This window comes from Notolepis coatsorum, assembly GCF_963971535.1.
Source record: "Notolepis coatsorum genome assembly, chromosome: 15".
In the NCBI taxonomy this organism is placed as follows: Eukaryota; Metazoa; Chordata; class Actinopteri; order Aulopiformes; family Paralepididae; genus Notolepis; species Notolepis coatsorum.
In genome coordinates, this window is record NC_140179.1 from 21,316,233 (window position 1) to 21,460,411 (window position 144,179).

Below are 144,179 nucleotides of genomic sequence, written 5' to 3' on the forward strand. Positions count from 1 at the left end.
GCATCAAGACCCCACCAGGTGGGCACGTAGTGCCCCGCCCCCCACATCGCCAGCGTATTCGGACAAAGGCCCCCCAGTTACTGCACCTGGTAATCCCAGGCGGTATCCCAACCAAGTACTAACCAGGCCAGAACCTGCTTAGCTTCTGAGATCGGACGAGATCGGGCGTGTTCAGGTCGGTATGGCCGTAAGCCGAGCGGGCCCCGTCCCCCCAACAGTACACCGCCTGGCACACTAACCCTGCAGAACAGACAGTCAGCATGGCCGTAAGCACACAAAAAAGGTTAACCAACGGAAGCAGGCAGCGCACCGGGGAAAAACCAGGCAACAGGCTGTTAACCCTAGCCTGGAGACTGCGGACGAGACAGGCGCCAGAGGGGACAGCTGAACACAGCCGCCCCGGCGGAAGGAGCGTAAGCTGGCGGTGTTGCATGACCAAGCCTCCATTTAAAAACCCCCACCCAGAGGGGTCGAGGCAGAGAAGGCTGACACGATTGGCAGACGTCATGAACGTGCAGGGGCACCCTCAAACGGTGAACCCGGGAGTTGACACTGCTCCAACACACCAGGGAATCAACCACCTCGGTGTTACCCAATGCGGTGTTTGTTCCTATAACCCCTCAAGAAAAAACTCCAAAACACACCTGCGGGTATACACCGGCTATACCGCAGTACAAGTGTTTCAGTTTCCAAAAAGGGTTAACCCAGGCCTACGGGTCGCAAACATCACTTCGGACCGGGCCTGGCGGTACGGGAAGCACAGGGTCACCAGAGGAGGTCAAAAAACCACCCCCACAGGCCCCTCTTCGCCATGCGTGAGAGAGGAGCGAAAAATAATGGAGAACCAGCCCCTAAGCACACCGTACCTGGTATTCCCCGGCGGTCTCCCAACCAAGTACTAACCAGGACCAACCTGTGTAGCGGCCGAGATCCGACGAGATCGAGCGCGTACAGAATGGCATGGCTGTAAGCCATGACGACAGTGCTGAGTAAAAACATACCCAACCAGGGTCTCCATAGCGCTTAACCCTGTGACACCCAGACCGACCTGGCATTTTTCCCCCTGAAAAAAGCCCAAGTCCCTCAGGGTACCAGAACAGCAGATCTGCATCCCCGGCGGACAACGGGTTCAACTGATCTGGACCAGCGTGACCAGAACCAGTCCCGTGCCCTAACCACGCCGACATGCCTACTCCAGGAGAAGGGCAGATATGCGTGTTGATCTTAACATGAAAAGAAGGCGCCACCCAGACGTTCGGACGAACCGCGCCTGGTGGCCCACCCCAAGGGCGTGAGACCCCACCACATATGTTCAGATCCATCCCGTCATCATCCCCCAGACATGGACGAGAATCCGTCGACAACCCACCCAGGTCATGGGATGTGGTCGTCGGAAGAGGAAAAACCCCCCTCTCAGTTGCTTTATAAAAACGCTGTTTCAACCACAAGCAACCAAGGCGTGCCAGTCAATCGCCTGTTTACAGCGAGCTAGCACTATACGTGCGTCGGGACACACCCCCATCAATGAACAGGCTATTTAGACCTGTCATTGAATCCCCAAGGCGCCCAGGGGAACGACAAGAGGGGTGTGACACTCCCTAACTCCAACACTTCTGGAATAGAAAGAAGGAAGCATCAACAGTATGTATCCCAGTCTACACAGCCGGGGTAAAAAATGTTCACATTTTTACATCCCACCACCCTCCCATAGGAAAGAGACGGGGATCCCCAGAGAGACTTCCCACGCGAGCTGTACAGATTGAAAAGAATATATTGCACCTTGAGCCATGTAAAAAACTGGTTTTAGGGCCTCCGGGGAAGAGGCACTGAACCCATACACACTCAATAAACGAATTGAATCGAATATACATACAATAGAAAAGGACCCTTCTAGAGGGTCCACTCACTTTGACAATCTGAGGAGGAAGGCTCTGTACTCTGATGGAGGCTTCCTCACATGGAAGAAGGAGTCCGAACTCACAGAAGGCCTGAATAGGCGCTTGGTGAGGAGGAGCCCTGACCACCCCCCCTGAAAACAGATCCATCACATGGACCTGAACAGCACACGGAAGTCCTACCAACAGAGACGCGCACGGTGACGTACTCTATGGCGGGGGAATTCCTGCGGTGCACACGCCCAATATACCAGGCCGTGGGACCAGGAACTCCCTCCCCCCCCCCCCCCCCCCCCCCCCCGTAACGTGCCGAACCGCCACGTGACGGGAACCTTGAAGGACAGGGGGTGTACCCCTGACCGACAGAACAATGGGGAGAGGAAAGGTTACCAGTTCACCCCTTTACGACCCCACACCCATGATACGACGTAACGACAAAAAGAGAATATGACACAGTCATAGTCAGCTCCATGAAGCGTTTCACAGCTCGCATGAGCTAACCTGCTATCTGATTTTTACTAAGGAAAAACACAGAATAGAGAGGGCTCTAAGAACCCCGGTCCAACATACACATGTACTTCTGTGGCCAGTACAACCCAGTTGTAGGTCACATGACACACACAACCCATCATCACCTACAAAAAATGGCAAAAACACTCAACAGAGGAACGCCGTTTTTTTCACAATGAGAGAATACATCATTCTTGATTAGTATCGACCACAGGCCTTGCTAAGCACACATGACAGCAACCAAACCAATTTCCCTTTAGGAAATAAGTTTCTCCAGCAGATTTAGCACAACCTCAGCAATCAAGCTAAGAGTTACATCGTATCCCTACCACACAAAAGACACAATTAATGCACAACATGTCTGATAGGAGGTGATAAAGTCCCCAGGGAACCGGGGGGGAAAACACAATCCTCCTATTTTACCCTCAATACGGCCAGTTAAAACAGGAAAACCTGTTAATGTGTGAACACACTGTTCATTGTCATTACAGTCTGAGAAAGAACATTCTCTTACTCACTTGTCACCAAGCATAGCTTCATAGGTTAGTTACCTTAGTTGTGAGTACACGGCCGTGTTTCTCACACAACAACCAGATCATTACATCCCGTTTGCACGGAGAAGCTAACTGCCAGTGACAAAAACAGCTCACACATAACCCGCAACGTATCCTAAATGCATTGTAGCAACACACGTTTTGGGAAAAACACCGTTATTCACAATACATTTAGCAAAGTAAAACCAGAAGACGTGTTATGAGGTCTGGTCAACCCCGTTCCTACCCGGAACGCAGATCAGCGAAGTGCAGTCTCAAGACACCGTAGAAACACAGCCGTCCTGTGTTGTTCGATCCGGGCAGCGTCGCCGCTCTACCCGTCGCAACGGTCCCTTTGTTGATGCAATCCTTGCCGTCCTGGCTCAGGGCAGGGTCGACGAAAACATCCCCTGTCAAGGATGACGTCGTGGTCAAGAGTGTAAAACATGTTAAAATCAAAGCACGTTCAACAGAATAGCATCAAGCTAACGATCAGAAGCGAGCTCACGACGGCGCGCGAGAAGCTAAGCTACCCCGCGCCAGGCCATGGCCATAGCAGCAAGCTAACGTTACCTAGCGACCACGACATGCTAGCCCCGCAGCTAACAGCTGACTGGCTAATGGTAGGCCCTAAGCAGGCCATGCAGCGATCCAGCAGGCTAACGCAGCAGTTAACAGCTGACTGGCTAACCGTAAGCTATGAACATGTAAACAATGACATAACACTCACCCAGACAGGCCGCCGTTCTGAACCTCTCCTCACTTTTTAAGAGAAAAGAGAAAACAAGATGTCAACACCGCTTCACAACGGTGACTTTACCACATCCGACGGAAATCAGCACAGTACCAACTGGCCTGTGTAGCTGACTTTGAACATGAATCTGCCGCTATCGCACATTACATGCACATATCCCCTCGTGAAGGAATACTCTCATTTGGATATGAAAGATGGGGCCTTAACACGGTGACAGAGAGAATCCACTCGTCCAGAACACACAGGGATCACCAGTGTCAATGGTCGCGGCCCACTAGTTAAAACTATAATGGTCTCCAGACCAAGGCCTTCTGTCGCCTAGGTGGCTGAACAAAGGACCCTAGCCTGGGGCCGGTTTCCATAAACTTTGTCAAGTAGCCCCCATAGCACTAACAGACAAGTGGAGCCCGCCAGCAAACACTACTCACCCAACCTGGAACGCACCGCTCCTCACAACAGCGGCATGTCCGACAGTTCAGCTGTGGCCTGACAGGTTTCACCCCAACAAACACAGCAAGGAACTGCAGTTGAGAAGCATGCAGCGGCGTGCTCCCAATACGAAAACCGGTGGAGGGTTTTTAGAATGATCATCATCTTCTAGACACTCCAGTACGAAGACAATATCGCCGTATTTTCTCGAAAAATAGTGAGAGAGAAAATAAAGATATGATGTCAACGTATCCTTGTTTCCCAAAGCTGTTCCTAATCCAATTTCTTCCATCATGGTGTCAAGTGTGGGGATCTACCGAGGCACTTCTTCCTTGTGGTGAAAGCGAGAAGGAGGAGAGCAGGTGACCACACACCTGCTTATGAAGGTAAGCTGATGAGGGGTGTGGTCAGACTAATACTGGTATTAGAGGTACATTTGTGGTTTATTCAGTACGCGTGCACGTACGCGAGATAGTGCAGTGTGATGCCAAGCTAAGCCACTAACGATACAGAACTACTATGTATGTATGTAAATAAAAAAAAAATAAAAAAACGTCTTCAGGGGTAGGGCCCGACAAGCCTATAGTGCTTCTCCCTAGCCCTTTTCGGACAATTGGACAATGCTGCAATAGTTCACCTGCACCGTGTTCACCTGCAACATGTTTTGTTCACCTGTACCGATCACCTGTACCTGTCAGGATTGGGGAGGGGGGTGTAGGACACACACGCAGACACACACAAAAAGGGGAATCTCACTGGAATCACTGAGCGATGAGAGGGTGGGGGAAAACACAAGAATAAAATAAATATCGGCCGGGTAGCGCAGCGGACTAAGCGTCTGTCTACCACCGCAGAGCCACTGGTATCGAATCCAGCTGTCAGTGGTGCCTCCGGCTTGGCCGGTCGTCATACTGACACAATTGGCAGTGTCAGCGGGAGGGAGGCCGGTGGGGTGTGTATCCTGGTCGTTGTAAACAGCGACTCCTACTGGTCGGTCAGGGCGCCTGCACAGCGCGGAAGGGATCTGGGTGAGGTAGTGTGCCTTCCCATGCGTTACACTCACCCAATGAGAGTCCTCGCTGCCAGGTGAAAAGAGGCTGCTGGCTGTCTCCTATGTATCGCAGGAAGCATGTGATAGACTTCAGGGCTCCCTAGACCGGCAAGTAGGGGGCAAATGCACGCAACGACCAGGAAGGGGAGGGGGGAATTGGCATAACGACTAAACACAAAACACCCGTATAAAATAACTGGGTAAAAATCCCAAAATAACCACCACTGCCTAGCCATGTGTGTCTGTTCCTCTAGCTTTGTGTACATGTCCTAAATACAAAAATGCTGTCCTCAGATGTATCGTGTTACAAATGATATGATGATTTTGCGATGGCTGCAAAATACAAATAGCTAAATATATTAAAGTCATTAAATACATATTTGTAATACACAGTGGTGGAAGAAGTACACAGTTCCTTTACTTTTAGTAAAAGTAGAAATACCCAGATCAGTACTCTGGTAAAGGTAAAAGTCCACCATTAAAATTCTATTCTACTTAAGTAAAAGTAGAGAAGTATTTGTAATTTAATGTACTTAAGTATCTAAAGTAAAAGCATGCATTCTACATGACGTTTGTGTATTCCAGTGCTTGGGAGCGTTTAAAACCTCCATCCACTGACGTCTAAAGGTTATGTTAAAGTGGTGTGTGGTCCAGTTTATGCTGCTCTGATTAAAGGTTATGTTAAAGTGGTTGTTCTTAATTGTGAAAAAAGTATGCACTGTAATGTCAAACCACGTTCCATTTTGTACCTGTATAAAATGGCGAATAAAGTAATCTGAATCTGAATGTGGTCCAGTTATGCTGCTGATTACGTCCTCTTGAAGTTGACAGGCTTCAGATGTGAAAGTACACCATCTTCATATGTTTTTGCCATGTTTTCTATGCAAAATATTTTTCTTCAAAGTAACTAGTAACTGATGGGTTCAGATGCATGTAGTGGAGTAAAAAGTACAATATTAGTGGTGTAGTGGCTTCCTATTCAAGCCCGATCTGACTTTAAAGTGCTACTCCTCACCTACAAAATTTTAAATGGGCTTGCACCGCTTTATCTATCCGATCTCATCTCTCAATACTCGCCCGCTCGTGCTCTGCGCTCACAAAATGCAGGGCTTCTATTGATTCCTAGGGTTAAAAAGAAATCCGCCGGCCACAGAGCCTTTGTCTTACGCGCTCCCTACCTGTGGAACAAATTACCTGCCGTCGTCAGGGGCGCCTGCTCTGTCGAAGCTTTTAAATCCCTGCTTAAGACCCATCTTTTCTCTCTCTCCTTCAACCTACACTGATCTCACCTGGTCGGGGCCTGACCCTTAGATTAATCTGTCTAGTTTAGTTAGGATGTCTATTTGCTCCCTTGTCTGCTTTTCTGCAGACATAGGAGAACCTTTTAACCTCTGTCTCTGTCTTCACAATTTTCTTATATACTATGATTCTACTGTCACCAATGCCATGTATGCATATGCTCACTACTTGTATTTATTGCTCCATCTCCACCCACTACAAACATGGGAACTTTCTAACCCCCTCCTATTGCTAGGTATTAGTGAGTTTTTCCTTACCTTTGTGTGGGGTATGTCTGGGAGTGTTGCATTTATTTTATGCATTTATTTAATATTTTTTGGACCTTATGGTGTTCTTGTTTTGTTCTTGACTTATTGTGATGTTTCTTCTTGACTTGTTTAAAGAAGAAGTGTACGGCCCATGGGGACATTAACGTGTGTTGTCGGGCCTTACAAATAAATTTGATTTGATTTGATTTAGTGGAGTGAAAGTATAAAGTTCCCTAAAATTTGAATACTCAAGTAAAGTCCAAGTAGCTCGAAATTGTACTTAAAGGTCCACAATTGTTCACTTTTTGGGCAATTTTGAGCGCAAGAGATGGGCAGTATTTCCATTACATGTATTACAAGTGGTGGAAAGTAACTAAGTATTTTTACTCAAGTACTGTACTTAACAAGCAGGATAGAAATGTGGTCACAACCTACACAGGACAACATAAAAGGGATGTGCAACATGAAATAACCTTGGACCTATGAGACTGTGCCACATCAAATGAATAACGTTGGTTGGGAGGGAAGGAAGGGGTTAATTACATTGTCTCTCTGATGTCTTGTCTGTCTGTCTGTCTGTCTCTGCTGTAACATGGTTGTCTCTCTGATGTCTGTATGTTTGTCTCTGCTGTAACATGGTTGTCTCTCTGATGTCCTGTATGTCTGTCTCTGCTGTAACATGGTTGTCTCTCTGATGTCTTGTCTGTATGTCTGTCTCTGCTGTAACATGGTTGTCTCTCTGATGTCTTGTCTGTCTGTCTGTCTGTCTGTCTGTCTGTCTCTGCTGTAACATGGTTGTCTCTCTGATGTCTGTCTGTCTGTCTCTGCTGTAACATGGTTGTCTCTCTGATGTCTTGTCTGTATGTCTGTCTCTGCTGTAACATGTCTCTCTGATCTTTTTTGTAGTGCAGTATTCTGTATCAACATACAATAAATAATTATCTTATCTTAATATAAATGACAATAATACAATAAAATATAGATAATACAAATATCAGAGTAGAGGTAAAGAACAAGATACAATATGAATACAAAAGAAATAAAACAAGTCAGCAGGAAGGGTACAACTCTTTCAACTGAGTAACAATGTTCATCAAACAGTGTTGAAACTTGGGTGCTGCAGTGTTGCGTGCATAGTAGTAGAGACATATTAGTATACTAGGAAGAGTGCATGATAGTATAAGACAGAAGGTATTTTTTTTTCATTTCAGATATTGATTGAAGAAGTGTGCCCATTTATACCACTAGATGGCAGAAGTGTTTAAATTACGCAGACAAGAAGTAGGTAGAGTGCATCATAGATATATATAGAACACTAGATAGCTTGCCCGCGCTGCCGGCCAATGGAGAGCGACGTCACTGAACCGCCGCCATCTTGCTCCAGTTAGCCTTGAGTGAGAGTGAGTGAGCTGCACAGACAAAAATACTCATAACTCGCTGAAATATTGACGGATTTACAAACGGTTTGGTTTATTACAAGCATTATTAACGTGGCTATGATTCAAGCGGTTTGTAAAAAAAAAAAACATCTTTAAAAAAAAAATGTTTTATAAGTATGCAGTATCATAACTACATCGTTGATGTTTATAGCAAACCAACCCGTTTGTAAATCCGTCAATATTTCAGCGAGTTATGAGTATTTTTGTCTGTGCAGCTCACTCACTCTCACTCAAGGCTAACTGGAGCAAGATGGCGGCGGTTCAGTGACGCTGGTGACTCCGCCTTAAGCTATCTAGTGTTCTATAGATATCTATGGAGTGCATGCCTTGTGCGTGTGTCTGTGTGTGTGTGTGTGTGTGTGTCTGTGTCTGTGTGTGTGTGTCTGTGTGTCTGTGTGTGAGTGAGTGTGAGTGTGAGAGAGAGAAAGAGAGAGAGAGAGAGAGAGAGAGAGAGAGAGAGAGAGAGAGAGAGAGAGAGCCTGACTATGATAAATAAAGGCTTATGAAGCCACTTAGAAGCCTTATTTTCTTTCTGACCACCTAAAGGGAAATATTAACTTGAAGACGTCCATCAAAAATATGCATCTTTTGATTAATGTCATTATTAATGTCCATGAATTCCATGTTTAAGGATGACCTAGGACGTTTCCCGCCCTCCCGCGTACAGATTATGTGACCCCGCCCATCCGCGTAATTTCTTTCCGTAGCCGCATTTCTGGCAAGACGCTCTCTGATTGGCCGACGCCTGTTTCTACACTGGTTAAGTTTAGGCACTCTTTCGAAGTTGGTTACGGTTAGAGTTTGTCTTAGAGCATGGCGATAGAACGGCAGGTAGTTTGCAGGCTGTTTGACGCGGAAATGGGGAAAGACACAACTCGTCACGCGATTGGGCAAACACGTCAGTGGCCAATCAGAGAGCGTCAGTCTATATTTCTATATGAATTGAAAATGGGGGACCCTGATGGAAACAAGACAAACGTCTTTCTCAGGTCTGCATCCCCTTAACAATTGTATGTATTGAGCCGTACTGTATTGTACCCATTCTGCAATCCACTGACACATGCCTCCTCTATTTGAACGACCACATCAAACAAGAGGTGGACGCTGGCAAATACTGCGGCATGGTCATGCTGGACCTACAAAAGGCCTTCGACACTGTCAATCACTCCATTCTAATGGACAAGCTAAAAGCAATTGGTTTTGATAGCCTATCAGTGAGCTGGATGCAATCCTACCTGGAGGGGAGAGAACAGATGGTAGAGGTAAACGGTACTCTATCCCCCCCCCTCACAGTGAGCTGTGGTGTTCCACAAGGAAGCATACTAGGACCGCTACTCTTCCTAATTTATGCAAATGACATGTCGTCAGCCTGTGACTGCAACTTGTTCCTGTTTGCGGACGACTCAGCCCTGCTGGTCTCTGACAAGAACAAATTGCAGGTTGAAAAAACCCTCAGCACGGAACTAGGCAAAATCTGCATATGGCTCGCTGATAACAAACTATCATTACACATGGGCAAAACAGAGTCCATTCTCTTCGGTTCAAATAACAAACTCAGCAAGACCGACGGCTTCTCAGTTACAGTGGGTGACAATATTGTCACAAGGAAAGACGAAATTACCTATCTGGGTTCCATCCTAGAGGCAAATCTTTCCTGTGACAAAATGGCATCCAATGTAATAAAAAAAGTCAACCAACGAACTAGATTCTTGTACCGGATCTCCTCTCTGGTAAACAAGAATACCCTGAGGACTCTGGCAGGAGCACTCATTCAAGGGTACTATGACTATGCGTGCACCTCATGGTACCAAAGCACCTCAAAGGCGCTTAAAACAAAATTACAAACATCACAAAACAAACTGGTCAGACTACTACTTGACCTGAACCCCAGAACCCACCTCACCCCTGCCCACTTTGCCAACCTAGGATGGCTTAGAGTAGACGACAGAGTACAGCAACTTGCAATGGGCCTGGTCTACAAGATACACTATACGACCGGGGTGCCCATGTACATGTCAAAATACTTCCCAAAGGTCAGTGAATACCACAACCACTACACCAGAGGAAGCTCAACAAATCATGTTAAACCCAGATTCGGCTCAAACAAGGGACTAAACACGTTTCGCAATTATGCCACAACAATGTGGAACGCCCTACCCAAAGCTGTAAAGGAATGTGAATCCCTGCCCACATTCAAAACCGCCCTTAAAGAGCACCTACGGGAGGCTGCAATTCGAAACTGGCCACCGTAAATGCCCAAAACCCCCACCACCTCCTAATAGACAGTCTCCTCCCCACCGCATGTATATATTCCCTCCCCGCCGTATGTATATTCCCCTCCCACCCACCCACCCCCTCCTAATGTACAGTCCCCTCCCCATCATATGTATATACTCTGTCAGGATCTAGGGGTAACAGTACTGTATATTTGAATACCGCCTATGTCACAAATGTATCAGTACTAAATACCTATATGTCCCTATGCCATAAATGTCATGTATGTTATGTATGTCATAAATGTCTATATGAATTGAAAATGGGGGACCCTGATGGAAACAAGACAAACGTCTTTCTCAGGTCTGCATCCCCTTAACAATTGTATGTATTGAGCCGTACTGTATTGTACCCATTCTGCAATCTGTTAAATAAAGTTTTCATTCATTCATTCATTCATTCATTCATTCATTCAAATAAAGTTTTCATTCATTCATTCATTCAGTCAGTGGCCAATCAGAGAGCGTCTGCCAGAAATGCAGCTACGGGAAAAAATAACGCCGCCCAACGGAATTTCCAGATAAAGCACGCAATAGTATGGCACAGATATATATATATATATATATATATATATATATATATATATATAATATATATATATATATATATATATATATATAGTATATATATATATATATATATATATATATATATATATATATATATAGTTATATTTGGAATAAAAAATAGTTAAATTGAGGAGTTAATATTGCTGTTAGTCAACAAACAAAGCGACCTCCTTTTACCGGTGCACAGTGAATCACTTGAAAAATGTATCCACTGTGCCCCCCATGCACTATGTGCAATCATGTGACATTTTTTCATTCATGGCCATTAGCAGCAGAGAGGACACATGCTCATAAAACGTCATTAAATATCCCTCAAATTACCAACATGTGCTTGGTTTCTTATTCCTGGATGATCTATACTAAATCACAAAAACAAAAGAAACCCGAAATGTTACATTTGATGGTACAAAACGGGGATTACCTTTCAAGTCTTCACAAAAGTGTGTTGCCTGGAAATTAAGCACATTTTCAGATATGGATTAACCAGAGGCACACACTGATGACATCATCAAGGCATTCCTGTGTACAAGTTTCTATAAATAGCCACTGATTCACCCTTGATCCACTGTGCCCCGGTCTCCCACAACGAAATTTTAAATGCTGCCCTAGGTGCTAACAGTCACACAGTCCTAGATAATAACAACACAGTCCTAAAATACAGTATTAAAATAATAAAGACAAGAGTGAGACATAATAGACATAAACAGGGGGGGTATAAAAAGAAAATTGCACTATTCCCTTGGTGTTGTGTGTGTGTGCATGTGTGCGTGTGTGTGTGTGTGTGTGTGTGGGGGGGGGGGGGGGGGGGGGGGGTGCAGGGGAGATTGTTTGCTTTAAATTTTAGTTGAGTTTAGTGCACTTATGGCCCTGGGATAAAAACTGAACTTGAGTCTGTTAGTCCGGGTGGGCATGACGCTGAAACGCCTGCCAGAGCGCAGCCGTATGGGGTGTTTGTTGCCAGGGTGCGGTGTGGGTCCTTTAGTATTTTGACTGCCTTCTTAAGACAGCGGGAGTTGTATAGTTCTTCCAGTGAGGGGAGAGGGCATCCGATGATTTTCTGGGCCGAGTTGACGACCCTCTGGAGCGCCTTCCTCTCTGCGGCTGTGCAGCTGAGGAACCACACGTTGATGCAGTAGGTGAGGATACTTTCCACGGAGCAGCGGTAAAAGGACACAAGCAGGTCTTGTCTGAGGTGGTATTTCCTGAGTATTCTCAGGAAGTAGAGTCTCTGTTGTGCCTTCTACCGAGTTGTTCCCTTCCTGCTGACCTGTCGTACAGAACCTTCCTGCTGACCTGTCGTACAGAACCTTCCTGCTGACCTGTCGTACAGAACCTTCCTGCTGACCTGTTGTACAGAACCTTCCTGCTGACCTGTCGTACAGAACTTGTAAGTCGCTTTGGATAGAGGCGTCAGCTAAATGACTAAATGTAAATGTAGAAAATACTTATTTAAATCTATATGAAGAGCCTTCATATTATCTTCCTCACGTGTCAACAGATTGATCCATAACAGAGGGGGAGAGGAGGGGGCTGGAGAAACAGACCAAACCTTTTCCTAATATTAGACCATATTTTCAAAGACAAGTGTTACAATGGGATCATTCTTACCACAATGTGATACCAGAGGCGTAGTGTTATGATGTGGCATGGTGACGCAACAGGACCCCGGAGCGGACGAGACAAGGCGGACAGCGAGTCAAGGGTTTTTTATTTAACATAAAACGAAAAATAGGGCTAGGGCTTAACAGGTTAAACATTACGTTGGGGATGGACTTATAAGGATTTGTTACATGCAAAAGTAGATTGTCTGCATACAAAGACGCTGTTTTTCACACCTCGTCTATGAATTCCCTCATAACTCTCTAGGGAACGCAGAACAATGGCCAAAGGCTCAATAGCAAGAACAAGAAAAAGTGGGGAAAGGGGGCAACCCTGCCTAGTCCCTTGGTGTAGCGGGAAACAGGGAGATGTAAGGGAGTTGGTCATCACTGAGGTGAGAGGGGACCCATACAACAACTTGACCCAAGCTATACAATTCTCATCTAGACCAAACTTCTGAAGAAAAGCTAAAAGAATGTCCCATTCGACTCGATCATAGGTCTCTTCAGCACACAGAGAAACAAGAACCTCTGTCTGCTGAGCTGGAGTACAAAATATCATGAAGTCAACGAAGGTTAGAGAACTAAAAGCTGCTCAACAACAACCAATCATGTGGCAAGCATCTTAACCCTTTCACTACCACACTACAGAATGTTAACCCTTTCACTACCACGGTGGTTAACGATAGGTTATGTATATAACCTAGTTATATGAGTACTGGCTGAGCGTCCCGCTCTTAAAGCCTATCGAGATACCCCTTATCTCCTGTACCTATTGTACTCCATCACGGAAAAAACGTGTACACCCACACCTGACCGGGTCCCGCCTCTATGGAGGCACAGCCTATAAGACCGTAACCATGGTCACCAACACACCCTTCCTCGCCAAAATCCCGTTCCAGTAAAAGATCCCTCAAAAGGGAACTCAGGGCCGCTTAAGAGCGGGACGCTCAGCCAGTACTCATATAACTAGGTTATATACATAACCTATCGTTATATATTCGTACTTGGCTTATCGCGTCCCGCTCTTAAAGCCTATAGAGATATGGGTTAGAGCGGACGCGAGGCCCGACAGATGTACCCCCTGAGGACCCGTTAAGCCCACATCAAGGGGTTCGGGGAGCCCTGTCACCCCATCCTTCCTAATGAAGGGGGGGCGCAGTCAACTCCACCTGAGTGCGAGCAAGAGGGAACTAGAACCCCTTGAACACACAGCACAGGCGGAACCAAGTGTGACCTAACACACTGTGGCCCATACCCACACACTCCTGCTACCCTACCAAAGGACGGGAAGCAGGAAAGGCCACAGACCCCAGAACCGCCTGGGAGACAGAACCCCCGGTCATGTCCATGAGGTAAAACCTTACAAAGGGGCCCGGGGAGGACCATGAAGCTGCAGCACAGATGTCCTCCACCGAGGCCCCACCAGGAGAGCGGCAGAGGCAGCCACCCCACGAGTGGAGTGCGCCCTGATGCCCCCAGGGGGATCCTGCCCAGCCAATGTGTAGCAGAGGGCAATGCCCTCGCAAAACCAATGGGACAGGCGCTGTTTCGACAGTGCCTTACCGGCACGAGAACCACCGTAACAGACAAAAAGCTGATCGGTAACCCTGAGGTCCTGAGTACGGTTGAGGTAAATTCCCAAAGCGCGGACCGGACATGACAGGTGAAGGCCCGCATCTAACTCACTAGCGTGAGGAGGAGGACGAAACGCCTGAACCACAATATCCCGGGAGCGGAAGGAACTCCGGATATTCTTAGGCATGAAAGCAGGATTAGGTCGCAGAGTGGCACCGCAATCGGCCCGAAAAGACAGGCACTCTGGACGTACCGAGAGTGCACAGAGCTCACCCACGCGTTTAGCGGAAGTGACAGCCAGCAGGAACGCGGTCTTGAAAGACAGCCGTTCCAACGGCGCCTGCTTGAGCGGCTCAAACGGGGCCAAGGACAACCGACCGAGGACCAATTGAAGATCCCAAGTCGGAGCCAAGGAGCGTTGCACCGGCTTAACGCGTCGAGCGCCAAGCAGGAAACGCTTCACAAGAGGGTGGCTGAACAAGACAGTCCCCACAATTCCCTCATGATAGGAGGATATAGCCGCCGCATATACACTCACCGTCGAAGCCGACAGTCTACCAAGAAGAGACTGGAGATAACTCAGGACAGCATCCAGGGGGCAGGAGACTGGGTCCCAGCCCCCCGCCTTACACCACTCTTGGAACGCATGCCATCTGCCCGCGTAAAGCGCGACAGTGGAGGGAGCATGTGCACTCCGGATGGTATCAACCACCGAAGGGTCCATCCTCTCCAGACTCACCCTCCCACCAGCCACACCAACAGCCGTTGGCCCAACATCGGATACTGGAACAGTGACCCGTCGTGCTGTGAGAGGGCCGTCGCCGACCAAGGAATGACCCAAGGAGGAGCGACCAGAAGCTGGATCAAGACCGGGAACCACACTGACGTGCCCCGGTCCGGCGCGACCAGGATCACCGTCCTGCGCTCCCTCCGTATCCGCTCCAACAGCTGACTCAACAGCTGTACAGGAGGAAAGGCGTACAGAAGACCGGGCGGCCATGGAAAGGTCGAGAAGGCATCCACCCCCAAGTGGGGATGATCTGCTCGACTGAGCGAGAACCACAAGGGGCACTTGTGAGAGCGTCGGCACGCAAACAGATCTACCTAGGCCTCCCCGAACCGATCCCAGATCTGTCTGACTATGTTGGGGCGGAGTTCCCACTTGTCGTAATGAGGACCGCCCCGAGACATCATATCCGCGCCCATATTCTCTGTACCAGGAATGTGGAGCGCCCTCAGACTGCGCAGCCTGCGGGATGCCCATAGCCAAAGTTCGACCGCCGCCCGGAGCAGGCGGATGGAACGAGTCCCACCCTGCCTGTTGATATACGCCGCTGCCGCCATACTGTCTGTCCTGACCAAAACGTGTTCGCCTACCACCAGGTGGTCGAACCGTTTGAGGACCAGGAGGACCACCTTCAATTCCAACACATTGATATGCGGGGTAGCTGGGCCAGCATGAACCCCCGTCCAGCTGCCCCCCACTGCGTGGGTCCGACACGTCCCTCCCCAACCCGTGAGAGAGGCGTCGGTGAAGACCGTGATGTGTGAGCGCCTGCTGCCCATGGGGACCTTAATGGTGAGGATACCCAGCCTCCTCCAGTGGGCGAGATCTCCCCATATCGACAAAGGAACCGTCAGCCGTTTCCCTTTGTCCCTCACCGGATCTATTCTCATAGAGAGAAACCACCTCTGTATCCTCCTCATGAAGAGGAGGCCAAGAGGAACCACCGTGTGAGCAGATGCCATCATGCCGAGCAGACGCATCACTTGCAGCGCCGTGACCGTCCCTCCCAGACGGAAACCCCCGAGCGCGTGACGGATAGACACCTGGCGCTGCTCCGAGAGGGTTGCAATCATGGGCCTTGACCTCAACGTCAAGCCCAAGTACTCCACCTGTTGACTGGGAAGAGGGGTACTCTTCTTCCAATTCACAGCAAAACCCAGGCTGGTGAGGAATTCCACCACCAGCCTGGTATGAGACCTGGCAACCTCCTCCGAACGACTGAGGAGTAGAATGTCGTCGAGATAGAATAGAACTCGTATCCCCCGACGACGTAAAGGCTCCAGCGCAGTCGCCACGCACTTGGTGAATGTGCGGGGAGCCAGAGAATAACCGAACGGCATCCTCTGGTACTCGTACGCTACGCCCTGAAACAGGAACCGTAGGAACTTCCTGTGAGGAGGGTAAATGGGGATGTGAAAATATGCATCCTTCAGGTCTATGGAGGTGAACCAGTCTCCCCTTCTGACAGCAAGCAGAAGGAGTTTGACGGTCAACATTCTGAACGGTCTCGCTACAATCAACCGATTGAACGGGGACAGATCCAGTATAGGTCTGACCCCCCCTGTTTTCTTGGGTGCATTCAACAGAAGAGGCCTCGAGTCCCCCTGCTGACCACTGTAGCTAGTGGCAGCTGTAACACCAGGCTCATCCAACACACAACGTGTGGTGCAGGAACCACGCGACAGAACATTCTCACGGACAGACCCAGGCTCAGCCATCAACTGGGTGTCAGCCCCTGTCCCCATGAGAAGTGAAGAATGGGGCCGCATGCGCTTCAAGGAAGGTTCGCGGCCCGCAGCCAAAGGAGAACGATCAGAGCCCCACTTCCATGGGTAACAGAGAGAGGATTGAATGGGGAGCGGGCTGCTCGCGGCAAAGTGACGACGGCTTGTTTTACCAAACTCGAATTCACCCAAAATGGCCGATCCCTCGGCCGCCAAGGCTGTCGGCCTTGTGGGACCCTGTTGACTCTCCACCCAGGGCACCACTGGCGGGGGAAACATGGCCGCCTGTCGAGGATCTCGCCACAGTCGTTGACGAGACCGTGCTCCCACCTCTGGCTGCACAGCGTGAGGCGGTGTAGGACCCAGATCAACAACCGCCTGCGCCTCCACAGAATGCCCAAAAAGACTATCTGTGGAAAAAGGAGTCGTGAGGAGAGAAAACCTATCCTCTTCCCCAAGAGGAGATTGCTCCAACCAAACATGCCTAACAACCAACGTTGATAGCATCCTAATCTTCCCCACAGTTATTATATTATTAACATTATTATGTCATTAAACAAATAGATAGACACATAGAAAATCCTTGGTATCTCTGATTATGATTGAAAAAGACTCACAAACAGCAGTACAATATCCATGTTCCACAGTGTCAGCTGGCAGCTGGCCCAGCAGCTGGAAGGCTGCCCGTTTCCTCAAGTACAACAACAAAAAGGAATGGCTGGAGGCGGCCATGGTTTCACCCTACAATGGGGAGGGTGTGGCTGAAACTAAGCAAGAAAATTGCCTGCCCTCTTGTACTACTATTAAATGAGTAAATTAAAAAAACGACTAACCTTTGTACTGTCTTTTACTATTATGCACTTTCAAGTTTCAAGTTCAAGTTTTGTTTTATTTGTCACATATAAGGTACATTACAGTGAAATGCTTGGTTCTGTATGAGCCTCCTGAGATTGTGCTTCATACAGTAAAAGAGTAAAAAGAATAAAGACCAAAAACTATACAAAATATAGAATATACCAAACGAAAGTACACGCAAAAATGCAAAACTGCAAAAGAAGTATGCACTTTTCTACTTTAATTAAGTATTCTACCTTGCCTATAATACTACCTATTATGTCTATACTACTATGGTAAATGGTGCATTTTTATATAGCGCTTTTATCCAAAGCACATTTACAATTTGTTCCTCACATTTTACCCATTCACTCACACATTCACGGCAGAGGAAACCAAGGTGCCAACCTGCTCATAGGGAGCAGTTAGGGGTTAAGTGTCTTGCTCAAGGACACTTCGACATTCTGCCCGGGAGGAGCGGGAATCAAACCGGGAACCTCCAGATTACCAGACGACTGCTCCACCTCCTGAGCCACTGTCACCCCCTATGCACTCAAGACTGTAGCATTGATTGATTGATTGATTGATTGAAAACTTTATTAACAGATTGCAGAATGGGTACAGTACAGTACAGCTCAATACATACAATTGTTAAGGGGATGCAGACCAGAGAAAGACTTTCGTCTTGTTTACATCAGGGTCCCCCATTTTCAATTCATCATAACATATATGACACACAGATAGACAGTACTGCTACATCTATAAATTTATGACATACCAGATTTGCAAATACAGTACTGTTTGTGATACAAAAAGAGTCCAGAAAAGAGAGTATATACTCTCAAGTCCAACACGGTTTGAACAATGTTACTGAACTTTAGAGTTGCGCCCTTCCTGCTGACCTGTTCAGAACTGTACAGAACCTTCCTGCTGACCTGTTCAGAACTGTACAGAACCTTCCTGCTGACCTGTTCAGAACTGTACAGAACTTGTAAGTCGCTTTTGATAAAAGTGTTCAACTAAATGACTAAATGTAAATGTAAACAGTGAGGATAGGCTACTTTGGCTGCAAAGAGGCTTATCCTCATAATCTTTGTAGACCTATCATAGCCCACTAGGTTATTTGACCTATTGGCCTTGTGACTCAAGCTGTAGCCTAACAACTATTTACTAAACTATTTTGACCTCATTATATGATGCTGGAAAAAATATATAGGCTACTAATAATGACATGAGACAAATTCCAAGTTATGAAAGTGGATCAGGGCTGATGTTATCCATATAGCCTATTTGATTATTATAAGATAAGATATTCCTTTATTGATCCCCTTGGGGAAGTTCGAGTGTCATAGCAGCATGGGGGAGGGGGGAGGGGGGTACAGGTAGTATGGGCAGGTAATAGTGGGAAGACATAAATATAGGCAATCAAATTAAATCTGAATATAAAAATATGAGGAAAAATAAACCTTTAATTAAATGATTGGATTAATCTAACCATTCAGTGACAAAACCATATGAAAGCCATTACATTTGAATGAATGGAATTGGACTAAAGGTAATAAGAGATGACACTTCTCAGGTGCATCTAGCCCCGCCCACATGCTGTTCCCGCGGGGCCTGACCACGCCCTTCGCCACGCCCCCTGATGGGGTCTCATTAAGAGGAGCGCTGTGATTGGCTGTTTCGAACAGCGCCTCCACCACATCACGTCACGGAGCGCAGTGCTGTTTGAAAACTCTTGGAGAAGGAACTGAAGGAACTCCCAAACATAGATATCTATGCTCCCAAACGCCAAAGTCTCGCATTTCCCCGACAAGAGAGACATCCAAGCAGCGTGGTGGTGGTGGTGAGTTTTAACACTTTTATTCTGCGTTTACGTTTGGACTTTGTTGCGTAACGAGTTTCTTCAGAACAATTCCGCACAGTTTCCCCACTTTCCCCATCTACTCAAACCACGAGGAAGCGCAGGAGAAGCGATCGCATTTTTTTTTTTTTTGCAGATGAATTACTGAGCGATAACTCTCCTCGTTTGATAATTTAACGTTTTACTTGATAACAATGTTATCAGTTCCTCCAGACTGACGTGGAGGAACAGCTACGTTAGAACGGTGTGTTCCACCTCCTGTCATCGTTTGGATATGAGAAATAAACTGTCAAACTTTTATAACATGGTCACAACACGGGTCAATCATCATCGATGGCGAGTATGTGATTGAACTGAATTGATAATATGCATTCCTACACTGGAGCATTACATAATGGTATGAGTTCTCCCGTCTAGAGAATCCTGGTTTGATTTGTCAAGTCATTGATTGAAAACTTTAATGAACAGATTGCAGAATGGGTACAAATTAATACAGTACGGCTCAATACACACACTTGTTAAGGGGATGCAGACCAGAGAAAGACTTTAGTCTTGTTTACATCACGGTCCCCCATTTTCAACTCCTAATGGATCACGGATGCATATGAAAAGTAAGCGGCTATGTTGATGATGACCAATGTTGTTGAAATGATGGGGAAATTATTCCAAACTGGTTGATGACTAAACGAGGTCGTCAATATGTTGTGCAGCGCTGTTTAAAAATAAGTAAAGGTAATGAATCAATTTGCTCTTGGTTTCCTGCTGGGAAGGAGGAGTGCAGGCCGAGCAGGTGTTTCCTGCAGTGTGTGTCGGTGCTACAACACAGGAAGCCTTGGATTCAAACTCGTTATAGGCAAAACTTCTGTCCTTTTTAGAACTTATTTTTACATTTAGTCGTTTTGGCTGAACACTTTTATCCAAAGCGACTTACAAGTTCTGTACCGACAGGTCAGCAGGAAGGGTACATCTCTTTCAGCTGAGTAACAATGATCATCAAACTGTGTTGAAACTTGATCTGTGAGAACCAACATCTAATTGAATGCTATGGAGTCGCTCTTGGAGTCTCTTGTTGCTGCAAAACTATTTCTCCACTTTGTCCTATACAATTTTGTATTTCCCTTGATTTAATTTTGTTTTCAAGATAAGTATTAAATGGCTCTACATTACAACAGCCATCACTGATACAGAGTGTCTGGTCAGTAACACGGGTCTCCCAGTCCCTCCACTCTGCAGTAAACAGCCATCACTGATATAGAGTGTCTGGTCAGTAACATGGGTCTCCCAGTCCCTCCACTCTGCAGTAAACAGACATCACTGATATAGAGTGTCTGGTCAGTAACATGGGTCTCCCAGTCCCTCCACTCTGCAGTAAACAGCCATCACTGATATAGAGTGTCTGGTCAGTAACATGGGTCTCCTAGTCCCTCCACTCTGCAGTAAACAGCCATCACTGATATAGAGTGTCTGGTCAGTAACACGGGTCTCCCAGTCCCTCCACTCTGCAGTAAACAGAAAATGCATGTTCTGGTATCCTGTTCCCACTTTATCCAATCAGGAGAGAGAGAGAGCCCTAGATCATTTAACTTATTTCAAGACATATTGCCAAGCCAGATTTTCTTACTGCACTGTTTCAAGGACAGATTTGCTTAAAAAAAATCTTATTTTTGTCAGACCATTTTTTAGTGTGGAGTTCTCCCTCCTGATAAGTGGGAACGGGATACCAGAACATGTATTTTCTGTTTATTGCGGAGGGACTGGGAGACTCAAGTTACTCGACCAGACACTGGAGTGTTTGTGTTTTTAAAGCCATCAGTGGTGAATAATCCCAGCATGTAGATGCTTCATACAGGCTACAGTAAAGTTAAACGCTGCCTGGTTCTATTTACACAACAACACCTATAATCTATTTACACAACTCCTTCCAAAATGGCTAGCTCAAAGGTGGCTTGACTCTTCCGGTGATCAGTTACCATGACAACATGTCCCTAGCGACCACCAAACAAAGCGACCACCGCTGCCCAGGTCTGGATTGTAGTCGACCGTGGAGAACGGATGCACGAGTGTAGAGGTACAGAACGTGACCGCCATCTGCTTGATCTCTGGCACCAGGCCTCGGGTGGGGGGGGGGGGGGCGCAGCTGATTGAGAACATGTCATGACACCCCCCCCCCCCTTCCCTACACGATCGGCGAGAGACATCAGCAGCTTAATGGGTTAAACCTCCGTGTGTGTGCCCATATGGGCTGCCCTGCCTCATGTGGACACAATGGAGATCATTAATGAAATCTTGGATTACCCCTCATTTATTTAGGATGGAGTTTACAGAAATAGGACCAGTGGGGGGGGGGGGGGGATAAGCCCCAGGAGGGGGGGGGGTGGCACAGACGGGATTTAGCCCGAGCTGTAGGTGGGAGAGTGTAGTGAGCTGTAGGTGGAGAGCTTAGTAAGCCCTAGTAGTGAGCTGTAGGTGGGAGAGCGTAGTAGGGCTGTCTTAAATACTTCGAAGCTTTGTTCGATGGCACAAGCTTCGAACATAAAAAAAAATCGAAGTTTAAAGAGTATCAATAGTTAAGATGGATGTTTTACCTAGAATCAACTTCATTAGCTCAATGTTACCGTTACCCCCCCCTGATGGTTACTGGTAAACAAACTTCCATGAATAAAAAGATTCACAGCACAGAGAAACAAAGCCGATGGAGGTATGGCATTTCCAGACTTTTACTAGAGCCATATGAAATCCGTTTTATTTTTTTCCAAATTCCATTTTATTTTTTTCCAAATTCCGTTTTTTCCGTTTTAATATTTCAGAATTCTGTATTTTGCTTTGTACGCTCATTTTACCATCAGAAATAGTGTCTAATAAGTGGGAATGAATAAATGTCCACAATTTAATAAGATATAACAGTCCATTTAATAGGGCTGTCTTAAATACTTCGAAGCTTCATTCATTTATTTCATTCGAATATGAAAATAAAATTCGATTATTAAATAAAAATAAAAAGGTATATATATTTTTGCAAAATCAACTCTGCCTCTCTTTGTTAACTACAACAAGCAATGCCGTTTGTTATTTAAGATGAGGTCGGACTCGGCACTGACAGATTTGTGTTCATTGTGCTGCTTTTATGAAGCCTCAAATGACGGCTTACAATATTTCATGAAAGCAAAGTGTTTTGTTTGTCTAAGATTTAAAAAGGTTTAAACTTTACAGCACTGACAAAGTTGAACAAAGTGCTGTACAAGTCCCACAACATAAAAAAAAAAAACTTTTTTTAATTAATTTTTTTTTTAGTTGATTCCATTTTTATTGCTCAATTCCGCGATTCCGTCCGCGATTCCGTGATCGCGGATTCCATATGGCTCTACTTTTACCACTATTTTAAAGCGTACTCTTTAAGACCACTGACAACCTGGTTTGATTCCCAAGCATCTGTATCCTGGAGAAACTTAGAAGAAAATATAGTAGCACCACATAGACTGCAGGACATAGTATACATAGTATACATTAAGCAATGCAAATTGAAATTTGGCCCCCCTATTACACATGTGATCCGGATATGGCGTGAAACACAAAAAAAATATTCTAACTAACATAAATGGCATAGTCATACTCTCCTATTCAATAACAATGCACTCCTTATTGGAAAACGACTAAAGATACCCCAAATGGGAAAAGCAGGGCATACACACATTGGGAGATGTTTTCAACAAACGGGGTTTTTGTAGCTATCAAGACATGCATAAAAAATTTAACCTCACCGTAGCTATCAAGACATGCATAAAAAATTTAACCTCACCAGTTCCACATATTATTTTTACGCACAGTTATTGGATTGTTTGAAGGCTCATGGAGTCCCATTAAGGATACCAATTGAGCACTACAGATATCACATTCTTCTATGAAAGAGAGACATCGAGAGGCTTCGTATCTGATTTTTATCATCACTTACTAACGTCCTCGTATGGAATCCTCCCCCTAGACTCAGTCTGGAGGAGGGATATACCAGACTTGGAAATAGATTTTGATTGGCAAGAAGTCTGGGCAAACGTTCGAATTGTGTCACGTAACCCGGACCATCAACAAATTAATCTTAATTATATTCATAGGACATACCTGACTCCTATAAGATTGAACAGAATGGGACTTAAACAAGACTCCAGATGTTCCTTATGTACAAATGGGGATGAGGGTACATTTATGCACATGTATTGGGATTGCCCACCGGTTAAGATATTCTGGAAAGAAGTGTCCCAGCAATTATCAGAATTCTTATTTCTGAACATACTTGTACACCCCTCTGTATTGCTGTTGAATGATGTTTTTCAGTTTGCAGCCCCTATACAGCTAAAGAGACTAGTTTTATCTGGTCTCACAGCGGCTAAAAAGCTGATAGCATCACGATGGTTTCAACCGGAAAAAATGTGCCGGAAGGTATGGGTTCTTACCTATCTCTATGTGATTTATCTAGAAATGTCTACAGCAAGAATTTTAGGTGTCAGTGAAACCAACATTGCAATCTGGTTAGAAGTGGTGGAGAGAATAAAAGCTAGCATACGAATTGTAGTGCCTGGTTAGAAACGAATGAAAATGGATGAATTATCCAAGTGGGGGTCCGGGGGGGGGGTGAGCGAGCGAGAGCATATGTATGTAGGGTATTAGATAGCAAGTATTATGTATATATCTCGTATACTACATTTATAATGATTCAAATGGTGATTTCATTGGATGTTTACTGTTAATGCTTGTGTCTAATTTGATATGTTTAAAAAACAATACAAAAAAAAAAAAAAAAATCGAAGTTTAAAAGAATTATTATTTTTTTTGGCTCTCAAATCTTGCGCCTCCATTCCAATGAAACGAAAGTAAGCGGCGCCTCGACTCCACCTCTCTACAACAAGCATGTGGAGATTAGGGATGCACCGAATGGGAAATTCTTGGCCGAAACCGATACCGAAAATAGAAAACAGTTGGCCGAAAACCGAAAGCCGAAAGGCCGAAAATGATTCATAGAATAGAAAAATTCTAATGTTGTGGAACATTATGATTATGGAAAAATATATGATTATGACTTAACTTAAATAATAAATAATCACTATTATGGGTCCATAAAACATTTATTCAGCACTTCTGAATGCATACAGTACATTAATTCCATCTTTTCTCTGGCTGCCGCAGCGGACATCTGTGCTCTACTGAGCGCACCTTTCTAGTCCCCCGATGAATGTGTTCTCTTGACTTTGGCACAGTAGACGCGCGACAGACAGACGGCGTCAATATGAGAAACACAATCCCCCCCCTCTCTCGCTCTGAATAATATGCATATTAGATCACTCAGTGATTAACCGCGACGGGCATATAGTAAATAAGGATATAAAAGCATGTTAAAGACTCATTTATTGGACGCGTTGCGCGCAGAGTTTACATAGAAACAGCGCGACTCCCGACAGCGCGACATCATCACAACAACACGAGTTAGGTTACAGGTTGTTTCTGTTTCGTGATATATTTTCGGTGAAAAAACTCTTTCGGCCGAAAGGCAATTTTTTGCCATTTTCGGCCGAAAACTTTCGGTGGCCGAAATTTCGGTGCATCCCTAGTGGAGATTATGTGTTGAAAACAAGGACATGTGCAGCAGACATGTCGACGAAGAAGTCATCAGAGACGCGTGGTTACACTTTAAAATATGCAAAGACAATGCCCAAAAAGCCGAGTGCCAGATATGCCAGAAGAAATTGGCATATCACAACTCTACAACAACTTTGTCAAATCACCGAAAACTTGTATCGTTGTACACGACGGCAACGCCACACAAAACATTAATAAGGCTATGCCTATGCTGCTATGACTAATGTGTTACCAAGTTGGCTAATTTAATTGTAATCATCTGCTTTTGTAGGTGCATTGGCTGATATAATTATAAATGATAAATTAAATATAATATAATTGTTTGCTTGATAGACGAAGGTTGCAACATAATTATATGTAATGTCATGTCGTTGGCTGTGAGAGCAGCCCCACTGCACCCAGGCAGCGCAGCCGAGTGAAACCTTGTTGGCTGTGTCACAGTCACGAAAGGGGCTACTTAATTAATTAATCCTATCCACTTTATTTATAGAGCACATTTAAAAACAACAAAGTTTACCAAGTGCTGTACAAGTCCCACAACATAAGATAAAAATAAAACGTTATTTTTTTTCTCTTTTTTCGAAGCTTCGAATTAAAATCTAAGCTCGCCCCCGAAGCTTCGATTGCCAAAAAAAGCTTTGAAGGTCAGCCCTAGAGCGTAGTAAGCCCTAGTAGTGAGCTGTAGGTCGGAGAGCGTAGTTTAAGTTACGTTTATTTGGATCCCCATTAGCCACAGCAGCTTCGATTTTTAACTAATTTATGTTGTGGGACTTGTACAGCACCTTGTTCAACTTTGTCAGTGCTGTAAAGTTTAAACCTTTTAAAATCTTAGACAAACGAAACACTTTGCTTTCATGAAGTATTGTAAGCCGTCATTTGAGGCTTTATAAAAGCAGCACAATGAACACAAATCTGTCGGTGCCGAGTCCGACCTCATCTTAAATAACAAACAGCATTGCTTGTTGTAATTGACAAACAGAGGCAGGGTTGATTTAGCAAACATTTTATTTTCATACATGCCCATCGAAACGAAGCTTCGAAGTATTTAAGACAGCCCTACATACATTACCTACATTACCTATGTTCATATCAACCAATTATACAATCTTCTAATAATATATCCATACCAGACGCATACCTTTTCATCTACTATCCCTATCTCTACATATATCCCTATAAACAGAGTTATATTCATTAAAGAGTTGATTTAATAAAAATAAATACTAATTTAATCACTTTATTCAAATTGAGGATTTCGTTTGAGGATATTTATTAAAAACGAAGGTTCGAACCCCCGTTCGAAATATCCGGACAAAGTTCGAAGCCCAAAAACAGGCTTCGGGGACGGACGGCTCTAGTAGTAAGCCCTACTAAGGATAGACGGTACGGTACGGTTCAGTATTATTGTTCTCTGCTGGTTTGGCTTGTAGACTATGCACCCCCCCTGGCCCCCTCTATTAGATTCTAATGTATTGTCGTCATACAGCTCAAGTACAGTAAAACGTAAAGAAGTTAAATAAAATAGTAATAAGTGAAACTGGGTATAAGATAGGTAGTTACTACTGAGTTATATGGTGCTAATCGGATGTGCAGAGTTGTAGTACAGTGATATTCTTGGGGTTGAGATAATTCTACTCTGGCTGTTGGACTTGACAAATAACCCCCCCCCCCCCCCCCCCCAGATCAAGTCATCCCATGATCATACAAAGGAGATTAGATTTCAGTTTCTACAGAGCGGACTATATTCCACCCCTCGTCTCCTGAATACACGTTATAACGTGACCCGAGTTGAATTAAGACAGAGTGTTCATTCACCAGATCCTCCTTCTGTGTTAATTACTTTCATTATGTTTAGCAGTTTATGGTCTGTATGAGGCAGGTGCTGTGCCACTTTAAGCCCTCGTTTGGTGGGATTATTGAAAACCTCTTTGCTGTCTCTGATAACGGGTGCATTAAATAATATCTCGTTAGGGAACAGGCAAACAGGCAGCTAGTGTTTGAGTATCCTCTTACTACTGATGAGCTAGGTTAGTGTTTGAGTAGGTTAGTGTTTGAGCTGCTACGGTTATATGAAGTTTTCTTTCCTTCCTCCGCTATCCCTGGATTATCAAGCAAGCATGTTTAGCTGATTTGTTTAGGCTAAACATGGCGACCCCTCCCTCCTCCCCTTGGCCTGACCTTCGGGGGCTGCATGGTCCCTGGCCTGAAAGGCTTATCTGAATTGACCCTTATAATGCTGTTTACATTACGGTAAGACCTTAGGATGCAGGTTAGGTGGTGGTATGATTTCCTAAATTCAAAATATAGGCTACTTGAGGATTTGATTAGAATAAAATACTAGGGATGGTCAAAACTCACAATTACTTAAGCATTACATCACGCGCAGGAGTGGTTTGTGAACAATAAACCATGCCTAGGGGTGGTTGTTAGGCCCGAGGCGCAGCCGAGGGTCGTTAGACCCCCCTAGGCATGGTTTATTGTTCACAAATCACGACTGCAAGTGGTGTAAAGCTTTTATACAACTGCCACATTCATCCAACCTTATTGCTATACAATAAACACACATTAATCGAAGATTTATTGAAAACCATCCGCCAGAAAAAGTAGTTCCCACAACTACAAAAAAGACAATTTGCCTCCATGTGGAAGCAGCTCGGAAGTGCATCCAACCAACTAACGCATCCAACTGTGTATTATTGGAATGATTGAGAGAAGTTGCCTCATGTGGAAGCAGCTCGGAAGTGCATCCAACCAACTAACACATCCAACTGTGTATTATTGGAATGATTGATTGAACATTTTATTACCAGATGCAGAATGGGTACAATACAGTACGGCTCAATACACACAATTGTTAAGGGGATGCAGACCTACTTTCTATAGAACTTCATTCTTAGATGCTTCTATAGAAAGTAGGTAAAACAAATTAAAAAATTTTCTTTGCCCTATAGGAAAAAAAAGTTTTCTTCGCCCTATTTTTTTATTTATTTTTTTAAACCTACTGTAGAGGGCCTAAACTTAACCAGTTGGAAACCAAGCGTACAGTAATAAAATTAGCAATCAATCAACTCAATAGGCCATGCTCACTTAGAACAGCGCAGCACCCAGCTCTCTCTCAGTCTGACTATCCCCCGCGTTGCAGACAGGAGTGTGTGTGGGGGTGTGTGGCGGTGGGTGGAGACTAGAGCCAGCGCTGACAGTCGAAAGGAAAAAGAAATTGATTTTTTTTTGCAAATTAATCAATCAATCCGCGATTTTTCTTTTGTTACACAATGATTCAAGACCCATCAATTACATCATCCAACATTGTTTAAAGCACTAAGACATTCGCTGTGACAGAATCGCTTGATATTTAGTCGTTTAGTCGCTATCAACATATCCATTTGTAAAACCATTATTATTGTCCACCATCTTGTGATCCGGCGGATTGATGTGATGTGATTCGGTTGTGGGTGGGTCCTGGGCCAGCAAGCGTGGACTGTTCGCAATACATACGTGTAAATGGACTGTTTCAGCCAATCAGAATCGAGAAATTTGCATGCCGTTGTATAATATTAAATAGTCACTGGGAACTATTTGAACCCCTCACATATAACGCTAGCGGACATTACGCATTCACTCTGAACGTTACATCACTGATTCTTTATGGGTGAACTTAGTGAAACAACATGGCAAACGTACAACACGTTGCTACAATGTAACATCTCTAGTCTTTCTTTTCTGTTCTCCCAGCTGTTAACAAAATTAAATCTGAATGCTAGCTAGCTACCTGTACCCAGCATGCCGTTCAGTTGTGTAACAGTTAATAGAGTCCCCTCTCAATACACTACACAGTATTAACCCATCTCCCGCCAATGACGTGTTACCACGTCATTCCTCGCCATGCGTAATCTGCCAATGATGTCTTACAGCGTCTTTGAGATCAATATTTCAAATTTCTGTCATGGTATTCACATTTCACCCACGGAGTCTTGACTGGTGCTGTAGATCTCCGCTCAACTCTCCAACGCTTCAATACCGCCACCTGGTGGCCGATCGGCAAGTTGCCAAAACCGGAAGTGCTTAGTCTGTCCGCTATTCCGTCCGGCCACTCGCTGTCGCTCGCGGGCCTCTATCCAGACACCGTGCATATCGATCCGTTGCCATAACTCAATAAACAACATGATTGGACGTATATTAGTATTATACAAACCGGAACTGGATCACCTAGATCATAGGTGTCAAACTCACGGCCCGCGGGCCAAATCCGGCCCGCCACGTCATTTGATGTGGCCCCCCAAGAGCTCAGGTAAAAAAAAAATATAATTTTTTTTTTTTTTTTTTTACATTAATATTGGGTTAAAAAATACCAGTGTTAAAATAATTGTGGGTTAATGCGTTAATAAAGCTTTAACTTTGACAGCCTTAGTTATTACACATTCTTACACATACATGTATGTTGAACATCTGAGGTAACAAAGGAAAAAAGCCAAAAGCACTTACTCCTCAGACATTCTTTGACAATTTTACAGCCCAAAATACAAAAACGATCCAGGCGGAATAGGTAACAAAGGGTTGAAGAAATATTGTCTGAACTGTCAGATGCAAACTGGCTGTGTGACATAACCGAGCATCTCGCTCAATTGAATAAGAAGCTGTAGGGACGCAAACAAGTCCCACCCAAAACTTGACCAATATAGTTGTGAACTGAGACAACCCTTATTTTGTTATTTTTGAGTACAGTTACAGTTGTGTGTTCATGCAGACACATAATAGCAATTTCATTACGAATTGAAAATGGGGGACCCTGATGTAAACAAGTCGAAAGTCTTTCTCTGGTCTGCATCCCCTTAACAATTGTGTGTATTGAGCTGTACTGTACTGTACCCATTCTGCAATCTGTTAATTAAAGTTAATTAAACTATCTTCCATTAGTTGGATGTATGGCCTCTGCAAGGTTGTGTGCAGCCATTTGTTTTTGTAACATCTGCTACATCTGTCCCACGTGTTCTTTGCAGCTCACAGTTGTTAGTTTTGCCCCTCTTGACTGTGACAAAAAGGTTTTGAACAAACTTAATGTCATAGCTTGTATTTGATGATATTCTTCTTTGTTATTTACTTGAATGGTTTGATCATTGATTGGTGGAGTAATATGGGGTTCTGATAAACTAAAATTATTTGTTAAAATAACATAAGCTAACATATATTTTTACATTTATGCAAATGAATATGCAATATGTATAACTAGAATAAGTAATAAATACAGAAACACCATGTTTAACAATATGTAAATGTGTAGCTACATTTATTTTACATTACATTAACATTTATACGGTCTTTGGCCCTTTGAGGGCAACCATAATGCTGATGTGGCCCTCTGTGAAAATGAGTTTGACACCCCTGACCTAGATCAACATCCCATAATGGCTATCTTTTTGCTCCAGTATCATCCCCCATCGCTACGAGGAAGCTGCCGTGAGTTTCAGCGTTTTTGATTATTATTAACCAATAACCATACAAACTGCTCTGATCTATATATCACCCATACTACATGAATCATTTAACGTCGGTCATTGCATTATAAACGCCCCCCCCCCCCCTCCGGTCACCAGCAGATGACCAGTCATGACGTTTAGGATCATGTACATTTTTTAATATAACGTTGATCGGTATTGTAACTGAGGGGTACAATTCCCTGACTGTATTGATAAGTATGGTATCATTAAACCACTACCGCTTTATGTACTTTAATTACTGGCCATACAGTACATGATATATAAATATGATGAACACTTCCCACAATGAACCGGTTCCACACCAAGGTGTAATCAAGTATTTATTGCAGCAAAAGGTACATAATATACTTCTCTATTATACTTTGGATGCGCTTATAAGGCAAAGGAATGTGCGTAGGCAAATCAATAATGAATGTCCATTCTCTGGTTACGCAGGAGGTAATTATACAACCTGAATCTTAGGGAATTATATCTATGGTACACTAGTAATATATAGCGGGAGATACTGGAAGGGTCCCCCCGGTTGTAAGCCAGCAGGGGTAGAGGATCTGTCGGTAGTAGAGAGTCTGGTCAACGATGACTAAGGAGACTCCAAGTACAGGAGACGGTGCAATAGCCTCTTGATCCACAGACGAATACAGCTGTTCTCCGTAGACTGTAGCTCCACAGTGAAGAAAGCTAGCCGGCCTCAGGCTCTCTGAGGCGCAGACTCGACTGGTCTCCTCACAGGGTAAATCCCACACGTGTAGGCGTCGGCGATTCTCCGCTCCATAAATCACAGGACCAAAGCAAATATAATCCAGCCGCAAAGGGCTATGTAGTCGTCGGGTAGATTAATCCAGTGTACATGTCCACACGGTTCTCGTCTAGGTCTCCTCGGGTGAAAGCGCCATGAAAGCAGCCCAGCCTGGATAAGCACTCTAGCTGGTACGAGGAAGCGTTGGTGATGCTGGTCACTGTAGAACTTTAGCCGCACGATACACTATACACAAATAGACTATTACTGACTTAATAGAAATATGTCGCACTCGACGGTATAGCGCCAAACTCTGACAATTCAGTTATTAATTCGCACGCGGTCTCAATGCTCTATTTTGGGGCCAAACAGGCCATACTTCACCGCACGGAGTATCGTGGGTGAGGCTTCAACTTATTGGGTAACTCTTGACTTCTGACTAAGTGCTGCTGTATTCACCTGCGCCATATTTATATGCACGGCGAACAAACTAGTGCCAACCTCATTTCTGTCTCGTAGCCCTGGGCAAGGCCGGGCATGTCCAGACATGTCTTGACGGTGACTTTGAACCTGACTCCGGAGGCATGGCTCTGGCGCCTGTGGACCGCTGTCCAATAGGAGAATGAAATATTATGGTCTGGGCTAAAGGGATATTCCGTGTATATGTACAAGGAATATACAAGGGATATCAAACGATATACAAATACTATGCAATATATATCAATCAATAAATATATATATTCGGTTTAATCTGATCCTTTGTAACAGGTATCAAACTGCATTTGATCATCTAATATATGCATTTATGGCTATATCTCACGTTCTATGAAATACAGCAGAAAACGATAAAAACATATTTATACTCTGGACGGTATTTTAGTATGAATGTGTGAATGAAAAAGTAAAACGTTCCTACATCCTGAACGATAGATAATTGATGTTGAATGGGCCATAGTAATGTCAATTTAGCAATACAATTTAAAAAGTTATAGCCCTGCAAAGAAGGTGAACATCTCCATAGACAAATAGTGCTGACAGAGAGGCTACAAGGATGAATATAAGCTCCGGCAAAGAATGGGTTATGTGCTGGTAAAACCAAGGGAAAATATTCCCATAATTTCACTTTCTTTTGATCATTTAATGACTATTCAGAAATCCATGCCCATTCCTAGTAAATGCACTGCAGGCTAAGTTGAGGCTACATTAAGGTGGCTTTATTTTTTATTTGATCAAGATTCAAATGTTGTGTACACTGGTGAGCCTCATTGGTTGTTCTCATAGAACTGGAATAATGGAGGCGTCTATGGTTTCTCCTAGTGTAGAGATTACATCGTGCCGCCCACTCACCCACCTTCCAAAATTACACTTCCACCAAGAACACTTTGCCGTATCATCTTTGTTTACAACATCTGTGTTGGATTTTTTTTCTCCTTCTCCTCCTCGCTGTGTCATTATGGACGGTTTCATCTTGGCAGCAACATAAACATCCTAAAACGGACCCAAGTCGACTTCCTGTTGCAATGTTTGAATGACATAACTGACAGGAAAAATGCACTTGGGTTCAAACCGTTCCCTAGCAGCAGAATCCCAGTGAGTCTACAGCCACAGGCGCGTGCCTAGATAACCGTTAAAATGCATGACTCGCGACGTGTACCCTGCCCTGACGCAACTCTGGCTACCGGCCACTTTCCTGACGTACCGATGAAGGCATTCCTTCAATGTCCCTGTGGCCGCGAGGGTTCCTCAGAAGGCTATTCTGGAACAGTCGTCTCATTGACTAGCCACTCCCAGCGACGCCCGGACCAGTCATAACAGAGGATGCGATGCGACTCTATTTTGGATTTTGGAGTTTCTCCTGACATCGGCGCCAAGTCACCCCCCTCCCCAAACAAAAAACATAGAGGCAAAGTAACTTGTCAAGTTGGTCTGTATTATATATTGCTCGGGTATTAAACGAAGTAGCCTTGCTGTGACTTCCTGAAGGGATGATGATTATGATCTCGTTGGCTGGTCTTTCCGTGTGCCGTGAGAGAACATCAGCAGTGCCATGCCTGCTGTGTCTTAAAGGACACCCTGCTTCTGTCTTAACTCATTGACCGCCAGCTATTAGCCTTATCCTGTGGTAGTGTTGCCACAGCCACGCTGTAAACGATGGGAGTTAGTCACCTTGTTTGTAGAGCTAAATCTATATTCTATATTATAGCCATTTGACATTGAGTTTCTTCCGGTCAAGATGCAAAAAAGAGAATTTTTCCATCCATACGTTCCCGTGTTATACCATGGTGAATATATAAGTGGTTTTAGAGCGGTCTAGGCCCTAGACTCTAGGGCAGGGGTCGGGAACCTGCGGCTCCCTGGCCCAAAAAAAAATATATATATATATATATATATTTTTTTTTTACATTTTTTTTCTTATTTTGGAGATTGATGTCATACTGTGACACTGAAATGAAAAAATATTTCATCAACTAAAATATACAGTACGTCACACCCCGCGCCTCTCCCTGCAGTCTGCAAGTGGCTAATCTTGAGTTTCCGACCCCCCAGTAAGCTAACCATGGATAAATCCAAAAAAAGGAAAATCTGAGGAAAATAGAGGGTTTAATTCAGCGTGGACAGATTAATTTGCTTTCACGACTAACGATGCAGGCTTACTTGTATGCCTGATATGTAGTGCGAAATTTGCGAACAACAAGAAATTTACTTTTTATTTTATAGATTTTCCACAAATAAGGGAAGGACTCTAATAGAGCTGCATAGTTCAGGGTTTTATTTCAAAGTAGGTCTACAGATGCCAGTGTTTTTTCTCCTTTTCTGTGTTTAAGTCTACACATGGTAGTCGTTTTTCAAAGTGGACTACTTTTTATTTTATAAATGTTCCACAAATAAGGGAAGGACTCAAATATACCTGAATAGTTCAGGGTTTTATTTCAAAGGTCTACAGACACCAGTGTTTTGTCTCCCCGTCTTCTGTGTTTTATTAAAAAATAGGTCTACACAGGCGAGGGGGGGGAGTCTTTTCTGATTTATTTGATTGTCGGTAACGGCATTCGTATTCAACACTAAAAAAGCCGATCGGTACAAAAGCCTTGCAGGATCAAGCTAAAATGTACGCCAATTTGTCTTTACCTGCGACCGGGAGTATTCCAAAAACAATATTACAATTTCTTGATCGTCATCTGGTACATGACATCCAATGTCTATTTGCTCGACGGCATAATCCACCATAACATATGGATCGGGCATATTTGACGGGCTTCAATGTAACCGGCAGAACCGTTCGTCTTGCCCGACAAGGAAACATGTAACCCGAAACCCTTGGCCATCCCACAGCCCAGGATACAATGTTAGAAAGGGTGCTCGATACCGCCGTCTAGCGTGATGCGGCCGGTATTGCACCCAGGCATTCTCAATGCGATTCCCAATGTTAACCCTGAGTCAGTGGGGCTGTAATGAATAGAAATATTGAATAAAAGAAATAACGATCAAATAACGAGTATACTCGTTGTTGGCATTCAACGATTGGTGGCCAATAACGAGTATAAACGACGTTGGCAGTGAATGAGTTAAAGGACGGAACTTGAAAACTTTAACAGATTGCAGAATGGGTACAGTATGGCTCGATACAAACAACTGCTAAGAGGATACAGACCAGAAAAAGACTTTTGTCTTGTTTACATCAGGTAAATGCTAGTTAGTGGCTAACGTTAGTTACTCTGTCTCTGGGTGTGTGTGTGCGTGCGTGTTTGTGTGTATTCTTTTGCGCATCCTCTGAACCGAACAATACACGCATGCCCCGAACCGTGGAGGTCTTACCGAATGGTGTACGGTTAGAATGTGTACCGTTCCACCCCTAGTAATTAAGGAACCTGCATCCTGGCACTGACCGTGGATTAGCATTAGCAGCACAATCAAAATGAGATCGGCAGGTGGCTCACGCCCCTCCAAGCCTTTAAGAAGGGCTTTTCTCGGGGGTGCTGTCTCACCTCCGGGGTGAACGAGTCTCCAGGAAGGACGCGAGGAAGGTGGCCAAGAGAGATGGAATATGCTGAGCTTAATCCCACTTGAAAGGGCAGTCGTTCTGTTCCTCCCTTTGCCACGTTTTAAAAGTATGATCTCGGCGTCGACTTGAGTCTTAGCTGATTCTCTTTATAGTTTTTTTTCTTATTTATTGTGCCTATGAAATCGCTTATAAACTCTGTCTTGTTTTGTGAGCTCGTCGTCCCTGTAAATGAGGGTAACCTCAAGTGTCTTACGAGTTGAAATAAAGGTTTGAAATTAAAACTGCCAAACCGCAGTACAAACCCAGAGAGATGCCCTTTTATTCTTTTTTGCAATGATGTTTTATTGCAGCTGTGTAGACCGTAGAGATCACTTCAGCGACTGACTGTGTTGACGGGATATTTACTTTCCTTTCACGCCGAGTGAATACATTTCCTGTCGCTGCCATGCAGTCAAAGCCCTGAGCTTTAATGAAAGCGAGGGGCTCGGCACCAAATAAAACGTTCCCCCGACGGGCTAATTAAGTCCAGACACAAAGGGCTCAGCGGGAGGAGGCTGTGATGGAGGAGGAGCTGGTGTTCCCCGGGGGAGTCGGTGTGGTTCAGCTGAACCCCGTCCGTCTCGGACTGGAAGTGAATAAGAGGCTCCGGGCCCCTGAGGACCGCTGGCCCGCGGCCACTTCACACACGGGGCTGGACGAGATGGGTTGGATCTATAACTCTGCTGTTTTTACTATGTTTGGTAAATGAATAGCCTTTGTTTGTTTTGTACGTGAATAAGCGATCCGTCACAACGTTCTTAAAACCAAGGTGTTTCAGCAACATGCGCTTTATCAGAGTTACATTAAAACCCAGGTGTAATTTATTTCTTTATTTCGCACCATTTCAGCAAAACAGTAAAAAATCGAAACATTGACCATGACAGAAAGTGTATAGATGCTGAGTAGAGGCAAGAGACCCAGATGGGCCTATATGGGGCCTCAACTCATTAAATCATCGGGGGGGGGAAAAAAAACACAAAAGTACAGGGTTACATTAAAACCAAGGTGTTTCGGCAACATGTCTTCATAAGGCTTAATAATCAGAATCGGGGGCGGTCAGGTGGCGTAGTGGAGATTGTGCTCGTCACCAATGCAAGAGGCTGCGGTCTCGACTCCCGGAGAGTCGGCATTGCCTTGGCTCGGGCTGATCGCTATACTAACTCGTTTGGCTGAGTTAGGGGGAGGGGAGCCGTGGGTGGGTCCTGGGCGTTGTGGACAGCGACCCCTACAGTTCGGTCGGGGCGCCTGCTCAGCGAAGGTAGGATCTGGTGAGAGGTAGTGCGGCCTCCCACACGTTACACTCTCCCAGTGAGAATCTGCGCGGCCAGGCTGGCTGCCGGCTGGCTGCACATGCGTCGGAGGAAAGCATGTGACAGTCTCCGGCCTCTCGGACCAACAGTAGGGAAAGTGCGCAACAACCAGGAAGGGGGTTGGGAATTGGCATAACGACTAACAGTGGGATGGGAGAAAAATCGGAAAAAGAAGGAGGGGGAAAAAGATAATAATAAAAAAAATAATAATAATCGGAATCGGAAGGGTCTTTTTGTAAGTTTGCACATACAAGGAATTTGTTTTGGTTGTTTGCAACATTAACAGACAATTAACGCTTTCACTGCCGCACTACCAAAACAGTTAACCCTTTCACTGCGGCGACACACAAAGTTAACCCTTTCACAAAAATAAAAGCGTATTTAAGCTCTATTGTTCGTTCTGTCATTTGCACAGCCCTGCTACATATTCTATTCCACTGCATTATTATTCTAATTTAGAGTATATATATTGTACATCCTGCACAATTGTACAACCCTGTCATATATTATATACCATTGTACTTTTATTAAAATGTATATATTCCACTTTATTTGATCCAACCTTAACCCTTTCACTGCCACACGACAGAAGGCGACCGTCGGTTGTGTGATAGTAAAGGGTTAACCTTCTGTCGTGTGGCAGTGAAAGGGTTAAGGTTGGATCAAATAAAGTGGAATATATACATTTTAATAAAAGTACAATGGTATATAATATGACAGGGTTGTACAATTGTGCAGGATGTACAATATATATATACTCTAAATTACAATAATGCAGTGGAATAGAATATGTAGCAGGGCTGTGCAAATGACAGAACGAACAATGGAGCTTAAATACGTTTTTTTTTTTTAAATGATATAAATATATAATTAGTTTTCCCATCACAAACTAAGCAGACCCCCCCCCCCTCATTTTTCATTATGTAATCATTCCGGTCTTGGCATGATGTAATTATTCAAATTGTATCTGCCTTGATGCACACATGCCAGACACACACACACACGCAGGCAGGCAGGCAGGCGTGCATGCGTACGTACGGCTGACCCCGCGGGCTCCAATGCGTGTGCACGTGCCATGCGCTACTGACGGCACGGGCGAGAGGGAGCATGTCTTCTGTGTCTGGAATAGCACTGATCCTCTTAAATGATTACTGGCGGGACCTGCGTGAACATGTGGATGGACGTCCCTCCCCCCTCCCTTCACACCCACGCACGCCCCATATGTTTCTGCATTAGGCTACAGGGCCAGACCGGCCTCTACAGCCCCTCCTGTATATTTCCTCTGCACGATTCTTGCTAAAATGTTTTTCTGTAAGAATTGAGATCACAATTCTCTCACACGATTCTTGTTTTCAATAAAAATCATTTATTGCACTCTTCTTAAACGGACAACATAACATATATCAAAGTGCTTGACTTAAACATAACTTGTATGAAAGTGCTCGACTTAAACTTAAGTCTCTTGTAACATACAAAATAACTCTAGTCAGAATCATTTAAATTGTTTTTATGCAAAAAAATTATCTGCAATTTACAAATGAGATCGCATAGGTCTATGATTCGAGGTCGTGATTTTTTTTCGATTAATCGTGCGGCCATATGATGAACTATTATTTGGCAGGAAGTCGGCTGTTTGTCTCCAGCGTGAACGTGTGTGTTGGTCGGTGTAATCATTATTATTTATTTAACCAGGCAGGTCAATTAGAACAAATTCTACAATAACGGCCTGGTGAGAGGACAAAAGGTCTCCTCGAAGGGTAATGGTGAAACAAAAAGGCTGAAAAAACAGGATGGGTGACATTTGCAGCAGGTGTGTGTAAACAACTCGATGGTCTTTAAAAGAATTGCTTTGTTAATTACAACAAGCAATGCTGTTTGTTAAGATGAGGTCGGACTCTGCACTGACAGGTTTGTGTTCATTGTGCTGCTTTTCTAAAGCCTCAAATGACTGCTTACAATATGTCATGAAAGCAAAGTGTTTCGTTTGTCTAAGATTTAAAAATGTTTAAACTTTACAGCACTGACAAAGTTGAACAAAGTGCTGTACAAGTCCCACAACATAAATTATTTTTATAATATAGACATTTATTTATTTTTTAAATCTCGAAGCTTTGAATTAAAATCAAATCTCGGCCCCGAAGCTTCGAATTCCAAAATAATATTCGAAGGTCAGCCCTAGTTCCGGGCATGTTCTTCTCCTTCACCTACCAAGCCTTCGCTTCATAATGTAGCCTATACACCTGCTCGCTAAAACCACACGTGAACTTTGACAAGTGTACAGGGGCTCTCGATTGTTTTTAGGGCAGTGAATGAGGGCGCGGCCGATTGGATTGGGGACGCTGGTTAAGTTGTCAGCCCCAGTCGATCCTGTTAACTGGGTATCTGGGGAATGCCGAGAATAATTCTTCAGTAGCAAGAAAGCTCCTTTGCATTCGTGAGCTCGGCCAAAACCACAACATGGTTGATCCACAAAGAGGCTCAGCTGCATTTCTGGCCCAAATAGAAGTCTTAAGAACATACGATTTAGCCTTTAAAACACCAGGCCTTACTGTAAGTAAGGGTGCAATTAGCACTGTGCAATCCATTCTTTGTGGATCCCACCCCAGGTCTTTAGTACTTTTTTAAAACACCAGGGGCGGGATCCACAAAGAATGGATTGCACAGTGCTAATTGCACCCTTACTTACAATTCATTATGAATTGAAAATGGGGGACCCTGATGTAAACAAGACGAAAGTCTTTCTCTGGTCTGCATCCCCTTAACAATTGTGTGTATTGAGCCGTACTGTATTGTACCCATTCTGCAATCTGTTAATAAAATGTTCAATCAATCACCTGCACGGTTTGGGAAGGACGGGCACTTGGTAAGGAGGGGCACAGGGAGTGGGACAGCGGGCTTTGTCAACTGTTCTCCAGTGACCGCGAGAGAATGTGTGTGGTGCTCCTCCCGCGTCGACCCCTGACACTCCAAGTGCCAAGTTCACGTTCACCAACAAAACATGTTCTGTGCCGCACTCGAGATGCTTTCTCTCTCTCTCTCTCTCTCTCTCTCTCTCTCCCCGGTTGACATTTGGTGTGGTGTGGGGGTGTTTCTGGTCCCCACGGGAAGCCGGTCTCCCTCTGTCCTCTGGGGGCCCCCAGATGTGAACAGCTGCGTCCGTGGGCCAAATATTTACCCTTTGTTATCTGGGAACCCGTCCAAACGCGAGCGTCAGCTGAAATGAAAGTAGAAAGATCCCTCTTTTCCCAAATGCCAAATGTCGTCATCGTGTTACAATTTCTGATTGGGGTACAATGACGATTATTGCAAAGCTTTTGAGAGATGAATGACCTTTTTTAGAAGTCCCCTTAGACTTGTTTTTAATGACCTTTTTAGAAGTTCTTAGCCTTGTTTTTAATGACCTTTTAGAAGTTCTTAGCCTTGTGCTTATGCTAACTTTCAGCCAAAGCTGAAGCGTTCCTAGTCGTCTCATGTATGAATAGTCAAAATCAGTCAAATGTAAGTACTTTCTTTGTATTATTCTTAATAAAACATGTGAAATTGTACATAGGCTTTTCTTAAAGGTCTGGAAAAGTGGTTGATTCAACATAGTTTACTTGGGCCTAAACGAGTCTTCCGCTTCCATCCCTCCAAGATTCAAGAGTTTTATTTGTCACATACGTATACACAAGACATGTAGTGACATGAAGGTGGCCATGCCTGCCTCGATTGTGCAAAAATACAAATAATAAAATGGAATAATAGAATAGACATGATAAAAAGTAATGAGAATACAATGCTAAGCTTAAAATAAGTTTTATATATATAAAGAGTACTATATACAATAATATAGTTATGTTTTTTTAAAGTGACCTTTTTTGTAGGGTGTGTGAGAGTGCAAGTGAGGATGTGGTGTGCTTGTGTGTGTGGAGAGATCAGTGTTCTGATGGCCTGGGGGAAGAAGCTGGGTCGGAGTCTGTTCTTGCTGCATGTATGCGGAGGTGCTTGTCTGACCGCAGCAGCTTGAACAGGCTATTGTTGGGGTGGTGAGCCTCCTCTTCCAGAAGTTGGGACACAAGTAGGCCTATATCTCATCTCAAGTAGGTTAGCCTAGCCCTCCCATCTCCAGTAGGCTAGCCTAGCCCTCCCATTTCCAGTAGGCTAGCCTAGCCCTCTCATCTCCAGTAGGCTAGCCTAGCCCTCTCATCTCCAGTAGACTAGCCTAGCCCTCCCATCTCCAGTAGGCTAGCCTATAGCTCCCATCTCCAGTATGCTAGCCTATAACTCCCATCTCCAGTATGCTAGCCCTCCCATCTCCAGTAGGCTAGCCTATAGCCCCCATCTCCAGTAGGCTAGCCCTTCCATCTCCAGTAGGCTAGCCTATAGCTCCCATCACAAGTACGCTAGCCTATAGCTCCCATCTCCAGTTGATTCAAGATTTATTGTCATGTGCACAGTTTGCTGTACAATGACGATCTTAGTTTGCTAGTCCGCCCTTCACACAGATCACACAATACTTAACTAACTTAAATAAATACATACAAAAAAAATAAGGATCTTTATTATTATATACAAGGCACACACAAGAGGTAACATTGACATTATTATTGCATGTTCCATTCTGCTCCGTTGTGAGAGCAAACCAAGATATGAAAACCAGAACCTTACTGCACTTTCACGAGGATCTGCCCGTATCGAGTTTGGGGTGTCGGACACGTGTCGTACTTTTGTAAAAATTGGATTTTGATCGGAGGTCTGTCGTTATGACGACCGCGATGCACGAAGGACTTTTAAGAGTCTCGTAAAGGCCGATGTGTCATGTCTGCGTCCTTTCTAAAAAAAGATATATTTTCCTGCCTCCCGATCAAACTCCTGAAGGCTGTCTGCTCTGTTGAACAGTGTACTGGTGGTGGTGTGGGGGGGTGGTAGGAAATGCACGCCCCCTTCCATCCCAGCCGTGTCTCACTGTCCTCGCGGGGAGTTCCCTGACCTGTTGGTGGAATTGGAGGAGGGGGGGGTGGCGGGGTGGGGGGCGGAATTGGGGAAGCCAGGGTAACAATGGGAGCTTTGTGAGAGGGTCCCGCCGTGATAGGATTGTTTGAAGGGGGGGGGGGTTATGGCTAAGCGAAGCATAGCCACTTCATTAGTCGAAGCTCGCCTCTGGCGCCCCGCCTCCTCCCCCTCCTCCCTCTGGTCTCTCCCTCTCTCCGTGGAAACACACACACACACACACTCGGAGTCAGACACCAGTGAGTTAGTACCTGTCTGTGTCCAAGCAGGATGGGCATTCTACACTTAGGAGAGTTGTTTTTCTAAGGCTAAGCGGAGAGTTTTGTTTTTCCTGCGTGGCGTCCTTGGTACCGGACCGTTCCCCCTGCCGGCCACGCCGACCCGAGGTAAGGACCGCGCTGTCATCCATCCCATCCTTGGGATGGGATCAAAGGCAGTATCGCTGACCTGACGCGGGTCTTCCTCTTCTGCGTCTCACAGCGAGCGGCTTGACCCCGGGGGTTCTTACTGACAGACACTCTCTCAGTCTCTGGCCGGGGACGTGTTTGTTTTGAAGAGCAGCTGCGGTCGTGCGACTTCTGTTAATGAAAAGGACAGGTTTAGTCTGTAAGGAGGAGGTGCGACTAGATGACAGTTGTGTAAACGACACTGTAGAGGTCTTTTTTTTTTATCCCGTTTGTAACCACTGACCACACAGGACCGTCGGAGGCGATGTTTCCTCGCATGTTTGTGTTATTTGTGGCGGCGGCGGCAAGCCGGGACGGATAATGTACCGTACAGTCGAGCGGCGGAACGACGAGATTCATGCGTTTATTGTTTTCCATTTGCGGTGGTCTTGCTTGATAGTGCGGTGGGCTGCCTGCCACAAATAGACCTGGATGGGAAACAATGGGGTGCTTGCTCTGTGTTTATAGAGGAGGAGGAAGGGGGGCTGTGCCTCAGCTGTGTTGACCAAAATGATCAATGTCTGTTGAAGCTGCGCTCGTGATTGAAACTCCCCCCAGAGCACACATTCATTCCCTTTCTCTCTCTCGCTGTCCCTCTCTCTCACTCACTTTCACACACACACACACACACACACACGTCACATGCATACACTCCCATATCCTTGGACAGTTCAGCGCGGGGGTAGCCTAATCCCTCGCATCCTGTATGGAAGCAGGAGAGGAGAGCTAACGATATCACTTCCTCGTGAGAACGTCTCGTCCAATAACAAGAGTACCGGCCAGTAGAGCAGCGTTGCTTGCTACCCCCGACCTCTAGCAGCGGTCTCTACCTGGCGGTCTCTACCCAGCGGTCTCCTAGCAGCGGTCTCTACCCTGCCGTCTCCTAGCAGCGGTCTCTACCCGGCCGTCTCCTAGCAGCGGTCTCTACCCGGCGGTCTCCTAGCAGCGGTCTCTACCCTGCGGTCTCCTAGCAGCGGTCTCTACCCTGCGGTCTCCTAGCAGCGGTCTCTACCCTGCGGTCTCCTAGCAGCGGTCTCTACCCTGCGGTCTCCTAGCAGCGGTCTCTACCCTGCGGTCTCCTAGCAGCGGTCTCTACCCGGCCGTCTCCTAGCAGCGGTCTCTACCCTGCGGTCTCCTAGCAGCGGTCTCTACCCGGCCGTCTCCTAGCAGCGGTCTCTACCCTGCGGTCTCCTAGCAGCGGTCTCTACCCTGCTGTCTCTACCCGGCGGTCTCTACCCGGCGGTCTCTACCCTGCTGTCTCTACCCGGCGGTCTCCTAGCAGCGGTCTCTACCCTGCTGTCTCTACCCGGCGGTCTCCTAGCAGCGGTCTCCTAGCAGCGGTCTCTACCCTGCGGTCTCCTAGCAGCGGTCTCTACCCTGCGGTCTCCTAGCAGCGGTCGGCTGTGTTTCTGTTGTCTTTACCCAGAACCGTCATGATCCTTTTTTTAACGAACTAGCCTGTAGTCACCAGGCCGGCTTCTAACAAATGCATAGTTTAATCATCTGCGTTACTAATTTTTGTCATTAGATTGAGTAATGCAAGTCTGTGAAGTAAAGTTATAGGCTAATGATGATGGGTCAAAATAATGCACACCTCTCTCATACCTAGCTTTACAGTAGACTACTTTTTAGAGAGAGCGAAGACTGCTGACTAGTTCTACTCGAGTGAAATGGCACTTTTTTTTTTAAAGGGGACGTGTTATGGAAAATATGATTTTCCTAGTCTTTGCATGGATTTCTGAAATATTGGGGGCTCTGAAAGATTACGTTGGATACTTGTCAAGCTGTTCAGAATGATTACTCGTTGTGATGTCACAAGGGGGACAGGAGGCCTGAATACTTTTCCCAACGGATTTCCAGTTCCGCGTTTGCGTTCTGTGCTCTGATTGGCCACTGACGCTTCTGGTCGCGCCAATGGTGTGACGGCAAGTTCTGCCACCGGTTAAGCTTAGGCGCTCTTTTGAAGTTGGTTAAGGTTAGAGTTTGTCTTAGAGCAGGGCGATAGAACACCAGCCCTGATTCCAAACTCTAACCTTAACCAACTTCGAAAGAGTCGCCTAAGCTTAACCAGTGATAAACTAGGCGTTAGGTAGTTTGCTGCTGTTCGAGGCGGAAATGGGCGCGTCACGCGATTGGGCGCACATGTCGCATGACCAGAAACGTCAGTGTCCAATCAGATCGCAGAACGCGGAACTGGAAATCCGTTGGTAAAAGAATAGACGCGGACAGGAGCAATGAATTGGCTTTCATTTCTCGGTGAACTGCTTTTTGGAGCCAGGAACACTGCCTACCTAATGTACTGACACGTTTGTAAAAGTTGTGTGGGATGGCCAGGCAGCGTCTATACTTTAAGCAAGTGGCTTGTTTTTCCGCGTTCCCGTTTTGCGCTCTGATTGGCCACGCACGTTTCTGGTCATGTGACATGTGCGCCAATCGTGGGACGGCAAGTTCTGCGCCTAACAGCCTGCAAACTACCTAACGCCTAGTTTATCACTGGTTAAGCTTAGGCGACTCTTTCGCAGTTGGTTAAGGTTAGAGTTTGGAATCAGGGCAGGCGTTCTATCGCCCTGCTCTAAGACAAACTCTAACCTTAACCAACTTCGAAAGAGCGCCTAAGCTTAACCGTCCAAAAACGTGCCGTCCCACGATTGGCGCACATGTCACATGACCAGAAACGTGCGTGGCCAATCGGAGCGCAAAACGGGAACGCGGAAGGACAAGCCACTTGCTTAAAGTATAGAAGCGGCCAGGCAGGGAAGGAAATTATTAATTTAAGATTTAGTTTGTTGCTACACCTACCAGAAATGACCAGAATGAGTGTATGGCGTTGACAGCAGACGGCAGTGGTCGCTACTAGCTTACAGGGGTCAGCCCTACTTGTAGATGACTTTAGATGGAGGTAAGACGGCTGAAACCTCACAGGTTCTACCAAAGTGAAATATCCCCCCTTTTTTTCTTTTTTTTAAATTGTCTACTTTCTTTAAGAGTAGACATCTCTCCAGACTTGGAAAAGTTCTCAGTATTTTGGTTGGTTTCATGATACTTATTTGTGAAGCAGTTCTCGTTAGGGTCGCACCATACACCTCGTTAGGGTCGCACCTAGTGTTGTCACGATACTGGAATTTCTAACTTCGATACGATACCTTGAAAAGTATCGATATTCGATACCATTTTCGGTACCACAGGGAAAAGATTTTAATCTTAAAATGTAAATTTCTTTATAAATTCTTTTTTTTTTAGCTTTTGTTGCTGGTCGATTCTCCTCACCTTCTCTCTGGTATTATAAGAGAAGAGAAATATAACACTTTTAAAACCCTTTGTTTTAGAGCTGGGCGATATGGCCTAATTTTTTTTTTTTTTTTTTTTTCGATTTTAATTGATTTTTTTCTCTTAAACTAGAATAATTCAAATTACCTTCGTTTTTTATTTGACACAAAATCAAACAAAGATGAATGTCCCTACTGGGATTAATAGTGCAATAACTTGCTTTTTCACCAAACTTCACTTAAAACAAATAAAAGGTGCCTCTTGAAACAAGAATGAATTTCCCTATTGGGATTAATAAAGTGCAAATCTTACTTTCACCAAACATCACTTTTTGTAAAATAAAAGGTGACTCTTGAAAAAATTTGGAAATTAGTATTGAAACTGTTTTAAATATTCAAAATTGATATGTATCGATAAATCTATATTTTTGACAACACTAGTCTCACCATACACCTCGTTAGCGTCTCACCATACACTTCGTTAGGGTCTCATCACCATACACCTTGTTAGGGTCTCACCATACACCTCGTTAGGGTCTCATCACCATACACCTTGTTAGGGTCGCACCATACACAGATATGAGAAATACCCAGCCGCTGAAAAAGGTCCAATACTCCCAATACATTTTATTAGTATCGATACTTGGCCTATATATAATAGCCTGATCATGCCGTGTTTTCTATTTTATTAATAATAATTATTTTTTTTATTGAAAGAAATGTCCATGTTCTGTGATCTATTATATTACATGACTTTTCTTGATATTTTAGGCTTTTGCCGTCGTATTGTTTTAGAACCGGTATCGTTATCAAAGTAAAAATTGTGGCATCGTGACACTAGTCCTGGTTGGCTCCTCTGTAAGGCTGGACAGATCAAACACTAGTCCTGGTTGTCTCCTCTCTGTAAGGCTGGACAGATCAAACACTAGTCCTGGTTGGCTCCTCTCTGTAAGGCTGGACGGATCAAACACTAGTCCTGGTTAGCTCCTCTCTGTACAGCTGGACAGATCAAACACTAGTCCTGGTTGGCTCCTCTCTGTACAGCTGGACAGATCAAACACTAGTCCTGGTTGGCTCATCTCTGTACAGCTGGACAGATCAAACACTAGTCCTGGTTGGCTCATCTCTGTACAGCTGGACAGATCAAACACTAGTCCTGGTTGGCTCATCTCTGTACAGCTGGACAGATCAAACACTAGTCCTGGTTGGCTCCTCTCTGTAAGGCTGGACAGATCAAACACTAGTCCTGGTTGTCTCCTCTCTGTAAGGCTGGACAGATCAAACACTAGTCCTGGTTGGCTCCTCTCTGTAAGGCTGGACGGATCAAACACTAGTCCTGGTTAGCTCCTCTCTGTACAGCTGGACAGATCAAACACTAGTCCTGGTTGTCTCCTCTCTGTAAGGCTGGACGGATCAAACACTAGTCCTGGTTGGCTCCTCTGTACAGATCAAACACTAGTCCTGGTTGGCTCCTCTGTACAGCTGGACAGATCAAACACTAGTCCTGGTTGGCTCCTCTGTACAGCTGGACAGATCAAACACTAGTCCTGGTTGGCTCCTCTCTGTACAGCTCGACAGATCAAACACTAGTCCTGGTTGGCTCCTCTCTGTAAGGCTGGACAGATCAAACACTAGTCCTGGTTGGCTCCTCTCTGTAAGGCTGGACAGATCAAACACTAGTCCTGGTTGGCTCCTCTATGTACAGCTGGACAGATCAAAAGCCTCCTCCACTGAAATGCCAAATTGTAAGGCTGCTAATTTGATAAGCCTCAAAGCTTTGACTCTCTTTGATTCTTGCCACGAAGAATTATCTGACTGCCAAGCTAGCTGCTAGGGGCCCCATCGGTCCTGACCAGGCTGCCAAGCTAGCTGCTAGGGGCCCCTCAATCCTGACCAGGCTGCCAAGCTAGCTGCTAGGGGCCACGTCGGTCCTGACCAGGCTGTGTTCACGGTAGATATTAGATGTGTTTCTCTTCAAGGGATAGAGGGATGCAATTCAGAAACCGTTGTCTTCTTTCAAAAAGCGCGATGATTTAACGGCAGATTCCGGAAACATTATCTAAGATGGTCTAATTCGTAGCAATTTTCTAAGCAAGTGACGACAACGATGTCAACTTGCTGTAACTTGCCACAAATTAACATTTGGATGGTATTTTGTCATGCTCTATTTTTCAAAGACTACAATAAGATGCAATTAAGTGTTTTATTTAAATCTTTTATATACCTCGTACATCGCTCACCTCCCCCCCCCCCCTCCTCTTGTTTTTCCAGGATGAAGAAGTGATCTGCGACCCCAGACATGGCCGTGCAGACTGCCATTCCGGTACAGTAGGCTAACTCATCCACATTAAAAGTTTTTTATTTTATTATAAACAAAATAATATACATGAAATTATATTCAAGAAAATGGATATCTGGGCGGCTACGTGGTGCAGTGGGCAAGGCACTCACCACGAATACTGGAGACGCTGGGTTCGCCTGTTCGAGCCCAGCGCTCCACATTGCTTTCAGTTTAGCTGGTCGTCCGTACTAATACACATTGGCAGTATTAGGGGGTGGGAAACTGATGGGTGGGGATCGGGCGTTGTGGACAGCGACTCCTACAGGTCGGTTGGTGCGCCTGCGCAGTAGAATCAAGAAGTGATGGGGGCGGCGCCCCTCCAAAGCGCAGACCCCTGACGCTGAAAGATTGCGCCGCGCAGGTGAAAAGATGCGACTGCTGTACCTCGAGTATCGGAGGGGACTCGTGCTATGTATGACTTAGTCCACATTGCAGCCGGCTTGTGGGAGGCAAGAAACAGCGTTCGAGACAGGGGAGGGTTGAATTGGATGATACGAAATTGGGATGGGAGAAAAAGTGGATAAAAAAAAATTGATATCTAAATTAAAAAAACTCATAAGTTCCCTCCCTCCCACTCTAAAGAAGATAAAATATATAAACAATTTAATAAAATCTAAAAATATATATATAATATTCTTGTATGTAAAAAATACACACTACATGTGTTCGCGTACAGTACACCTATCATACATGTGTTCACGTACAGTACACCTATCATACACGTGTTCATGATGTACAGTACATCTATCATACACGTGTTCACGTACAGTACACCTATCATACATGTGTTCACGTACAGTACACCTATCATACATGTGTTCACGTACAGTACACCTATCATACATGTGTTCATGATGTACAGTACACCTATCATACACGTGTTCACGTACAGTACACCTATCATACATGTGTTCACGTACAGTACACCTATCATACATGTGTTCATGATGTACAGTACACCTATCATACACGTGTTCACGTACAGTACACCTATCATACATGTGTTCGCGTACAGTACACCTATACATGTGTTCACGTACAGTACACCTATCATACACGTGTTCACGTACAGTACACCTATCATGTGTTCGCGTACAGTACACCTATCATGTGTTCGTGTACAGTACACCTATCATGTGTTCGTGTACAGTACACCTATACATGTGTTCGTTTACAGTACACCTATCATGTGTTCGCGTACAGTACACCTATCATGTGTTCGTGTACAGTACACCTATCATGTGTTCGTGTACAGTACACCTATACATGTGTTCGTTTACAGTACACCTATCATACACGTGTTCACGTACAGTACACCTATCATACACGTGTTCACGTACGGTACAGTACACCTATACATGTGTTCGCGTACAGTACACCTATACATGTGTTCGTGTACAGTACACCTATCATGTGTTCGTTTACAGTACACCTATCATGTGTTCGTGTACAGTACACCTATCATGTGTTAGTTTACAGTACACCTCGGCCCACTTGATTCATCCACGTAATTAATTTGTTTCTGTTACGATAAACACATCTGTCCCCATGGAACGCTGCCTTTTGTGTTCTTGAACGTTCCTGGAGGAGTCTTGACGGCATGTTCTTCATGGCGTGTTCGTCATGGTGTGTGCTTCACGGTGTGTTCTTCACGGTGTTATGTGGTGGGATATGTGCAAGACTTTCCTTCTCTCCTAGCAACGCAAAGTCGGCCGTCCAAAAACCCTGGGAAAATCAACAAACGTTTCGTATTACAGGAGGGTCACGTCACATGGCCTGGTCTCTCTCCCCCGTCATCTGGTGTGGAAAATCCCATTGCGGAGCATCACTACCTTGTTGACTCTCTGTCACGGATATTCAAAACAGATGCCAGGGAGGACACTGTTACGGAGTCTCGGACAAAAACTCCATAACACGACCTGCGCGCAGACGCGGAGCACAGAGGCCTGGATGGACGGAGCAGGATCAGAGAGAACCTCCCTGTAGTGCAGAACGAGGACAATGGAAGGAATGGTTGTTTTGGGTACAGGATCATGTGCTTGTAACACTGCCAGGAGTAAATGGATAAAAGAAAACCGAATATGCCAAGTTATCCAACTCGCTGAAATTCCATCCTTCAAGGAATATCTCATCTCATCTTATCTTGCAGTTAAAATGGCTCCCCAATGGCCTTCCAACAGGGTGTATTCATTTTGTAACCTAATCCTTAGTCCCATATGATACTCCTTTTCAACAAGTTAATATACATCTCTGAAAAGAGATGTCCCTTTGTTGTAAATACCACTTAGATGATGCATTCTAGCATGTCTCTATACCTCTCTGTTTCAATCCTGTTCTCATTCTAGAAGCCTCTATACCTCCCTGTTTCAGTCCTGTTCTCATTCTAGAAGCCTCTATACCTCTGTTTCAGTCCTGTTCTCATTCTAGCAGCCTCTATACCTCTCTGTTTCCGTCCTGTTCTCGTTCTAGCAGCCTCTATACCTCTCTGTTTCAGTCCTGTTCTCGTTCTAGCAGCCTCTGTTTCAGTCCTGTTCTCACTCTAGCAGCCTCTATACCTCTCTGTTTCAGTCCTGTTCTCATTCTAGCAGCCTCTATACCTCTCTGTTTCAGTCCTGTTCTCGTTCTAGCATCCTCTATACCTCTCTGTTTCCGTCCTGTTCTCGTTCTAGCAGCCTCTATACCTCTCTGTTTCAGTCCTGTTCTCATTCTAGCAGCCTCTATACCTCCCTGTTTCAGTCCTGTTCTCGTTCTAGCAGCCTCTATACCTCTCTGTTTCAGTCCTGTTCTCACTCTAGCAGCCTCTATACCTCCCTGTTTCAGTCCTGTTCTCATTCTAGCAGCCTCTATACCTCTCTGTTTCAGTCCTGTTCTCATTCTAGCAGCCTGTACGCATTATATCTCGCCTAAAATGTTAGATGTCAGAAACTTATTTCAGTAAAACCGTTTTAGGTGAAAAAAGCCGGCGTTTTCGCACTCATACAAGGTCTTGTGGTCAGACCCCGACTTAATTTCGTTGTACTCCGCACTTGTGCGACGACAATGAATATAATGGAATCTAACCTAATCTACTTAAACACGAGAGAGAGTCTCTAGGTTTCATCGCTCCTGATCTACGCTTAATTAATTTGGAATGTCCCTCACTACCCAAAGCACCAGAGCTTTTAGTCGGCTTAAAACCAGCGTGTTCACCGTGAACTCGTCCGGTCAGGTGGGGAAGTGTGTTTTCTCGTCAGGTGGTGAAGTGTGTTTTCTCGTCGGGTGCTGAAGTGTGTTTTCTCATCGGGTGGTGAAGTGTGTTTTCTCATCGGGTGGTGAAGTGTGTTTCCTCGTCAGGTGGTGAAGTGTGTTTCCTCGTCAGGTGGTGAAGTGTGTTTTCTCGTCAGTTTCAAGTTATTGGATCATGATGTCACAATAAAATACATGTACTTTACGGTGAAATGCTTGGTTCTGTATGAACCCTTGAGTGTGCTTCATACAGTAAGTAAAAGAGGAATATACAATATACAATCTAAAGTACAGCCTAAGTACAGTGAGTAAAAATTTGTAAACGGTGAGGTACAAATGTGTAAGGTGCAGATGCAAATGAGGTATGAATTTAGTGCAAATATCTTTAATAAATAGATTTTTTGTGTTTAGTGTTTGATTAAAAGTGTGCGCAATGAGTGTAGATGATGGGTTGTTTTCTTGTCCGGTCAGGTGGCGAAGTGTGTTGTCAGGTGGAGTGTGTGTGTGTGTTCTCGTCCGGTCAGGTGGAGTGTGTGTGTGTGTGTTCTCGTCCGGTCAGGTGTTGGAAGTATGTGTTTAGAATAAACCGTTGGATAATCCCCGTTGGTATTGCAATCTATTCTAATCAGCGCAGTGTTTTCCACGTGTTTTTTTTACGTAACGGTAACGCCTGAACATTACGCTACGCTGCCTCGGCCTCTAATTAGCCGTGTGCCGCGCGGAGAGACAGATGTTGTTGTGGACCGGCACATGTTGCCTCGGGCACCTTTAGCCTCTGGATCGGCGTTATGCAACATTCAGCGGCTACGGGTCGATGGAGGGACAGGAATGTACTCGTGTGGCGAGTCATGAGTCCCATCTGTGTTCAGACATTCTGATGTGATCTGGGGGCTTCGCGTCTTGGGATCTGAATGGGTTTTGACTTGTTACGTTCTTTCATTACATCATGTGTTAGAGTGTGTGTGGTGTGTGTGTGTTGGGGTTGGGCATCATTTGAGTTTCAATTACGATCATGAAAACGAGATAATCGAGATCAAACGATTATTGTTGCCCTCATTTTGTGTTGTAAACGCAGCACACCCTTCCTTCAGTGGTGTCTCCCCCCACAAGCCCAAACGGTAGTTTCAGCTCATGTTGAGAGGGAGGAGGGAGCCACGGCGCGTTTCTCCAGTTATTTTTTTAAACGTCTTTAGTAACTTTTTTTTTTATCCACTTTTTCTCCTTATTATTCTATTTTTCTCCCATCTCAATTTCACCTTGCCAATTCTCCCTTCAATTCTACATCTTTGGTAACTTGTAGAAGATGACCGAAAGGCAGCCTTTGGTTGAGGGAGAAAGGTCAAACGATGTTCTCAAATCAATTTAGTAATCGTGTTCAAATAAAAATAATCGTGATTATAAATGTTTTCCCATAATTGAGCAGCCCCAGTGCCTGTCATCTGATCCTCGACTCGTCTGAAACGTGTCAGTTGGTGGTGGACGCTCGCTCATCCAAAGTGCGTTACAATACAGTGACTGCATACGTTTCTTATTACGGTAGGCCCTGGTGGGAATTAAACCCCAAACCTCGGGCAGTGGAAGCTCTGTCCTTGTGGGCTACACAGGACCACATCTCTATTTGTCTCGTCTTCTCTTCACATGCGTATGTCCACCAATCTGAGACGGATGTATTGGACATCCGATATCTCTGAAAATGACCTACCCCCAATGGGGTTCAAAGGTCACCCTGATGGGGTCGTGGAGGGAGAGAAGGCTCGGAGGCGTAATAAAGTCTTTGTGTGTGTGAGACTGAGAGGAAGAGCGAGAGACGCACAAACATACGGCGGTGAAAGTAGAGTAATCTGTGGGCCGTGCTGCGACAGAGGAACATCATAACGGCCCCTCTGTTCGCTCCACGGGCCCCCCCCCCCGAACAATGTCTCCTCTCTCTGCCGGAGAATGAACGTGTCTCATTCAAGCAATGGACCACAAACAACACTCTGCCTTGTTTTTTAGCCGTCGCCATTCGAAACGGGACCCGGGGAGCTGGCGTGGCCTCCGTTCCTTTTAGCAAACCGCTCGACAAACGTCCCGCAGACACAAAGATTAAAGGATCTATTGGGAAACCTCTGGCCTGAACCTGAGCTGCAGCACGTCTGTTGCAGAGACCGTCGCTCAGCAGGAAAGGTCTGTTGCAGAGGCCGTCGCTCGTCAGGAAAAGGTCTGTTGCAGAGACCGTCGCTCAGCAGGAAAGGTCTGTTGCAGAGGCCGTCGCTCAGCAGGAAAGGTCTGTTGCAGAGACCGTCGCTCAGCAGGAAAGGTCTGTTGCAGAGACCGTCGCTCAGCAGAAAGGTCTGTTGCAGAGACCGTCGCTCAGCAGGAAAGGTCTGTTGCAGAGACCGTCGCTCAGCAGGAAAGGTCTGTTGCAGAGACCGTCGCTCAGCAGGAAAGGTCTGTTGCAGGAAAGGTCTGTTGCAGAGACCGTCGCTCAGCAGGAAAGGTCTGTTGCAGAGACCGTCGCTCAGCAGAAAGGTCTGTTCCAGAGACCGTCGCTCGTCAGAAAAGGTCTGTTGCAGAGACCGTCGCTCGTCAGAAAAGGTCTGTTGCAGAGACCGTCGCTCGTCAGGAAAAGGTCTGTTGCAGAGACCGTCGCTCGTCAGGAAAAGGTCTGTTGCAGAGACCGTCGCTCAGCAGGAAAGGTCTGTTGCAGAGGCCGTCGCTCAGCAGGAAAGGTCTGTTGCAGAGGCCGTCGCTCAGCAGAAAGGTCTGTTGCAGAGACCGTCGCTCAGCAGGAAAGGTCTGTTGCAGAGGCCGTCGCTCAGCAGGAAAGGTCTGTTGCAGAGACCGTCGCTCAGCAGAAAGGTCTGTTGCAGAGACCGTCGCTCGTCAGGAAAAGGTCTGTTGCAGAGACCGTCGCTCAGCAGGAAAAGGTCTGTTGCAGAGACCGTCGCTCGACCTCTTTTCGTTGTACTGTACTTGTGCTGCATAATGATTGACTGAAACTGATCTAATAAGGCCATTGGGTTTAGGCATTTCAGCTGACCCGGACATAAAAACGTCATTAATTGAATATTTTTTTTTCTTTTGCTTGTCTACTATACCAACAAGATTATTAATGGAACATCTTTTAATTTTATTTCAAAGTCTTGGTCGTTTTTGAAAATGGCAACGAACCGACCTGTGAGCTGGATGAGTGTATATAGGATAATGGGTGGGGGTTTGAGATCCTCTGGTGTAGCAGAGGAGATGGATGTGATGGGACATCAGTGCAGCGTCTGAGCCTTGCTCCAGGCTCTCTCTCTCTCCCCCCCCCTCCTGCCTCAGCCCAACCTCTCTGTCCCAGAACAGGCCTGTGTGAACTAGACTAGACGTCTATAAGGAATCTTGTATGATAAATGTGTAATTTCCTCGTGTGAACCGTGAATTCAAAAGTGTCCTGTGAATCGTCCCTGTTGCATGAGCGAGTTGTGCTCATCTTGATTTGGATCTCAAAATAAATTTTTTAAAAGTCGAATTAAATCGATGTGGTTTGGGGGGAAAGAAGATAAAGACTCGGTAGATGGAATTGCATGATGGTAAATGGCTGCTTTCTTATATAGCGCTTTTATCCAAAGCGCTTTACAATTTGTTACTCACATTTTACCCATTCACTCACACACCGACAGCGGAGGCAATTAGGGGTTAAGTGTCTTGCTCAAGAACACATCGACACGTTGCCTGGGAGGAGCGGGAATCGAACCGGGGACCTCCGGATTGCCAGACGACTGCTCTACCTCCCGAGCCACTGTCGCATGATCTCAGGCTTTTGGTGTAGTGACTAAACGGTAGTTGGTTCTAGGCCAAGTTGGAAGGCGAGTGCGTCGGTGCAGTTCTGCAGGCTGTTTTTTTAGCTCCAGTGGAGCATGGAAGTGGAACGGCGTCTGAGGACCTCCCTACCTCGTTCCTCCCCGCATGGTTGGGCCAGTCAAGAGTTTCCCGTGTCCTATGACTCGAGACGATGCATATCTGGATAACATAACAAAGCCCAACGGAGTAGTGTCTTCCTTCGTTTCTGCCAGGTCACCATCGCAAGCTTCACCAGACTGAAACATGTTCTTCTGTTTGTTACACCGCACTATTGTCCAGACACTTGGGGCACATTAGAGTGTCGTAATGCTGAGTCTAAATTGATAACCACAGATATACTAGTAATGTATAGTGTTTTTAGTTTGCATGAAATGTTGGGTTACAAAAGTAGTTACTGTGGTTACTGGTTACCAAATAATATTGATTTACAAGGTGGGCCAACTACTTAAAACCACGGTAAAATTACTTGTCCACGCTTGCCTCACAAGGCCCTGCTAAATCAACAAATTGGTATATGGGGCTCAGGAGGTAGAGCAGTCGTCTGATAATCAAAAGGTTCCTGGTTTGATTCCGGCGTGTGTGTCCTCGAGCAAGACACTTAACCCCTAATTGCTCAAAGGGGAGCAAAATATGGCAGGACTTATTTTGCGAAAACTCCATACCAAGGCTTCAGGAGGTGATGACCATTTAATAAGCTACCAAACCAAAAGATCTATTGTATCAAAACATAATCTAGGGATGTATAGGAATAACAAATCTAATCTAATCTAGAATTTGCCCACCCAGATGGTACCAAAAAAGTGTTAGTCCTTGCCCCACAATGGTGGAATGAACTGCCCACCACAGTTAGGACAGCCGAAACCCGTCCAATCTTTCACCGTCGACTAAAGATGCACTTCTTCAACCATTATCTGAAATAATAATAATTTTATTTTTATTTTTTATAAATCTAACCTTACTGTCATGCACTTGTCCTAATAAACTAACCTACACTGTAGCACTCAACACTTTGATGAACATTGTTACTCAGCTGATAGAGTTGTGCCCTTCCTGAAGACTTGTCGTACAGAACTTGTAAGTCGCTTTGGATAAAAGCGTCCGCTAAATGACTAAATGTAAACCTAAGGACTAAACCCAATCTCTTGTCTTCCGTCTTCCACAGGTGTGGTTCAGTGAGACGTTCGACTCGCCCCTCAGACGTCCCAGGAGTCCTCGCAGCCCCCTGGCCCAGCGGCATGGTCCCGGCCTGGCCGACGTCTTCCAGTATGACCAGTGGCTGGCCGTGCGACACGAGGCCACCCTGGTGCCCATGCAGGAGGACCTGGCCATCTGGCTCAGCGGCATGCTGGGTAAGACCACGCCCAGGGAACGCCTAGTACAGGAGGCACCATTAGTCTGACTGCTGAGCGTGTCTGACTCTTACCTTACCTCTTACTCTTACCACTGTTTATTGTTCTCATATTTTTATATTCAGAGTAAATTTTATTGTTTACACTGTTTATTGTTCATATTTTATATTAAGATCTAATTGTATTGCTTATATTTGTCTTTCTTCTATTACCCTGCCCATACCTGTACCTCCCCTCCCCCATGCTGCTATGACGCCTCAATTTCCCCAAGTATATCTGATCGTTTTGTGGAAATCTCAACACATTTTTAAACACAGCGGAGGACATTTGAGTGCAGGAATCTTCATTTCTCCCTTTTGGAACAAGTGATGAGCTCTTTATTCAGGACCTTTTGAAACAAGAGCTCTTTATTCAGTGACTTTTGGAACAAGAGCTCTTTATTCAGGGCCTTTTGGAACAAGAGCTTTTTATTCAGTGACTTTTGGAACAAGAGCTCTTTATTCAGGGCCTTTTGGAACAAGAGCTCTTTATTCAGGACCTTTTGAAACTAGCTCTTTATTCAGTGACTTTTGGAACAAGAGCTCTTTATTCAGGGCCGTTTGGAACAAGAGCTCTTTATTCAGGGTCTTTTGGAACAAGAGCTCTTTATTCAGGACCTTTTGAAACAAGAGCTCTTTATTCAGTGACTTTTGGAACAAGAGCTCTTTATTCAGGGCCTTTTGGAACAAGAGCTCTTTATTCAGGGACTTTTGGAACAAGAGCTCTTTATTCAGGGACTTTTGGAACAAGAGCTCTTTATTCAGGGGCTTTTGGAACAAGTGAAGAGCTCTTTATTCAGGGACTTTTGGAACAAGTGATGAGCTCTTTATTCAGGGACTTTTGGAACAAGTGAAGAGCTCTTTATTCTGGGACTTTTGGAACAAGTGATGAGCTCTTTATTCAGGGACTTTTGGAACAAGTGAAGAGCTCTTTATTCAGGGCCTTTTGGAACAAGTGAAGAGCTCTTTATTCTGGGCCTTTTGGAACAAGAGCTCTTTATTCAGGACCTTTTGGAACAAGTGAAGAGCTCTTTATTCAGGGAATTTTGAAACAAGTGATGAGCTCATTATTCAGGGCCTTTGGAACAAGTGAAGAGCTCTTTATTCAGGGCCTTTTGGAACGAGAGCTCTTTATTCAGGACCTTTTGAAACAAGAGCTCTTTATTCAGAGCCTTTTGGAACAAGTGAAGAGCTCTTTATTCAGGGTCTAGGTAGAATCTGTCTAGTGTCCATAAAACATCCAATAGTTGGAGACTAAATATAATAGGAGGTGGACTATAGTCATTGGCTGCTCCATTAGTCTTGTCTTGGTGGATGATCAGTGGGACGGTGTGGAGAACTATTTCATCACGTGTCACAGTGAAAGGTTTCCCCCCTGGGGATGGTAAATGGCGCATCACACAATTGGATCCGGTTACCGCTCTTTCTTTCCAAAGGGCCACAGAAAAGGGAGAAGGGGAATCCGTTGTTCCGAGTCCTGTCTGCCTTTATTCTCACTGGTGTCATTCCTCCCAATACAATGTTGCTGGGGCGAGGGAACCGAAGCCGTCCCGAAATGTTTTTCGTTGAAGGGTTAAACATTTTAATATGTATATTTTTGTATGTTTTGATTTTACAAAACGGGGGAAGTTCTCGATAAGCCTCTAGGCTTCTAACTTCTCCTTCACAATATGGTTATGTATCTTTTTTTTTAAATTTTTTTAACTTTTTAACTCTGTTAATAAATAAATACAAAAATACAATACAACATCTTTTAGAAAGAAATACGTTGCTGGATCGGTAACAATTGTGCATAGTTTTGCGGACTCTAAATGAAAAGACTGCGCAATGAACTTGGATGACCTGTATCCAATATTTAACAATCTTAATATCTTTGACTGATAAGAGTGTCAAAGCGGAGGTGTCGGATGGCCGTTTGAAAAGGTTTTGTGGATAATGTTCCTGGCCTCTGGCCTTTGTATCGTCATGTTGCTGGCAGTACCGTTTGTCAAGCGTGTGACCGTCTTCTTTTGTTACCAACTTACCTTACTATTAGGGATGGGCTTCCCAGAGGATCTATTTTTAGAACGCATCTTAAAGAGCGTTGCGGCAGCAATAACGAGATATTGCGCAGTCTCACACACGCTACAGAGAGGCTGGATATATAGAGTGAATGGTAAATGGCTGCTTTTTTATGTAGCGCTTTTATCCAAAGCGATTTACAATTTGTTACTCACATTTTACCCATTCACTCACACATTCACACACCGACGGCAGAGGCACTAGGGGTTAAGTGTCTTGCTCAAGGACACATCGACATGCTGCCCGGGAGGAGCGGGAATCAAACCGGGAACCTCCGGATTGCCAGACTACTTTCCGGCTGGCTCTACCTCCTGAGCCACTGTCGCCCCTTAGAGGTTGGATATAGAGGCTGGATATAGAGGCTTCGGGGCCGAGATTCGATTTTAATTAGAAGCTTCGAAGTATTAATCTTTTTTTTTTATTATGTTGTGAGACTTGTACAGCACTTTGTTCAACTTTGTAAGTGCTGTAAAGTTTAAACCTTTTTAAATCTTAGACAAACTAAACACTTTGCTTCCATGAAATATTGTAAGCCGTCATTTGAGGCTTTATAAAAGCAGCACAATGGACACAAATCTGTCCGTGCCGAGTCCGACCTCATCTTAAATAACAAACAGCATTGCTTGTTGTAGTTAACACTTTGGTTGCCTAAGGTTAAATTCATGATATACCATAGATTGCCAGCGCTATTTGTCTATGGAGAAAGTCCCCTTCTTTGCAGGGCTATAACTTTTTAAATTCTATTGCTACATTGCCATTATTAGGGCCCATTCAAAGTCCTATATGTATTGTTCATTGTGTAGCAACGTTAAACTTTTTCATTCACATATTCATAGTAAAGTATGGTCTAATGTATAAGTATGTTTTCATCTCTTTCTGCAGCTTTCTCCAGAACGTGATCTATAGCCCCAAATGCATTATATTGATGATGCAATACAGTTTTATGGCAATCAGCGCGATATAAAGAATTCCAACTAGACGTACTTCTAGAAGTTACTACACGTCATCTGATGTTGACCGGATGGGCGAGGGGGCGTTTATAATTCCGTGGGCAGCGTTATACCAATCATCTAATGTGGGTCAAATGTTGATAATAGCAGTTAGTATCAAAGACGGTAACGTTACACGCTGAAACTCACCCCAGTCTCCGCGCGCCGTTGGGCGATCATCGTCGAGTAGAAATTTTATCATTATGGGATATATTTTTACCCGGTCCATCTCCAGCTTGTATAATGGTATATACGTCCAAATCATGTTGTTTATCGAGTTATTGCCAATCGATCACCGTGTAGCGTGACGAGCCAGAGTCCCATGAACTATAGCGAGCGCCCGGAAGTACTACGGTCGTCATGACGACCTCTATTCAACATCCTGTTTGGCGTTTGCGCCGATCGGCCACCAGATGGCGCTCCTGAACCGCCAGAGAGCTCAGTGGGTCCTGCTGGTGGATCTCAGGCCAGCGGAGGGGACATATGAATCCGATCGCAGATTTTTGAAATATTGATATAAGGACGCTGTACAGCGTCCCCCGGCAACTTGAGCATGGCCAGCAATGACGTGAAAAGACGTTTCATGGCAGTCAAAGTGTTAACAAAGAGAGGCAGAGTTGATTTAGCAACAAAAAAATATATATATATATATATCGAATTTTATTTCCATATTCGAATCCCATGCCCATCGAACGAAGCTTCGAAGTATTTAAGACCGCCCTAACTCGCACACACCTACTTACTATAATTACTGGTTGTTATGGATTTGGATGTTTTTAAATGAAACTTATATTATCCATGGTGACCTTCCTGGACGACGTGGTCAGATATGAGCGGTGATGTTAATGGTCATGCAGTGAAGTAAACCGTCTTTACTCTCCATGTTTCTCTGCAGGAGAGGAGGTGAGAGCCGAGTGCTTCATGGAGGAGCTGAACAACGGCGTGAAGCTCTGCCGGCTGATCGGAGTTCTGCAGAGCAAGGTGGCTCAGAGCTGCCCCTCCGACAAGGTGAGGGGAGGCACAACACGAGCAAGGGGAGGCTATGGAGCTGATAACGTAGCATTTTGAGATGGAACACGGACATAGTTCAGATGCTTCCCTTGGACTGGTCTACCAAAATAAATTCTTATGTCCACAAGCAATTTGGTTAGATTAAATTAAAATTTATTGTCATCATGCAGCACAAGTACAGTACAACAAAAAGAAGTTGGGCATCCAGGCAGAGTGCAACTGTAAAGTGCAATAGTTATATACAATGTACAGGTGATTAAACTGGGTTTATAAATCCATTACTACTGAGTAATGGTGCTAATCCGATGTATACAGAGTTGTAGTATTAATATGTACAGTGATGCAGGTATAAAGACACTATGGTAGTAAGTCTATAGATGTAGTATTAATATGTACAGTGATACAGGTATAAAGACACTATGGTAGTAAGTTGTACTGGCCAGCAGTGTAACTAGTAAGAGTAGGTAAGTGATATGTATAGATATAGTAGGGTTTATTTCCACAAGCAACTGGTAGTCCATATTCTTATTTTTAGTAAATACCTGTGTTTCTAAAATGACTCTTGGAATTCATGTACTTATGCATTATGCGCTCCATGACAACCCTAACCCTACCCCCCCCCCCGACAGCAATTCCCCACGAGGAAGGTGACCTGCAAGAGGGAGGCCTCGCCCGGCTCGTTCTTCGCCCGCGACAACACGTCCAACTTCCTGGGCTGGTGTCGCCAGATAGGAGTGGAGGAGACCTACCTGTTTGAATCAGAGGGTCTAGGTAAGACGCAACTAGGGATGCTCCGATATTGATATTGGATATCGGCCCCGATATCACTAAAATAGCTGGATTGGGTATCGGTAAAAAAATATGTATATATCGGATTTTTGAATTTTTGTAAAAAAGAATTGTATAATAAGAAATAACAATTCAGTACATTTATATCTGTGTTAATTTGTTACATTTAGTTTCACTAAGTTAGGAAAGTAATGTTTTAAGTCTAGCCTGATGTTGCCTTGCACAAAAGAATGATCCCAGTCTCTTCCACACAGTGAGGCATACAATTTATTAATTGAACAATGGGTATTATTTACATTTAGTCATTTAGCTGACACTTTTATCCAAAGCGACTTACAAGTTCTGTACGACAAGTCATCAGGAAGGGCACAACTCTTATCAGCTGAGTAACAATGTTCATCAAGGTGTTGAGTGCTACTAGTTTATTAGGAGAAGTACATGACGGTAAGGTTAGTTAGGGTTAGATTTAATATATATATTTAGATAATGGTATCTGATCGGTACTCGGTATCGGCCAATACCCAAAGCCAAGTATCGGGACTGAAAAAGTTGGATCGGTGCATCCCTAGACACAACAACTAGGTACTCAAGGGCCATTGTACACATTAAAAGGTCTACTTTTCGGTCTCTATATGTATTTGTGTGGGACGGCCTATAGGTGAGCAGAGTCCTGTCATGTGACTGTGAACCCGCTTCAGAGTAAGCCTGAGCTTTGAATTCCTTGATCTACATCTAGTTTGTTTTGCCATATCTGAACCTTGCGTCCCTATCAAGTCAAGTCAAGAGTTTTAATTGTCACGGCATACAAGTATACAATGAAATGCGGGTCGTCTTGCCCGCAACGATGTGCAATACAGTGTTACAACATATAATAGAATCCAATAAAAAACAACATTGTGCAATAAACAGGTAACAGGTAACATGGTGTGACATCTCGGTATCTGTACATAGTTATTTACAGAGCATATAGGACATTATCTGGTTCAAGTAGATGTCCCAAATCATCCGTCTGACTTGCAGGGTATAACTAGGCAACAGTCTCGTCAGAAAACGCAAATAAAGTACTAAATCGACCACAGGAAAATAATTTACATAATGTGTTATGTTAAAGCCATAAGTAATCTATTTACTTTTGTAATGTATTTATAAGTAATCTCCCATCCCAATGTTAGTCGTTATGCCAATTCCCAATCCCCTTCCTGGTCGCTGCGCACTTACCCCCCACAGTCGGTCTGGGAGAGTGGAGGCTACCACGTGCTTCCTCCGACACCGACACATGTCCAGCCAATCAACCGCTTCTTTTCACCTGGCAGCGCGGATTCTCACTGAGAGGGCGTAGCGTGTGGAAGGATCACACTATCCCACTCAGGTCCTATCCGCACTTAGCAGGCGCCCGGACCGAACTGTAGGAGTCGCTGTTTACAACGACCCGGACCCACCCCGCCAGCTTCTCCCACCCTCTAATACTGCCAATTGTATTAGTGTGAATGGCCAGCCAAGCTGGTGACAACCCCGGAGCTGTGCGCTGGATTCGAACAGGCGAATCCAGCCGCTCCGGGGTTTGGTGACGAACGCAATCTCCGTTACGCCACCTGACCGCCCCCTTCTATTTACTTTTGTAATGTATTTATAAGTAATCTGTTAAGTAATCATAGATGTAAATTCAGTAAGGCTGTCCTCGACTTAACAAATACGAATAGATCATTCTTATTCTACTAATGATAATAATACATTTTATTTGGAGGCGCCTTTCAAAACACCCAAGGTCACCTTACAGGGCATAAGAACAGAACAATCGGGATTAAAACAATGATCTTTGCAAAAGTGTCAAGACAAACAATGTAAACGTATGACATATAAAACAGTGGCACACAGGGCACAATGGTTTAAAAAAAAAAAAAAATAGAAAATAATTCAACAGAACAGGTGTGTCTTGGACATTCTTTTTCAGTTTTCCTGAAGTATTCTGCATGTTGCATCATTCTACAAAGGAGATGAACTTAAAATGTCTAATTCCTTCTCCTCTGTACCCAGGAGCGCCTGGTTCTTGTCTCGACGCTTGTGTCTAATAATCTATATCGTTGCTTGTCTCCTCCCCCCAGTGCTGCACAAGGAGCCTCGTCAGGTGTGTCTGTGTCTGCTGGAGGTCGGCCGCATCGTGTCCAGGTAAGTCTCCACGCTGCTGACTGTTAGTGTCCAGGTGTTTAACCCTCTCCACTAGGGGTGTAACGGTACACAAAAACCACGGTACGGTACGTACCTCGGTTTTGAAGTCGAGGTTCGGTACGGTTTTCGGTACAGTGGGGGACAGTTTGGCTTTCCTTTTTCCACTCAGGGGTGATGTAGTGTGCAGTAACTAATTGTACTTGTAGGGCTGTCAACGAATATTCTATATTGAAATTAATAATCGACTTGTAAAAAAAATTAAAATGATAATTATATTAGATTGTGAAAAAAAACGGCCCCCGGTGGGCGGTCGTTAGTGGTTAACATACCATTGTATTTGTTCGGTACACTACACAGCCGTTCGGTACGGGTACCTTTATACCCCTACTCTCCACGCTGCTGACTGTTAGTGAGGTGAGCCCCAGAGCTGTTGGTGAGGTGAGCCTCAGAGCTGTTAGTGAGGTGAGCCCCAGAGCTGTTGGTGAGGTGAGCCCCAGAGCTGTTAGTGAGGTGAGCCCCAGAGCTGTTAGTGAGGTGAGCCCCAGAGCTGTTAGTGAGGTGAGCCTCAGAGCTGTTAGTGAGGTGAGCCTCAGAGCTGTTAGTGAGGTGAGCCTCAGAGCTGTTAGTGAGGTGAGCCTCAGAGCTGTTAGTGAGGTGAGCCTCAGAGCTGTTAGTGAGGTGAGCCTCAGAGCTGTTAGTGAGGTGAGCCCCAGAGCTGTTAGTGAGGTGAGCCTCAGAGCTGTTAGTGAGGTGAGCCTCAGAGCTGTTAGTGAGGTGAGCCCCAGAGCTGTTAGTGAGGTGAGCCCCAGAGCTGTTAGTGAGGTGAGCCCCAGAGCTGTTAGTGAGGTGAGCCCCAGAGCTGTTAGTGAGGTGAGCCCCAGAGCTGTTAGTGAGGTGAGCCCCAGAGCTGTTAGTGAGGTGAGCCCCAGAGCTGTTAGTGAGGTGAGACTCAGAGCTGTTAGTGAGGTGAGCTGTTAGTGAGGTGAGCCTCAGAGCTGTTAGTGAGGTGAGACTCAGAGCTGTTAGTGAGGTGAGCCTCAGAGCTGTTAGTGAGGTGAGCCTCAGAGCTGTTAGTGAGGTGAGCCCCAGAGCTGTTAGTGAGGTGAGCCCCAGAGCTGTTAGTGAGGTGAGCCTCAGAGCTGTTAGTGAGGTGAGCCTCAGAGCTGTTAGTGAGGTGAGCCTCAGAGCTGTTAGTGAGGTGAGCCTCAGAGCTGTTAGTGAGGTGAGCCTCAGAGCTGTTAGTGAGGTGAGCCCCAGAGCTGTTAGTGAGGTGAGCCTCAGAGCTGTTAGTGAGGTGAGCCTCAGAGCTGTTAGCGAGGTGAGCCTCAGAGCTGTTAGTGAGGTGAGCCCCCAGATGTTTAACCCTCTCCCCCCCTTCAGATGTTTAACCCTCTCCCCCCCCCCCCCCCCCCTCAGGTTGGGCGTGGAGCCCCCAGCGCTGGTGAAGCTGGAGGAGGAGATCGAGCTGGAGGAGAGCCTGCTGCTGGCTGAGGAGCCGGCGCCCGCCGTCAGGACCTTCAGCGTCTGCTGCCAACACGGGGTGAGAGGACACATCTATACACAGGGTTCACACAAGGTCCTTGAAGTGCTTAGTCAAGTCAAGTCAAGAGTTTTATTTGTCACGGCATACAAGCATACAGTGAAATGCGGGGGGTCATGCCCGCAGCGATTGTGCAATAATACAAGTAATACGAATAGGAATGAGAATAAGAAATGTTTAATGATTAGATTCAAATGTATTGTCATCATGCAGCACAAGTACAGTAAAACAAAAAGAGGTTCGGCATTCAACCAGAGTGCAAATGTAACAGTAAAGTGCAACAGTAATATACAATGTACAGGTGATTAAACTGAGTATAAAATATATAAATTAGTACTACTGAGTAATAGTGCTGTCGGATGTATGTACAGATTAGTATGAATATGTTCAATGACAAGAGATCAAATGATCATAACTATTCAGTAGTGAAATTAATAAATGACACATTTTAATATAATATATCTCAACCGTTTGCGCCACTGGAAGTAAACCGTTACATGTGCACTCTGGTTGGATGCCAAACCTCTTTTTGTTGTACTGTGCTTGTGCTGCATCATGAATGAATGAATGAATAGTTTATTTTTGGTCTTTGTTTACAGATGAATCAAAAACACATGTGTGGACTTTCAAAGGGAAAAGAAAAAAATCACAAATGTTCATATTCAAAGTAAGCTCACACAAAATCCAAACTCAATGACCGAAAAAAGGAATAGGCTGAAGCACATGCTTATTTTTGCCTATCCTTTACAATTCTTAAAAACTAAATATACTTTAATATAAGAAAGAAAAACTTAAAATAAGCTGCAAGATATAATTTTTTTTCCCATTCTTTTAAGGTCCCCCTATAGGGGGACCCTGCTTTTCTTTATCATAAATCGATCAATAGAGACCGTATTAGATCCCCAATTATCATATCATGGGGTATCATTGGAAAGCCACACTCATTGGCTACAACCCTGTGCAAATATTTTCGAGATCACCAAATGATTGACGGAGCTAGAGCCCCGGGAGTCGGGGTGGTAATGTGTACTTTTGCGTACTTTGGGGCACGCCTCACATATCGGCATGTAACTTGAGAACCGCTGAACGGATTTTGTCACCTGAACGGGCAATCGACAGGCAACAAATAGGACTTTAATTCTATCTATATATTGTATTAAAAGAAATGCACACCCGAGCCACTAGAGGTCGGCAAAGAATCGTCCACATGTGGGCCCTTGGATGTTAAGAGGTCAATGTTTTTAAATATTTTTTTTGTAGCCAAGAGTAAAGACCATAACCCTATCAAAAACAGTAGTCAAATTGTATATTTTCATTTTTACCGATGTTGTATATGTTTTATCGGAAATACAAATTTATCGGAAAATGCTAATTATCGTAAAAACCGCAAGAAATGACTAAATCCAGATTCAACCCTGCCATTGGAAAGAGGAGCATTTTCCCTATCCATAGATGTATGATTTGGCCATAATAAGGTCAAGGTCAAATATGAATTTATAATTAAAGTCTTATCATTAATTACTGTATCTACAAATCCTTGTGTTTAATCATCTTCCCGTGGTTCATTTGCTTAGATTTCTTTTACACATGATCTCAATAAGGTGGTGAATGAGCTCAGTGAGCATTTTCTCGTGCCCCGTATCAATTTTTGATCATCAAAATCATAATTAATTTATTCATTACAATTTACACAGCCTAGTAACGGACACAATATTTCTGACACTGGAAATACCTACCCCCAGGTCCCTAGATGTTCATGCAAGAACATGCAAATAGACCTTGCAGAAGTGGAGCAATCTTCCATTTACTTAGGCATGTACCTTTAGGGCGAAAACGGTCTACAGGTTAAGAGAAAAAAATAAATAAAAAAATCTTTGTTACTCAAAACTGTACTCCTGAATAATTTTATCCTTCAGGGCCTTTTTAAATCTCCCCTGAGAAGTGCACAACTTCAACCCGTCACTAAGACTATTCCACAATTTAACTCCCAAGATTGAAACACATCTAGCTTTTACATTGGTTCTTACCGTTTTGCATGTTTTACATGCATCACGATGACAATACATTTGAATCTAATGTAATCACCAGAAGATAAGATAATATGTACGACAGGGTTTTTGTTGCCCAATTCCCCAGCGGCCGCAGGGCGATTCAGACGGTAGCTGTATAATGACGATACATTTAGAATCTAATATAAAAGTATGGGAAGTAGATATTCCTGAAATGTTCCCATCTGACCGTGACCGGATGCACTTCCAGTATACAAAAGAAAGTCTAGATAGATGGATACTTTATTAATCCCGTTGGGTTCTACACGTCGCCCTCCAGATTCAAGTAGGGGTCTCTAGACCTGTGCTACAGGCTGCTGTTCTTCGTCACGGCGCTGGACAGAAATGTGCATTTGCTTCAGCAGCAGCAGCTCGTCGGAACGTTCGTCACACAGGAAGTACATGTGCGACCCAGTTTTTGAGTTTGAGCCAAGATGGCTCCCCCCAGGCTATCTGACACACCATGGACGTGTGATGCTCCACATTCCGTGGTCCTGTGATTCTCTGTTGCACATGTGGCCCACGGGCCGCGGGGGGAGAGAGAGAGAGATAGAGGGGGGAGAGGCAGAGAGAGAGGCGGAGAGGCTAAGAATTGGAGAGAGAGAGATGCTGTTCCACGAGGCTTGCTTGTTGCAGTCATTTCGAATCGGTCTACAATGTAACGCAGCAAATATTTGACATGTCAATTTTAGAACAATTCTTATTTACAATGACGACCTGGCGAGAGGACAAAAGGGCCTCTTGAAGGGTAACTGGGAAAGGGGACAAGGAAATTAAATGGAAAAGAGACGGACTATACGTACCAGGGTTTGCACAAGGTCCTTGAAGTGCTTAAAACACTATGGCGTCCGTTCACGAGTATATACGTGTTTCGATTCCATGCGTTGTGGTCCAGAGCCACGAGTATACTCGTGACGAGTTGTTATCGTTTTATTCCATATTTATAGCGCTTATTAGGTCCCCGATCGACTTGCAGGATCTTTCCACATATTTGATTTTCGAAACATGCAGTACCGGCCAGATCCGCTTAGGGGCGCCATCGCTCCACTGCAGTATCATTTAGGGGATTTAAAAAATCATAGAGCCTTGATTCCAAACGAAGACCCTCCATCTTTTATCAGCTTGCCGAACGTATTTTACAGCGTGGAATAATGGGATTTATGATTAGCCAATGTGCTTATCGATCTACCAGAATCCGATGACTGGTGAGGAAATGCTGCCGGTGATCACATGGCCTGATGGTAGGATAATATTACCCCAAATTACAGCTGGATTGGACATTGGAAACAAACGTGATAGACTAGTGACATTGGCTACCGGAACGCACACTCTATTGCTAATCAATAATACTGATCGGCGTTCCCCGCCGCCCCCATTTCATCCATAGATGCTCTGTAATAGTCCGGATGCTACGCAGTTTGTTTTATTTCATTTGTATATATACAGCAGAAATGGCGTTTGATATAACGGCGCCAACGTTTAGCCTTTTTTGCAGCCTCCTGCAGAAAAGCCTAGGCGAAAAGCGCGATATACCTTATATTCACGACGCTATAAAATGACGACCAACCGATGGATTTTAATTTTCTTTAAGCCATTATGAAGGCACGGTTTATGCACTCAAGTGACAATGAGAATGGCCAGATAGCAATACTATAAATTATATATAAAGCTCTTGAAAGTACATTGGTTTGTTTACAATCCTCTGTCCTCTGAGGCCTAAATCGCCGCGGGGCTCCGGTCGCCATAGTGTTAAAGTGCTTGATTTAAAAAAAGTCAAGGCCTCGAATTCCTTAAACAGCAAAAAAAAATTAACAAGGTGCTTAAAAAGTCCTTGACATTCAAATCAACCATTCACATTGAATGTTTTGTTCATCCATGACCAAATTGTTCTGAATCAAGATATCGTTTTTTTTTTTTTTTTTGCTCCGTTTTAATAAAATCTGATGAGTCGCTGTCTCGCACGCTCTAACTGCTTCTCCTCATTTCTTCGCGTGATGCCCTAGCTGGCGAGCAGGCCAAGAAGATGCTTAAAAAAAACGGCATTTAAAAGTGAATTGTATCCATCGAGTGACATCTTTGAAAATGAAAAATAGTGCTTGGAAAAGTACTTAAAAGGCCTTGAATTTCACTTAGCAATGTCTGTGGGAACCCTGACATGCATCACAGGGGTAAGGGGCATAATTAAAACGCAGATCAAACAAACAACCTAATCAAATTACAAGGCATGTAATACATGAGGCAGAACAGACGAATGACAGTTAAAAGGCTGGGTGACGGTTGCAGGTGTGTAAACAACTCGGATGGAGTCCTAAAAAGTAGTGAGGGGGGGGGGGGGGCAGCAATTTATCCTTTTTTGTCCCAAGTCTTTTCCATCTTGTTCGCTGGGAGCAGCACATTGTAAGGAGGATTGACCGAAGGAACACTTCCTTTCCCTGTGTTAACACTTCCCATTTGCAAAGTTAGTATCGCCCCCAAGCCCGCCAGTACATTGTTCCACCCTTTTGACAGTGACCTTGTCCAATGGCGTCTTGAGAGAGCATTACGTGAACAACACGCGACACATTATGTGCGTCTGGGTGTCTTGAGGGAATGTGTGAAATGTAGTCTCCTTGGCGCATGCTCTCCTGCATGGCTTCTCCTCCAGCTTCATTATCTCTCTGTCCAAGAATCTGGTCCTTGTCGAGGAATTTCCTCAAGGCTTTGTTTCCAACTGAATGACTGACTGATGTCTTGTCATAAGGAGCAGTAAGAAATGTGATTTTCGCATCAACATGTAGAATATGACACAGAGGATGGGTATGAATGATGTGCCGTAAGTCATACGTAGCTTATGATTCAGTTCATCCTGAACTGAAGAGGAAATGGCCCAAATTAGCCTTTTTTTTCCATCTGCCATCCCGGGACTTATGGGGGCTGCGGGTTTCTGTAAAAGCGATTTTCTGGATTTGGGTTAAACGTACGTAGGGCCATCGTGTCCCCGATAAATAGGTGTGTATACCTCATCATAGAACTCAGTGCCGAATACACAGATACTGTAAAGAGGTTCTGAAAATGTTCTGAAGGGGTCGGAATGATGGCATGAACTATAAAAGTCCCTCATGGCCTTTACAGAGAGACTCGGAAGGAGCTTCTATCCCCCGGGCCCAGGAGTTCAACACGTGTCCATCTGATTGGATCAGATTCATTTCAACTCGTTATGAATTGAAAATGGGGGACCCTGATGTAAACAAGATGAAAGTCTTTCTCTGGTCTGCATCCCCTTAACAATTGTGTGTATTAAGCTGTACTGTACTGTACCCATTCTGCAATCTGTTCATTGACATTTTCAATCACTAGGGATTACAAGTTTTGAACTCCTGGGCGCAGGCCGCGTGTATCACTTCCGCAACGGATTTGATTTCCGGGGGGTTGGCCTGATTGGCCACTAAGCCCACGTGACCCTACGCTGGCACGCCCCCCTTACCCCGCTTAACGCCTGGAGGAGGTATGAATGTAGTGCAAATCTCTTTAATAATAGATAAATATAAAGTGTGTTAAAGTGAGTGGTAAGGTGAGTGTTTGTTTAAAGTGAGTGTGTACATGTGGATGTGTGTGCAGTGAGTGTAGATGATGGGTTGTTACATAGTGTCATTGTCATGGAGCATCCTGATGGCCTGGGCGCGTGTATCACTTCCGCAACGGATTTGATTTCCGGGGTTGGCCTGATTGGCCACTAAGCCCACGTGACCCTACGCTGGCACGCCCCCCTTACGCCCGAGAGTCACACACCAGCTAGCGGCAGCCAGAGAGCCTTGCTACTACTAGCCACTACAAATAGTGGTTAGCTTTAGAGATGGATGGCTATGATCACGGAACAATAGTGCTGTTAGGTGAAACGGATAGAGCTTCATTCATCACTCGGCTAGTAGTAGCAAGGCTCTCTGGCTGCAGCTAGCTGGTGTGTGACTCTCGGGCGTAAGGGGGGCGTGCCAGCGTAGGGTCACGTGGGCTTAGTGGCCAATCAGGCCAACCCCGGAAATCAAATCCGTTGCGGAAGTGATACACGCGCCCAGGCCATCAGGATGCTCCATGACAATGACACTATGTAACAACCCATCATCTACACTCACTGCACACACATCCACATGTACACACTCACTTTAAACAAACACTCACCTTACCACTCACTTTAACACACTTTATATTTATCTATTATTAAAGAGATTTGCACTACATTCATACCTCATTTGCACCCTACCCTAAGTTTTGTACCTCATCTCATTTCTGCATTGTACCTCACTGTTACTCATTTTACTCTGTATTGTATATATGTATATGGCCTGAACATTCCTTTACTTACTTTTTATTTACTTCTCAATTACTTTTTATTTTTTATATTTATATATATATATTTTTACTTACGGTACTTACTTTTAAGTAAGTATGTAGCACACTCTCAGGGGCTCATACAAGTATGCTGTATTTTATTATGACTAATAATAAACAAACTTGAAATTTTTTTTTGTTTTCTGGATTGTTTTTAGTTTTTTGATTTATTTTTTTGTTATATTTTGAAAACTTTAACTTTTTTGAAATGTTTTTGGAATTAGGGGTAGGTTGCTCTATAAGGCTTTGGCTTCAAACCTATCCTTTTCGTTTGTTTATTCGTGAAAATGTTTCGAAAAATTATTTGTTTATTTATTTGTAAACATTCGAAATAAAATCATTCATTCAAACTTGAACTTGAACTTGAAATTGAAACCGTTCTTCTCTCTCCATCTCTCAGGAGCATGGCCTGGATGACCCTCCCTGCAACTGCTCCAACAAGCTGTCCATCGAATATCTGTCGGAGGGACGCTACAGGCTGGGAGACAAGACACTGTTCATCCGGGTAAGAGTCTGACTGACTGAATGTCGGCTTTTATCCAAAGCGCTTACAGTTTTTTTGTTCCTCACATTTGATCAGTTCACAAGTGTCATGTCTAAAATTTAACATTTAATGTGCTATACAAATACATTTGATTGATTGATAATAATCACAAGATACATTCAGACAGTGTTGGATCTAACAAAATGGATTTATGGACACATTTATGCCCGGACCACAAAGCTTATCGAAGGGTTAGCGCGACGGCTCTTCCAATTCGTACGGATGTAGTTCTACCGGCAAAAAAAAAAAGTGAGTCTCAGCCTGTTATATATGATGATGTGAAAATGTAATTTTAGGGCTGTCAGACCCTGATACGGGTTGTCTTTTCCTTTTAGCCAACGCTATTAAATAAAAATATACAGTAGTGGAAGTTAAAATAAGAACATGACTGCCTGGAAAAAAAGACGCTCCCCCGCGGGATTGACTTTGCCATAAATCATAGGCTGATATAGGCTACATTCTCTTTAAAAATATACATTTTACAGGACAAAAGTAAAAGATTTAATCGCTTTTATTCTTTTAAACTTGGTCTGATCGACCTTCAGCAAACATAGACAATGAACAGGCAGGTAGATCCAGTAGCAGAAACGCACTCACATCATCAGGCTGTCAGAAAACACCTGTGCACAGATCCTGCATTAGGCCTCCTTTAGCGGACCCCAAACCAAACAAACCTTATTTCTCACGCGTTGATCTACCTCTGATACTCATCGGAGCCCGTATGAGTGCGGAAACTTGATTTCCGGTTAGCTAGTAAAGCTAGAAGCATGGAGCATTGTTAGTGCTTTGATGTGCGAGATTACATCATTAATTACATGGCTTTCCACCTGTGCCTCCGAGGCGACCATAATGGTCCAGACGTGACCGTAGCTATTTTGGTATATAAAGGAATACTGGTCGCAGTTTTAATTTTTTTTAATATTCGTACTAGCTTCTACCAACTGTACTAACTACCAAAACAACACAACATAATTAACAATCACTGTTGTCAACATGTACCTTTACTGTGCATCTTTATTTAGATACGGTACATGTTTTATTTAAAGGCTGTCTACTATATTGTTGTTTTTATTCTAATTCGTTTATATAGAAGCCGCCTTTTCTCAGTCCTTGCCCCACAATTGTGGAATGAACTACCCACCACAGTTAGGACAGCCGAAACCCGTCCAATCTTTCGCCGTCGACTAAAGACTTACTTCTTCAACCATTATCTGAAATAATTTTTTTTTTAAATACATAAAAAACAAACAAAAAATGATCTAACCTTACTGTCATGCACTTTTCCTAATATACTAACCTACACTGTAGCACTCAACACTTTGATGAACATTGTTACTCAGCTGATAGAGTTGTGCCCTTCCTGATGACTTGTCGTACAGAACTTGTAAGTCGCTTTGGATAAAAGCGTCAGCTAAATGACTAAATGTATGTACTTGACCCAATCGTGCACAATTGTACAGCCCTGGCATATTTTATAATACTATTATATTGTTCCTCTATTTTAATTGAGTTTATATTCTCTTTTATTTTATTCTACCGTAATTGTCTGTCCGTTAACTCATGAACGCCAAAAACTAGATGTCTCGTTTCTGAAAGCCAACGCTTAACCCTTTCACTGCCTAACCGTCGGTAGTGTGATAGTAAAGGGTTAACCTTCTGTAGTGTGGCAGTGAAAGGGTTAATGTTGCACCAAATCAAATTCCTTGTATGTGTAAACTACTTGGCAATAAAGGCCATTCAGATTTGATCTACTGCTGAAAATCCAGTGATGGTTTCCTGTGTTAAGCCTATTTTAATCCAAGTCTCAAAGGCTCCAGTCTATTTAATACTAGCCTTTGATCTCTTAACCTGTTAAACTGCAGCCCTATTTTCTGAAAATCTGCCTGAAAGTACATGCCCAAGTAAATGGAAGATTGCTCCACTTCTACAAGGTCCATTAGCATGTTCCTGGTATCTAGGAACATCTATGGACCTCAGGGAATGTATTCCCAGTGTCAGAAATATCTGTTACTATGCTTGAGTAAATTGTGATGAAACTGAGCAGAATATAAATTATATATATGGAAGACGAGGTAACGGAACTGTGATTACTTGCTTACAAATGTTGTCAATGTTTTTAAATGTAAGCGAGGGGACTTGGGTCCACATTTTTAAATGTAGACAAGGGGACTTGGACTTTAATCCAAGTCTCAAAAGCTCCAGTCTAATTGAATGCTAGCCTTTGATCTCTTGCCTGGAAGATGAGTTGACGGTCTCTGGTCTCTCTGCAGATGCTGCACGGGAAGCATGTGATGGTGCGCGTGGGCGGCGGCTGGGACACGCTGCAGGGCGTGCTGCTGAAGTACGACCCGCTGCGCGTGCTGCAGTTCACCACGCTGGAGCAGAAGATCCTGGCCTATCAGAAGGGCCCCCCTGGGGTGGGCGGCGGCCTCCTCGGCACCCGGGCCGCGCCCCCTCCCCCCGACATGGACCCGCTCGCCGCCGTGGACGACCTCATGTCCCCCTCGTCCTCGTCCTCGTCCTCCTCTTCCTCCGTCTCGGCCTGCAAGCCCTTGACTCTCACGGGCGCCGCCGGGCCAGCGTGCAGATCCTACACGCCCTCTCCGGCCTGCACGCCCACGCTGCCCAGGAAGGCCCCCAAGAAGGCCCCCCTCCAGCTGAACCCTCCGGCGCCTCGCCCCGCCACCGCTCCGGCCCGTCCTACCGTGGCCGTCCAGAAAGACAGCCGCCCCCCGTCCAGCGCCAGCCAGCGCTCGTGTCTGTCGCAGAGACGTCCCGGGTCCCCGGCCTCGCGCCTCCGTCTAGAGGCCGCCAGGCCGCCTCGGGCTTGTCCGGCCACACGCGCCGCAGCCACGGTGACGTCCAGAGTAGCGGCGGGGGCGGCGGTCCAGCAGGCGAGGTCACACACCCCCGGCTCCCGGACCAACACCCCCGTCTCCCGGACCAACACCCCCGTCTCCCGGACCAACACCCCCGTCTCCCGGACCAACACCCCCGTCATGCCCAAAGCCACCTCCTTACTCCCCAAGAGCAAAGAAGCCACGGCCAGAGGCAAGGGGCCGGCCCCCAGAGCGGCTGGAGTCCCCCCACGGCGTGTCCCCAGGCAGGTCCCTGGGGCGCCCACCGGCCCCCCCGCTGCTGCCGCCGGAGCGCCCAGTGAGAGGACAGTTACTCCAACCCAGAGAGCGGGACGGAAGCAAGTGGTCACTGCCAACCCCCCCAACCCTGGGCAGAGAGCGGGGCGGAAGCAAGGGGGTGTCACTACCAACCCTGGGCAGAGAGCGGGGCGCAAGCAAGTGGGTGTCACTACCAGCCCCCCCAACCCTGGGCAGAGAGCGGGGCGGAAGCAAGGGGGTGTCACTACCAGCCCCCCCAACCCTGGGCAGAGAGCGGGGCGGAAGCAAGAGGGTGTCACTACCAGCCCCCCCAACCCTGGGCTGGGAACACTGAAGCCAGAGTTGACCACCGCACAACAACCCCTGGCCCTCCAGAAAAACAGCCCCAACGCAAAAGCCCTCTTCTCAACAAGATGCACCGCCCTCGCCAAGAAGCCTCTGGGCGGCAAGAGCAAAAACGAGGACCCTTATTTTGAAATGAACAGTAAAAGGAGGCAGAAGACCTGACTGGTGATTTGCTCTCTGAACGGTGGTGGTGTTTATACATGATGACAAGTTTTATCTGAACTGGTCCAAACCAGCAGGCTGGTAAATTTAAGCATATAACATAGCTTCAAATCCCATGATCTAAAACCAAACCAGGTAACATGTATCAAAATGCTTGTCCATATTGGACTTCTTTTTAGTTTGTGAATTTAATTTTTGTTTTCGACAGATTGTTTTATGTTATTTAATAATGGTCAACTTTTATTTTAACTTTTAAATTTATTCAAAAGTTACTAAAAATAGGGGGTTTTAATAGTTGTGTATATTTGTAATGTCTTTTTTGATGTAATAAAGGATAACATTTTAATTCTTTTAATACATTCTGTGTCCTTGTTCTGCCTTGTGTACTTGCTTACAAATATTGGTAAGGAGACTTGGGTCCACGTTTTTAAATGCTTTAATTAATAATAGTAGGCCTATGATATATCTTATGATGTTATGATACATTATATCTTTAGAACTGAATTAATAATAGTAGGCCTATGATACATTCTATCTTTAGAACTGAATTAATAATAGTAGGCCTATGATACATTATATCTTCAGAACTGAATTAATAATAGTAGGCCTATGATACATTATATCTTTAGAACTGAATTAATAATAGTAGGCCTATGATATATCTTTAGAACTGAATTAATAATAGTAGGCCTATGATGTATCTTTAGAACTGAATTAATAATAGTAGGCCTATGATGTATCTTTAGAACTGAATTAATGGTAATATAATAATAAAACTATTTGTATAGCACCTTTCATACAGAAACTGCAGCTCAAAGTGCTTCACAACAGAAAAAAGACATAAATAAAATGACATCCCAACAGGCCACCTTGTTTATGGTTTGATTCAGTTTTTAAAAGAGACTATAATAAAAAGAGTAAGATAAAATAGACAGAGTAGGGTGCCCAAGTGGCGAACCATGTAACGCGCTGCGTCGCGAAGCGGCCGACCCGGGTTCGATTCCCGGACCCGGCGTCATTTGCCGAATGTCTTCCCCCCCCCCCCCCCTGCTCCGTCTCCCGTTCTTTCTCTCTCCTCTACCGGACTGCCCAGTAGTAAAAGAAATATATAAAAGTCTACCAAAAACATAATAAAAATAGACTGAGTAAAATAGTGCAGTGCAATAAGTAGTAGAATAGACATAAAATGAGCACATAAAGTGCAGACTTAAAATCAGTTTTTTACAGTGCAATAAAATAGTTCTGGATAACAGTTTAAAGTCGTCTTTCCCTTCTCTGTTTGGTATCCACAGTTTAAAACTACAGTCTTCCCTCCTGTTTTATACCCACTTTGACCCTTCAAACCTCCCACTCGGGGCAAACCTCCCTCTCTCAGGGTGCAGTTCTAGGCCTGGGTCCTACACAGTTTTAAAGCCTGACAGTCTTTCTTGTTTGATACCCACACAGTTTAATACCTGACAGTTTTGAATCTGTAATAAAAAGCAATAGACGGTAAAATAGTGCAGTGCAATAAAATAGTAGAATTAAAATTATGCAACAGTGCAATATAAAGTAAAATAGAAGTGCAATAAAATAGAATGGACAGAGTAAAATAGTGCTACAGTACAATCAACAGCGGAGTATTAAAAGGCTATGGTGAAGAGGTACGTTTTTAGTTTATTTCTAAAGATATTTAGAGATCTAGCTTCCCTAATGTCCATAGGTAGTGTGTTCCATAACGTTGGTGCATAGTTTGCAAAGGCTGCATCCCCGATTCTCTTTAGGCTGTGGTCTGGAACCTTCAATAGACCAGTAGGCCTATGATGCCATATCTTTAGAACTGAATTAATAATAGTAGGCCTATGATACATTATATCTTTAGAACTGAATTAATACTTTAGATGTTTAAGCATAGCAATGCTCTTTTAAGATCTAAGTTAATGTTCTCTTCCTTTTACTTGTTTTTTTTTTTTTTTTTCATCCGCTCTCTCTGATTTATTGAGGCTCTCTCTTCAGTTCAATACCTTCATATTATTCATGGGTTACTATAAATTACAAGTTCATATAAAATGTAAGTTTCAAGTTCAAGTTTCAAGTTTCTTTAATAGTTGTCATACAGAAGTACAGAATACTTTTGTACAAAATGCTTCTTACTGTTGCGCTCCAGAGACTGTGCATGACAAGATAAGTATGAAATAAAAACATAGTAAAAATTAGAAGAAAAAAAGAGGTCACAGTGTTCAGTTTAGACATATGTACAATGTTCGTAGACGTAGTTACCATACAATATACAATACTGTGCAGTGTACTAATATACAATACTATATAGTGCAAGGCATAAATGGACGAGGTGCAGTTTAGGTACAATTCACAGTAGGTGTACGAGTTGTAGTGCAAATCCTTTATCAATAAATATAAAGTGTAAGTGTGTTTGTGTGATCTAAAGTGTGGAGAGTGGGTGCTGCAGTGTGTTGTTTGTTTGAGTGAGTGTGTGTGTGCGTGTGGGTGTGTGTGCTGTGTGCATTTGATGGTTGTTGCATAGTGATTATTGTTCGTTTAGCGATTATTGTTCGTTTAGCAGCCTGATGGCCTGGGGATAGAAGCTCCTTCTGAGTCTTTCTGTGCTCGCCATAAGACTCCGGTATCGCTTGCCTGACGGCAGCAGTTCAAAGAGGCAGTTGTTCGGGTGGCTCGAGTCCTTAATAATTCTCTTAGCCTTCCCCTTGCACCGCTTGTTGTAAATGTTCTGGAGGGTGGGAAGCCCCCCTCTAATTGTGCGTTCGGCTGAACGTGTCACTCTTTGTAGTCTGCTACGGTCTTGTGCAGTGCTATTCCCAAACCAGGAGGTGATGTTGCCGGTCAGGATGCTCTCTATTGTACATGAGTAGAAGTTCCTAAGGATCTTCTGACTGACTTGGAACTTCCTTAGGCGCCTGAGGAAGTAGAGGCGTTGTCGTGCCTTCTTCACAACACTGTCAATGTGTGTGGTCCATGTCAAGTCCTCGGATATGTGGGCTCCGAGGTACTTGAAACTGTTCACTCTCTCAACTGGTGCCCCGTCGATGCTGAGGGGGCTGTAGTCCTTGACCCCCGACCTCCTGAAGTCCACAATCATCTCTTTTGTTTTGCTGACGTTCAGGGAGAGGCAGTTCTCCTGACACCACTGTGACAGGTTCTCTACCTCTTCCAGGTAGGCCCTTTCGTCGTTGGCAGAGATCAGGCCCACCACTACTGTGTCATCAGCAAATTTGATGATGGTGTTGTTGTTCCGCTGTGCTACGCAGTCATGTGTGTACAGGGAGTAGAGGAGGGGGCTCAGAACACAGCCCTGGGGGGCCCCTATGTTGAGCGTGATGGATGAGGAGGTGCAGTTGCCGGCTCTTACCACCTGGGGTCTGCCCGTCAGGAAGTCCAGGACCCACTGGCACAGGTCATAGTTCAAGCCCAGGTCCCTGAGCTTGGCTATGAGTTTGGAGGGGACTATGGTATTGAATGCTGAGCTGTAGTCGATGAACAGCATTCTCACATAGTTCCCCTTCCTCTTGTCCAGATGTGATGCTGCTGTGTGCAGCACATGGGCTATGGCGTCCTCCGTGGACCTGTTGGGGCGATATGCAAATTGCAGAGGGTCCAGGTTGATGGGGAGGGAGGAACAGATGTAGCCCTTCACTAGCTTCTCAAAGCACTTCATGGCTATGGAGGTGAGGGCTACAGGGCGGTAGTCGTTGAGGCAAGCGGGCGTAGATTTTTTGGGTACAGGGATGATGGTGGACTTCTTCAGACAGGTGGGGATGACGGCCTGTTCCAAGGACAGGTTGAAGATGTCAGTGAATACCGGGGCCAGTTGGTCGGCACAGACTTTTAGGACGCGGCCGGGGATGCCGTCCGGTCCTGCTGCCTTCCTGATATCCACTTTTTTAAAGATCCGTCTCACCTCATGCTCTGTTACCCTGAACACTGAGTCTCCATCAGCAGACCCCCCCCCCCCCATTGCCGTGGTTTGTAGGCTGGTGTTGTTATTCACAGCCTCAAACCTCGCATAGAAGGAGTTGAGATCATTTGCTAAGGAGATGTCACTGTTCAGTTTGAGGGGGGTTCCTTTGTAGTCTGTCATTGTTCTGAGGCCCTGCCACATGCCTCTAGAGTCAGCCTGTTCAAACTGAAGTTCAACTTTATCCCTGTAACGCCGTTTTGCCTCTATTACTGCTCTCCTGACGTTGTATCTTGCCATCTTGTGTTCTTCCATGTTGCCTGTCACCAGCCCGGTGTTGTATGCTGATGTGCGCACTTTCAGAGCCTCACGGACGGATTTGTCTACCCAGGGCTTTTGGTTTGGGTAGATATTAATTTTGGTGGTGGGGATTATTACTTCTACCTGAGTACAGACATAGTCAATCACCGTTTCGGTGTATTCGTTAATATTGGCTGTGTTATCACGGAGTACACTCCATTCTGTGCTTCCCAGCACTGCTTGGAGTGACTCTACTGACGTCACGGTCCAACGCTTAACCTCTCGCGAGACCACCGGCGTTCGCTTGAGACACTGTTTGTACTTAGGCAAAAGAAAAACTGCGGCGTGATCGCTTTTACCGAATGGACTAAGAGCCTGTGACTTGTACCCATTCTTAAATTGCGAGTATACATGGTCTAATATGTTCTCGCCTCTGGTGGGACAGGTCACATGCTGATAGAAATTCGGCAGCACCTTTTTAAGACGCGCGCTGTTGAAATCCCCCAAGACCAAAATGGCCGCGTCAACGTTAGCTGCCTGGAGTTTGTTTACCTCGTCGTGAAGTTTTGAAAGTGCGACCTCAGTGTTCGCGTGTGGTGGAATGTACACTCCGATGAGGATGATGGACGTTAACTCTCTTGGGAGGAAGAAGGGTCGACATTTTATCGTGATAAGGCATGACAATTGAAGCTTATTTTTGGTCTTTATTTTTAGTTTATCTCATTTAAATTTTTATTTATTTATTTTTTACGGGTAAGTGGCCAAGCCACAGTCGACATTCTACTTATGGTAGAATTTAGAGTGTTAGATCCTATGGTATACATAGGAATGTTAAGGATAATTGGATCATTCTGGGATATCCGGTGGTGCAAGGGAGAGAGTCATACGCAAAGGTTGTGTTCATGGAACACAATCCTGTACGACTCTCGGTGGGAGGGAAGGGTAGGGGATTTTTATTTGTATATATGTATGTTTTTAAGCTCGGCTCTCAACGGGACCTCACTAGTGGGATGTATATCTAGTATTGCCTCGCACTCTAGAAGCATTACCAAAAATTACAATGCAACATGTATAGACTATGGCTAGTTTGAATATAATGATATGGAACACCGGGGGAATAAATAACCAACTTAAACGCAAAAGCGTGCTCACACTGATGAAAAAAGAACATGTGGACATTGCTCTGCTAAGCGAAACACACATTCTAGGGAAAGACATAGGTAAATTAGCGGACAACATATACCATAATATCAGTCACTCCTCTATTGGTACGAGAACTCGGGGTGTAGCAATAGTCGTTAAACGTAAGTTGAATATTGTACTAAAGGGAGTATGGTCTGATGTAGAAGGTCGGATAACTATAGCTAAGATTGAACATAAGAACAGGAAAATAGCGTTGATAGCGGTATACGCCCCAAATTTGTACGAAGAAGATTTCTTCACTACACTAACCAATGCAATGTTAGACATTCCCGATTACTCATTTATAATAGGAGCGGATTTTAATGCCATCTGGAACCCAAGGATAGACAAATCTTACCTCGCCTTTTCCAGCGAACAAAAGAATTCATCGAAGGCATTAAAGGATTGGTCAAAGATTACAGGTGTAAAGGACTTATGGCGGTTACTTAATCCCACGACCCGAAAGTACTCTTGTCGATCTGCGAGACATAAGACACTATCCAGAATAGATTATGTCTTTGCATCACAGAGACTATTTGATAATTATGAAGTGGAAATGATACCCAACGCACTATCAGATCACTGTTATTTACTCCTTAAAGGTACATTTGGTATACTATCCTCCCGAGCCCCAAGATGGCGATTTAACTCGTTGCTGCTTAACAACAAGGAATTCATTACACAACTCAAAGAAGCTCTTATAGTATTCCAACGGGAGAATGCAAACTCGGTGCAAGACCCCAGAATAATATGGATGTCGGTAAAGGGAATGATCAAAGACTTCACGGATAGCTTTTCCTCAAAAATGCGCAAGAATCAAAACACAAAACTGGATGAGCTGGAAACGCTTTACTCAACGTTATTTAATTCTCTGAAATACAACAACTCAACTCGACTAGAAAATCAAGTTAACGTACTAAAAATAGAGATCAATGACATATACAGACAACAATCGGAAATACAAATACGCAGCACAAGACAACAGCAGTACTCCCATGGTTCCAAACCCAGCCACCTATTAGCCATGCTATTAAGAATTAATGCAACATTTGCAGATATAACTACCATTAGAGCACAACAAGTACTTGTAACAGATCCGGTAAAAATAAACGATACATTCAAAGTATTCTACTCCGATTTATATAAATCAGAAATGACCTTCGATCAAAACAAAATGGACACATTTCTTAATCAAATTATTCTCCCTAAACTTTCAGAGGATGACGCTAAACAGTTAGAAATACCGATCACACTAGAGGAACTCAAGATGGCCATAACCGCAATGAAAAGTGGTAAGGCTCCAGGAAGAGACGGTTTCCCATCAGAAATGTACCTTTCTTGTTGGGACATAATTGGCCCCTTATTACTAAATATGATCTTATACTCAGTCAAGGAGGGGAACTTCCATAAAACCGACAATATTGCACTCATAACAGTCCTCCTTAAAAAAGACAAAGACCCCAACGAGTGCGGTAGTTATAGACCTGTAAGCCTCCTCGGAACAGATATCAAACTGTACTCTAAGGTATTAGCCATCAGATTACAAAAGCATATGACGTCTTTAGTTCACCCGGACCAAACTGGCTTCATAGGAGGCCGCCTGATCACTGAGAACATAAGACGTATACTGCACGTACTTGATGCCGACAAAGAGGACACCATACCTAAGGCGATGCTGTCCCTGGATGCTATGAAGGCCTTTGACAGGCTGGAATGGTCGTATCTGTGGGCAGTGCTAGAAAGGATGGGGTTAGGAAAAGGATTCATCGATATGATTAAAGTATTATACAAAGACCCATCGGCCATGATTATAACAGGCACAATCATCTCTGAAATATTTCCGGTATCACGCTCTGCCAGACAGGGTTGTCCTCTTAGTCCCGGTCTGTTCAATCTATCATTAGAGCCGTTAGCACAATATATAAGACAATCCCAATCCATAGAACCTATCGTAATCAAGGGCACACAACAAAAAATTTGTTTATATGCGGACGATGTAATATTGTTCATGAAAAACCCCAACACCACATTGCCTCATCTGCTCAAGTTGATTGAGGACTTTGGTGATTTATCGGGATTTAAGATAAATTGGCCGAAGTCGGCTTTCCTTCCACTTAACACCCCTGCAAAAAAAGATACAACCCTCCCAGGACAGATACCGATGGTAAAACATTTCAGATGCTTGGGAGTGGAAATATTCCCTACCATAAGACAAACGGTGAAGCACAACTACACAAAAATCCAAAACAAAATCAAAGACGACCTTGATAGATGGGCAAAACTTAAGAACACAGTACAAGCACGGATATCAATAGTTAAGATGGATGTACTACCTAAAATCAACTTCTTCTGTTCAATGCTACCGTTACCCCCTCCAGAGGGTTACTGGAAAAGATTACACTCCTCCACATACAAATTTATTTGGAATAACAAACCACCACGTATAAAAAGATCCACCGCACAGAGAAATAAAGCAGATGGTGGCATGGCATTTCCAGATTTTTTCCTATATTTTAAGGCGTACTCATTAAGTCCATTGACAACATGGTTTGACTCCCAAGCATTAGCATCTTGGAAAAAAATAGAAGAAAACATAGTAGCCCCACATAGACTGAAGGACATAGCATACACTAAACTACCAATCAAGCACTGTGAACGAAAATTTGGCCCCATAATTACTCATGCGATCCGGATATGGCGTGAATCACACAAAAAAAATCCTAACCCACAAGAATGGCACAATCATACTCCCTTATTCAATAACAATGCTCTCTTAATTGGAAAACGACCTATAAGATTCCCTATATGGGAAGAGCAAGGCATACACTCATTAGGGGATATTTTTAACAAACAGGGTTTTTGTAGTGATAAAGAAATACGCAAAAAATTTAATCTCACCAAGTCCACATGGCTTTTTCACAAACAGTTAGAGCTATGTTTGAAGTCTCACGGTGTTCCATTAGACAGACCAATTGAACACCACAGATACCACAAATTCTTCTACTCAAGAGAGACATCGAGAGGTTTTGTTTCAGAATTTTATCATCAATTACTAACGTCCTCGTATGAAACCCTCCAACTTGACTCTGTCTGGAGGAGGGATATACCAGACCTGGAAAATGACTTTGATTGGCAAGGAGCCTGGGCAAATGTCCGACTTACATCAAGGAACCCGGATCATCAACAAATCAATCTTAACTATATTCACAGGACATACTTGACTCCTATAAGACTGTGCCGAATGGGGCTCAAACAAGATTCCAAATGCACCCAATGTACAAATGGGGACGAAGGGACATTTATGCACATGTATTGGGACTGCTCACCAGTTAAGGCATTCTGGAAAGATGTGACCCAACAAATATCAAAACTCGTATCTTGGAATATACCTGTACACCCCTCGGTATTGCTGTTGAATGATGTTTTTGAGTTTGCAGTGAATCCACAGCTAAAGAGATTGGTTTTATCGGGTATCACAGTAGCCAAAAAGCTGATCGCATCACGCTGGTTTCAACCGGAAAAAATGTGCCGTAAAGTTTGGTTTCTGACATATCTCGATGTAATTTACCATGAAATATCTACAGCAAGAATTCTGGGTCTCAATGAATCCAAAATGTCAATGTGGTTAGAAGTGGTGGAGAGAATAAAAGCTAGCTTATAATGGTAGTGTCTGGTTAGGTGCGAGGGATAGTGGAGGTACTTCTCAAGGTGGGGTCCGGGAGGGGGGGGTTCGAGCTGAGCATATGTATGTAGGTTTTTTTTTTTAGATAACAGGTATTATGGGTATATCTTATATAAAACAACTAACCAAAAGGTGATCCCATTGGATGTGCCCTGACAATTAATGCTTGTATATCTTATCGTGTGTTGTCATGTTTGTTTATATGTTTGTTTAAAAAAGAATAAAAAAATAAAATACAAAAAAAAAAAAAAAAAAAACTGAATTAGTAGGCCTATGATGTATCTTTAGAACTGAATTAATAATAGGCCTATGAAGGTGGCTGGGTGGCGCAGCGGACATTGCGCTTGTCACCAACGCAAGAGACACCGGTCTCGAATCCGGCTGTCAGCGTTGCCTCCGGCTTGGGCCGGCCGTCATACTGACTCAATTGGCAGAGTCAGCGGGAGGGAAGTTGATGGGTGGTAATCTGGTCGTTGTAAACCGCGACTCCTACAGGTCGGTTGGGGCGCCTGCACAGCAAAGACAGGAGATGGCCTGAGCCTCCCACACGTTACACCTCGCCAATGAGAGTCCGCGCGCACAGGTGAAAAGAAGTGACTGGCTGGCTGCACATGTATCGGAGGGGTCATGTGATGGGCGTCTACCCTCCCTACGACCGGCCAGTGGGGGGCACATGCGAGCAACGATCAGGACAGGGGAGGGAGAATTGGCAAGAGAGGAAATTGGGATGGGAGAATCACCGAAAAATGGGGAGAAAAAGTAGGGAAAAAAAAAAAAAAATAGGCCTATGATACATTATATCTTTAGAACTGAATTAATAATAGGCCTATGATACTGAAGCTAGAAATTATCTGTTTGGCTGTGGTACTCTCTCACATTTGCAATACTAAGAAGCATCTTTTAAGTGTCCAGGAGACTGTAGTAGATTGAGACTGTACTGCCCGACTCAAGTCTTCAGGGAAACTAATTTCCGTACCATTATGTATGTATGAGCAATAAATAGGATTTGGACATAATGAATGACTGCAAAATGTCTTTAGCTGCCAACAATATAATGTATGCCACTATCCCAGTGAAATTAGTGCCATGAATGAATGAATGAAAATTTTTATTTAACAGATTGCAGAATGGGTACAATACAGTACGGCTCAATACACACAATTGTTAAGGGGATGCAGACCAGAGAAAGACGTACCATTTATAATCAATTCCCCTTTATCCACACTAGTGGTTGAGGTATTGAGGGGGTGTAGTTGATATAAACTAATTGAACTAAATTGGTAAATCTGTGGCCTGTTTTTTTTATTGCATTTAATGCACTTCTTCACTGTTTATTTCTCAGAGCCGTAGAGGAACACAGTCTCCATCTAATCTACATGTTATGTTTTACCCCATACTGCCACCTAGTGGTATGAATGCTATAACATTGGCTAAAACTTCAAATAACCTTGCTGTAATTCGGCCTGTAAAGTATCAGTATATTTATATAGTATAAGTATATTTCTAACGTTCAATAAAATGAAAGCAACAGCTGTGATTGGAGGATCTAGAAAAGGGGCGGTGCTCATGCTACTTATCCTCTTCAGGATATCTACAGAATAGTGCACTGGTCTCTAATGTACGACAGACACTCACTTCAATATTATGATATACTGTATCTTTAGAACTGAATTCTCAATTCACTTCCATCCACAGCTGAAGCCACTGTATACTGTATGCCACTGCTAATGTTGATTTACATAATAATAATAATAATAATAATAATAATAATAATAATAATAATAATAATATCATTAATAATGCCTTCAACTCCGAGCCTTGACTTTTACCCTTCATCTTATTTTCATAATCAGTGCTCGTATTCCTATGCTTTTTTGTTCTTAGTTCCATTTTATTTGAATTTTAAAATGTTCTTAGATACTATTGCTACCATGCATGTATGTATGTATAGTATATGTGTTTCATTAGATGTATATATTAGGGCTGTCAGTTTATAGCGTTAATTCGATTAATTAATTAAAATTATTGCGTTATGAAAATTAACTAAAAATCTATTTAAAAAAAATAATATATATATTTTTTTTATCTCATTCATTCCATTAAAACGTAGAATAAACATTTACAGATTTCTTTTTTTAAATGGTCCATGTTGACAGAATCTGGCTATGGGGCGACAATAATGTGGTCAAGAGGCATGGTTTCTATCTTTAGCCTTTGGCGTGGTTTATTCATTCACATGTTAAGACTCTAGTTCTCAGTTCTCCTCTCACAGAGGCTGGTGGAAAAGAGGTAGAGGGGGAGGAGACATCTCTTTATATACTCGCCACCTGGTGGTATCATGAGTGGCTCTGCCTAGAGCGCCCTCTAATGGAAACAGTTATATATGCAGTTAGACAGTTACTAGCAATCCTACATAGAACCTCTAACTTTAACACTCCCACTTAGGGTTGTTTTAGCACACTGGATAACTTCTCCGAAAACATTTTACAAAGAAAATAATACAATCCAAAACATCAAAAGGGTATGGCAGTCAATATTTACACGTTAAACATGACCTCTGCAAATCTCTTCCATTTCTATTTGGAACAGGTTTCCTCATAGTGTCTGCTACCATGTTGTCCGTTGGACAGTAAATCAGTGTCATTCTTTCTTCTCTGATGACAGATCTGATGAGATGACATTTTACATCGACATGTTTACATCTATGTCGGCACACTGGGTTCCTAGCAATCACAATGGTTCCCTGGTTGCCCTCATAAACAACAGTCTTCATATATACATAGGTGTCCATCACTTCGAGCAGTTGTTCTAGATAAACACATTCCTGCATTGTCATAGCTAGAAACATACACTCGGCTCCACAGGTTGATAGTATCACTGTGGGCTTTAAGTCCTAAACCCTCGCTGCCCTTTCTGAAACACAGCTGTTCGTCTGCTGTACCCTTGGGATAACGAAAAACATGTTTTTGACGTAGTTCAATGCTTCTCTGTGGGGTCAGCAAAATGCTGTGACAATTTTTACTCACTACAAAACATAAGTCAGGGCGAGTACAGGTTGTCAAACAACTGAGGCTACCCACAGCTTCTCTATATGTCTCTTACATCAGTCAAAACATCTCAGGATCTTTTCCACATAATTAAATCATTTAGAACATGGTAAGTCATCCACCTCTGTATTTAAACATAGGATCCATTTCTGTATTTAAACATGGAATCCACTCAGGTATTTAAACCTGGATTCTACTCCTTCCGTATTTAAACCTGGAGTATCCTCCTCCTGCATTTAAGCAATTAGCTACGAACCATACTTTGTACTTGTCGTGGCCTTCAATACCCTCCTCGATTGAATACACCCATTTTCCTCCCACTGTCTGTCTGCCCTCTGGTAACTTGGTTGAATACACCCATTCCCTCCCACTGTCTGTCTGCCCTCTGGTAACTTGGTTAGAGTAAAGGTGTGGTTGTCCTCTAGGGACCTCATCTCCTCATCCCTTGCTCTCTCCCATTTACTTGATTCAGGGGACACTATGGCCTCTTTAAAGGTCGGGGGTACCCCACTGACTACCCTGTAGCAGTAATCAACGGTGGTAAGTGTACTGTCATCCTCGTCACTCCCTCTCCGGGCATAGTCTGTCAGATACTTTGGGGGTTTATGTTCCCTTGAGGGATATCTCCCACTGCTTGGGGCACTTGACGTCACCCTCGGGTGCTCCTCGTCATCGCCCTCTGGGGGTGGCTGACTGTCTGCCTGCACGACCATGCTAAGTACACTGGGCTGAGGTGTCTCTGTTTCTTCACACCTTACTCTGGAGTCCAGCTCTGGCTCCTCTGTCTGTGTCTCGCTCTCACATGTTGTCTTTGTGACAAACTTGACTAGCATGTGTTTCTGCACTCTCCCTTTACCGGGATGATAAACTAGGAAAGCGGGGCTTCCCTTGTCGTGCCCTACAAAGAGTCCTTTTTCACATCTGGACTCGGGCTTTCCCCTGTCCTGCAGGTATGCATAACACACTGATCCAAATCGGTGCATTCTAGCTAGATTACACTTCTTTCCTGTCAGTGCTGTATACGGGGTGGTGCCCGTGTGCTTATTAAAGCACCTGTTTCTGGTGTAAGCGGCTTCTTGCACCGCATAATGCCATAGGCTCTTAGGTAAGTTACTGTCTACTAGCTTACACCTAGCCATTTCGAAAAGGGTGTGCCATTTCCTCTCTGCCACTCCGTTCTGGTGTGGGGGATATGGTCATGACGTCTCGTGTCTTATCTTGTACATTCTCAACAGTGATTGGAACTCTGTTTGTGAACTTGGTTCAGTTGTCGGACCTCAAGCATCTTACGTTACCATAAGGGGCTACGTCTGCCAGGAATTTATCCGTGGCTTGGAGTGTGTCACTCTTTGCTTTGAGAAAGTAAACAAACACTGCTCCTGTGCACACATCTGTAAAAGACTGTACATATCTAAAGCCTCCTATGGACTCGTTGCTTACTGGACCGGCTAGATCCGTGTTAACTAGCGCAAGTGGTACCTTTACTTTTTCTGTGGGATTTCTGTTTCTCGATTGAGTAAACTTCCCCGTTTTGCACACTACACCTTTTTTGTCAGGTCTACGCTTTTCACCTTCAATGTGCATGCCTTCTGTCACTGCTTGCAGTTTCAGTAAATCCTCGTAATTACAATGACCCATAATCTCGTGCCATGTCTGAATATCGTGACTGACCGTCACGCTACACATATCATTATTATCATTACACTTGTCGTTGTCATTACACTCTGTTTGCAGATAATACATTCTCTGGTACATCTTTATATCAAACCGTGTACCGTCAGGCTCTACAAGAAAATGTTTACCTTTATCGAAGAATACCTTGGCACCGCTTGCAGTAGCAGCTATTACAGAGAATAGTCCTTGTGGGAACGATGGTACGTAGAGAGCGTTCTTTAACGTCACTGTACGCCGGCGCCCCCCGCTGTCCGTGAGGCATACTTGTGCGTCTCCTCTCTCTTGCGCCAACCCGTAGGTGCGCTTCCCGTCTGCCAGCTCCATGCTGTGTCTCTCCGGTGGAAAGTGTTGTCAAAGTTCTTGAACCGACTCCTGTCGTTGATGACATGGGACGACGCACCTGTGTCCACGATCAGTCCCTTCCTCTGGGCCCGCTGCAGCTGCGCCGGCCTGGCGATGCACGCTGTCCGCGCCCCGAAAGCGAAGTCTTCTTGTCCCGTTATTCTCCGGGCGTCGTCTCGATCCGTCTCACGTCGACCGTCGCCGCCATCATGTCCGCTGCCGCCATCTTGTCCACAGCCGCCATCTTGTCCGTAGCCGCCGTCTCGTCCATGTCCGCCATCTCGTCCATGGCCGTCATCTTGTCCATGTGCGTATCGCGCGCTCTGATTGTGTTTCTTCATGCACGCTCTGTCTGTGTGCCCCGTGGATTTGCAGAAGCTACACCAGACAGTCTTTGTGCAGTCGCCTCTCCGATGGCCTTTCTCTCCGCATCGCCAACACGCCAGCTCCGCCGTGGTCCTGGTCCTCTCCCTTGGCGTCGCTCCGGCCTTCAGCACCCTCTCTCCCGCCTCCGCGGCGGCTGGGTGGGTATCTTCTGAGGCCTCGAAGTTTCTTAACTTGGCCTTGGACTGTCCCAGCGTCATGTCCGCTGAACCGTGTGTTACCAGGAGTGTGAACGGTTTGTATAGCTCCGGTAGTCCTCTCATCACCATCGCCATCATTAGCGCTTGGTGCTTCTCCTGCACTCTTCAATGCCGTCATGGCCTGCTCAGCTCTGATGACGTATTTGGTCACCGTCTCGGTGTGCCCCTTCCTCAGTCCTGTCAGTGTTATGTAGAGGGCCACGACTCAGGGTCTTCCTCGCCCGATGTAATGCTCTCTCAACACCCCCAGGCTTTCTCGGCCTTTGTCTTTAGTGTCGCGGAATATCAGCCCCGCGCTTGTGGCGCTAACTCACAGTACGCGTTTGCGTTACGCTGGTCGTCCAGGGCTTGCTCTTCAAGATCGTCGCCTTCAGTCCTGCACCGTGCATGCAGCATAACATGCGCTCTTCCCAGAGCTCGTAGTCCTCTGCTTTTCCATTGAATGAGGGCCATTTGCTCCTTCCCTTGGTTGATGGTAGGTGTAACTGAGGGGTACAATTCCCTGACTGTATTGTTAGATATGATATTTAATACCACTACCTCATGTACTTTAACTTCTGGCCACCCAGTACAAGATATAAGTATGATGAACACTTTCCCACCTGATGAAACGAACCAACACAAATGTACCAAATCGAATATTTAATACAGCAAAAGGTGTATACAACATTCACTTAATTACATTTATGATTTGAAATATTGAATATGCACTTTTATGGCAAATGAGTATTCGTAGGTAAATCAACATTGAATGTCCAATCTCTGGTTGCGCAGGGAGTAAGTATACAACCTGGAATATTTAGGAAACGATAGCGATGGTACTTAAATGATTATAGCTGGATACACTAAGGGAGGGGGGGGGGTCCCGCTGGTTGTAAGACAGTAGGAGGGGGGGGTTAGAGAAGCCGCTGGCGGTATCCCATCTGGCCGACGGTGTCTTGGGAGAATCCAAAGTCTTGGACACGGTGCCCACAGAACCTCGGGCCGCAGACGAATACAGCTGGACCCTCTGTGGAACGGTATCTGCCGGTCCACAACGGAGAGACGTGGTGCGACCTCACGTGTAGAGCGCCGCCTCACCTGGAGTCCTCTCCGGGGGGTAATTCCAACACTCGGCAGTGTTGGCCTTTATCCATGGAATAATCAAAGCACACAAAGCATAATCCAAGAGCCGTGGAAGGCTCGCCGTCGTCTGGGTAGAGTAATCCAATATACAGGTCCAGTCGCTCTTGACCCGGAGCTCCTCGGATGCAATCACCACTAGGGGTCTGACCAGCCTGGTTAAGCGTCCAGATAACGTCAGGAACGATGGGGGTGCTGATAACTGTAGAACTCTAACCGAACGATGCACCATACATAAATAGACTACTATTAGCTTAATAGAATACGTCCAACTCTACGGTATGGTGCCAAACTATGACCATTCAACTATTAATCTACACGATATCTCAATGCCTATTCTGGGCCAAGTAGTGACCGCACGTGCGTCGTGGGGAGGCTTTTGCGTCTGTCACTCTGTTGGAGGGTAAAGAACTGGACTAAAAGAAAGTTCTACTTTACGAGCGCCATATATATATGCGCTATGAACAAATAGTACCATTCGTATTTCGCCCGACATATTACTGCGCGGAACCGGGGGTTGCCTCGACATGTTAGGCGGCACGATTGAACTTGGACCTAGGGGTATGGCAACCTGGCGCCAGGTTCTCGTCCAATGGTAGAATGAAACTATTATGGGCTGTTTAGTAGAAACGGGGATATTCAATGCATATTGTACAAGGAATATACAGGGGATATCAAACGATATACAAATACAATTAAATATATATAAATAAATATACATATTCGGTTTAATCTGATCCTTCACAACAGCCGCCCCCTAATTAGTCCCACCTAATTAGCTAAGCAGAGACAGATTAACCGCACTGTCCTCCACTCAAGGTCCGCTGTAAGGGTCAGTCAACTCACAAAGTCATAGGGTCATGGTCATCATCGATAGTATCTGGGAGTCGGGGCAGTTCTATGAGCCTCGCCACGGGACGTGTGTAGGTGCGCCCTTGGACGAGTACTTCAGCTGCTCGGACCTTGCCATCGGCACCGGTGATCACTTTGCTTACGCGGCCAGCCGGCCACATAGCTCTGGGTAGTGACTGGTCAATAATCATGACGACTGTTCCTTCTGTCAAATTGTCTCTCTCTTTTACCCACTTCTGGCGGGTCTGTAGAGACGGTAGGTAGTGAAGTAGGAAGCTGCTCCAAAACTTGTCAGCTAGTACTTGGCTGTACCTCCACATTCTTCGGCCGTTCGCTTCTTCGGGCCTGTACATTGTCTGGGGTAGCGTGGGGTCCAGCCGCCCCATTAGGAGTGTGTTGGGGGTGACTGGGTCGACATCTGCTACATCACTGGAGACGTAACCGAGGGGCTTTGAGTTCAATACTCCCTCGATCTCCGTGAGGACTGTCATTAGGACTTCCTCTGCCACAGTCTGGGCTCCGAGTACGGCATACAGGGCTGTCTTTATAGAACGTACTTCTCGTTCCCAGGTTCCACCGAAGTGAGGTGCGTTCGGGGGATTAAACTGGAAGTCAACCTGGGCTGGAGCGAGGTGGGTCTTAAGTTCTGGGCCCATAGCTTGGAAGCTCTCTCTCAGCTCTCTTTCTCCGCCTTTGAAGTTGGTCCCGTGATCAGACAACAATGTAGACGGTTTTCCTTTCCGTGATATGAATCTCCGGAAGGCCATAAGGAATGAGTCTGTGCTCATGGTCGGAAGGAGCTCGATATGTATCGCTCTGGTGGTCATGCATTTGAATACAATACCCCACCGCTTCTCGGTGCCTCTTCCTCTCTTTATATACAACGGGCCAAAACAGTCCATGCCTGTGGAGTGGAATGGCTTGTCGCCGATTCGGAGGCGACAGGGGGGTAGGTCAGCCATCCGTGGTATGCTGGGCTGCGCGCGCCACTTACGGCAGTCTAGACAGGTTCGCTGGAAGCGCCGTACTGCTTCTCTCCCTTGCAATATCCAATAACGACGTCTGATCTCCGCGAAGACTCTCTCTGCTCCTGCGTGGTGCACATCCTCGTCGTATTTCTTTATGATCAGCTCTGTGACCTTGTGTCGGCTGTTCAAGACGATCGGGTGCTTAATGTCATCTGGTAGATCGGGGGCTCTCCGCAGGCGACCACCCACTCTGATGAGATTATGTGCGTCACTCTCTGGTGCCAGGTGAATCAGTCTGCTGTCTGATGGGACGGGGTTTCTTCCCTGTAGACAGTCTAGCTCATCGGGGAACGAGTCTCTCTGGGCTCGTTGTAGTAGAAGAAGTTCTGCTTCTTCGTAGTCAGCTGCTGACATGTCAGTGGTGGACTGAATCTCTGGGTGGTGCCGCAGGAATGTTCTTTGTTGCGCACTCTCTAGGGTAATGCAATCATCTATGTTGGGGTCTGTGGAGGCGACAGTGCTCAGTCCACAGAACATAGGCTTCTTGTTCTCAGCCTCCTCGTTACTTGCTTCCCTCGGGGTGGGCGTAGGCCAATCTCCTTCCGGGAGCTGGAGGAATGCTGGTCCGTCACTGTAGATGTTGCGACGGGTTAGGTCATCCAGGGACATTCCCCGGGTGATGACGTCAGCTGGGTTGTGTTTGGTATCCACATACCTCCAGCTTGCTTCTTCTGTTAGTTCTTGAATCTCGGTGACTCTGACTCCCACAAAGACTTTGTATCTGCATGAATCAGATTTAATCCATGTGAGTACTGTCGTGGAATCTGACCACAAGATTGTTCTATGCACCGGAATGGTGAGTTCACGTTGGATTAACGTGGCTAGATGCGCTCCTGCGAGGGCTGCGCAGAGCTCTAGACGTGGGATTGATTGTTGCTTACGTGGGGCTATTCTTGAGCGGGCCAGTATGAAAGCAGTGTGTATCTCTCCTCCCATCTCTTGGGCACGCAAATAGGCAACCGATCCGTAGGCTACTTCGGAGGCGTCGCTGAAGACGTGTAGCTCAATCTCGCATGTCTCTGGCCTCACTGTGGATGGGAAGTAGCTGCGGCGTATATTGACACCTGGGAGTGAGCGGAGTTCCGTCTCCCACTCTCTCCATGTTGAGGCAAGGTGTGCGGGTATTGGGTCGTCCCAGCCCTGGTCCTTGTCCCATAGTGCTCGTACAATCATCTTTGCCCTGGTGGTGTAAGGTAGAATACATCCCAACGGGTCATATTGTCTGGCGAGTGTTCTGTACACACTCCGTCTGGTGGTCGGTATCGCCGCCGACCTTCCTTGCTCTGGAGCCAAGGGTTTGTGTCTATAGTGGAACGAGTCTGTTTTGAAGCGCCAGACTAATCCTAGTGTCATTTCTTGGGCTTCTCCTGGGATTGTCGCCATCCAGGTCTCGCTGCTAGCAGCCTTGTCTGAGGAGGAGAGGCTGCGCAATACGTGCGGGTCACTGCTGGCCCACTGCCTGAGATCAAAGCCTCCTTTGATTAGGGAGGCGCGTAACTTGATTAGGAGAGCCTCGGCTTCTTCTTGAGTCGAGACGCTTTGTAAACAGTTGTCCACGTAGAAACTGTTCTTCACACTGTGTTGGACCTCTTCATCTGCCGCTGGGTCCTCTGCGACGTGTGGGTTGAGGTTGCGCAATATTGGGGGGTCGCTGCTGGCGATGTATGACGCCGTGGGTGGCTGATACATCGGCGAGCGTTGGGGGAGAGGCCTCCTAGGCGGGTCTCCTCTTGCGCTTCTCTGTGGGCTGGTACCGGCAGGGTACCATAGCCAGCTGGTCCAGGTGCTATTCCTCGGGGCTGGTCGTGCGTCGTGCTCACCCGTGAATAGAGTCGGGGGTCGGTAGCGCAGCGCCACGGGGGTATAGCCTGGACTGTATGGGACCTCCTGGTCCGGTGGAGTACTGTGCTGTCGTCGGGCTTGGTTCTCCTCCTCTCCCTCTTCTTCCTCTATCGGATCTTCCAGATCCTGTAGTCGTTTATCTTGCTTCTCCGCAGTGTATGCCGCTCCTTCCTTGTAGCTGGGTCTCGCTTGGACCGGTCTGGGAAGGGGGTCTGCGGGGGGTATAGGCTTGGTCTGTTGGTCAAGTTCAGGGTCGCTTGCTCGTTTAGGAGGCGCTGCTCTTGACTGTTGTCTCGACGAGTTCCTTGAACCCCTGGTGGAGGGAGAGGGTGTTGCCCTGGGGATCATCAGCCGCTTCCTTAGCTGCGCCATTAACTTGTCGCGCTCGGCTTGTAGTGTGTCGCGCTCGGCTTGGCGCGGGATGAGATCGATGTTGCGCTCTGCTTCTCTTTGGGCATAGTCAGCGGCGCGCTGGGCTTCGGCGGCGGCGCGCTCTGCTTCTCTTTGGGCATAGTCAGCGACGCGCTGGGCTCCGGCGGCGGCGCGCTCTGCTGCGGCGGCGGCGCGCTCTGCTGCGGCCCGGTCTCTTACCATATTAATTTCCGTCTGAAGGCGTCTCATCTCCCGGCGTCTCATCTCCCGGCGTATGCGCTCTTCTTCGCTCCGTCGCTGCGCTTGGAGGCGTTCTCTTTTAATAGTAAAATGTTCGTGCTCGCTGAACGCCTGTGCTCGGAGACGGTCGCGTTCACCCTGAAGTCGATCGCGTTCGGTAGAGGCTGTCAGGCGGACGAGGAACGCCTGTTGTAGCATCCTCGCCGCTTCTCTGGGGGAAGGCGGTTGTGGAGGTGAGCCGCTCCTGCGTGAGCCGCTCCTGGGGGTACTCGTTGGGGAGTCCTGGAGCTCTAGTTCCTCGGCGCTCTCCTCCTCTTCTTCCGTGCAGAGTTCTCTCTCTGTAGGGTTGTCTTCCTCCCGGGGCTTGTCGGGGACTACTTCTTTAGTAGTGGCGGGGGGTAAAGGCATGTCAATTCCCTCCTGGTCCCCACCGTGGGCTTGGTCAGTTACATTAGGACCTACTAGGGCCTCTGTGGTCGGGGAAACCTGGTCGTTAAGGTCAGACATAATTTTACTTTCTACTTTTACCACGTTTACCGTTTGTCGAAGGCTAGGTAGTTGACTGACAGTGTAAGCCTCTAAGTACTGAGGTGTCTGTCGTCTGCGCCGCGGGCGTTCTAGGTTAGGAGGATCGTTTCGTGGAGTGTTCATCATAGGCCATTTCGATATTAATAACACTATATTAATATTACACTAGTTACCATCCGGCTCGAAGGACCAATTGTAGCTGAGGGGTACAATTCCCTGACTGTATTGTTAGATATGATATTTAATACCACTACCTCATGTACTTTAACTTCTGGCCACCCAGTACAAGATATAAGTATGATGAACACTTTCCCACCTGATGAAACGAACCAACACAAATGGACCAAATCGAATATTTAATACAGCAAAAGGTGTATACAACATTCACTTAATTACATTTATGATTTGAAATATTGAATATGCACTTTTATGGCAAATGAGTATTCGTAGGTAAATCAACATTGAATGTCCAATCTCTGGTTGCGCAGGGAGTAAGTATACAACCTGGAATATTTAGGAAACGATAGCGATGGTACTTAAATGATTATAGCTGGATACACTAAGGGGGGGGGGGGGGTCCCGCTGGTTGTAAGACAGTAGGAGGGGGGGGGTTAGAGAAGCCGCTGGCGGTATCCCATCTGGCCGACGGTGTCTTGGGAGAATCCAAAGTCTTGGACACGGTGCCCACAGAACCTCGGGCCGCAGACGAATACAGCTGGACCCTCTGTGGAACGGTATCTGCCGGTCCACAACGGAGAGACGTGGTGCGACCTCACGTGTAGAGCGCCGCCTCACCTGGAGTCCTCTCCGGGGGGTAATTCCAACACTCGGCAGTGTTGGCCTTTATCCATGGAATAATCAAAGCACACAAAGCATAATCCAAGAGCCGTGGAAGGCTCGCCGTCGTCTGGGTAGAGTAATCCAATATACAGGTCCAGTCGCTCTTGACCCGGAGCTCCTCGGATGCAATCACCACTAGGGGTCTGACCAGCCTGGTTAAGCGTCCAGATAACGTCAGGAACGATGGGGGTGCTGATAACTGTAGAACTCTAACCGAACGATGCACCATACATAAATAGACTACTATTAGCTTAATAGAATACGTCCAACTCGACGGTATGGTGCCAAACTATGACCATTCAACTATTAATCTACACGATATCTCAATGCCTATTCTGGGCCAAGTAGGCCTTACTACACCGCACGTGCGTCGTGGGGAGGCTTTTGCGTCTGTCACTCTGTTGGAGGGTAAAGAACTGGACTAAAAGAAAGTTCTACTTTACGAGCGCCATATATATATGCGCTATGAACAAATAGTACCATTCGTATTTCGCCCGACATATTACTGCGCGGAACCGGGGGTTGCCTCGACATGTTAGGCGGCACGATTGAACTTGGACCTAGGGGTATGGCAACCTGGCGCCAGGTTCTCGTCCAATGGTAGAATGAAACTATTATGGGCTGTTTAGTAGAAACGGGGATATTCAATGCATATTGTACAAGGAATATACAGGGGATATCAAACGATATACAAATACAATTAAATATATATATATAAATAAATATACATATTCGGTTTAATCTGATCCTTCACAACAGTAGGCGTAGCTTTAGCTCTTGTTGGCCTAGCGTCTAGCCACGCGGTGCTCCCGGTGCTAACCTAGCCTATACTTTAGCTAAGCTTGCTACCCTTATTATTTCGCCCCGGCGTGATCTGGGCCCATAACATGTTGACAGAATCTGGCTATGGGGCGACAATAATGTGGTCAAGAGGCATGGTTTCTATCTTTAGCCTTTGGTGTGGTTTATTCATTCACATGTTAAGCAGCAGTTCTAGAGTTCTCCTCTCACTGAGAGGCTGGTGGAAAAGAGGTAGAGGGGGAGGAGACATCTCTTTATATACTCGCCACCTGGTGGTATCATGAGTGGCTCCGCCTAGAGCACCCTCTAGTGGAAACAGTTATATATGCAGTTAGACAGTTACTAGCAATCCTACATAGAACCTCTAACACGAGAGAGAGAGAGAGAGAGAGAGAGAGAGAGAGAGAGAGAGAGAGAGAGAGAGAGAGAGAGAATTCCCCTTTATCCACACTAGTGGTTGAGGTATTGAGGGGGTGTAGTTGATATAAACTAATTTAAGTAAATTGGTAAATCTGTGGCCTATTTTCTTATTGCATTTAATGCACTTCTTCACTGTTTATTTCTCAGAGCCGTAGAGGAACACAGTCTCCATCTATAATCTACATGTTATGTTTTACCCAATACTGCCACCTAGTGGTATAAATGCTATAACATTGGCTAAAACTTCAAATAACCTTGCTGTAATTCGGCCTGTAAAGTATCAGTAAATTTATATAGTATAAGTATATTTCTAACGTTCAATAAAATGAAAGCAACAGCTGTGATTGGAGGATCTCAAAAAAGGGGCGGTGCTCATGCTACTTATCCCTCTTCAGGATATCTACAGAATAGTGCACTGGTCTGTAATGTACTACAGACACTCACTTCAATATACTGTATCTTTAGAACTGAATTCTCAATTCACTTCCATCCACAGCTGAAGCCACTGTATGCCACTGCTAATGTTGATTTACATAATAATAATAATTATATCAGTAATAATGCCTTCAGCTCCGAGCCTTGACTTTTACCCAAAATTTTCATTGCTATGCTTTTTTGTTGTTAGTTCCATTTTATTTGAATTTTAAAATGTTCTTAGATACTATTGCTACCATGCATGTATGTATGTATAGTATATGTGTTTCATTAGATGTATATATTAGGGCTGTCAGTTTATAGCGTTAATTAGATTAATTAATTACACAGCAAATTATTGCGTTATGAAAATTAACTAAAAATGTATTTAAAAAAAATAATATATATATTTTTTTTATCTCATTCATTCCATTAAAACGTAGAATAAACATTTACAGACTTTTTTTTTTAAATGGCCATTTGCATGTTCTTGGTATCTGATTCTAGGGACATCTATGGATCTCAGGGATTGTATTCCCAGTGTCAGAAATACTGTGTCTGTTACTAGGCTTGAGTAAAGTGTAATGAACCAAATGAGTATCAATTAAATTATTATTATTATTTTTTGACTGAATAACACCATGCTAAAATTGACCAGACCTGAAAAATCTAAGCAAATGAATAAAGGGAAGATGATTAAACAGAAGGTTTTGTAGATACAGTACTGAATTCTGCTATCCGGACACATGCCATTTGAAATATGATTATAGAATATAAAATATCAGGCCTAAAATGGTTATGTGATTAAAATGTGATTAATTAGATTAATTAATTACAAATCCTGTAATTAATTAGATGAATTTTTTTAATCGCCTGACAGCACTAGTATATATACACATTCTTACCAATTATTCGCTTGTTCTATTCTCCATCATTCATAGCAACACTATGTTATCACCGACATCCTGTTGGGGCATCCCCCTTTGAAGCCCATCTGAGGTTTCTCTCTTCCACGCAGCCTGTGGTGCTTTTTTTCCTATTACTATGTTTTAGGCCGGGAGTCGTTCCTCATCTTCATGGGGGACAGTCTGGGGGTGTTGATATTATGTGGATTTTATGGTGTTTTTTGTTCTGGATCTATTGTGATGTTTCTTCTTGACTTTTAAAGCCCATGGGGGAAATTCCATGTGATTTTGGGCTCTAAGATAAATGTGATTTGATGATTATTTTTTTTAGCGTTTTTCCAGCTTTATTGGTCAGACATGACCGACAGAGGAGAGGGAGAACGGGAGAAGCTGTGGGGGAGGACATGCTGCAAATCCGTCCGGGAGCGGGAGGCGAACCCGGGTCGACCGCGTAGGTCTGCATCGCAGTATGCGGTGCGCCACTGGGGCAACCAATTTGCTGATTTGACCTGTACAGAGTGATGTGTATTGATCTGACGTCTTACTTTGTGTGTTACTTTGCTGGTCCCCAGCTTGAGCTGTTTAACCCTTTCGCTACCACACTACCAAAGGGTTAACCCTTTCACAACCACACTACAGAAGGTGTAACACCGTCTGTAGTGTGGTAGTGAAAGGTTAACCTTCTGTAGTGTGGTAGTGAAAGGTTAACCTTCTGTAGTGTGGTAGTGAAAGGGTTAAATGAGTGTATAGCTGAGGCCACCAGGGGGCAGTGGAGAGGTGAGGCCACCAGGGGGCAGTGGAGAGCTGAGGCCACCAGGGGACAGTGGAGAGGTGAGGCCACCAGGGGGCAGTGGAGAGCTGAGGCCACTAGGGGGCAGTGGAGAGCTGAGGCCACCAGGGGGCAGTGGAGAGGTGAGGCCACCAGGGGGCAGTGGAGAGCTGAGGCCACTAGGGGGCAGTGGAGAGGAGAGGCCACCAGGGGGCAGTGGAGAGGTATTATTGTTACTACCTATCCTACCCGATAGCCTCCTTGAATCTCCCCAAGGGGCACTTGGAACACTTGGCTTGGGGCTAAAACAGGAGGTACAGTATGCTACCCAACCTGGCTCCAACACAAATATACAGTACATGTTGGTATTACTATAACAAGGGACACTTTATTCCCTAATTCTTTACAATAACCTTACAGCAATTACAACCCTTACCTTAAATGTCACCAAAATAAAGCTGGTCTGTCAAGAATCGATAGATATACACACAACTTTTGAATTCACCTATAACATACACCCAAGAAAGAGCAGACTTTAATGACAATTTAAAAACCAATTTAATGACAATCAAGTCAAACGGAAATATCGGACAAAAAAAGACACGACAACACCAGAAACTTCAGCTCGTGTCGCAAAAACAACACGGAGAGGCATTGAAAACGGTAGAAAGCTACATGACAGTAGTAATGGCGCATTAGTTCCTCAGCTAGTACAGGTCGCACCGCTGAAACGTCATGGTGCACTAGTGGTTTAAAAAAACCTGAGAACAGAAACAATGGCACTATGCTTTCAGCATGCGGGTAAAGGGTTAAGAATAAATAGGTCCGAAGTGTGAGATAATTTGACCAAAACACTTAAATCATTAAAACCTTCTACATTCTCTATAAATACATAAAATCAAGTGTGCAAAATTACAAAGACTGACCAAACTAGAGATAGTTATCATACCGACGAAACAAAAGTAGCAGGAAGTGCAACATTCTTCTTCTTTCCTTCTTAAAAGGTAGAATCTGTAATGTTGTCAAAGAGCGCCCTCTAGGTACAAGAGATGACAACACGGTACTGCGTGCTCTTCACAGTGTTTGTTTTTTTGTCTGACGTGTCGGTTGGATTTCCATGGGCCACTCTGGAGAAATTCACAGTATAATAAGTTACTAAACTCCAACCCACATGTCAGACCAAAACGGAAAAAGTAAACAAAGCGCAATACCAAGTGGGGGTCTTTTGCCTAGAGGTGTCAGTTTGACAGCATTGCAGATTATACAGGGTATCTGCAGGTTTCAACCAGTTCAATTTAAGACTTTTAAAGACTTTTTTAATACCACTTAGAGTAAAATTGAATACCAACTCATGACCATACTAGCAAAAAATTCATAAAACGACACTGAACTGGCGGCTGCACTTGCCCACCAATTTAAATGATTGCGTATCCAACTGTCCATACAAGCTCTCGCCAGACGCACCAAGCTCCCGGTAGCCCCGCAAAACACAACGACTTGAATACAGCTGGGGTGCCCCCCCCCCCCCCCAAAATGTAATACCTGTACAAATTAAATGTAAGACTTTTAATACATTTTAAGGCCTTAAATTTAATACTTTTGAATACCCCGCAGATACCATGTTAGACAAGGCCGTAACATCCGTGAAGAATCAACCTTCGTTCATTCCTCGTTCACGTCATCTCATCTTTACTTGACCCCGTTACGACCGAGGATCGGAGCGAGGAGGCTGAGCATTCCTTCTGAGGCATCATGTGAGTCTGGAGTCAACCCCTCATCAGCCTCATGAGCCTTTAGAAGGCAGTCAACCGAACCAGGCAGCGTTGTTTGTTAAAGAGTGAAAGAAACCTACTTTCCATTCTAAACCTCTACAAGTCACACACCTGAGAGAGTGGCAACATCAACTGTGGGCCAGATTTTGTGGTTTAAAATACATTACATTTTTTTTAAATATGGCTCCGATATGATTCTATTCTCGGACTGAATGATTCCTTTTAGGCACAGGAACGAGCCTCCAGCCTGGCTCTCTTCTCCATAATCTCCTCGCATTTTACGAAGTATTGTGGCATTCGAGACCAACCCTGGTACAGTGAAGTAAAAAAAATCCAAACTTTGCCAAGGATGAGAGGACGAGAGGCCTTGCTACAGCGCCCATTAGTGATATGACTTAGTGCAAAGGAGAAGAAAAACATTTTGATTTGAAAGAGAGAAAGAGAAATTAAAAACAGAAACAGACAATCCTATGTCATTATCGTCTACAACTCTTAATTAAGTTCAGTAGCTGGTAATATGTGATCAACAATGTGCACAATAATACTGATGTTAGTCTGGTAATATGTGATCAACAATGTGTACAATAATACTGATGTTAGTCTTCAGAAAAAAACGTCAGAAAGCCTTTGTCCAAATATCTTCTTCGGTCAACTGAAGAGTTTTGAAAATACCCCGCGATGTTTCCGTGATGTATAAGAGCACTGTAGGCAGCTACCTCATGGTACGACTGTAGGAAGCTAGCTAACTCATGGTACGACTGTAGGAAGCTAGCTACCTCATGGTACGACTGTAGGAAGCTAGCTACCTCATGGTATGACTGTAGACAGCTAGCTACCTCATGGTACGACTGTAGGAAGCTAGCTACCTCATGGTATGACTGTAGACAGCTAGCTATCTCATGGTACGACTGTAGGAAGCTAGCTACCTCATGGTACGACTGTAGACAGCTACCTCATGGTACGACTGTAGGAAGCTACCTCATGGTACGACTGTAGGAAGCTAGCTACCTCATGGTACGACTGTAGGAAGCTAGCTACCTCATGGTACGACTGTAGACAGCTACCGCATGGTACGACTGTAGGAGGCTAGTTACCTAATGGTACGACTGTAGGAGGCTAGTTACCTCATGGTACGACTGTAGGAAGCTACCTCATGGTACGACTATAGGAGGCTACATCATGGTACGACTATAGGAGGCTACATCATGGTACGACTGTAGGAAGCTACCTCATGGTACGACTGTAGGAAGCTACCTCATGGTACGATTGTAGGAAGCTACCTCATGGTACGACTGTAGGAAGCGCCCTCATGGTACGACTGTAAGCAGCTACCTCATGGTACGACTGTAGGAAGCTACCTCATGGTACGACTGTAGGAGGCTACCTCATGGTATGACTGTAGGCAGCTACCTCATGGTACGACTGTAGGAAGCTACCTCATGGTACGACTGTAGGAAGCTAGCTACCTCATGGTACGACTGTAGGAAGCTACCTCATGGTACGACTGTAAGCAGCTACCTCATGGTACGACTGTAGGCAGCTACCTTATGGTACGACTGTAGGACGCTACCTGATGGTATGACTGTAGGAGGCTACCTCATGGTACGACTGTAGGAAGCTAGCTACCTCATGGTACGACTGTAGACAGCTACCGCATGGTACGACTGTAGGAGGCTAGTTACCTCATGGTACAACTGTAGGAAGCTAGCTCATGGTACGACTGTAGGAAGCTACCTCATGGTACGACTGTAGGAAGCTAGCTCATGGTACGACTGTAGGAAGCTACCTCATGGTACGACTGAAGACGTCCCCATCTTGGAACGACTGTAGTTAAGAGGAAAGAGACACAAACATGTCTTTTTAAGTTCATTTTGTGCATCATGTGACAACAGTCTGTCCAAGGGACCATCACATCAGGCTTTCTGATCGCTCTCTGGTCGGCGGTCTTCATAGACCCCCTGTGGTCTGTACAGGTGACAGTGCTTTGCCTCGTGGACACTAAGCACAGACCATCAACTCGTCCCAATTAGGCTCCTTCTCGTAGCGCAGTCCAGGCTGCCGCCGACACAACCGCGAGGCGTCCGGCTGAAGTGAGCCAGTGTTGAGCGAGCAAGCGCACCTCACGGTGTCAGCAGTGGGGATACTGTCGGCGAGAGACGGGACGGGGGGAGGGGGACGGGGTTAGAGGAGGAGGGGGGTGCGCTCCCCAGCGGGCTCCCTCCGGCTGGTGAGCTGGCGCAGCCTGGCCACCAGGCGGCCAGGGAGCGAGGGCACGTGGTAACTCGGGTCCAGGACGTTGGTCTTGCGGCGCTCGCGCTCCTGCTGCCACATCAGGTACGGGCTGGGCGGGAAGAAGGGGCGCGGACGCTCCCGGTAGAGCTGCAGGATGATCCCGGTGACGCCCAGCACCACCCACAGCGTGATCATGACGAAGTCTGCAGCGCGGGGGGAGAGGGAGAGGAGAGGAGAGGAGCGCCGGTTAGGAGAGGAGGGCAGGTTAGGAGATGAGGAGGTTAGGAGAGGAGGGCAGGTTAGGAGAGGAGAGGAGAGGAGAGGAGCGCCGGTTAGGAGAGGAGGGCAGGTTAGGAGAGGAGAGGAGGTTAGGAGAGGAGATTAGGAGAGGAGGGCAGGTTAGGAGAGGAGGTTAGGAGAGGAGAGGAGGGCAGGTTAGGAGAGGAGGTTAGGAGAGGAGAGGAGGGAGAGGAGGTTAGGAGAGGAGAGGAGGTTAGGAGAAGAGAGCAGGTTAGGAGAGGAGGTTAGGAGAGGAGAGGAGGGCAGGTTAGGAGAGGAGAGCAGGTTAGGAGAGGAGAGGAGGTTAGGAGAGGAGAGGAGGTTAGGAGAGGAGAGCAGGTTAGGAGAGGAGAGGAGGTTAGGAGAGGAGGTTAGGAGAGGAGGGCAGGTTAGGAGAGGAGAGGAGGTTAGGAGAGGAGAGGAGGTTAGGAGAGGAGAGCAGGTTAGGAGAGGAGAGGAGGTTAGGAGAGGAGAGGAGGTTAGGAGAGGAGGTTAGGAGAGGAGGGCAGGTTAGGAGAGGAGAGGAGGTTAGGAGAGGAGAGGAGGTTAGGAGAGGAGGTTAGGAGAGGAGAGGAGGTTAGGAGAGGAGGTTAGGAGAGGAGAGGAGGTTAGGAGAGGAGGTTAAGAGAGGAGAGCAGGTTAGGAGAGGAGGTTAGGAGAGGAGAGGAGGTTAGGAGAGGAGAGGAGGTTAGGAGAGAAGGTTAGGAGAAGAGGTTAGGAGAGGAGGTTAGGAGAGGAGAGGAGAGGAGGTTAGGAGAAGAGGTTAGGAGAGGAGAGGAGGGAGAGGAGGGCAGGTTAGGAGAGGAGGGGAGGGAGAGGAGAGGAGGTCAGGTTAGGAGAGGAGAGGAGGTTAGGAGAGGAGAGGAGGTCAGGTTAGGAGAGGAGAGGAGGTTAGGAGAGGAGGTTAGGAGAAGAGGTTAGGAGAGGAGGTTAGGAGAGGAGAGGAGGTTAGGAGAGGAGAGGAGGTCAGGTTAGGAGAGGAGGTTAGGAGAGGAGAGAAGGTTAGGAGAAGAGGTTAGGAGAGGAGGTTAGGAGAGGAGGTTAGGAGAGGAGAGGAGGTTAGGAGAAGAGGTTAGGAGAGGAGGTTAGGAGAGGAGAGGAGGTTAGGAGAGGAGGTTAGGAGAGGAGAGGAGGTTAGGAGAGGAGGAGGAGGTTAGGAGAAGAGGTTAGGAGAGGAGAGGAGGTTAGGAGAGGAGAGAAGGTTATGAGAGGAGGGGAGGTTAGGAGAGGAGGTGAGGAGAGGAGAGGAGAGGAGAGGAGGTTAGGAGAGGAGGTTAGGAGAGGAGAGGAGGTTAGGAGAGGAGAGGAGGTTAGGAGAAGAGGTTAGGAGAGGAGAGGAGGTTAGGAGAGGAGAGGAGGTTAGGAGAGGAGGTTAGGAGAGGAGGTTAGGAGAGGAAAGGAGGTTAGGAGAGGAGGTTAGGAGAAGAGGTTAGGAGAGGAGGTTAGGAGAGGAGAGGAGGTTAGGAGAGGAGAGGAGGTTAGGAGAGGAGGTTAGGAGAGGAAAGGAGGTTAGGAGAGGAGGTTAGGAGAAGAGGTTAGGAGAGGAGGTTAGGAGAGGAGAGGAGGTCAGGTTAGGAGAGGAGGTTAGGAGAGGAGAGAAGGTTAGGAGAAGAGGTTAGGAGAGGAGGTTAGGAGAGGAGAGGAGGTTAGGAGAAGAGGTTAGGAGAGGAGGTTAGGAGAGGAGGTTAGGAGAAGAGGTTAGGAGAGGAGGTTAGGAGAGGAGAGGAGGTTAGGAGAGGAGGTTAGGAGAGGAGGAGAGGAGGTTAGGAGAAGAGGTTAGGAGAGGAGAGGAGGTTAGGAGAGGAGAGAAGGTTATGAGAGGAGGGGAGGTTAGGAGAGGAGGTGAGGAGAGGAGAGGAGAGGAGAGGAGGAGAGGAGGGGAGGTTAGGAGAGGAGAGGAGGTTAGGAGAGGAGAGGAGGTTAGGAGAGGAGGAGGTTAAGAGAGGAGAGGAGGTTAGGAGAGGAGGTTAGGAGAGGAGAGGAGGTTAGGAGAAGAGGTTAGGAGAGGAGAGGAGGTTAGGAGAAGAGGTTAGGAGAGGAGAGGAGGTTAGGAGAGGAGAGCAGGTTAGGAGAGGAGGTTAGGAGAGGAGGTTAGGAGAGGAGGTTAGGAGAGGAGAGGAGGTTAGGAGAGGAGAGCAGGTTAGGAGAGGAGGTTAGGAGAGGAGAGCAGGTTAGGAGAGGAGAGCAGGTTAGGAGAGGAGGTTAGGAGAGGAGGTTAGGAGAGGAGGTTAGGAGAGGAGAGGAGGTTAGGAGAGGAGGTTAGGAGAGGAGAGGAGGTTAGGAGAGGAGGTTAGGAGAGGAGAGGAGGTTAGGAGAGGAGGAGGTTAGGAGAGGAGGGGAGGTTAGGAGAGGAGGTTAGGAGAGGAGAGGAGGTTAGGAGAGGAGAGGAGGTTAGGAGAGGAGGTTAGGAGAGGAGGTTAGGAGAGGAGAGGAGGTTAGGAGAGGAGGGGAGGTTAGGAGAGGAGGGGAGGTTAGGAGAGGAGGTTAGGAGAGGAGGTTAGGAGAGGAGGGGAGAGAAGGTTAGGAGAGGAGGGGAGGTTAGGAGAAGAGGTTAGGAGAGGAGAGGAGGGGAGGTTAGGAGAGGAGGTTAGGAGAGGAGAGGAGGTTAGGAGAGGAGGGGAGGTTAGGAGAGGAGGTTAGGAGAGGAGGTTAGGAGAGGAGGGGAGAGAAGGTTAGGAGAGGAGGGGAGGTTAGGAGAAGAGGTTAGGAGAGGAGAGGAGGGGAGGTTAGGAGAGGAGGGGAGAGAAGGTTAGGAGAGGAGGGGAGGTTAGGAGAGGAGGTTAGGAGAGGAGAGGAGGGGAGGTTAGGAGAGGAGGGGAGAGAAGGTTAGGAGAGGAGGGGAGGTTAGGAGAGGAGAGGAGGTTAGGAGAGGAGGTTAGGTTAGGAGAGGAGAGGAGAGGAGGTTAGGAGAGGAGATTAGGAGAGGAGAGGAGGGGAGGTTAGGAGAGGAGGTTAGGAGAGGAGAGGAGGTTAGGAGAGGAGGGGAGGTTAGGAGAGGAGGTTAGGAGAGGAGGTTAGGAGAGGAGGGGAGAGAAGGTTAGGAGAGGAGGGGAGGTTAGGAGAAGAGGTTAGGAGAGGAGAGGAGGGGAGGTTAGGAGAGGAGGGGAGAGAAGGTTAGGAGAGGAGGGGAGGTTAGGAGAGGAGGTTAGGAGAGGAGAGGAGGGGAGGTTAGGAGAGGAGGGGAGAGAAGGTTAGGAGAGGAGGGGAGGTTAAGAGAGGAGAGGGGGTTTGGAGAGGAGAGTAGGTTAGGAGAGGAGGGGAGGTTAGGAGAGGAGGTTAGGAGAGGAGGTTAGGAGAGGAGGGGAGGTTAGGAGAGGAGAGGAGGTTAGGAGAGGAGGTTAGGAGAGGAAAGGAGGTTAGGAGAGGAGAGCAGGTTAGGAGAGGAGGTTAGGAGAAGAGGTTAGGAGAGGAGAGGAGGTTAGGAGAGGAGGTTAGGAGAGCAGGTTAGGAGAGGAGAGGAGGTTAGGAGAGGAGAGGTTAGGAGAGGAGGTTAGGAGAGGAGGTTATGAGAGGAAGGCAGGTTAGGAGAGGAGGTTAGGAGAGCAGGTTAGGAGAGGAGGTTAGGAGAGGAGAGGAGGTTAGGAGAGGAGAGGAGGTTAGGAGAGGAGAGGAACGGATTAGGATGCTCAATGACTCCATCCATCTCGTTGCACACACATCCACACACTCACCTTTAACATTCACTTTAAACACTACACCATATTTATCTATTTATTAATACCTCATTTGAAGGTTCAATGATAAAAATATTCACCAGTCAACATCGATTCGTTCAGTATTCTCCTCAAAGTGTTTGGCCTGTGCTCCTAAATCTGGTAAGCTCGCACCTCTTCATTCAGTTGACCAAGCTCCTCAGATTTCACTGCATTTGGCAAGGACTTGGCTAAGGTGTTGAATGCAAATTATGTATTGTGTATAGTTCAAATGATGTATTGTGTATAGTTCAAATGATGTATTGTGTATAGTTCAAATGATGTATTGTGTATAGTTCAAATGATGTATTGTGTATACCGGTAGTTCAAATGTAGCAGGTGTAGTGGCTCTGACTCCAGGAGTGGAGGATTCTGAGGCTGTAGCAGGTGTAGTGGCTCTGACTCCAGAGTGGAGGATTCTGAGGCTGTAGCAGGTGTAGTGGCTCTGACTCCAGGAGTGGAGGATTCTGAGGCTGTAGCAGGTGTAGTGGCTCTGACTCCAGGAGTGGAGGATTCTGAGGCTGTAGCAGGTGTAGTGGCTCTGACTCCAGGAGTGGAGGATTCTGAGGCTGTAGCAGGTGTAGTGGCTCTGACTCCAGGAGTGGAGGATTCTGAGGCTGTAGCAGGTGTAGTGGCTCTGACTCCAGGAGTGGAGGAGGCATAATGCAGGATATGTGTTTTCTGACATGCGTTTTCAGTATAGTTCAAATTCAGTATTGTATATAGTTCAAATTCAGTATTGTATATAGTTCAAATTATGTATTGTGTATAGTTCAAATTATGTATAGTTCAAAGTATGTATTGTGTATAGTTCAAATTCAGTATTGTATAGTTCAAATTCAGTATTGTCTATAGTTCAAATGATGTATTGTGTATAGTTCAAATTATGTATTGTGTATAGTTGAAATTATGTATTGTGTATAGGGCAAATACAGTAAAACAATAGCATTTTAAAACTGTCCTGTAACATTTAGGACAATAGGAGCATGGGGGAGAAATGGGGGACCCTGATGTAAACAAGACAAACGTCTTTCTCTGGTCTGCATCCCCTTAACAATTGTGTGTATTGAGCTGTACTGTATTGTACCCATTCTGCAATCTGTTAATAACATTTTCAATCAATCAATCAATCAAGCACTCGTGTTTTCTGACATGCGTTTCTACTACTGGATCTACTGCCTGTTCATGGTCTATGTATGCTGAAGGTCAGTCTGACCAAGTTTAAAAGAATAAAAGTGATTAAATCTATTACTTGTGTCCTGTAACATTTTGTTTAAAGAGAATGTAGCGTATATCAGCCTATGATTTATGGTCAAGTCTATTCCCGCGGGGATGAGTCATCTCCGTCAAAACATCTCCTGACTGAACTTTTTTTCAGGCAAAGTCATTCTTATTTTAACCTCCACTGTATATTTTTATTTAATAGGGTTAGCTAAAAGGAAAAGACAACCCGTATCAGGGTCTGACGGCACTACAATTACATTTTCATATCATAACAACAGGCTGAGACTCACCGGTAGAGCCGTCGTGCCGCCGCTAACCCTTCGATAAGCTTTGTGGTCCGGGCATAAATGTGTCCATAAATCCATTTAGTTAGATCTCATCCAACACTGTCTGAATGTATCTTGCGATTATTACAAATTTCCGACGACAAACTATTAGCGCAATCCGGTCTCTCAAGTCGCTGCATCCTGCCGATTGCTCGCCAATGACTATGCTTGGCGCGGCAGGGAAAAAATGCCCTTTTTCATGATATTTGACGCCTCTGATTGGCTCAGGTTACGAATCAAATGACGGAACTCTGAATCAAATTGACGGATATCCGTCTCAAGACGGAACGCTGCCTGTGTATATCAACATTTTTAAGAATCGGACGGTATTTTATTCTTTATTCTTATTTTAACAATATGATCGCTGTGGACGAGTTAAGACGTCATTCCTAGCCATGCTCATTCTGCCGAAGACGCCGTAACTTGTCTTTGATGTCAATATTTAAAAAATCTGTCATCGAAATCATATTTCCCCTCCGGAGCCCTGAGACACACTGCAAAGCTCCACTCAACTCTCTAGCGGTTCAAGAGCGCCATCTGGTGGCCGATCGGCAAATCGCCAACCGGAAATTACCCTTTGAACCGGTAGTGCTCATCCATATGTGGTCCGGGCTATCGTTAGAGAGACTCCGTCTTGACACAGTGGACATCGATCGGTGCAAATAACTCGAAAAAACAACATGATTTGGACGTATACTGTTATACAACCTGGAAATGGATCGGGCATTTCTCCATCCCATAATAGAAAAAATTCTGTTCCACGCACATCTGCCAGCGGCGCGAGGAAGCCACGGTAAGATTCAGCGTTATATTCTAACGTGTTCCATATAAACTGCTATGATGAACATATGACCCACTCTGGATGAATCATCTAACGCTGCCCACGGAATTATAAACGATCCCCCGCCCATCCGGTCATCATCAGAACTCCTAGAAGCACATCCAGTTGAAATTTTTTATCTCGCACAGATTCCTACCAAACTGTATTTGATCATCAATATAATGCATTTAGGGCTATAAATCACGTTCTGAAGAAAGCTGCAGAAAACGATAAAAACATACTTATACTTTAGACCATATTTTAGTATGAATATGTGAATGAAAAAGTTTAACGTTGCTACACCCTGAACAATACATATAGGACATTGAATGGGCCATAATAATGGCAATTTAGCAATAGAATTTAAAAAGTTATAGCCCTGCAAAGAAGGGGAACTTCTCCATAGACAAATAGAGATGGCGAGGGATGGTAAATTATGAATTTAACCCATGGCGATCAAAGTGTTAAATTGTTCTTGTTTACTGTGAGCGATCTGTAGTGCCGCATTTCCCTCGGGATAAATAAAGTATTTCTATTCTATTCCCTAAAGTACTTCTATTCTATTCTATGGGCTATTTAACTCACCGATGTCTTGAAGAGGCACGTCGGTGAAGGCTGCGTTGAAGCGGTCGTTGAGGAAGCGCTTGAGGACGTTCAGGCTCAGGTAGGACAGGCTGGTGTAGATGTAGGCGTTGACGGCCAGGATCGCAGCGTAGCCGCCGGCCACGCCACACGCCACGATGTTGCCCTGCAGGACCGAGACACGTGAAGCTCATATTACTATAAAGGTGAACCTAGGGCTGTCCCCAAAGCCTGTTTTTGGCCTTCGAACTTCGTCAGGGTTTTTCGAACGGATGTTCGAACGTTCGTTTTTAATAATAAAAAAAAAGAAATCCAATTATTATTTTATTTTTATTTATAAATATCCTCAAACTAAATGTGTTTAAAGTGATTAAATGAGTCTTTTTCTTTTTATTAAATCAACTTTCTTTAATGAATATAACTCATCAGTTTTAATACTATAATATTAGTGTAGCCTAATCTTTATCTGCAACTGTGAAGAAAAACCTCATTGGTTTAAACAGAATGAATAGACACATAAAAAAATTATAATATATATATATATAAAAAATATGTATTAACATTTTTAAATTCGAAGAATTTAACGCCAATTAAATTAAATTAAAATTAAATTTAATGCCAACGTAACGAACAAAGGTCCGAACGTTCGGGCTCAGCCCTACAACACCATGATGTCTCCCTGCAGGACCGAGACACGTTTGATTTGATTTTTTTTAATTTTGATTTGAAATCTTTATTTCGAACATGTAAATAAATACAAACAATATAAAATCAAAACAAATCATTGATCTTAAGAAATTAAAAAATTAATAAATAAAAAGCAAGAAAAAAGAAGCAAAACATTTACATGTTCGAAAAGGAGTAGGAAGTATACACTTATTTAATCCTACCCCTTTTCCACTACTCAAATGAGTGTACTAATTTAAAACCTTACAAAACAAATATATATCTATGCTAAACAAAAAAACAAAAACTATATTATATTATGTAAAACATGAAAGAAGTAAAATAAAATGTCTTTCTACAAACAAGGTGACGCACTCCTATCTTTTAAAGTATGGCAGTGCTACCATGGGGCCCGTCTAATCCCTGCCGGTCAATGAGTTAACCCATTCTCCGCCGATGACATGTTAACACGTCATTCTCCACCATGCGTAATCTGCCAATGACGCCGTAAGGCGTCTTTGAGATCAATATTTCATATTTTCGTCATGGTATTCACATTTCACCCACGGAGTCTTGGCTGGTGCTGTAGGACTCCGCTCAACTCTGCAACGCTTCAATACCGCCACCTCGTGGCCAATCGACGAGTTGCCAAACTGGAAGTGGCCGGAAGTGCTTGGTCCGTCCCCTATTTTCGTCCGGCCACTCGGTGATCGTCCCGGGGCTCAATACAGACACCGTGGATATGGATCTTTGCCATAACTCAATAATCAACATTATTTGGACGTGTATTAGTAATATACAACCCGGCAATGGATCGCATCGATCAACATCCCATAATAGCGATCTTTTTGCTCCACTCTCATCACCCAACGCTACGAGGAGACTGGGGTGAGTTTCAGCGTTTTTCTTTACCATTTTCGATACAAACTGCTCTGATAAATATATCACCCATACTACATGAATCATTTAACGTCGGTCACGGAATTATAAACGACCCCCCCCCCCCCCCCCCCCCCCTCCGTTCATCCGCGCATGATGAGTCATAATGTCTAGGACCATGTACAGTTGACATTTTTTATCTGCCGTCGACCGGTATCAAACTGCATTTGATGATCTAATATATGCATTTATGGCTATATCTCACGTTCTATGAAATACTGCAGAAAACGATAAAAACATATTTATACTCTAGACCGTATTTTTGTATGAATGAAAAAGTTAAACGTTCCTACATCCTGAACGATAGATAATTGATGTTGAATGGGCCATAGTAATGTCAATTTAGCAATACAATTTAAAAAGTTATAGCCCTGCAAAGAAGGTGAACATCTCCATAGACAAATAGAGCTGGCAGAGGATGGTTTAGGATGGGTACAATGCCCGGCAGAGAATGGGTTAAGGGGATGCAGACCAGAGAAAGACTTTCGTCTTGTTTACATCAGGGTCCCCCATTTTCAATTCATAATTAATTGTAAGTAAGGGTGCAATTAGCACCGTACAATCAATTCTTTGTGGATCCCGCCCTAAGTGTTACATTGTATATGGTCCGGGCGGAGAATTTAGACCAAGCCAAGTGAATCGCTTCATCCGAGCACTTTGGAACACGTTCAGCACACTCCATGCTTATTTTGTGCCAGTTCATGTCATGTAGTTAGTTGTTAGTTAGTAATAGTTCATTAGTAATAGTTAATAGCTAGTTAGTTAATAGTTTGTTAGTGATAGTTAGTTAGTTAATAGTTGGTTAGTTAAGTTTGTTAGTGATAGTTAGTTACTAGTTAGTTAGTTACTAGTTAGTAAATAGTTGGTTACCTCTCTGGGCCAGCGTACGAAGAAGAGTGGGACCATGATCACGATGCAGGTGAACGTCACCCAGAACACCGCGTCTGAGCGCCGGAACACGCCCAGCTCCCCTGAGGAAGAGGAAGATACAGCATGAGTTAGACTGGGCCCAGCTCCCCTGAGGAAGAGGAACAAGCAGGGTGTGTCCTGTACATTAGGGGTGTGTCCTGTACATGAGGGGTGTGTCCTGTACATGAGGGGTGTGTCCTGTACATGAGGGGTGTGTCCTGTACATTAGAGGTGTGTCCTGTACATTAGAGGTGTGTAATGATACACGGATGTTCAATACGAATTTGAACTCACGATTAGATTTTTTACACATTAACATACTTATAGAGCTGCAATTATACTATATCATACATGTATATATTAGGGCTGACCCCGATTAGTAGAATAGTCGACTAATCGATCGAAATGAGCCGTAGTCGACTGCCAACCTCTTAGTCGAATGCTAAAATAATATATATATATATACAGCATATATTATAATTTAGCCATCAGTGGACCAATTGCATGCTTTTGCAGAGGACAAGAAGCCTTCAGTCGACTCCTTCGGACATTAAGCACCCCCACAGCCCAAATGGAATGATACAAAAATTAAAAAGTATAATATCTTTTTTTTTGGTGCATTTTCTTCATTCGGGGGGGGGGGGTTGACTACCACTAACTATCGGCAAATGTCGGCCAATCAAAGTCAACTATCCAAATCCTTAATCGGGGACAGCCCTAGTATATATACACTACGCAGCTTGACGTGGCTCAGAAATATATTCATTCTAAAAATATATATATATATATATTATTGATATCCCGTTCTATGCTTCTTACCGACGGGCGTGAAGAAGACGATGGAGGAGAGGAGGAAGCCGAGGATCAGCCCCACCACCACCACGCAGGACATGACGGAGCCAAACCGCCACCAGCTCATCACCAGGACCACTCCGCCCACCACACCCAGCATCGCCGTCAGCGCCAGGCGGACTGCAGAGGGGAGGGAGAGGAGGAGCCGTGTTATCTTCTGCATGTTAGATTAGACTAAGTCCTGCTGACTTGTTGTACAGAACTTGTAAGACGCTTTGGATAAAAGCGTTCAGCTAAATGTAAATATAAATATAAATGTAAATGTAAAATGTATGGTTCATTTCATTCTAAATATGTTTTGGAAACAGGTCAAAACAACACAGGGAACCAACCACAAGGGAATACATACAAACTGTGCAGCCAAAGCAGAAGCTGCAGGCAGATGTTTCCAGGAGGAAGACTTACTGTCGAAGTTCAGGTCTGTGGTTCTGGTGAACAGGACAAACGAGAAGAACGCCACGAACACGAAGCCCATGCAGAACAGTTCTGTATGAGAGAGAGAGAGAGAGAGAGAGAGACAGAGAGAGAGAGAGAGAGAAGGGGGGAGAGATGACTGTGTCAATTTAATTTCAAACCAAAGCTTACAAAACATTTTATCAGCATGTCCTACATATAGACACAACAAACAAGAATAAACAATAAAATAATCAGCTAAGACAGTTAAATGGTAAATGATGCATTCATTAGCGCTTTTATCCAAAGCGCTTTACAATTTGTTCCTCACATTCACCCGTTCACTCACACTTTCACACACACCGACGGCGGAGGCGACCATGCAAGGTGCCGACCTGCTCATCGGGAGCAGTTAGGGGGTTAAGTGTCTCGCTCAAGGACACTTCCGATACACTGCCCGGGAGGAGTGGGAATCAAACCGGGAACCTTCCGATTACCAGACAACGGTGTGTGAATGTGTGAGTGAATGGGTGAATGTGAGGCATGAGTTGGTAAGCGTTTTGGATAAAAGCTGTTATATAAACACAGTCCATGTCTACATCTCTCTCCATTGTATGGAGCGGCTAGAGCAAAGTGTCCTTCACCAGAGAGAAACAGCCCTAACTCCTCTACAAGCAGATGGTTCAATTCCCGCTCCTCCCGGGCAGCGTGTCGAAGTGTCCTTGAGCAAGACACTTAACCCCCCAACTGCTCCCGATGAGCAGGTCGGCACCTTGCATGGTTGCCTCCGCTGTCGGTGTGTGTGAATGTGTGAGTGAATGAGTAAAATGTGAGGAACAGAATTGTAAAGTGCTTTGGATAAAAGAGATATATAAAAATTAACCCTTTACCATTTATCTTATCTTATCTGTACAGAAATTGAGCGTATTCCACAGCCATGTCCGGCTCCGATGACTGAAGTGATTGATTGCATCTGATTGCGTAATTCACAGCAAATTAAAATCACGGGGTCAGTGTGAGCAGATCCTGCATCATGTGGAGTCAGGATCACATGAGAGACCGACGGCCACGGAGCTAAACACCGAGAGGAGGCCGCCGTACAACCCATGACATGAACAACACCATCAACACCCTCCTGCTCACGGAGAAAGAGGACGTTTGATCGGTTTCCTACGTAGTTTGGTTTCAGGCTGCGTTCACACTGCAGACAATACTGTCTGAAATCAGATTTATTTTTGCTCATAATGTGACTCAGATCTGTTTTTTTCCCCCACGACAGTGTGAACAACGCAAAATCGCAAAACGTATCGCCTTTTGTTCCCCGACGGGATTTGAACATGCAACCTTCCGACTCCTACAATATCAGAATTAGATTGACCTTCATCACAATCCTTGCCTGGCGACTGTCACCTGGTGAAAACAAACAAGGAAGACCGCTGTGATGGAGGTGGTCAGTGGAGGGACAGTGAGGTGTTTATCTTATAAGTATTTCACAAGCAAAACTTGAGGGACGTATCATAACCGCTCTGTGTTTGAAAGCATATTGAAAGAAGAAATGTCTCTCTTTCACCTCCTCATCTCATTATCATCTGCTCACAGATTATCTGGCCTCCTCTGCACATCGATTTATAAATCATACCATAAACTGTGACTTCATTGTCTTCGTTTGTTATTGTTCACTTTGTGCATGCGGGTCAGTTCAGGAGCAGTGACCAGTTCACACTGGATTTGGCCACATTTAAAAAAAATAACGTGAACAGCCAAACCAAAAAAATCTGATCCCAGCAATAAATGAGAATTGAGCAGTAAAGGCTTGCAGTGTGAACGCAGCCTCAGACTGTTCTGAGACCAGGGTGTTGCATCATGCCTCCTCACTTCCCAGCCCCTGGAGGCTACAGTACTGACCTACAAACAGCCACTATGACCCACAGCTCATATTTCTATGACTCCATGTGACCACGACGCTGTACTTCCACCAACCATGTGTACAAACCGCCCCGTCGGACCAAAACCTATTTTATCATCAAACACGGTCCAGGATGTCTTTTTATTTTGGGTGGGGTGGGAGGGATATTCAACAAGAAAAAAAAAGAAAAAACAAAGAGCATGTGACATCATCTGTATACACTGTATAAATGTGAATGCAATCTTTGAATAAAAAATGTTTAAAAAAAAAAAAAAAAAAAAGAAAACGGTCCAGGAATTGAGGGGAAAAACGACCTCTTTTCCAGATTGAGACACGTGTATTTTTTAAGATATACATTGTGTCTGGAATGGGTGTCATGAAACCTAACTACAACAAGGAGGGACAAGCAAACTTGAAATGTACATTTAGTCATTTAGCTGAACGCTTTTATCCAAAAGGGACTTACAGCTTATTAACAAGTCAGCAGGAAGGGTACAACTCTGGTAGCTAAGGGTCAGTGATATTGTTCGTCAAACAGTGTTGAACTTGAGTGTTACACTCTAAGTGCATAATATGTAGTATAGACATATTAGCATGATAGGTAGTACTGTAGTATAGGCAGTGCCGTCTGGGAGAAATGCGAGGCCCTGTGCGAGATTTAAATGCCCCGCCTTAACACATTAACTGCCACGCTTATATCCATCGATGTTTGATCTCTGCCAGCACTGTAAGTCTATGGAGATGTTCACCTTCTTTGCAGGGCTATAACTTTTTAAATTGTATTGCTAAATTGACATTACTATGGCCCATTCAACATCGATTATCTATCGTTCAGGATGTAGGAACGTTTTACTTTTTCATTCACACATTCATACGAAAATACCGTCTAGAGTATAAATATGTTTTTATCGTTTTCTGCAGTATTTCCTAGAACGTGAGATATAGACATAAATGCATATATTAGATTATCAAATGCCGTTTGATACCGATGCACGCTATATTAAAATGTCAACTGTACATGGTCCTAAACGTTATGACTGATCATGCGCGGGCGAACGGAGGGGGGGGGGTCGTTTATAATTCCGTGATCGACGTTAAATGATTTATGTAGTATGGGTGATATATTGATCAGAGCAGTTTGTATCGATAATGATAAACACTCACGCTGAAACTCACGGCATCCTCCTCTTAGCATTGGGCGATGATACTGGAGCAAACAGATCCCAGTTATGTGATGGGGATCGAGGCAATCTATTTCCGGTTTGTATAATACGAATACACGCCCAAATCATGTTGTTTATTGAGTTATGGCAACGATCCATATCCACGGTGTGTGTATTGAGTCCCGCGACAATATACGAGTGGCCGGACGGAATAGGGAGACGCACCGGGATCACAAGAGATCCACTTCCGGTTGCAACTCGCCGATCAGCCACCAGGTGGCAGGATTGAAGCGTTGCAGAGTTGTGCTGGCTCAGACAGCATCAGACCAGCCTCCGTGATGGAAATATGAATACCATGGCGAAAATATGAAATATGATCAGAATAACGTCGTAAGCCGTGATAGCAGAATTCGCATGAACTTGAAACACGTCGTAAGCAGTTTCCGGCGGAGAAAGGGTTAAAGGTAGAAATATATATATATATTTATATAATACATTTTCTTTTTTATTATTATTAATTAAAAAAAGAATTTGTGCATACAGTCAACGTATTCTTAAATAATAGCGCAGCCCGAGGCTTAGTGGCAATGCACCTGTACAGTCGTACACCTGGCAGTAACAGGGAAAATGCATAAAACACCCCTGGAACCTGATAAACAAGCTTAAAGCCACGTAAATTTTTCAAGCACGACATGCAGATTTGCAGTTTTGCCTTATTTGAATCGAACTCTATAAGCTTAGTACACACGTCACAAACTGCACGAGCACAGTGTGAAATGTTCCCAGAGAGCAACTTGTAAAGCTGGAGTGATCATGTTGAGCAGTAATGTCCAGGCAGCAGAACAGTGCATAGCATTACTGCACATTCAATATTGATACCGGAGCAGACCCTGTTGCATGATGCAACACACCGAGTGAGAGAGAGAGAGAGAGACAGAGAGAGACCGAGAGAGCGCGAGAGAGAGAGCGCGCGAGAGAGCGAGAGAGAGAGAGAGATCCACGGCGGGAACAGAATAGATTGCATTAAAAACTCACCCTAACGCAGAATCAGGTCCAAGAGGAAGGAGACGACCGTGGAGATGACAAAGTTCACCAGTCCCATGATATTGTCCCCCCCTGTTGGGAAGAACTTGGGAGTCTGTTCCTAGTTTATCTGCCACACGTTAGCACTCGATAACGTAGCTAACGCTAGCTAGCTAGGTTAGCTAACGCTAGTTAGCTGTCCCTGCCTTTAGCTAAGCTACTAGCCGACATGGCTAGCCCGACTGAACCACACGTTAGCACTCGATAACGTAGCTAAAGCTAACTAGCTAAATAGGTTAGCTAATGCTAGTTAGCTGTCCCTGCCTTTAGCTAAGCTACTAGCCGACATGGCTAGCCTGACTGAACGTTCTAACACGCAACAACTTTCATCTTCAGTCCATCTGCCGAACGTCCTCTTCGTCTTGGCATAACCTAATCACTATACTTGGTATTGATAAGCTTACGGCACGCAGCGTTATTTCTTCTGCTCCGATGCTGCACATTTGGTTTTCAAAAGTAGGATGCTCTTGGCCAAGACATCCACTCGCTCCCGTGGATAGCTCCGAATAGACCTCGCACCTGTACCACCTCCCCTCGTGGATAATACCGGATAACATCTCTCTACCGACTACCAGACCGACGCCAACCAGCTAGTGTTAGTCCTCCCACGATGCTTTGCACAAAAGTAAACGGGTCATTGAATGCAACCAATAGTATATCTGCAGAGCCGCAGAGCCTGGAACACTATTCTACAAACGTGTCTAATGTGAAATATATAAGCATGTAAGCAAAACTAGATTTTAGGTCTGTGATGGAAAGTGATTGTTAACATTCTATTTATTTTTATAAATAAAAAATTATAAATAAAACTTTTATTTTTTTCTCGCGAGGCCCCCCTTCTCGCGAGGCCCTGTGCGACCGCACTGCTCGCAAGCCCCTAGCGGCGGCCCTGAGTATAGGTATAGTAGCATAGTAGTAAGGTACATAATATATTGATTGAAGGTGTGTTTTTAGTCAATGATGGAAAATTGGGTGGGTTTCAGCTGTCCCGACTGTGGTGGGAAGTGCGTTCCACGGACCGAGAATAGCCTGCTTCTCTTTGATGTATTACGATACCCCTCTGAGATATGAGGTTTTCGCACGACAGCAGTGATATGTGTATGTAATTTAGTTGGCTTGTGGCCAGTAGCTTGTTGTGGGAACTCTGAGGGATGTAGAGCAGCTATACTAAACCTCTCACTGGGTTCCTACACATTTTTTGTTTGAGTGCATTGTACTGGTTAGCCCAGTGCTAGCTGTTCATCAACCGTATACACCTGTAGCCTCATGGTTAGCTCAGTGCTAGCTGTTCATCAACCGTATACACCTGTAGCCTCATGGTTAGCTCAGTGCTAGCTGTTCATCAACCGTATACACCTGTAGCCTCATGGTTAGCTCAGTGCTAGCTGTTCATCAACCGTATACACCTGTAGCCTCATGGTTAGCCCAGTGCTAGCTGTTCATCAACCGTATACACCTGTAGCCTCATGGTTAGCTCAGTGCTAGCTGTTCATCAACCGTATACACCTGTAGCCTCATGGTTAGCTCAGTGCTAGCTGTTCATCAACCGTATACACCTGTAGCCTCATGGTTAGCTCAGTGCTAGCTGTTCATCAACCGTATACACCTGTAGCCTCATGGTTAGCTCAGTGCTAGCTGTTCATCAACCGTATACACCTGTAGCCTCATGGTTAGCTCAGTGCTAGCTGTTCATCAACCGTATACACCTGTAGTCACATGGTTAGCTCAGTGCTAGCTGTTCATCAACCGTATACACCTGTAGTCTCATGGTTAGCTCAGTGCTAGCTGTTCATCAACCGTATACACATGTAGCCTCATGGTTAGCTCAGTGCTAGCTGTTCATCAACCGTATACACCTGTAGCCACATGGTTAGCTCAGTGCTAGCTGTTCATCAACCGTATACACCTGTAGCCTCATGGTTAGCTCAGTGCTAGCTGTTCATCAACCGTATACACCTGTAGTCTCATGGTTAGCTCAGTGTTAGTTGTTCATCAACCGTATACACCTGTAGCCACATGGTTAGCTCAGTGCTAGCTGTTCATCAACCGTATACACCTGTAGTCTCATGGTTAGCTCAGTGCTAGCTGTTCATCAACCGTATACACCTGTAGCCTCATGGTTAGCTCAGTGCTAGCTGTTCATCAACCGTATACACCTGTAGCCACATGGTTAGCTCAGTGCTAGCTGTTCATCAACCGTATACACCTGTAGCCTCATGGTTAGCTCAGTGCTAGCTGTTCATCAACCGTATACACCTGTAGCCTCATGGTTAGCTCAGTGCTAGCTGTTCATCAACCGTATACACCTGTAGCCTCATGGTTAGCTCAGTGCTAGCTGTTCATCAACCGTATACACCTGGAGCCTCATGGTTAGCCCAGTGCTAGCTGTTCATCAACCGTATACACCTGGAGCCTCATGGTTAGCCCAGTGCTAGCTGTTCATCAACTGTATACACCTGTAGTCTCATGGTTAGCCCAGTGCTAGCTGTTCATCAACTGTATACACATGTAGCCTCATGCGGGAGCATGTCTATGTTCCCCGGGGTCTATGTTCCCCGGGTCCTATGTTCCCCGGGTCCTATGTTCCCCGATTGATTGATTGAACATTTTAGACCACCAGCCCTGATTCCAAACTCTAACCTTAACCAGTTCGAAACAAGGCGGACATTAATAATTAATAAAATAATTTAATTTTTTTTAATTTTCAATCAATTAATCAATCAATCGGGGAACATAGGACCCGGGGAACATAGGGATGATCCCCCTCATGGTTAGCCCAGTGCTAGCTGTTTATCAACTGTATACACCTGTAGTCACATGGTTAGCCCAGTGCTAGCTTGGTAATTAAGGCACAATGGTGGTGTAGTGGTTAACACCGTCTCCTCACAGCAAGAAGGTCCTGGGTTTCGATTCCTTGGGAACCAGGGCCCTCATTTATCAACGTTGCATACGCACAGATATGTGCGTAACCCGTGCGTATGATAATTTCTAAGCAAAGTGTGTGACTTATCAATTTGAACGTGTGCTTGACTTTGTGCATATATTTACGCACAGCTCCGACCGTGCGTACCTGGCGCCCAGCGGTAGAATATGAATATTGCAACGTGGAAATAAGCTTCCGTGCATTAGTTTCAACACTGGCGTGTTCTATATGACTATATGTCTATAAAGGATAATGGCTATAGCAGGGGTTCCCAACCTTTATTCCCCAGAGCCCCACGATTCCTGGGAGACATATAGGAATATGATATGATATATTATATATGCGCAAGTTACTGTTGCATAATGTAGGCTATGGCTGCCATTATATGTAATTCATATAGGCTACCTAATACAGACAAAAAATTTATTGTATGCCTCTAGTACAAATCATATTATACCCGGTAGCCAATCAAACAAAACTAATAAAGGCATTCATATTCCAGCATGGTTATAATGACACACCAACGCCAAACAGTGGTTAACGAACGGTCTTTATTAGTATTTTGAGCTGTCCAGGCAGAATTGCAGCAATGGTCTTAGGGAGTCGTTGATATCTGACATCACCGTGTACAAGTCCGCCAGCCTTTTATTTATCCCATAACACGGGTTGTGTCTTCTTGGTTCCGTGAACAATCTCGCTCGTGGAGTTTCTCATAGTTCGCTCGGGTCAGTCCATTATTTCACATCCCATGGGGGGTGTTTCATTACCATATATGGATAATCATGCACAAGCATTGACGGTAAGAACAAATGGTATTTATCAACACGGAGGAGCATAGGACCCGTGTACGCACGGTTGATAAAACCCAATATTTCTGTGCGTACACACATTCTAAATTCTGTGCTTAAGTACGAAAATAGAACACTTTCTAAGAATTGTTGATAAATGAGGGCCCTGGTTTCCGGGTACACAGGTGGGGTATCTCCCGGGCCGTTCTGTGTGGAGTTTGCATGTTCCGAACAGATCGCTAACGCTGTCGCGTCCCTGACGAAGACGAACAGGAACTCTTGGATTGGTACCCGGGTGTAGCCCCACGCTGCAGCCCATGTCTGCTCCCGGCTGCCCTTGGGGGGGGGACGACGACGACGGGATGGGTCAAGCGCAGAGAGGTCATTTCAACAGCGACCTAAAAAATGCATGTGTGTGTGTCCTACAGTATGTGTCGCCCATCTCGCATTCGCTGCATGACGTTGTAGCAATGTGCTACAAATAAAGACTTCTTCAAAGTCTTTCATTCAAAAGGAAGTGAGAAGATATTATCTAAAGACACATGCCAGGAGAAGAAGAAGATATTGACAAAGGTAAGTAGAGTGTTTAAGCAATGAGAGCGGATGCGTGGGGAACGTAAGCCACACTAGCTGAAGTGATAACAACGCAGGAAGAGGGTAAAGATGAATCAATGATTAGAGTGATGCTGTGTGCAGTCAACTGTCACATAGCAACAGAGCCATGGCAACAGATTGTTGACGTCTTGTAGAGGAGTAGATAGGGAAATGTATTCAGTGTCTGCTGTGCGTGTAGTGTCATCTACTCCCTATAACACCAGAGCTGCTCACCATATCTCTAGAACACCAGAGCTGCTCACCATAACTATAGAACACCAGAGCTGCTCACCATATCTCTATAACACCAGAGCTGCTCACCATATCTCTATAACACCAGAGCTGCTCACCATATCTCTATAACACCAGAACTGCTCACCATATCTCTATAACACTCCTGATAGTAAGTTAGCAGGCCTATAACCTGGATAGTAAAGTGCTGAGAATGACTGCTGGTATTATAGCATCTCCTATATGTCATATTATGAATAGATGTTTGGATGTGGGTCTATTTCCAAAGATGTGGAAGGAGGCTAAGGTTTTTCCTTTACCTAAGGATACCAAATCTGCTTTTAATGAGGGAAATTCTAGACCTATAAGTATTTTACCTGTCTTGAGCAAAATCATGGAAACAAGCTTGCAACAGATTCTCAACATGCCTATAGAGCTGGTCACTCTACTTCTACTGCCTTGATACAGATGACTGATGACTGGCTTAAAGCTATAGATAACTCTATGTTGGTGGGAGCTGTGCTGTTAGATTTTAGTGCTGCATTTGATGTGCTGGACCATTCTCTACTGGTTGATAAACTTAAATGTTATGGTTTTAACTCTTCTGCTTTAAAGTGGATACTAAGTTATTTGTCCTCTAGATCACAGAAGGTGTATCTAAATGGCAGCTTGTCCAGTAGCAGAGGTCTAGAGTGTGGCGTGCCGCAAGGAAGTTGCCTAGGACCTTTGCTCTTCTCTGTATTTACGAATGACCTATCTTGGGCTACCAAATGTGCTACAACAGTTCTTTATGCAGATGATTCAACATTGTATTACGCGGCACCATCATGCAATGTACTTAATGAAGTTTTGAGTAGAGAACTTAAAGTTGTGCATGACTGGGTAGTATGTAATAGACTTGTCCTTAATATCTCCAAGACTAAATGTATTGTGCTGGGAACAAGGCACAGGTTATCTACAAATCCAAAGCTTCATTTAAACTTGTGTAATTCAGCAGTTCAACAAGTTGAAAGTACTAAACTCCTTGGAGTGATGCTGGATTGCACTCTGTCTTGGTCTCAGCATATTAATTATATTGTTTTAAAAATGGGAAGAGCAATTGGTATTTCCAGGAAATGTGCTTCTTTTGTTGCCCGTCCCCTTTTATGTCAGATAGTGCAAAGTTTAGTTTTATGTCATCTTGACTATTGCTCTGCGATGTGGTCATCTGCTGCCAGTGGTGACCTCAGGAAGCTCCAGGTGGTCCAGAACAGGGCAGCACGGTTGGTACTGGGCTGCTCACTAAGGTCTAATGTGAGCCGTATGCATGCCCGCCTCTCTTGGCTTAACGTTGAAAATAGATTGTCTTTTAATATACTTGTGCTGTTCAAGTTGGTCATAAGCAGTAAGACTCCTGTCTTTATACATAATCAGATTGTTTTTAGTAATACTGTGCACGAGCATTACACTAGAGGTTCCAGTAGTGGGCAGCTTGAATTGCCAGGTCCTAGAACCAGCGCTCTGGGGAGATCTTTTATTTTTAGAGCATTAACTCTGTGGAATGGCCTGCCTCGGAACCTCTGCTGCATTTACAGTAGATTCACTTTTAAAAAGAATCTTAAATTGTTTTTAAATTGTTTTTAACACTGTAAAGTGGTTTTTTGTTTTTGTTTTACACTAATGTAATTTTAGCTATATTAATTGTTACAGTAGGTTCATTATGCATTGTGTGTACTGACTTTTAATAATTTTGTTTTTTTGCAATGGTGATTGTTTTTGTGTTTTTTTGTGTGTGGACCCCAGGAAGACTAGCTGGTTGCTATCGCACCAGCTAATGGGGATCCCTAATCAAATCAAATCAAATCAAAACACCAGAGCTACTCACCATATCTCTATAACACCAGAGCTGCTCACCATATCTCTATAACACCAGAGCTGCTCACCATATCTCTATAACACCAGAGCTGCTCACCATATCTCTATAACACCAGAGCTGCTCACCATATCTCTATAACAAATTACTGCAGCTAGCAACCGAGTTTGTAGCTGTGCCTATTTGTCACATCTTTAATTTATATTTTGAGAAAAGTGTATATCCACAGTTATGGAAAATTGCTTCTGGACAGGAGCCAGACTCTGCTGAACAGGAAGTACTTCTGGACAGGAGCCAGACTCTGCTGAACAGGAAGAACTACTGGACAGGAGTCAGACTCTGCTGAACAGGAAGTACTTCTGGACAGGAGCCAGACTCTACTGAACAGGAAGTACCTGTGGACAGGAGTCAGACTCTCTTACCACATCGCTGCTGAACAAACAGGAAGTACTTCTGGACAGGAGTCAGACTCTCTTACCACATCGCTGCTGAACAAACAGGAAGTACTTCTGGACAGGAGTCAGACTCTCTTACCACATTGCTGCTGAACAAACAGGAAGTACTTCTGGAAAGGAGTCAGACTCTCTTACCACATCGCTGCTGAACAAACAGGAAGTACTTACCACATTTGAAGAAGCGATGTCCGAAGAAGCAGACGAAGAGACCCGCCAGGCCAGTGATGGTGAAGAAGACTTTAGTAGAGATCTTCCCTGAGAACAAGCAAGTACGACAAACGGGAATAAACACGACTGGAGACAACATTCAATAAAGCTCATTTTAATCTAATGTTTAGTCTCTGTGACGTCTTCCTGATTGGCCAGGAGCGCCCGGGTGGTGCGTTCCACTCCGATATTTGTTTAACAACACAGATCTACATTTACATTTAGTCATTTAGCTTTCATCCAAAGTGACTTACAAGTTCTGTACAACAAGTCAGCAGGAAGGTACAACTCTGGCAGCTAAGGGTCATTAACATTGTTAGTCAAACAGGGTTGAAACTTGGGTGCTACAGTCTTGAGTGCATAGTAGTATAGACATATTAGCATAGTAGTATATTAGACATATAAGCATAGTAGGTAGTAGTATAGACATATTAGCATAGTAGGTAGTAATATAGACATATTAGCATAGTAGGTAGTAATATAGACATATTAGCATAGTAGGTAGTAATTAGTGCTGTCAGGCGATTAAAAAAATGTATCTAATTAATTACAGGATTTGTAATTAATTAATCTAATTAATAGCATTGTAATCGCATAGCCATTTTATGCCTGATATTCTATATTCTATAATCATATTTCAAATTGCATGTCCGGATGGCAGAATTCAGTACTGTATCTACAAAACCTTCTGTTTAATCATCTTCCATCTATTAATTTGCTTAGATTTTTCAGGTCTGGTCAATTTGAGCATGGTGTTATTCAGTCAACGATTTTTTTTTTTTTAATTGATATTCTCATTTGGTTCATTACAATTTACTCAAGCCTAGTAACAGACACAGTATTTCTGACACTGGGAATACATTCCCTGAGATCCATAGATGTCCCTAGAATCAGATACCAAGAACATGCAAATGGGCCATATAAAAAAAAGTCTGTAAATGTGTATTCTACGTTCTTATGGAATGAATGAGATAAAAAAAAATGTATATAAATATATATATATTTTTTGTAATAAATTTTGAGTTAATTTTCATAACGCGATAATTTGCTGTGTAATTAATTAATCTAATTAACGCGATAAACTGACAGCCCTAGTAGTAATATAGACATATTAGCATAGTAGTATATTAGACATAAGCATAGTAGGTAGTAGTATAGACATATTAGCATAGTAGTATATTAGACATATAAGCATAGTAGGTAGTAGTATAGACATATTAGCATAGTAGTATATTAGACATATAAGCATAGTAGGTAGTAGTATAGACATAATTAGCATAGTAGGTAGTAATATAGACATTATTTGCATAGTAGGTAGGTAGTAGTATAGATATATTAGCATAGTAGGTATTAATATACATTAGTATAGTAGGTAGTATAGACATATTAGCATAGTAGGTAGTAATATAGACATATTAGCATAGTAGGTAGTAATATATACATATTAGCATAGTAGGTAGTAGTATACATATTAGCATAGTAGTATAGACATAATTCGCATAGTAGGTAGTAGTATAGACATATTAGCATAGTAGGTAGTTGTAACTGAGGGGTTACAATACCCTGACTGTATTAAAGATTGTGATATATTAAACCACTACTAGTTATGTACTTTAATTACTGGCCATACAGTACATGAATATATATGGTGAACACCCACACAAGAATACGGCATTGACACATAAAGTTCTATTGGAGGGTTATTTATTATTATTAAGCAACGTTAGGTTACAGATTGAGAATTAAGGGCTCCGCACACGGCGGGCGATTTTAGCCAAGCGACCGACTTTTTTTGCGAGCCGACCGACAGAATTGTATCGCCTCCATTGTTATGAATGAGACAACCCACACGGCAAGAGATTTTGAAGCGACGGTCGCGCAGCTATTTCTGTCGTCTGGCTAAATATCGCTTCGATCCTATTTTTTGAGGCGACACAGCAGGACAATGAGGAAATAACATGACTTCTACTAGTGTATCATTTGTACACCATTAATGTATCAATACATTCATTGATCAATAACCTACGTATTATTATTACCATGCTACTTATGTTTATTGTTATTAACAGGAACAATTTAAATAAATAACGTTCGTTTGAGAAGCTGTAGTGGCCGCTTGTCATTAACTAATAAATGAACAATGCGCCACAATGCACCTACTAGATGTTTTTATACTCGGGTAACAAAATAAGTTGTGGGTGTTGACAGAGTTCAATGTCCAGGCTGCAGCTGATGTAGTTTATAAGGTTTATTGTCCAAAGAAATGATGGTTGAGAACAGAACAGCGTCTTCCGTGAAAAAAACTCTCAGCAGGCGCATAACATTACTTGTCCAATCGGTGGTAATGAACGTATTGTAGCGATCAGTCATGCAGTAATGTCAGGAAGAATGAGGAGAGGTTGTATTCGTATATATATGGTGGTTTAATTCCAGCTCAATATGGGTTTTAAATGTTAATATTCCCTCGTAAAGCACAACACAGCTACGCTCGCTTCACAACAACCTAACGTCCGGTCCGTCCTCCTATATCTCCCTCCGGGGGGAAACAAGTAACCACACCCCCAGCTAGACAGAGCGACACATTATTATACCTGTGAACGGTCAGCTCTGGTGTGGGGGGCCAGGCGATTGTCGTTGAGCGACAGACAATCGCATCGCCAGGCGACGTCTGTCGCCCGCCGTGTGCAGACCACTTTAGGCTCGCGCTTGTATGGCGAAGAACATACGTAAAGTCAGTCAAGAACATAAGTCAATGAGAATAGTAGGAATACTAGGATGGGTCTAAGCTGACGCCACCTGTGGTATAGCAATTATATGGGCCACACCGGTACCAGCTGGAGACACTGGGGGGTTCCCTCCGGGGTGTAAGGCCGGTAGGGGTAGAGGAATGGTCGGGTACAAAGTCTGGGTCAACGAGGAATAACGAGGCTCCAGATACAGGAGCCGGTGCATGTACTCCCTTGATCAGCAGACAAAGCAATAGTTGTAATCAAATATGCTCGATAGCATTGACGACAGCTAGCCAGCCCCTTCCAAGAGGCGGGCCCGAGTGGTGATCCTCACGGGGGTAAATCCCAAACGACAGTGGAATCAACGGTGCTCTTCTCCAGTGGTCACGGTCCCAAAGCAATATAATCCAACCAGAAATGGTTCTGCATTCGCCGGTGTAGATTCTCCTGTGTACATATCCAACGGTTCTCGCCTAGGACTCCTCGGGTGTGGGCATGGATTTAGGCCGCACAGCCTGGATAAGTGCACTAGCTAAATACACGACGAACCGATGGTAATGCTGGTCACTGAAGAACTGTAGCCGCACGATACACTATAAATGATCGACTATTACTTCACATTAGATTAAGTCGAACTCAACGTTACTGCGTTAAACTCTGACACTTTAGCATTCTATTCGCACGCGGTTCTCAATGCTCTATTTAGATGCAAGGTTGCTCACTTCACTGCACGTTGACTCGTGGTGAAGGGTTTACTAGTAATGAACGAATTGCTGCTGTTTACACCTGCGCCGTATTTATACGTAAGGTGAATATCTAGTGCCAACCTCAGTTCTTGTCTCGTATTACTACGCAGACTCTGGGCATGTACCGACATGCCCGGAGTTGCCTTTGAACTTGCCGTTGGGGGCTTGGTCGTTGGCGCCTGGGGTCGCTGTCCAATAGGAGAGCGAATATTACTCTGGTTTGTACACAGGTAAAGGGATATTCCGTGTATATATACAAACAATATACAAGGTATATCAAAATAATAAATATATATATTCAGTTTAATCTGACCCTTTGCAACAGTAGTAATATAGACATATTAGCATAGTAGATAGTAATATAGGCAAGGTAGATTACTTAGTAGTGCATAATAGTAAAATAAGGTGGTTAGTTGTTTACATTTTTTTAAATTTCAGATATTGATAGAAGTCTCTTGGAGTCAATTGGAATCACACTTTTGTCCTAAACTCTTAAACCTAGGAGCGCCGGCACGTCTCGACCCGCTCAGCACCAGAACCTCACCGAGAGTCTGGCAGCCGTCCAGCTTGGAGTTGAAGCTGCAGCCGTAGGTGTGGGCCGGGATGTAGGAGGCCGAGGTGTTCCTCACGGGGTCTCTGACCACTACAGAGTAGATCACACCCTGCCCAGGGATGGAGCTGAACACAGCCAGCGTCTTGTCCTCCGAGGTCAGCTTCATCACCTGGGGGGGGGGGGGGGGGGGTTTGACTTGATTCAACAACAAAGCAGTCGGGGCAATGGCAAGCCGAAAACGGTTGCATGTGTTGTTACACTTTAAAAAGCTAGATGCAGACAACGCTCGCTGCAATATTATATTATATATATATATATTAACAGATTTTTTAGAGACTACAGTACCGAAAAAAGGTACCGGTATCAATTCACAGGTACTGGTATCGGTTCAAATGTGAAAGGTACCCAACCCTACTATCTGTCTGTCTATCTGTCTATCCATCTATCTATTTATCTATCTATGTATCTGTCCCTCTCATCCGTCCGTCCCTCCCTCTCACCCCTCACCCCTCCCTCCCTCTCATCCCTCATCCCTCCCTCTCCTCCCTCCCTCTCACCCCTCCCTCCCTCACCCCTCCCTCTCACTCATCCCTCTCACCCCTCCCTGCCTCCCTCCCCCTCCCTCCCTCCCTCACCAGCTTTCCGTTCTCCATCATGCCGTCCACGCTGGCGACTCTCTGGATGCTGCTGATGAAGCTCTGCTCTGTCAGGTCGTTCTCCGGAAGGAAGTACTGGTAGACCTCGTACTCCAGCCTCCAGCGGCTGTTAACCCGTGTGGCTGGGGCGTCGCAGGCGGGCGGCACAGCGCCCCTAGAGGAGAGGAGGTGCAGGACGGGATGTCATCAGTCTGAACCAAACCAACGAGTCCGTCACTGGTGCCATTTTTACACGTACGTTTTTGGATACACTGGAATGTGAAACAGCGGTGAATCAGACAAAAGATACAGGGCTTCACCGAAACACTGCAGTGAAGGCTTGGAAACAGACGCATATTTGTCTAATACATAATAAATGTTTTAATAGGCCCTAATCATTTGGCATAAGATATTGATGGCTAGTGTATTTGTTTGGCTATTGTGTCACAAAGTAAATAAACTCCCTTTGAAATGGTGACCGCTGTGTCATTTATGTTTAATGTAGACCTTTTTTATTTGTGTGTCAGCTCTTATTGATGACTTGGACTCGGACTAGGGTAATGGGGACTTGACTCTGACTCAGGCTCTTCTTTGGTGACTCTGGACACTGGGGACTCGAGACTCGACCTGGAGATGTAGTGACTCGACTACAACACTGCCTGGGGACTCGAGACTCGACTACAACACTGCCTGGGGACTAGAGACTCGACTACAACACTGCCTGGGGACTAGAGACTCGACTACAACACTGCCTGGGGACTAGAGACTCGACTACAACACTGCCTGGGGACTAGAGACTCGACTACAACACTGCCTGGGGACTAGAGACTCGACTACAACACTGCCTGGGGACTAGAGACTCGACTACAACACTGCCTGGGGACTAGAGACTCGACTACAACACTGCCTGGGGACTCGAGACTCGACTACAACACTGCCTGGGGACTCGAGACTCGACTACAACACTGCCTGGGGACTAGAGACTCGACTACAACACTGCCTGGGGACTAGAGACTCGACTACAACACTGCCTGGGGACTAGAGACTCGACTACAACACTGGGACTAGAGACTCGACTACAACACTGCCTGGGGACTAGAGACTCGACTACAACACTGCCTGGGGACTAGAGACTCGACTACAACACTGCCCGGGGACTAGAGACTCGACTACAACACTGCCTGGGGACTAGAGACTCGACTACAACACTGCCTGGGGACTAGAGACTCGACTACAACACTGCCCGGGGACTAGAGACTCGACTACAACACTGCCTGGGGACTAGAGACTCGACTACAACACTGCCTGGGGACTAGAGACTCGACTACAACACTGCCTGGGGACTCGAGACTCGACTACAACACTGCCCGGGGAGAGCCCTGAGATTAGAGACCAAATGGTAAAAGATCATGAAAAAGGAAAGAATGACTTGGGAACCCTGTGACAAGAACACTTGTACTGTAACACAATGCTCAGTGTTATCAATAACCATATAACGGGGAAGATTTTAATTTTCTTATCATTAAAATCATCAGATTCTCAAGATACGCATGACACACAACAGGTTCTTTGTTGCAAAGCTTACTGTGCCAATATAATCTGCACATAGCTTGCTTACGATCACGCAGTACTGGAACACTAGTCTGCACGCTGGCAGTTAACTCTTCGGTGGCTGAGCTTGTGATTGAGCTTATGCTAAACCCAACAATGTACAAAGAAGACGCCAATGGGTCAATATATGCAGGTTTCAAAGAAAATATAAATCAACTTCCTGACCTCCTGTCCGATTTCTCCACTGACTGCCACTGGACGGGAAAAAGAGGTCGATATTTATCGCCCTGCCCTCGCATCAAGGAATTATAATACTTTATAGAAGTCTCTAATCTTTCTTCTCGTTGAGAAGAGGGGTCGGAGGAACGGAGGGATGAGGAATGAGAGACGGAGGAACGAGGGACAGATAGATAGATGGATAGACAGACAGATAGACAGATCCAACAAAAGTGGAATATGGCTCATGGAAGACTAGCAATGCAACTGGGTTGTACTTTATTTACGTGTTTCACTGGGGATGCTTAGGCCCAGTTTGCTGCCCTCTGTGTCTTTAGACAAAGTAACTGACAAGCGAGATACCTACAGCCAAGGAGAGATACCTACAGCCAAGGAGAGATACCTACAGCCAAGGAGCTACTGTAGATACCTACAGCCAAGGAGAGATACCTACAGCCAAGGAGAGAGATACCTACAGCCAAGGAGAGATACCTACAGCCAAGGAGAGATACCTACAGCCAAGGAGAGAGATACCTACAGCCAAGGAGCTACTGTAGATACCTACAGCCAAGGAGAGATACCTACAGCCAAGGAGAGATACCTACAGCCAAGGAGAGATACCTACAGCCAAGGAGCTACTGTAGATACCTACAGCCAAGGAGAGATACCTACAGCCAAGGAGCTATTGTAGATTAATAATTAATATAATTGGTTAGACTAGAAGTCTTTATTTGTCATGCAGTTTTAACACACACACGCGAGATGGGCGACCCACAGGAACACACACACACACATGCACTGAGTCGCTGATGAAATGTCTCTGCACTTTTCCCATCCCGTTGTCCTTCCCCCCATGGGCAGCCGGGAGCAGATAGGGCGCCAACATGAGCCGCGCCCCGGGGACCAATTCGAGTGCTCCTGTCCGTCTTCGTCAAGGACGCCACAGCGTTAGCGATCTGTTGTGCATGTTTTTCCATTGGGTTTATCTTATCGGGGGGAAACCCTTGCGAGCACGGGGAGAACATGCAAACTCCACACAGAAAGGCCTGGGAGATACCCCACCTGAGTACCTGGCATCATGGAAACCTGGTCCCCAAGCGGGAATCGAACCCTGGACCTTCTTGCTGTGAGGCGACAGTGTTAACCACTACACCACCGTGCAGTGGCTGTAGGAGATACCTACAGCCAAGGAGCTACTGTAGATACCTACAGCCAAGGAGAGATACCTACAGCCAAGGAGCTACTGTAGATACCTACAGCCAAGGAGAGATACCTACAGCCAAGGAACTAGATACCTACAGCCAAGGAGCTACTGTAGATACCTACAGCCAAGGAACTAGATACCTACAGCCAAGGAGAGATACCTACAGCCAAGGAGCTACTGTAGATACCTACAGCCAAGGAACTAGATACCTACAGCCAAGGAGAGAGATACCTACAGCCAAGGAACCAGATACCTACAGCCAAGGAGAGAGATACCTACAGCCAAGGAACTAGATACCTACAGCCAAGGAACTAGATACCTACAGCCAAGGAGAGCGATACCTACAGCCAAGGAACTAGATACCTACAGCCAAGGAACTAGATACCTACAGCCAAGGAGAGCGATACCTACAGCCAAGGAACTAGATACCTACAGCCAAGGAGAGAGATACCTACAGCCAAGGAGAGAGATACCTACAGCCAATGAGAGAGATACCTACAGCCAAGGAGAGAGATACATACAGCCAAGGAGCTCCAAGAGATGAAAACCTTGTTTCGTCAAGAGTGAGAGAATCAAGGCACATTTTCGGATCGAGGGCAAACATTTAAAAAAATAAGCGAGGGGTTTTGAACGGGTTTCATGGCTATGAAGCTTCCCCATGACGACATGAATGAAACAGGCTATCAGCAGGTTTCAACAAGTTCAATCTAAGACTTTTTAAAACCACTTAGAGCAAACCTTTATACCAATTTCACGACTGTACTAGCAAAGAAAACAACAACACATAGCGACACTGAACTGGCGGCTGCACTTGCAGCGTTTGCGTGTTCCATACAAGCTCCCGTCAGATGCACCAAGCTCTCACCAGACACACCAAGCTCTCACCAGACGCACCAAGCTCTCACCAGATGCACCAAGCTCTCACCAGACGCACCAAGCTCTCACCAGACGCACCAAGCTCTCACCAGACGCACCAAGCTCTCACCAGATGCACCAAGCTCTCACCAGACACACCAAGCTCTCACCAGATGCACCAAGCTCTCACCAGACACACCAAGCTCTCACCAGACACACCAAGCTCTCACCAGATGCACCAAGCTCTCAGCAGACACACCAAGCTCTCACCAGACGCACCAAGCTCTCACCAGACACACCAAGCTCTCACCAGACACACCAAGCTCTCACCAGACACACCAAGCTCTCACCAGACGCACCAAGCTCTCACCAGACGCACCAAGCTCTCACCAGACACACCAAGCTACCGGGAGGTCTCATGGCGTCACAGTGAACTTAGCTAGCGGGAGGTCTCATGGTGTCACAGTGAACTTAGCTAGCGGGAGGTCTCATGGTGTCACAGTGAACTTAGCTAGCGGGAGGTCTCATGCCATCACGGTGAACTTAACCGTTTCTCAGTAGAACATGGCGAGGAAACAATTCCAGCTACATTTGAAACAATGGAGGCCACTATTATGTAATTTAACTGCTGAACTATTACATCGTCGCTCAGCTACTGAACTATTACATCGTCGCTCAGTTACTGAACTATTACATCGTCGCTCAGTTACAAGCCGCCTTTGTGAAGCAGCTCACTTTCACATTGCAAGCATTCTGGAGAAAACTACGGTACTACTATCTACCCTGGGAGAGCAGAATAGTGAGAGAGAGAGAGGGGGGGGAAGAGGGAGGGAAGAGAGAGGGGAGAGAGGGGGGGTGGAGAGAGAAAGAGAGGGAGAGAGGGAGGGAGGGGAGAGAGATGGGAGTGAGAGGGGGGAGAGAGAGAGAGAGAGAAAGAGAGGGAGAGAGAGAAAGAGAGGGAGAGAGGGAGAGGAGAGAGAGAAAGAGGGAAAGAGAGGGGGGAGAGAGAGAAAGAGAGAGAGGGAAGAGAGAGAAAGAGAGAGGGCGATAGAGAGAGAGGGAGGGGAGAGAGAGAGAAAGAGGGAAAGACTGAACAGTGTGGTCAGCACAGTATGTCTGACTGAACAGTGTGGTCAGCACAGTATCCCCTGACTGAACAGTGTGGTCAGCACAGTATGTCTGACTGAACAGTGTGGTCAGCACAGTATCCCCTGACTGAACAGTGTGGTCAGCACAGTATCTCTGACTGAACAGTGTGGTCAGCGCTCTGACTGAACAGTGTGGTCAGCACAGTATCTCTGACTGAACAGTGTGGTCAGCGCTGACTGAACAGTGTGGTCAGCACAGTATCCCCTGACTGAACAGTGTGGTCAGCACAGTATCCCCTGACTGAACAGTGTGGTCAGCGCTCTGACTGAACAGTGTGGTCAGCACAGTATCCCCTGACTGAACAGTGTGGTCAGCGCTCTGACTGAACAGTGTGGTCAGCACAGTATCCCCTGACTGAACAGTGTGGTCAGCGCTCTGACTGAACAGTGTGGTCAGCACAGTATCCCCTGACTGAACAGTGTGGTCAGCACAGTATCTCTGACTGAACAGTGTGGTCAGCAGCACAGTATGTTCTCTCACCTCACGTATCCCAGGTTGGCTGGAGCAAAGCGGATGGTGGTCTCATAGAGGCTGTAGTAGATGTAGACGTTGGGATCGATGTCTAGATTGAACTCCATGTTACAGGCTCCAGGCACTGGGTCTGAGAGAAACACACGGGTAATTAAATGAGCTGTGAATGAAGACGTTCTTAGTAGGGATGTTCGATATTGGCTTTTTTATTGATATCCGATATACCGATATTGTCCAACTCTTAATTTCCGATACCGATATATGCAGGGTTTCCCCCCCCAAAAAACGTAATAATTTCAGGTAATTAACATTACATATCTCTTGTCGTGGAATTAACACAACATTATGCATACTTTTGACAATAAATAAAATAAGAATTTGTTCTTACTTGCTTGCCTGGGTAAATAAAGGTTAAATAAATATAAAAAAAGAAAATAATAATAAAAAAAAATTTAAACCGATACCGATCATTTCCGATATTAAATTTTAATGCCAATATCGGCCGATAATATCGGACATCCCTAGTTCTTAGTCCACTAATAGTCATAGCTTTTGTCGACCTCTAAATAGTTATATTTTTTTTTATCCACTTTTTCTCCCATTTTTCTATTTTTCTCCCATCCCAATTTCGTATCATCCAATTCAACCCTCCCCTGTCTCGAACTCTGTTTCTTGCCTCCCACAAGCCGGCTGCAATGTGGACTAAGTCATACATAGCACGAGTCCCCTCCGATACTCGAGGTAACAGCAGTCGCATCTTTTCACCTGCACGGCGCGATCTTTCAGCGTCAGGGGTCTGCGCTTTGGAGGGGCGCCGCCCCATCGCTTCCTGATTCTACTGCGCAGGCGCACCAACCGACCTGTAGGAGTCGCTGTCCACAACGCCCGATCCCCACCCATCAGTTTCCCACCCCCTAATACTGCCAATGTGTATTAGTACGGACGACCAGCTAAACTAAAAGCAATGTGGAGCGCTGGGCTCGAACAGGCGAACCCAGCGTCTCCAGTATTCGTGGTGAGCGCCTTGCCCACTGCACCACGTAGCCGCCGACCTCTAAATAGTTTTTCAGAAGAAATCTCATTCAGCGTGGGGAAGAAAAAATTAAAAATAATAAAGAATCGACAAATCAAGTTTTGGTCGACTAAAACCAAAGCGAGCGACTAATCATCTAATAAAGCCAGATGGTGTGTTTGTTTGTGTTTGTGAGATATTTGGGGTCTACCAAAGCGTGTGTGGGGGAGGATGACCGTGGTGTTTGTGAGATATTTGGGGTCGTACCAAAGCACGTGTGGGGGGGGAGGATGACCGCGGTATTTGGGAGATATTTGGGGTCGTACCAAAGCGTGTGTGTGGGGGGAGGATGACCCCGGTGTTTGTGAGATATTTGGGGTCGTACCAAAGCGTGTGTGTGGGGGGAGGACGACCCCGGTGTTTGTGAGATATTTGGGGTCGTACCAAAGCGTGTGTGGGGGGAGGACGACCCCGGTGTTTGTGAGATATTTGGGGGGGTCGTACCAAAGCGTGTGTGGGGGGAGGACGACCCCGGTGTTTGTGAGATATTTGGGGTCGTACCAAAGCGTGTGTGGGGGGAGGACTACCCCGGTGTTTGTGAGATATTTGGGGTCGTACCAAAGCGTGTGTGTGGGGGGAGGACGACCCCGGTGTTTGTGAGATATTTGGGGTCGTACCAAAGCGTGTGTGGGGGGAGGACGACCCCGGTGTTTGTGAGATATTTGGGGTCGTACCAAAGCGTGTGTGGGGGAGGACGACCGCGGTGCCCGACACAGGGCCCCCGTCAGGAGACAGGAGGAACCAGGAGAGGGCGCTCTGGCCGGGCATCAGGGGCGACAGGAGGCCGGCGTCCACCGAGGTCAGAGCCAGACCTACGCCCGGCATCTGGAGAGAAGAAGAAAATAAAGAAGATTATTTCATTAATAATAATAATAATATATTTTATTTAGTGGCGCCTTTCAGGACACCCAAGGTCACCTTACAGATCATAGAATTTTTTTTTTAATTAAAAACACAAGGAAGGCAGTTAAAAGTCAAGGTTAACAATAAAACAAGCAACAAGAAGTATAAAAACAGTTAAGTTAAAATAACAAAACAAACACACAGCAGGGGGTATAGGACAGTGGCAGAGGTTACAGTGAATGTTAGAACAGGTTTTCCGTTGAGATTTGAATGTTGATAGTGAGTCAGACTGTCGGATATGTCGGGGCAGGGAGTTCCAGAGAGTAACAGGCTCTTTAAACCACCAGCCTCTCAGAACCAGAACCTCAGGACCAGCCTCTCAGAACCAGAACCTCAGGACCAGCCTCTCAGAACCAGCAGAACCAGCCTCTCAGAACCAGCAGAACCAGCCTCTCAGAACCAGCAGAACCAGCCGCTCAGGACCAGCCTCTAGGGACCAGCCTCTCAGAACCAGCCTCTCAGAACCAGCCTCTCAGAACCAGCCTCTCAGGACCAGCCTCTCAGGACCAGCAGAACCAGCCTCTCAGAACCAGCAGAACCAGCCTCTCAGAACCAGCAGAACCAGCCTCTCAGAACCAGCCTCTCAGAACCAGCCTCTCAGAACCAGCCTCTCGGGACCAGCAGGACCAGCCTCTCAGAACCAGCCTCTCGGGACCAGCAGGACCAGCCTCTCAGAACCAGCAGAACCAGCCTCTCAGAACCAGCAGGACACACAACAGGCTCTTTGTTGCACAGCTCACGGTGCCATTATTAACCTGCAGCACATAACTGGTTATGAGAGATTATACTGTACCAGTCTGCACGCCAGCCCTGCGTCTTCCAGTGGGTACGCTTGAGATACGTCCAGGAATGTACAAAGACTCACAAGACTCAGACGCCAGCGAGTCTATACTATAGGGATCAAAGAGGATAGAAATCCTCACCCGTCTGTCGCTCTATAAGCACGTGAAAGAGTATTATAGCAGTGTGTACTCGTGAGGGATATGCATGACTGACCAATCATTTTTGAATAGTCTACCGTTACAGGAAAACTCCAACATTTTGGGAAATTAGCTTATTTGCCATCTACCCTGGAGTTAGACAAGAAGATACATACCTTTTTCTTCTCTGTGCATGCAGTAGGAGTAGGAAGACGTTTGGAACTAGGCTAATGGAGGAACCTACTTCCAGTGACTGACGCTAAGCTAGGCTAACGGTGCGCGTCTTCCTACTCCTACTGCATGCACAGAAGAAAAAGGTACGTATCTTAACACTCCAACATTTTGGGAACCCTGGAGTTAGACAAGAAGATACATACCTTTTTCTTCTCTGTGCATGCAGTAGGAGTAGGAAGACGTTTGGAACTAGGCTAATGGAGGAACCTACTTCCAGTGACTGACGCTAAGCTAGGCTAACAGTGCACGTCTTCCTACTCCTACTGCATGCACAGAGAAGAAAAAGCTATGTATCTTCTTGTCTAACTCCAGGGTAGAATCCAAATAAGCTAATTTCCCAAAATGTTGAAGTTTTCCTTTAAGACAGAAAAAAAAGAAAAACACGAAATTGTTATATTCTGTTTCAGTTTCAATTCAGTTAAAATTTTCAGTTTAAGTTCAATTCAGTTATTGTTTTCAATAGAATGGATCATTAAAAGGGTATTGCACATAAATAGGCACTTCAGATAATCCTTCAGAACGTTGATCGGCTCAGCTGACCGACAATAAATCAAAATGACACCGTTCACCATCGTAGCCTATAATAATAACAGCATTGCATTGGCCTATCCACCGGTTTTAATACACAAATAGAAACAGTAGCATGTGCATCGTATCAATTAGGCTATGAAAATTAGGCTGCCTCTAAATATAAAAATGTATTAAATAAAAATAGTTTGCTTCACTTAAAAAAAAAAAGGTCTTTAGACTTTAACGTTGTTTAAAATGATCAGCATGTCGACAGACGTGGTCAGGATGAAGGCGAGAGCGCAGTCGGTTAAGAATAAGTCCTGCCGCCAAAAAAAAAAAAATATATATATATATACTGTATATTTTTTTTTATTAAAAGAAATAATAATTATATACATATTTTCCGACTCCGACATGAAAATCGAATGTGGAGACTGGCAGGACTATTAGAAAATTCTAACTCATCCCTAGTGTCTAGTGTGTACTGCACTGTCTAACCCTAACCTTCTGATTACCAGACAACCTCTTTACCTCCTGAGACACTGTCTAACCCTAACCTTCTGATTACCAGACAACCTGCTCTACCTCCTGAGACACTGTCTAACCCTAACCTTCTGATTACCAGACGACTGCTCTACCTCCTGAGACACTGTCTAACTCTAACCTTCTGATTACCAGACGACTGCTCTACCTCCTGAGACACTGTCTAACCCTAACATTCTGATTACCAGATGACCCGCTCTACCTCCTGAGACACTGTCTAACCCTGACCTTCTGATTACCAGACGACTGCTCTACCTCCTGAGACACTGTCTAACCCTAACCTTCTGATTACCAGACGCTCTACCTCCTGACCCACTGTCTAACACTAACCTTCTGATTACCAGTCGACCGCTCTACCTCCTGAGACACTGTCTAACCCTAAACTTCTGATTACCAGACGACTGCTCTACCTCCTGAGACACTGTCTAACACTAACCTTCTGATTACCAGACGACCTGCTCTACCTCCTGAGACACTGTCTAACACTAACCTTCTGATTACCAGACGACCTCTCTACCTCCTGAGACACTGTCTAACACTAACCTTCTGATTACCAGACGACCAGCTCTACCTCCTGAGACACTGTCTAACACTAACCTTCTGATTACCAGACGACCTGCTCTACCTCCTGAGACACTGTCTAACCCTAACCTTCTGATTACCAGACGACTGCTCTACCTCCTGAAACACTGTCTAACCCTAACCTTCAGATTACCAGACGACCGCTCTACCTCCTGAGACACTGTCTAACCCTAACCTTCTGATTACCAGACGACTGCTCTACCTCCTGAGACACTGTCTAACACTAACCTTCTGATTACCAGACGACTGCTCTACCTCCTGAGACACTGTCTAACACTAACCTTCTGATTACCAGACGACCTCTCTACCTCCTGAGACACTGTCTAACACTAACCTTCTGATTACCAGACGACCTCTCTACCTCCTGAGACACTGTCTAACACTAACCTTCTGATTACCAGACAACCTGCTCTACCTCCTGAGACACTGTCTCCCCACAAGCCTTCCGTTACCTAGGTGTAATGTGTGAAGATACAGAACGCATCACAAACCATACAGAAGAAATCTGAGTCATTGACAGGAAACCACCGTTAGTCACCTCCTTGATTCATGCTCCATCACTTCTACTGGTTTGTCAGTTACGCCACTCAACCACAAACCATACCTGTGGGCGCGCTGCTTGCATAAGTGTGAAACTGAGTGAGCGCAAGGAGGGAAGAGTGAGAGAAAGACCGTTGGAGAAACAGAAAGATTGAGCCAGGCGGGTAGAATAGGTGAATGAGAGTAAAAGAAAGATAAAAAGACAGAAACTGTACATGATCTATATTGTTTTACCGTGATCAAGTAATGATATTATGTAAGTTATGTAAGATAAGATCCACAAAGACAGTGGGATCGAATCCAGCTGTGGTGCTTCCGGGTTGGCCGACCGTCCATACTAACACAATTGGCTGTGTTAGCGGGTGGGAAACCCGGCGAGGGTGGGTCCTGGTCGTTGTAAACAGCGACTCCTACAGTTCGGTCGGGGCACCTGAACAGCAAAGGAAGGGTCTAGGAGAGGTAGTGTGATCCTTCCACACGTTACACTCTCCCAGTGAGAGTCCGTGCTGCCAGGTGAAAAGAAGCGGTGGGCTGGGTACACATGTGTCGGAGGAAGCATGTGATAGTCTCCGCCCTCCCGGACCGACGGTAGGGGGTAGAGTGCGCAACGACCAGGAAGGGGATTGGGAATTGGCATAACAACTAACATTGGGATGGGAGAAAAACGGAAGAAGAAGGGGGAAAAAGATTAAAAAAATAATAATAATATCATGAATAAAAAAAAAATTAAATAAAAAAAGATAAGATATTCCTTTATTCATCCCCTTGGGGAGATTCGGGTGTCATAGCAGCATGGGGGGGGGGTAACCGTCTGTTGTGTGGTAGTGAAAGGGTTAACCTTCTGTAGTGTGGCAGTGAAAGGGTTAACCCTTTGGTAGTGTGGTTGTGAAATGGTTAACCCTTTGGTAGTGTGGCAGTGAAAGGGTTAAGACAGCGTTAGCATGTTCATATCTTTTGTACATTTTTCCTTTTTGGCCCAAACCCCTTGGTCCCTTGAGGCGCCTGGGAGCGGAGCCAGAGGTCAGAGGTCAGAGGTTGTACGTCTGCCAGCCGCCATCGCAGGGACTGACTGTACGTCAGCTGACTTCCCCGAGAGTCTGAGGACCACACACAGAGCCTCATTCATCAACCATCCCCACGACTAATCTATATGCTACATACAGGGGTGTAAAGTACTTGAGTAATTACACTTTGTTACAATACTTAAGTACTGTTTTGGGGGATTTGTACTTTACTCGAGTATTATTAGGTTTGTATACTTGTACTTTTACTCAATAACATTTCAGAGAAAAAAAAACACACTTTACAAAATGCAGACCTACAAAGTACAAAGTACAAATCTTGCAGGTCCAACCATTTTAATTAGTATATTTGTTTCTCTGGCCAAACTAACGTTAACAACGTTATTAATCCTGCGGCCGCTCTTTATTTAAAAACAACCAATCAAATCCCTCATCCGACTCATATCGCTGTTCTCTATGGTTCTAGTTATTTATTTTTTATCGACTTTTTTCTCCCATTTTCTATTTTTTCTCCCATCCCAATTTCGTATCGTCCAATTCTACCCTCCCCTGTCTCGAACGTTGCTAGACCATGCCTCCCACAAGCCGGCTGCAATGTGGACGAAGCCTTACATCACGTGTCCCCTCCGGTAGAGCCATATGAAATCCGTTTTATTTTTTTCCAAATTCCGTTTTTTCCGTTTTAATATTTCAGAATTCTGTATTTTGCTTTGTACGCTCATTTTACCATCAGAAATAGTGTCTAATAAGTGGGAATGAATAAATGTCCACAATTTAATAAGATATAACAGTCCATTTAATAGGGCTGTCTTAAATACTTCGAAGCTTCGTTCGATGGGCATGGGATTCGAATATGAAAATAAAATTTGATTATTAAAAAATATAAAAATATAAATGATATATATATTTTTTTTTGCTAAATCAACTCTGCCTCTCTTTGTTAATTACAACAAGCAATGCTGTTTGTTATTTAAGATGAGGTCAGACTCGGCACTGACAGGTTTGTGTTCATTGTGCTGCTTTTATAAAGCCTCAAATGACGGCTTACAATATTTCATGAAAGCAAAGTGTTTTGTTTGTCTAAGATTTAAAAAGGTTTAAACTTTACAGCACTGACAACGTTGAACAAAGTGCTGTACAAGTCCCACAACATTATAAAAAAAAAAAAAAAAAAAAAAAAAAAATTATTTACAGTTTATTCCATTTTTATTGCTCAATTCCGCGATTCCGTCCGCGATTCCGTGATCGCGGATTTCATATGGCTCTACCCTCCGGTACTCGAGGAAGCAGCCGTCGCATCTTTTCACCTGCACAGCGCAATCTCTCAGCGGCGAGGGTCTGCGTGGGAGGGACACGCCGCCCCTGTCGCTTCCTGATTCTGCTGCGCAGGCGCACCAACCGACCTGTAGGAGTCGCTGTCCACAACGTCCGATCCCCACCCATCAGCTTTCCCACCCCTAACACTGCCAATTGTGTTAGTATGAACAACCAGCCAAGCTGATAGCAATGCGGAGAGCTGGGCTCGAACCCAGCGTCTCCTGCATTGGTGGCGAGCGCCTTGCCCACTACACCACCTAGCCGCCCCGTCTATGGTTCTAGTTCTCATCCTACTCATAGTACTGTACTGTTCCCTATGGTTCTGTTCTCTATGGTTCTAGTTCTAGGCGACAGGTCACAGACACTATATATAAACTATATTCAATTCGTAAAATACTTCCCCTAATCTAGGTCATCCATCAGGGAAAAGAAATACAAGCAATTGAGAAATAACCGTAAAACTGTTTCCTCATTTT

The 144,179-nt window shown here is 45.1% G+C and overlaps 2 protein-coding genes across 5 annotated transcripts in view; one reads left to right on the forward strand and one right to left on the reverse strand.

Annotated features, from left to right (window-relative positions):
• Nucleotides 1-19,266: 19,266 nt before the first annotated feature.
• On the forward strand, nt 19,267-75,488 carry gas2l3 (growth arrest-specific 2 like 3). Of its 3 annotated transcripts, none has more exons than XM_084330763.1 (9): nt 19,267-19,368; nt 47,567-47,618; nt 55,849-56,035; nt 60,019-60,131; nt 60,764-60,905; nt 63,026-63,089; nt 64,506-64,629; nt 71,443-71,547; nt 73,857-75,488. In XM_084330763.1, the coding sequence occupies exons 2-9, from the start codon at nt 47,595-47,597 to the stop codon at nt 75,207-75,209; spliced, it is 2,112 nt and encodes a 703-aa protein (XP_084186889.1). In that variant the 5' UTR covers nt 19,267-19,368; nt 47,567-47,594; the 3' UTR covers nt 75,210-75,488. The 3 variants fall into 3 exon arrangements, with proteins under 3 accessions (XP_084186889.1, XP_084186890.1, XP_084186888.1); XM_084330764.1 differs by having other exon boundaries at nt 19,304-19,365; XM_084330762.1 differs by lacking the exon at nt 19,267-19,368 and adding an exon at nt 41,829-41,969.
• Nucleotides 75,489-103,032: 27,544 nt separating this feature from the next.
• The window catches only part of tm7sf3 (transmembrane 7 superfamily member 3), a 50,202-nt gene continuing 9,055 nt past the window's right edge, over nt 103,033-144,179 (reverse strand). Inside the window, exons 3-13 of one of the 2 annotated variants that reach the window (XR_014620547.1) lie at nt 137,807-137,957; nt 136,070-136,190; nt 130,615-130,789; nt 129,971-130,148; nt 125,913-125,999; nt 114,762-114,842; nt 114,324-114,476; nt 113,466-113,566; nt 110,994-111,156; nt 103,432-104,270; nt 103,253-103,301 (exon numbers count right to left, since the gene is read on the reverse strand). Coding sequence is in view for 1 of the 2 variants with exons in the window: in XM_084330322.1 (XP_084186448.1) it covers nt 104,017-104,270; nt 110,994-111,156; nt 113,466-113,566; nt 114,324-114,476; nt 114,762-114,842; nt 125,913-125,999; nt 129,971-130,148; nt 130,615-130,789; nt 136,070-136,190; nt 137,807-137,957 (1,464 nt within the window). In the remaining variant the exon portion in view is untranslated. Of the gene's footprint in view, nt 104,271-110,993; nt 111,157-113,465; nt 113,567-114,323; nt 114,477-114,761; nt 114,843-125,912; nt 126,000-129,970; nt 130,149-130,614; nt 130,790-136,069; nt 136,191-137,806; nt 137,958-144,179 lie in introns of both variants that reach the window. The other variant, XM_084330322.1, reaches the window with a different exon arrangement.

Bases quoted from the DNA above. Each gene is read 5' to 3' on its own strand.
- gas2l3 (XM_084330763.1), top strand. From the start codon at position 47,595: ATGGCCGTGCAGACTGCCATTCCG. The intron at 60,132-60,763 runs GTGAGGGGAGGC...CCCCCCCGACAG, and splicing joins AGAGCTGCCCCTCCGACAAG to CAATTCCCCACGAGGAAGGT. The intron at 63,090-64,505 runs GTAAGTCTCCAC...CCCCCCCCTCAG, and splicing joins GTCGGCCGCATCGTGTCCAG to GTTGGGCGTGGAGCCCCCAG.